We start from the raw sequence: 141,032 nt of genomic DNA, 5'->3' as shown, positions 1-141,032 counted from the left end.
TTACTCCTGTGCTGTGTCGCAACTTCATCGTTTTGCGTAGGGATAACTTAGCTTGACTTGTTCGGAGTAGCCTCCTCCTCACGAGGCACTTGCTTGCTTCCCGGTGCCTGTCAAAGCTTCCTTGACCTGACAGGCGCTTAGGAACTGCAAAAAGAAATCGTCAAGAGGTTTATCGTTCTCCCGAGGCTTGGTCGCGGGCGCCGCTGTCCTTGACCCAGCGTTTCGTATTGCCGTACCCGAGGGGCACAGATTGAGAGAGAGAGGTGCGTCAGCTTGTGGGCTCAAACGAGGGTACCTCACGAAAAACAGAAGAAGGAAGCTCATGAAGGTACCTGTTCAGCCCCCTTGCGAGGAACGCGAGAGAGAGCACAGGCCGACCAAAGAAATGAAGGCAGAAACAGAGGCAGAAAGCGAAAGGGCGAGACCAGCAAGAGACACCAGAAAGAAAATTTCAATTAAAGAGGGGCAAGCCAACTTCGGAAAGCAAATGAAAAGCCGTGTCTGGCACCTAGTCTAGTCCTCGACGTCTTCTCACCAGCGCGGAGCTAAGTGCTGCCACTAAGACGTGGGAGGGAGCCCCCGAGGCCCAAGGGCGGCACTCCTGAGACTCCGGGGCATGTACAACCCCACTCGTTATTACATGAGAGTGTCATGGGCGGCGATCTTCACATGCGTTGGGCCTTCTTCACAGGCGCTGGGCCTTTCTTCACAGGCGTCGGGCCTTCTTCACAGGCGTTGGGCCTTTCTTCAAGGCTAGAACTTCGCAGGTGCTGAATGTTCCAGGCGTTCTGGATGGGTACCCCGTCCTGTGTTTCCAGGCACGTGGCGCCAGGCCTGGAGACATGGACGACCTTGAACGGGCCCTGCCACATGGGTGAGAGCTTATGTAGCCCTTCCCTGGAGAGGACCCGCCTCAGGACGAGATCACCCACCTCGAGCGTCCTGGAGCGGACGCTGTGATAGTGGTACCGCCGCAGCGCCTGCTGGTATCTTGCCGCACGTAGTGCTGCTTCGCGACGACTTTCCTCCCCCAGCACGAGGTCCATCCCCTGCCGGGCATCCTGCTGCGTTTCATCAAATGCCAGGACCCGTGCGGAGCGATGCCTGACCTCGTGAGGGAGGACTACTTCCGCTCCGTAGACGAGGAAGAAGAACGGGGTCTCGCCCGTCGGCTTGGTGGCGGTGGAGCGGATGGACCAGAGCATGGACTGGAGCTCATCGTGCCAGCCTCTACCGCAGGCCTCGAGCTTCTTCTTGAAGGTCCTGGTCTTGAGGCCCCTAAGGACCCCCGCATTGGCACGTTCGGCCTGGCCATTGCTCCTGGAGTGCGCTACCGAAGCGTAGCAGATCTGCGTTCCAAGGTTAGCACAATATGATTTGAAGAGACTACTAGTGAACTGCGAGCCATTATTGGTGATGATGCGGTTGGGGACCCCAAAATGGCTCACGAGGCCCTTGATGAACTTGAACGCAGAGCCAGCTGGGATGGTGCGGACGACTTCAACCTCCGCCCACTTAGTGAACTTGTCGATGGCGACGTAGAGGTATCGATAGCCCCCAGGCGCCCGAGGGAATGGGCCCAGGATGTCTATCCCCCACACTGCAAACGGCCACGAGAGTGGAATGGTTTGGAGGCCCTGAGCTGGCTGATGGATCTGCTTGGCGTGGAATTGGCAGGACTCGCAGGACTTCACCAGCTCAGCTGCGTCATTGAGTGCCTTAGGCCAGTAGAATCCGCTGCGGAATGCCTTGCGGACGAGGGTTCTCGATGACGAATGGTGCCCACAGTCCCCGCCGTGTATGTCGGCTATCAGCTCTTTCCTCTGCTCCCTGGAGATACAACACAGTCAAACGTCATTTGGCTGCTTCCTGTATAACTCACCGTCCTGGATGCAGTATGTTGTGGCCTGCCGGGCCACACGCTCCGCGTCCTCCTCCTTCTCCGGCAACGTCCCTTGCATCAGGTATTCCTTAAATTCCTTGGTCTAGCATCCCTCCTAGGGCTCGAGCGCCAAGAGTAGGCACGCTCCCGAGGTCGGGCCACGGGCCGGGGCTCCTGTTGCAGGAGGCTGCAGGAGTTCCTCCCCAGGCTGAGCTGTTCTTGAAAGCGGTGGCGTTGCTGATGGCTTGAAGAGCTGCTCCTCGAAGACGCCAGGCTCTTGGGGCTGTCGCTTGGACGCTCTTCTGGCGATGTCGTCAGCTTCCTTGTTGGTGCCACGAGGCACGTGCTGCAACTCCAGGCCCTGGAATTATCTCTCCATCTTGCGCACCTCCGCAAGGTATGCTTCCATGTGTTCGTCCCTTGGCTCGTAAATCTTGTTGGAGAAGTTGGCGAGGAGCTGCGAGTCGCCCCTGACGGTGAGGCACTTTACCCCCAGTGCCACTGCAGCCTTCAGGCCGGCTATGAGGCCTTCGTATTCTGCAATGTTGTTGGAGACCTTCTCGCCCTGCTGGAAGCAGAGCTGCATGGCATAGTAGAGCTTGTCCTGAGTGGGCGAGATGAGCACTGCTCCAGCCCCCGCGCCCTGGCGCACGAAGGCACCATTGAAATACATAACCCAGCCGTCGAGTGCCTCGCTTCCCGGCAAGAGGGACCGGTCTTCGCCTACTTCAAGCATCGGGGCGTCTATCCATTCTGCCACGAAATCAGCAAGCGCGGCTCCCTTGATGACCCTGGTAGTGCTGAACTCCAATTGGAATACTTGCAACTCGATGTTCCACTCAGCGACCCTTCCAGCAGAGTTGGGGCTCCTGAGCACTCTCTCCAATGGGTAGGCTGAGACGACCTTGATGGGGTGGCCTTGAAAGTAGTGCCATAGCTTTCGTGAGGCCACCAGAAGCGCGAGCAGGAGCTTCTGAGGCATGGGGTACCGTGCTCTTGCATCCCGTAACACCATGCTGACGAAGTATACCAGGTTCTCGACAAGGGTAGGCGTGCTGATGAGGCTTGCATCTTCTGGAAGCTGGGGCGCCTCCTGAGGTGGTGGAGCCCCCGACGCTTGATCGCTTGTCGAGGACTTTGGGGGTTCGAGAGAGTCGTCCTGCTAAGCTTGTTCTTCTTCTACTGTTGCGGCGGCCCTTGTGGCGCCCTCCCGGTCTCGCGTAGCCTCTACTGGGGGTGTGGCTCGATGTGACGCGCACTTGGCTTGGTGTTCTTCCCGAACGCTACTAGGGCCGCACTGGCGGAGTACCGAGTGGCGGCAAGATAGAGCACTAGGGGCTCGAGAGGTCGCGGCGCCACCATCACTGGGGGGGGGCTAGTCAGGTATCTCTTGAGGTCTTGAAATGCTCGGTCCGCCTCCAGGGTCCACTCGAACGGGCCCTTCTTCTTCATCAGCTTGAAGAAGGGTAGGGCTCGCTCTCCCAGCTTGGAAATAAAGCGTACCAACGTAGTCACCCGTCCAGCAAGCTTCTGCATTTCCTTGAGGGTTTGCGGTGGACTCATGTCTTCAATGGCCTTGACCTTCTGTGGGTTGGCCTCGATCCCCCTGTGGGACACAAGGAAGCCCAGCAGTTTGCCGGAAGGGATGCCAAACACGCACTTCTCCGGGTTGAGCCGCAAGTCCACCTGGTGGAGGCTTTCAAAGGTCTCCTCCAGGTCTTGGATCAAGGTCCACGCCTCCCGAGACTTCACCACGATGTCGTCGACGTAGGCTTCAGCGTTCCTCCCGAGCTGTCGACACAAGGCGATGTGCATGAGCCGCTGGAAGGTTGCGCCTGCATTGCGCAGTCTGAAACACATGCAAGTGTAGCAGTACATCCCACACGGAGTTAGGAAGGCCGTCTTCTCCATATCTTCTACCGCCATCTTGATCTGGTGATATCCTGAGAACGCATCCAGGAAGCACAGCAAGTCGCACTCGGCAGTGGAGTCAACGATCTGGTCGATGCGCGGAAGCGGGAACGGATCTTGGGGGCAGGCCTTGTTGAGGTTGGTGAAGTCGACGCACATCCGCTCCTTCCCACCTTTCTTGGGGACGATGACGGGGTTCGCCAGCCACTCTGGGTACCAAACCTCGCGAATGACACCCGCAGCCTCCAGCTTGCGGGTTTCTTGGACGATGAAATCTTGCTTCTCCGTGGACTGCCGCCTCGCCTTCTGCTTCACGGGGCGTACGTTGGGGCACACCTTCAGGTGGTGCTCTATCACCTCTCTTGGGACCCCCACTAGCTGATCGGGCTCCCAAGCGAACACTTCCTTGTTTGCATGCAAGAACCTCACCAACGCCTCCTCCTGATCGGGCTCGAGGTTGGCGCCTATGGTAAAGGTCGCTCCTGAGGACCCGTCCTCCTCGACCGGCACTCGCTTGGTTTCTGCCTTGTCCTGAGTGAAAAACTGCTTCTTCTTGGTTGGTGCGGCTCCCTTGGCCTTGGAGGTGTTCGAGTCGGAGGGCTGCGCTACTACGGCGGTCTTGAGGGAGAGCTTGAGCGTTATCAAGGCTTCCTTGGTGTCCCCCTTGATGGTGACGACACCCTTGCTCCCCGGCATCTTCATGAGGTTGTAATCCGGATGGGTCGCTACCATGAACTGGGCTAGAGCTGGGTACCCGAGGATGGCGTTGTACGGAAGGCCAATGTGGGCGATGTCGAAGTCGATGAGCTCGATGCGGTAGTTGTCGCGCGTGCCTAAGGTCACGGGGAGGCGGATCTACCCCAGGGAGCGGGCGGAGCCTCCACCGACCCCTCGAGAAAGGCCTGCTAGGGCAGAGCCGCTCGAGCGGTACGTGAAGAAGGCTGAAGGCCTCGACGGAGAGCACGTTGAGGCCGGCGCCGCCATCGACGAGCGTCTTGGTGATGGATACGTGGCAGATGGTGGGCGTGCAAAGCATCAGGAGCGCACCCAAGCCGACGGTGGTGGCAGGATGATCCCCTGAGTCGAAGGTGAGGTCAGCCTCAGGAGCGGCCCAGCCCGGCGGAGCCCCTAGGCGCTTGGAAGTGGCGCCGATCTGGCGAAAGAACGGCTTGACGTGACGGTCTGAGGGTGGTGCTTGCGAGCCGCCGAGGAGGGCCGCAACCGCATGGTGCGCCGGTGCCCCATAGCGCGCAACGAAGAGGCCGCGCAATTCCTCCCAGGACGCCACCATGGATCCGGGGAGGTTGAGCAGCCAGGCGCGTGGTGCGCCAGTGAGGGCCATGGGAAGCCAGTTGGCCATGACCTTGTCATCGCCCTCGGCCTTAAGGACGGCTTCCTCATACGCCAGCAGGAAAGCTGATGGGTCCGCCGCGCCGTCGTAGCGCGGCGGCATCTCCGGCTTGAACTTGGGTGGCCACTTCACCTGCCGCAGGGTGGGAGCAAGGGCTCGGAGCCCCCGAGCGCCACTGTGAGCACCCGTAGATCCGGCCGGTGGGGCGGCGCCAACCATGGAGAATGGGCGCGAAGATGGTGGAGCGCAAATCGACGAAAGAAAACTTCGGCGCACCCCATACCTGGCGCACCAAATGTCGGATCACGTGTTCCGGCAAAACCCTCAAGGTTCGAACACTGGGGTGCACGCGAAGATCTCCCCCCTACCGATCCACGTCCTAGCTTAGCTAAGATCTTATGAACTAACTCGATGAACTCGCAACACAAAGGACACAAGATTTATACTGGTTCGGGCCACCGTTGTGGTGTAATACCCTACTCCAGTGTGGTGTGGTCGATTGCCTCTTGGGCTGAGGATGAATAGTACAAGGGGAAGAACAGCCTCCTGAGGAGAGGTGTTCTTGTGCTTGGCGAACTTGTGGTTGTTCTGGTCCCTCTCGATCTGACCTTTTTGGCTATGGTGGTGGCTAGTCCTATTTATAGAGGCCCTGGTCCTCTCCCCAAATATTGAGTGGGAAGGGAGCCAACAACGGCCAATTCGAAAGGGGACAACGAGTACAGCTTATCCTGACAAAAGCAGTCTTCGCCTGCAAAAGGCTCTGGTGGTGACGATGTCTTGGGCTCCACGGTGACCTCCGTCTTGCCGTCCTTCTGGTCTTGGTCTCGTTGCATCGATATGGAAACCTTTGCTTGACGCCTCGGTACTCTGCGCCTGCACCTGCTTCCTTAGCACCGAAGAGGAAACAAGAACACTGTGCGTGCTGGTGCCCGCCTGGCCTTGGTCGTCATGGCTCCCGTCACTAGAACCTCGCGAGGTTCGCCTGGCCTTGAACTCTCTGCCCCTCGCGAGCTAGCCTGGTGAGGCCGCTCCTGAGGAGGTCTTGTGTCGCTCGCCTCGCGAGGCTTGGCCCCTCGCGAGGGTCTTGAGTCCTTACTGGTGAAGATGGGCCGTACGGGCCCGCTCACAGAGCCACGCCGTGGGCTACAGGCAGGCAAGTCTGGGGACCCCCGTTCCCATAATGCCGACAGTGGAGCTACGAGGGGCCCATGAGGGTGGGGGCGCGCCGCCCTACCTCGTGAAAGTGCGTTATATCGACTAGAGGGGGGTGAATAGGCGGTTTTTATGAAATTCTTCACTGAGGAATTTGCTGGTGAGGAAATTCTTTAGCGAAGAACTACCAGCAGCGGAATGAGTACTCAAAAGTAAGCATGACATAATACAAGCATAGTCATCATGATGAAATGAAGACAGGCACAGAGTATAGGAAGCGTAATCACAGGATAACACAGGATGAAGACAAACAGACTGAAGAAATTGAACTAAGGAAATTGAGAAAGTCTTCAGTCAAAGTCTTCAAACACAGATATGAACAAACACACAATACAGTTATGAGGAAATGAAAGAGTTGAGGAAATAGAACCAGTAAGCTTGGTGAAGACAATGATTTGGTAGACCAGTTCCAACTGCTGTCTCAGTTGTACGTCTGGTTGGAGCGGCTGAGTATTTAAACTTGAGGACACACAGTCCCGGACACCCAGTCCTGAACATGCAGCTCAGGACACCCAGTCCTCACCGTATTCTCCTTGAACTAAGGTCACACAGACCTCGTCCAATCACTCGTGGTAAGTCTTCAGGCGACTTCCAAACCTTCACAAACTTGGTCACTCGGTGATCCACAATTCCTCTTGGATGCTCTAGACCATGACGCCTAACCGTCTGCAAGAAGCACAGTCTTCAAAGGTAACAAGCATCGGATCCACGCAGGATCAATCTCTTCAGTGATGCTCAATCACTTGGGGTTTGTAGGTGTTTGGGTTTTTGGTTTTTGGTTTTTCCTCAGTTGATGATTTTCGCTCAAAGTCCTCAGAGGATGGGTTGCTCTCAAATGACAAGTGTCAGTTTCTCTCGGAGCAGCCAACCAGCTAGTGGTTGTAGGGGGCGGCTATTTATAGCCTAGGGAGCAGCCCGACATGATAAGACATAAATGCCCTTCAATGATATGACCATTAGGTGGATAGATATTTTGGGACAGCTGGCGCATAGCACAGCAACGGTCGGAATTTTGAGTAGTAAAATCCTCAGGGCTATCATGTTCCTCACTGTGTAGGCAATCCGCACAGGCGAATTCCTAACTCCTCAGTCAGGACAAATTCCTCAGACACCAGAAGAACTTCGTCTCTGTCACTGAAGAAATTGACTGAACTGTATGAGATTTCCAATGGCTTCACTCGAAGGGATTGGTAGGTGTAGGATTTTGAGTTGAGCATCACATGGAAATTTTTCCTTAGTATTTCCTCGACCCCCTTCAACAGTACGGTGTTTCCTATGACTCAAGAAAGAGAAAAACAAAACTATTAAAACGAAAGTCTTCAAGCTTCATATTCCTCACATGAATATCAAGTCTTCACGGACACACCAATTTCTTCACTTTCAAAGTCTTCATGAAAGTCTTCAGAAATACCAAAATCTTCAGTCGAAGATATTCATTTCTAGGGGTCGACTTTTCCTGTAAATATCAAACTCCTCATAGACTTATAGACCTATGTACACTCACAAACGCATTAGTCCCTTAACCTATAAGTCTTCAATACACCAAAATCACTAAGGGGCACTAGATGCACTTACAATCTCCCCCTTTTTGGTGATTGATGACAATATAGGTTAAGTTTTCAACGGGGATAAACATATGAAGTGTAACTATTGATATTGAGGAATTTGATTGCAAGATATAGAAGAACTCCCCCTGAAGATGTGCATAGTGAGGAATTTGCTTTTGAAGTAATGCACACTTGAAGAGTTGAATCATGGAGATCTCCCCCTATATCTTGTAATTCATACACACATTTAACATATAATATGAAGAATTTTAAATGCATGATGAAATTCAGCATGTGTGCAATAATATTAACGAGGAATAAACATGAAGAATAGTGCATCAAAAGTATCAGAGCACAGTGCATCAAAAGTATCAGAGCACCATCGGGTTTAAGATTACAACTCGATCCAATAAAGTTTCAGAAGAACGAGAGTTGTAACTTAGCAAAAAAACGCCCATATAGTAGACCCGCTTGAAGACTAACTCATATTTCTCCCCCTTTGTCATCGAATGACCAAAAGGATCGAAAATGAGGACTAACGCCCCTGAAGATAATCATGTTGAAGAAGGAGCGCCAGCGTTGTTGGGGTCGTTTGTTGATGTAGGTCCTGCCGCAGTGTCGTCCAAATCTTCATGTTCATCAGTGTCGCACGATGAAGAATATGAGCTGGCCACCAGAGAAGGAACATGGACCTTCTTGAATTTCTTCGGTGGAGGTGCAGACTAGTCAAAATCTTCTTTGAGACCCATGTTCTTCAGATCTTCTTCACCATACACATGTGACAGGATTGCCCAGGTGCGACCGAAGACTTGATGGAGGTAGTAGTGGTTTTTCTTCACTGCATTGTGTGTGGCAGTCATGTTGTGAAGAAGTGAACCAAACTGATGCTTAACCCATTTGTGATTTCGATCCACCTTCTGGTGAAGACTAAGCAGAAGTTCACGGTCAATCATCACGCGCGGAGCAATGGCTTGAGGAGTGGACTTAGGTGCATTGGCAGAGTCATGTGTGGCAGAGTCATCATTGGTGGAATAAGATGCAGCTTTGCGAAACTGACCATCCAATGGACGAATGCCTTCATCTATTACAGCTGGTGCCTTGCCCTTTCCATCAACTGAGGAATATGTCTGCTTGAGGACTTCAATTGGGGGCAAGTAGCTGAGGTGATTCTGGAAATCAGCTTTGTAGTTGAGTGAAGACCTTGTCCTGAGGAATCTCATAATCCAAGGTGCATAAGGCTTCAGCTCAAACCGAGACAGTGCAACATTGGCCATAGTCCTCATGAAGAAATCGTGATAATTGACAGGAATGCCATGAACGATGTTGAATACCAGATTCTTCATGATGCCAACAATTTCCTCATCAGATGAGTCGTGGCCTTTGATGGGACTGATTGTCCTCGTAAGAATACGATAGACAGTTCTGGGCACGTACAGCAATTCCTTCACGAGGAATTTGGTTCTTGGTGCTTGACCTGGCTTCAAAGGTTTCATCAGCACCTGCATGTAATGATGTGTGAGCTCAGGTTCACTGTAGATGCAGCAAGCTTCTTCAAGGGGAGGACTGAGTGGTAGAGCACGAAGCAATTCAGAGGTTGGTGCAGTGTAGTGAGTGTTTTCAGACATCCAGTCCAGCACCCATGAATTCACATCTTCAGCATCTCCGGTGATGTGCAGCGTTGCATAGAATTGAAGAATCAGTTCTTCATTCCAATCACAGATGTCAGAGCAAAAGTTTAGCAGTCCAGCATCATGGAGAACACTGAGGACTGGTGCGAAGCACGGCAGAGATTCCATATCCACGTGAGGAATATGCTCATGGTAGAAGATCTTCTCCTTGTTGAACAGCACTGAGGAATAGAAATTGGCTTGACTAGCAGCCCAGAAACGCCTCTTCCTAATGCGAGCAGAGTCATATGGATTGTAATCTTCGAAGAATACGTGCTCACCGAAGAAATCATCAGCCTTGAACTTTTTCTTGTGTGAGAATGGATCCTTTGGCTTCGGCAGAGGAGTGTCAGTGAGTTGCATCACGACCTCAGGAATCTCAATCGCAGGTTCTTCAGGCTGAGGAATTTCTGGTTCCTCCTCAGTGGCAGTCTGCATCATTGGTTGTTCAGCAGCAGTAGTTTCTTCAGCGCTAGTGGCTGGAATTTCCTCATGGACAGATGTAGTGGGATGAGTTTCTTCAGAGCCCATGTGAACAGGTTGTGTGGGGGACTGAGGAATTTGCTATAGAGGGGTGAACATTGGAGAGTTTGGATGCTGACTTTCCCAGAATTCATCACTGATTACGGGTGTGGAGCAGCCAATGTCCACATCTTCATCTTCCATTTCTTCAACGCCAGCCTCTTTAGCTGTGAACTGAGGCATAGGCAAGGAGATGATAGGTGTTGAAGGGATCGCATCCACTTCAATTTCTTCATCCAATGGTTCAGACGAAGCAGCAGAAGGAGTTTCTTCATCAGATCCACTGGGGATCACATATTCTTCATCAAAAGCAACAAGGTCCTTTGATGGCCTGGTTGAGATGGGAACAGCATCATCGGATTTGCAAATGAACTTGTCATATGCTTCATTTTCTTCGGAGCTGAAGAATATGAAGCAACTGATGCTTTCCTTTCTTCACTGCAGCACGCTCTGCAGCCTTGGTCTTCTTCACATCTGATGCAGATGGAAGGATTGGAGTTGAAGTTGGTGCAGGAGCAGCTGAGGAATCTGGTTGATTTTCTTCAGGCACAACTGATGTAGTTGCCCTAAGTTCTTCAGTTTCTTCAGGCGCACCACTAGTGGGTGCCCTGGCAATTTCTTCAGCGGCTGGAATGCAGTCATCAGCCCTGGAACTCACATTTTCTTCAGCAGCCTGATTGTCATCAGCGGTGCTGGCATTTTCTTCAGTAGGCTGAGCGGATGCTTCAGCCTGAGGAATTTCATGTTGTGTTGGGGCTGCAACATTGGAAGTGAAGTTATCCGCAAGTTTCACAAAACGAACCTTGGCTCCAAGCCAATCAGCGCGATATGCGTCAAAGTCGTCGCTGAGTTTCTTAATCTCAGTCTGAATAGTGACAAGTTCTTCAGTTGTCATAGAGACAACGTTTTTCTTCAGATAGCGCTCTTTCTTGTACTGTGCTTTCTTGATCTGCCTGGCCTTCTCAAATTTCCACTTTTCTTCTTGAATGAAGTGGGTCGGCATGTGACTCTGGCCAGGAGTCAGCTTGAAGTCAGGCAAGGGAGTGTTGGGGTCCTTGTGCCAATCATCAATGTAGTCGAGGATCGGCTTGGGATCCAAAAGTAGTGGCACCTCTGATCCTTTGGCTCTAGCGGCCCTGACTTGCCTGTCTCTGATGATTTCTGCAAGTTCATCATCATTAGCTTCGTCTTCTTCAGACGGTACTTGGAAAGCGACTTGTTTCTTTTGAGGACTTGGGCGAGGACCTCGTCCAGCAGTGGCCTTTGTCTTCAGCAGTGAGGGGCCAGCTGAGGAACTAGCTGAGATACCTGAGGCAATGGAGAGGCCGGCAGTCCTTTGGCACGAGGCGAGATGCACAGGTGCTGACGATTTAGTTGGAACAGCTGAAGGCTTTGGCAGAGGAGCTGAGGACTTTGGAGGAACAGGAGCAGCATGAGGAATTTGTCGTGAGGGCTTTGAGGATTCTGGCCGTGAGGGCATTGCTGAGGAACTTGGCCTGCGCGCAGGCTTCTTAGACATAGCCTGCTTTGGCTTGACAGCAGAGGCCTCAGCAGAGGCAGCAGCAGCAGAGTCTTCATTGAATTTCCTCACTGCTTCTCCGGCTTGCTTAGCCAGCTTGGCTTGGCGCTTGGCCCATTCATCAGGATAGTCATCACCGCGCTTGAGGCTGGTGGGATCAGCGATTTGGCTAGGTGCCAATGGAGCTCTTGGGCATGGAGGATTGAGTGCGAATTTCTTCATGTACTTAGGAGTGACATATCTGTACTCCCTCCATTCTCTTCCCCATCTCCTCTCTATCCTCTGTTTGCGCACTTTGCGCTCATTCTTGGTTTCCTCAGTAGGTGTGCAGTACCCAGCATATATGTCATCAGGGATCTCAAACGTTGTATTTACCTCAGGCCTCTTTCCTCCCTTCTGTGGCTTCTTACCATCAGCCATTTTCTACAGTTGAGGAATTTGAACAATTGAATTCTCTGAAGAAGTATGCAACTTTTCTTCGAGGAACGCTGCAAATGAGTTAAGTTGATGAGAACCTAGTGATTCAGCAGCTGACATGTGTACCTGTGAATAGAGTATAGTTGCGAGGAATTTGGAGAGGTCATATGCGTTCTCAGAAGGTTTTGTAAAAAGAACAAGTTTGAGGAATTTGAGCAGATGAGTCTTGAAGAATTTCACTAAGCATTCTTTGTCTTAGGTTCCAGAGATGTGTAGATTAAAAATCCACACATTTGAGGAATCTTGAAGAAACAACATGGCTTAGAGAAACGAGTCAAGAACAGATGACTTGTGAGGTGTTTAGTGTGTGAATCTATGAAGAAAAACACCTTTGAAGATTTTGAAGATAATCATTCGAATCAACGAGGGTAGTAAAAGTAACTTTTAATTACCCTGGATGAAGAACACGACGAACTGGAGTGAGGAGATGTGAAGTTCGTCTGTGCAGATCTTCCACGCCCTAACTTGGCGGAGGAAGACGGCTACGGCGATGGCAGAGTGAAGATTTCCGCGGTCGGCGCGAGTATGTCGGCGACGAGGTCGAGGCAGTGAAGCTCTTCCTCACCGGCAGCGATGAAGTAGCGGCGGTGCTAGGGTTTGAGAAGCTCGAGCTGGAGAGGGAGGTCGAGCGGAGTAAAAGAAGTGAGGAAGGGAAGGAGGGGTATTTATAGCCACGGTGAAAAACTGCTCGCCTGAAGAAATTGGACGAACGTGCCCCTAACCCTTCTCATTCGCATGACATGTGTCACCCACGTAGTGAAAGGTGGAGATCGTGTTAGATCGTGGGTGAGTGGATAAGTGTATCATGGGATGCGGAACGGTTTGAGCGGCAAAGCTGAAAATTTCGATAAGATAGGTTTTGAAGTTCCGTTCGCAATTTCTTCAGCTGACAAGGACACAGTGAAGATTTTGAACGAGTTTCAAATAGAACGCACATGAAGATTTTGTGAACAAATTGGGTTGAGTATAGCATAGAGGGGAAGGGTCCGATCACATTCACTTAGCAGAAAACCAACTTGAAGAAATAGCAATAAGTGAATGCTGTAGAGGACATAAACTCATATATATATAGCCAATGAAGAAAAACGACGGGACAAGTGAAGACTATGCAAAGTTGAAGAATATGAATAATTTGAGGAATTTCAACTTTTGGTGGTGGCGTGACCTACCGTATAAGAATGATGATTTCAGACACCGTGTACAATTATCATAGGGTTCTGAGAATCAAATTCTTCATTAATTTCTTCATACTAAGAGTGTTATTCTTCATTGATTGAAGAAAAACATTTCTTCATGTGTTGCACATCTAAGTCATCAATTTTGCATAAGTGTTAGGATGAGTGTCCTTTTCAAAGAACATTCGAAGATTCTAGGATATTTAGCTCACACCGCAACTTGCTAAATCTCTTCTCATCCAAGGGCTTTGTGAAGATATCAGCTAGCTGTTCTTCAGTCTTCACATGCTCAATAGAAATGTCGCCCTTCAACACATGATCACGAAGAAAGTGATGACGAATCTGAATGTGCTTTGTCTTCGAGTGTTGAACTGGGTTGTGAGCAATCTTGATGGCACTCTCATTGTCACAGAAGAGAGGCACATTCTTCATGTTGATGCCGTAGTCCTTGAGAGTTTGCTTCATCCATAGCAATTGGGCACAACAAGAACCCGCGGCAATGTACTCAGCTTCAGCAGTAGATACTGATACGCAGTTCTGTTTCTTCAAGGACCAACAGACCAAAGATCGTCCGAGGAAATGACATGTACCAGATGTTGACTTGCGGTCCACACGATCACCAGCATAGTCAGAGTCAGAATATCCAATGAGATCAAAAGCCGAGCCCTTGGGGTACCATAATCCAAGTGTTGGTGTGTGAGCTAGATATCGAAGAATATGCTTCACAGCCTTATGGTGTGATTCCTTCGGTGTAGCTTGAAATCGGGCACATATGCAAACACTAAGCATTATATCTGGCCTAGATGCACATAAGTACAATAAGGAACCTATCATGGAGCGGTATACCTTATGATCGAAGTCAATACCATTTTCATCAGTGCACAGATGGCCATTTGTGGGCATAGAAATTTTGACGCCTTTGCAATCTTGCATGCCGAATTTCCTCAGTACATCCTTGAGGTATTTCTCCTGAGATATGAATATGCCATTGCGTTGTTGACGAATTTGAAGACCTAAGAAGAATTTCAACTCTCCCATCCTAGACATTTGATATTCTTCACTCATCATATATGCAAATTCATCACTATAATATTGGTCAGTACAGCCAAAGATAATATCATCAACTTATATTTGGCACACAAACAATTCACCACCATAAGATTTAGTGAAAAGAGTAGGGTCGAGTGAACCGGGTTTGAAGCCTTTCTTCATGAAGAGTTCCTTCAAGGTATCATACCAAGACCGTGGGGCCTGCTTGAGGCCATAGAGGGTCTTGTTGAGTCTGAAGACTTTGTCAGGATTCTTTGGATCTTCAAAACCTGGAGGTTGAGCAACATATACTTCTTCCTCAAGCTTACCATTGAGGAATGCACTTTTCACATCCATTTGATATAAAGTGATATCATGATGGTTAGCATAAGCAAGTAATATGCGAATAGCCTCAAGTCTAGCAACAGGTGCAAAAGTTTCATCGAAATCAATTCCTTCAACCTGTGTGTAGCCTTGAGCTACAAGCCGTGCCTTATTCCTCACCACAAGGCCATTTTCGTCTTGCTTGTTGCGGTAGATCCACTTTGTGCCGATGATATTGTGCTTGCGAGGATGTGGACGTTTGACCAGTTCCCAGACATTGTTGAGCTCGAACTGATGTAATTCTTCTTGCATGGCCTGAATCCACTCAGGCTCCAGAAATGCTTCATCTACCTTAGTGGGCTCTGTAATAGAGACAAAAGCATAGTGCCCACAAAAGTTAGACAAATGTGAAGCTTTTGAGCGTGTGAGAGGACCTGGCGCTTTGATGTCATTGATGATATTTTCAACTTGCACTTCTTTTGCAATGCGAGGATGAGCTGGTTGTCGTTGAAGAATTTGATCAGCATTTCCTTCGGCACCATTTTCTTCAGCATTTTCTTCAGGTGCATTAGCCCGACGTTCTTCATGTTCTGGAATGAATTCTTCAGCAGATTCTTCAGTAGGAATGACATACTCGGTAGCCTTGAACTTGATAGTTTCCTCAGGTGCTGGTTCATCTATCACAGTAGGTAGGTGCTCTCTTTGCGAGCCATTAGTTTCATTGAACCGCACATCTACAGTTTCAACAACTTTGTGAAGAACGTTGTTGAAGACTCTGTAGGTGTGCGAGTCCTTTCCGTAACCAAGCATAAAACCTTCATGTGCTTTCGGTGCAAATTTTGAGTTGTGATGAGGATCTCTAATCCAACATTTAGCACCGAAGACTTTGAAATAACTTACATTGGGTTTCTTATCAGTGAGGAGTTCATAGGCAGTCTTTTTGAAGAATTTGTGAAGATATACTCTGTTGATGATGTGGCACGCAGTATCAATTGCCTCAGTCCAGAAACGACGAGGCGTTTTGTATTCATCAAGCATAGTGCGAGCCATCTCAGCAAGAGTCCTGTTCTTGCGCTCCACGACGCCATTCTGTTGAGGAGTGTAAGGAGCAGATAACTCATGAGTAATACCAAGTTCATCAAGATAGTCATCGAGACCAGAATTCTTGAACTCAGTGCCATTATCACTTCTGATGTGCTTGATCTTCACACCAAAGTTGGTTGAAGCCCTCGAGGAAAATCGTTTGAAGACTTCCTGCACTTCATGTTTGTAAGTAACAAGGTGTACCCATGTGTAGCGAGAATAATCATCAACAATAACAAAGCCATATTGAGATGCTTCATTTGAAATAGCAGAATAATGATTAGGACCAAAGAGATCCATGTGAAGCAATTCAAACGGGTGAGTGGTGGTCATGATAGTCTTTGCTGGATGCTTGGCCTTCGTCAACTTCCCAGCTTCACAGGCTCCGCATAGGTGATCCTTGAGGAATTTGACATTCTCGATGCCAATGACATGCTTCTTCTTCGCAAGCGTGTGCAAATTCCTCATGCCTGCATGACCAAGTATTCAATGCCAGAGCCAGCCTTCTGAAGCTTTTGCAAGTAAGCACACGGCTGGTTGTGGTCCTGTAGAGAAATCAACAATATACAGGCCTCCTCTCCTAAAGCCTAGACCCAATACCTGACTTTTTCCTTTGTCAGCAAAGATGATATGCTTCAGATGCGACGGAGATAATGGAGCATCCATCAATAGATTCTTGTCACCAGTCATGTGGTTTGTACATCCACTATCGAGGACCCACTCAGTGGCTTTGGGTTGATCATCCTGCAGACGAATTAGTGCAGCTTACAAACCCATATACTTCATCAGTGAAGAATATGACATCAATTCATCAGATCAATTTCATCAAGTAAAAGAACTGATAAAGCAATATGAGGATGTGAGAAATGAAAGTTCATTTCTTCATGATTAGCCTGCGTCCTATCAGGCATGCTCAGGTCTCCAGCAAATTCTTCAGACGATTACGTGCGTCTGGAGACCTGACCCTGCAGAAGAGATTAGTTCTTTTTCTTCACCACCCACATCTGAAGGGGTGGCAAAGAGTTCACCATTCTGCGAGCTCCATACGAGAAGGATGGCATAGAAGCCAGTCCATTTCGTTTCACATAATAGGGGTTAGAGTAAGCATAAGAGTATGCAGAGAAATTCTTCGAGGACTTATGGACATAATGATTTGAAGAATAATGCACATATCCATAATCCTTAGATCTTCCCTGCGAAACAGACGGGTTAGCACGATGATGTTCATATGAGGACTTTGATCCATATGAGGAATTTGGTCCGTATGAGGAATTTGATCTGGGGTTCCTATTCTTCACAGGTGGCGTCATGATGACATTCACCTGAAGATTTTCAAGGCATCTTTTGGGAACCCAGATTTTCTTCATCGGGGAGCCATTCCTGCAGTTAGTGCCAACATATCTAGCAAATACTTCACCATTCTGATTTTTGAACAGTTTATAGTTGGAGTCAATTGACTCATCATCAGAATGAGGAGATTCACATGCAAATCCAGATAAGTTAGATGGATCAACTGGAGGTCCCTTTGCAGCAACCCATGTAGTTTTGGGGTACTGCTTAGGCTTCCAATATGTACCATCAGCATTGAGTTTCTTCTCAAAGGTGATACCCTCTTTCCTAGGGTTCCTGTTGAGGATCTACTTTTTAAGCACATCACAAAGAGCTTGATGCCCTTTAAGGCTTTTGTACATGCCTGTCGTGTACAATTCCTTCAGCCCTGCATCGTCAGTGATACTGGCAATGTCCTCAGATAAGGAATTAGTGATAGCAGACGCATGTGAAGAATTTGAAACATTAACAGAATTTGAACATTCAGGTGAAGAATTAGCAGATTCACGTTCAATGCATTTCAAGCATGGAGGAACAAATTCTACGTGAGATGCGCTGATTTATTGAACAAGTAATGAATCGCGCTCCTTCTAAAGATCTTCATAACTCACTCTTAGCTTCTCAAGGTCTTGCTTTCTTTGAATAAATTCATAAGAAAGCTTCTCATGATCCGATAAGAGAGTGTTATGATGACTTTGAAGTTTTTCAAGCTTGGACTGAAGTCTCTGAAGATTTTCAGTCAAAGTTTCAGTGCGATCCATTTCTTCACCCAACATAACATCACTTTTATTTAGCATGTTTTGAACCTTTTCTAAAGCCCTTTGTTGTTTTATAGCAATCTTAGCAAGTTTAGAATAGCTGGGCTTAAGGTTTTCATCAGATTCATTCTCACTTGATTCAGAGGAGGTATATTTGAGTACCTTGGCACCCTTTGCCATGAAGCAATAGGTGGGAACGTAGTCATCATCGCCTTCATCAGCCTTGTTGGTGAGGTCATTTTCTTCAGTGTTGAAGATAGACTTGTTGACGAATGCAGTAGCAAGAGCAAGGCTCGCCACTCCGGATTCGGACTCCTCAGATGACTCCTCTTCCTCATCTTCTTCAGATTCAGCCTCAGAGTCCATTTCCTTGCCAATGAATGCGCTGGCCTTCTTGGATCTGCTCTTCTTGTGATATGAAGGCTTTGAGGATTTTGATGATGACGATTTTGAGGATTTCTTCTTTTTCTTCGCATCATCAGAGCTGTAATCCTAGTATTTCTTCTTCTTTGATTCCTTTTCCCATTGAGGACAGTCTTGAATGTAATGACCAGGCTTCTTGCATTTGTGCAGAGCCTCCTCTTGTAGTCACTTGATGAGGAATCATTGCTCCTTGAGGGTCTTCCAAGGCGACCACGTCTTGAGAACTTTTGGAACTTCTTCACGAGCAGAGCCAGATCATGGCTCGGTTCTTCAGGATCACCAAGACTGCTATCAGAGTCTTCAACTTCGGACTCAGATACTACCTTGGCCTTTAGTGCACGTGATCTGCCATAGCTTGAACCATAGAGATCTCTCTTTTCAGCAAGTTGGAACTCATGAGTATTTAGCCTCTCGAGAATATCAGTGGGATCAAGTGACTTGTAATCAGCACGTTCTTGTATCATCAATGCCAGAGTGTCAAATGAGGAATCAAGCAATCTCAGCAATTTCTTCACCACCTCATGGTCGATGATGTCAGTGGCACCAAGTGCTTGAAGCTCATTTGAGATGTCAGTGTGGCGATCGAAGGTTTGTTGAACATTTTCATTGTCGAGTCTTTTGAAGCGGTTAAAGAGATTGCGAAGAACATCAACTCGAGAGTCACGCTGAGTTGAGACTCCTTCATTCACCTTGGACAACCTATCCCAGATAAGCTTCGCTGTCTCCAAAGCACTCACTCTGCCATACTGTCCTTTGCTCAGATGGCCACATATGATATTCTTCGCTTGAGAGTCGAGTTGCTTGAATCTCTTCACATCAGCAGCATTCAGAGAAGGTGTGACTGAGGGAACACCATTTTCCACAACATACCAGAGATCGTTATCGATTGCTTCAAGATGCATTCGCATCTTATTCTTCCAGTAGGGGTAGTCCGTCCCATCGAAGGTAGGACACCCAGCAAAGACCTTGATCATACCTGCGGTCGACATAACTAAAACTCCAGGCGGTTAAACCAAAATCACACAAAACAAGGGAGTACCTTGCTCTGATACCAATTGAAAGTGCGTTATATCGACTAGAGGGGGGTGAATAGGCGATTTTTTTGAAATTCTTCACTGAGGAATTTGCTGGTGAGGAAATTCCTTAGCGAAGAACTACCAGTAGTGGAATGAGTACTCAAAAGTAAGCATAACATAATACAAGCATAGTCATCATGATGAAATGAAGACAGGCACAGAGTACAGGAAGTGTAATCACAGGATAACACAGGATGAAGACAAACAGACTGAAGAAATTGAACTGAGGAAATTGAGAAAGTCTTCAGTCAAAGTCTTCAAACAGAGATATGAACAAACACACAACACAGTTATGAGGAAATGAAAGAGTTGAGGAAATAGAACCAGTAAGCTTGGTGAAGACAATGATTTGGTAGACCAGTTCCAACTGCTGTCTCAGTTGTACGTCTGGTTGGAGCGGCTGAGTATTTAAACTCGAGGACACACAGTCCCGGACACCCAGTCCTGAACACGCAGCTCAGGACACCCAGTCCTCACCGTATTCTCCTTGAACTAAGGTCACACAGACCTCGTCCAATCACTCATGGTAAGTCTTCAGGTGGCTTCCAAACCTTCACAAACTTGGTCACTCGACGATCCACAATTCCTCTTGGATGCTCTAGACCATGACGCCTAACCGTCTGGAAGAAGCACAGTCTTCAAAGGTAATAAGCGTCGGATCCACGCAGGATCAATCTCTTCAGTGATGCTCAATCACTTGGGGTTTGTAGGTGTTTGGGTTTTGGGTTTTTGGTTTTTCCTCACTTGATGATTTTCTCTCAAAGTCCTCAAAGGATGGGTTGCTCTCAAATGACAAGTGTCAGTTTCTCTCGGAGCAGCCAACCAGCTAGTGGTTGTAGGGGGTGGCTATTTATAGCCTAGGGAGCAGCCCGACATGATAAGACATAAATGCCCTTCAATGATATGACCGTTAGGTGGATAGATATTTTGGGACAGCTGGCGCATAGCACAACAACGGTCGGAATTTTGAGTAGTAAAATCCTCAGGGCTATCATGTTCCTCACTGTGTAGGCAATCCACACTGGCGAATTCCTAACTCCTCAGTCAGGACAAATTCCTCAGAGACCAGAAGAACTTCGTCTCTGTCACTGAAGAAATTGACTGAACTGTATGAGATTTCCAATGGCTTCACTCGAAGGGATTGGTAGGTGTAGGATTTTGAGTTGAGCATCACATGGAAATTTTTCCTTAGTATTTCCTCGACCCCCTTTAACAGTATGGTGTTTCCTATGACTCAAGAAAGAGAAAAACAAAACTATGAAAATGAAAGTCTTCAAGCTTCATATTCCTCGCATGAATATCAAGTCTTCACGGACACACCAATTTCTTCACTTTCAAAGTCTTCATGAAAGTCTTCAGAAATACCAAAATCTTCAGTCGAAGATATTCATTTTTAGGGGTCGACTTTTCCTGTAAATATCAAACTCCTCATAGACTTATAGACCTGTGTACACTCACAAACGCATTAGTCCCTTAACCTATAAGTCTTCAATACACCAAAATCACTAAGGGGCACTAGATGCACTTACACCTCGTGGCCGCCTCGTTGCTTCCTTGACCTCCACTCCAAGTCTCCTGGATTGCGTTTGTTCCAAAAAAGATCCTCGTGAAGGTTTCATTCCGTTTGGATTCCATTTGATATTCCTTTTCTATGAAACACTAAAATAGGCAAAAAAAACAACAATTTGCACTGGGCCTTCGGTTAATAGGTTAGTCCCAAAAATAATATAAAAGTACATAATAAAGCCCATTAAACATCCAAAACAGATAATATAATAGCATGGAACAATCAGAAATTTTAGATACATTGGAGACGTATCAGTGGTCTCTGGAAGCATTAATTAGTCCATTATAAAAGATATCAATTATTTCATTTTTCTTGAGAGGATGATCAGGCAAAGCATTAAGTAATTGGAGAAGCCTCCCCCAAGCCTGTGGGAGGCTCTCTTCTTCAATTTGCACAAATTAAATATTTCCTTTAAAGCAACTTGTTTCTTATGAGCGGGGAAATATTTTGCAGAGAAGTAGTAAATCATATCCTGGGGACTACGCACATAGCTAGGAGCAAGAGAATTAAACCATAACTTAGCATCACCCTTTAATGAGAAAGGAAACAATTTGAGAATATAGTAATAGCGAATTTTTTCACCATGAGCAAATAGGGTGGCTATATCATTCAATTTATTAAGATGTGCCACAACAGTTTCAGATTCATAACCATAGAAAGGATCAGATTCAACCAAAGTAATTAACTCAGGATCGATAGAGAATTCATAATCCTTATCAGTAACAAAGATAGGTGAAGTAGAAAAATTAGGATCATATTTCATTCTAGGATTCAAGGATTTTTCTTTCAGCTTAGCTAACAGTTTCTTAAGATCTTCTCTATCATTGCAAGCAAAGAAGTCTCTAGTAGTTTCTTCATCCATAACATAACCCTCAGGTACAACATGTAATTCATATCTAGGGGGAGAATCATAATCTCCAGTTTAAAAAATACCATCAATTTTAGTAATTTCATTCTCTCTAACCCTAGCAAGTTGTTCATCAAGAAATTCACCTAGTGGCACAGTATTATAAAGCAGAGAAGTAGTTTCATCATAAGCATCATGCATAGAAGAAGTGGCATCATCAATAACATGCGACATATCGGAATCAATGGCCGGTGTAGGTGTTGCAAGTTTACTCAAAACAGAAGGAAAATCAAGTGCAGAGCTAGATGGCAGTTCCTTACCTCCCCTCGTAGTTGAGGGATAGATCTTGGTTTTGTTGTCTTTCAAATTCCTCATAGTGATCAACAGATATAAATCCCAAGTGACTCAAATAATAGAGCTATGCTCCCCGGCAACAACGCCAGAAAAAGGTCTTGATAACCCACAAGTATAGGGGATTGCAACAGTTTTCGAGGGTTGAGTATTCAACCCAAATTTATTGTTTCGACACAAGGGGAGCCAAAGAATACTCTCAAGTATCAGCAGCTGAGTTATCAATTCAACCACACCTAATAGATTTAATATCTGCAGCAAAATATTTAATAGTGAAGTAGTATGGAAGTAACGGTAACGGTGGCAGAAGTAACAGTAGTAGTTTTGTAGGAATCGTAACAGTGGCAACAAAAAAGTAACTAAGCAAAGATCAATATGAAATGAACTCGTAGGCAATGGATCAATGATGGATAATTATGTCGGATGGCATTCATCATGCAATAGTTATAACATAGGGTGACACAGAACTAGTTCCAATTCATCAATATAATGTAGGCATGTATTCCGAATATAGTCATGCGTGCTTGTGGAAAAGAACTTGCATGACTTTTTTTGTCCTACCCTCCCGTGGTTGTGGGGTCCTATTGGAAACTAAGGCATATTAAGGCCTCCTATTAATAGAGTGCCGGACCGAAGCATTAGTGCTTAGTGAATACATGAACTCCTCAAACTACGTTCATCACCGGGAAGTGTCCCAACTATTGTCACTCCGGAGTTGCCGGATCATAGCACATCTTTTGCCCTTCTTCTGGACTATAACTTGCAAGATAGGATCAAGAACACAAATATATTCATGAAAACATAACAGGTTCAGATCTGAAATCATGGCACTTGGGCCCTAGAGACAAGCATTACGCATAGCAAAGTCATAGCAACATCAATCTTAGAACATAGTGGATACTAGGGATCAAACCCTAACAAAACTAACTCGATTACATGGTAAATCTCATCCAACCCATCATGGTCCAGCAAGCCTACGATGGGATTACTCACGCACATCGGTGAGCATCATGGAATTGGTGATGGAGGATGGTTGATGATGACGATGGCGACGGATTCCCCTCTCTGGAGCTAAACACGACTCCAGATCTGCCCTCTCGAGGAAGAACAGGGCTTGGCGGCGGCTTCGTATCATAAAACGCGATGAATCCTGCTCTCCTGTTTTTTTCTCCAAGAACGTGAATATATGGAGTTGGAGTTGAGGTCGGTGGAGGTCCAGGGGGCCCACAAGGACAGAGGGCGTGCTCCTACCCTTGTGGCCAGGGTGTGGGCCCCTTTCAGTTGATTCTTTCGCCAATATTTTTTATTAATTCCAAAAATGAGCTCCGTGAATTTTCAGGTCATTCTGAGAACTTTTATTTCTGCACAAAAATAACACCATGGCAATTCTGCTGAAAACAGCGCCAGTCCGGGTTAGTTCCGTTCAAATCATGCAAGTTAGAGTCCAAAAGAAGGGCAAAAGAGTTTGAAAAAGTAGATACGACGGAGACGTATCAGCAACCACACTAGTTCATCAGATACTACATGATCATTCATAGTTCATCATCACATACTACATTATCATACATACTACATTCTACTACTACTAGAGGGGGCGGGGGATCTCGCAGCGGCCAGGCCGAGGTCGATATACCAAAATGGACAAACTCGCGACCGAGGATGCCGCGGTGGAGGAGCTTAGTCCTCGTCGGAGCCAACGAGATCGATGAACTTCTCCCTCTGCTCCTCGCGGATGCGCCGCCACTCGTCGTCCTTGTCCTTCGCAGCAAGGTTGGCCGCGACCGCCTGCTTGAGGATGAGGTCTTCGAGCTCCTCGTCGTGGCGCCGGTGCTCCACCTCCTCACGCAAGCTCCGTTCGGCAATGGCGGCCGCGACCGCGTTGAAATCGGCCATGAAATCTTTGGGCCTGACGACCCCTCGGCGCTCGATCTCCTCCAGCTCCTGCTTGATAGTGACAATCTCGATCTCCTCTAGCTCCTCCGACCAGTCCCTCTTCACGGGGAGAAGCCCCGCGCTGGAAGACGAAGAGCTTGCGGTGTGGGAAGATCTTGCGGTGGAGGACGAGCCCACGGCAGAGGAGGGCATACGCTCGTGCCGACTTCCGTACTCCTCCGTCTCGCGAAGGAGGAGGCTCGGTAGTGGCTCGAGGCCCTTGTTCGTCAACTTCCTTGTTGCGCGCTTCCTTGCATCGTCCAAGCGGACACGCCGCTCGCGCTCGGGGTCGCCACCCCCGCCGGAGCTGCCATTGGAGCTGCGGCCGGAATTCCACATGCGGCCCCACATGGCGGCTGAAGGAGGAAGGGGGATCACTGGCGGCGAGATATGTGAGGGGGAGTGGGGAATTGCGGCGACACGCGGCGGCCGGGGGATAGGGTTTTGAGTCATATCTGCCCCGCGAACCCATAGATATACTGCTTCTAGGGGGAGGGGAGGGCGGTTTGCGGGCTGCGGTAAAAATATTTAAGGGCCGGGCGAGTATACGGGCTATGTTCTGGCCAGAAAATTGGGTTGAGCCCGTATACTCACTAGAATTTTGCAGGTTTGTGACTTATACGGGATCTGCTAGAGTTGCTCTAAGGCTTGTACCGGTCTGTTAAAGCATTTCTAGTCACGCCCCCACATGCCCCAAGCCAATTTTAGCGCCGACACCAATTTTTCGGCCCAGTCGCGCCCCCAACATGCCCCCAAGCCAGTTTTAGTGCCGCGCCAATTTTTCAGCCCAGTCGCGCCCCTAGGAGCCTGTTTTTCGCCGGTTTGGGCCAAAACTGGCACCGGCGGACCCAGGCCAAACCCGGCGCGCTGGGGGCGCCTAGGGCGCCGGGGAAACTGATTTTGGCGCAAACGGGAATGGGCCTGATGACCCACAAGTATAGAGGATCTATCGTAGTCCTTTCGATAATTAAGAGTGTCGAACCCAACGAGGAGCAGAAGGAAATGACAAGTGGTTTTCAGCAAGGTATTTTCTGCAAGCACTGAAATTATCGGTAACAGATAGTTTTGTGATAAGATAAATCATAACGGGTAACAAGTAACAAAAGTAAACACGGTGCAACAAGGTGGCCAGATCCTTTTTGTAGCAAAGGACAAGCTTGGACGAACTCTTATATAAAGCGAAGCACTCCCGAGGACACATGGGAATTGTTGTCAAGTTAGTTTTCATCATGCTCATATGATTCGCGTTCGTTACTTTGATAATTTGATATGTGGGTCGACCGGTGCTTGGGTGCTCCCATTCCTTGGACAAGCCTCCCACTTATGATTAACCCCTCTCGCAAGCATCCGCAACTACGAAAGAAGAATTAAGGTAAACCTAACCATAGCATGAAACATATGGATCCAAATCAGCCCCTTACGAAGCAACGCATAAACTAGGGTTTAAGCTTCTGTCACTCTAGAAAACCATCATCTACTTATTACTTCCCAATGCCTTCCCCTAGGCGCAAATAATAGTGAAGTGTCATGTAGTCGACGTTCACATAAAACCACAAGAGGAGAGACAACATACATCTCATCAAAATATCGAACGAATACCAAATTCAACATGATTACTTATAACAAGACCTCTCCCATGTCCCCAGGAACAAACGTAACTACTCACAAAGCATATTCATGATCAAGATCATAGGAGTATTAATTATCATTAAGGATATGAAAATATAATCTTCCAACAGATAAACCAACTAGCATCAACTACAAGGAGTAATCAACACTACTAGCAACCCACAAGTACCAATCTGAGGTTTTGAGACAAAGATCAGATACAAGGGATGAACTAGGGTTTGAGAGGAGATGGTGCTGGTGAAGATGTTGATGGAGATTGACCCCCTCTCGATGAGAAGATTGTTGGTGATGACGATGGCTTTGATTTCCCCCTTCGGGAGGGATGTTTCCCCAGCAAAACAGCTCCGCCGGGCCCAAGATTGGTTCTGCCCAGGTTCTGCCTCGAGACGGTGGCGCTTCATCCCGAAAGCTTCCTTCTTATTTTTTTTCCAGGCCAAAACACGCCATATAGCATAAGATGGGCATTGGAGGCCTGCCAGGGGCCCATAAGGAAGGGGGCGCGCCCTCCACCCTTGTGGCTAGCTGGTGGCCCCCCTCTGGTACTTTCTTCGCCCAATATTTTTTATATATTCCAAAAACATGCTCCATGAAGTTTTAGGACTTTTGGACTTGTGCAAAATAGGTCTCTAATATTTGCTCCTTTTCCAGTCCAGAATTCCAGCTGTCGGCATTCTCCCTGTTCATGTAAACCTTATAAAATAAGAGAGAAAAGGCATAAGTATTGTGATATAACATGTAATAAGAGCCCATAATGCAATAAATATCAATATAAAAGCATGATGCAAAATGGACGTATCAACTCCCCCAAGCCTAGACCTCGCTTGTCCTCAAGAGAAAGCCGAAATCGAAAAATATGTCCACATGTTTAGAGATAGAGGTTTGATAAAATAAAATACAGACATGAGGGCATCATGATCATCTTTAGGACAGCAACATATAATGCCATATAATTTCTCATGCTAAAGTAACAATTCATTCACAAGATAAAGTATGAATCGGAAACTTCATTGAAAACCAACAAACTATGATCTCAGTTATTGAAGCAATTGCAACGTATCATAACATCGGAAAGAGTTAATTAAAGAGCTTTTCAGTAAGTCCACATACTCAACTATCATTTATTCTTTCACAAGTGCTAACACTCACGCGATACTTATGGGTTCAAAGTTTCAATCGAACACAGAGAAAGATAGGGGCTTATAGTTTCGCCTCCCAACCTTTTACCTCAAGGGTAATGTCAACAATAATACTTCATGATAACCTACATCCGAGTGGATATATATATATCCGGATCTCTCCAACTGTTGGGGAACGTAGTAGTTTCAAAATTTTCCTACGCACACGCAAGATTATGGTGATGCACAGCAACGAGAGGGGAGAGTGTTGTCTACGTACCCTCGTAGACCGGAAGCGGAAGCGTTATAACAATGCGGTTGATGTAGTCGTACGTCTTCACGGCCCGACCGATCAAGCACCGAAACTACGGCACCTCTGAGTTTTTGCACACGTTCAGCTCGATGACGATCCCCGGACTCCGATCCAGCAAAGTGTCGGGGATGAGTTCCGTCAGCACGACGGCGTGGTGATGATCTTGATGTTCTACCGTCGCAGGGCTTCACCTAAGCACCGCTACAATATTATTGAGGATTATGGTGGAGGGGGGCACCGCGCACAGCTAAGAGATCAATGATCAATTGTTGTGTCTCTGGGGTGCCCCCCTGCCCCCGTATATAAAGGAGTGGAGGAGGGGGCCGGCCAAGGAGGGTGGCGCGCCCAAGGGGGGGGAGTCCAACTCCCACCGGGAGTAGGACTCCCCTTTTTCCTATTAGGAGTAGGAGAGGGAAGGAAGAGGGAGGAGGGAGGAAGGAAAGGGGGGGTCGGCCCCCCTCCCAATTCGGATTGGGCTTGGGGAGCGCGCCCCCTCCCTTGCTCCTTTCCCCTCCTTTCCACTAAGGCCCAATAAGGCCCATATACCTCCCGGGGGGTTCCGATAACCTCTCGGTGATCCGGTATTGTCCCAATCTTACCCGGAACCTTTTCGGTGTCCAAATATAGTGGTCCAATATATCGATCTTTATGTCTCGGCCATTTTGAGACTCCTCGTCAAGTCCATGATCACATCCGGGACTCCGAACAACCTTCGGTACATCAAAATATATAAACTCATAATGAAACTGTCATCATAACGTTAAGCGTGCGGACCCTACGGGTTCGAGAACAATGTAGACATGACCGAGACACGTCTCCGGTCAATAACCAATAGCGGAACCTGGATTCTCATACTGGCTCCTACATATTCTACGAAGATCTTTATCGGTCAGACCGCATAACAACATACGTTGTTCCCTTTGTCATCGATATGTTACTTGCCCGAGATTCGATCGTTGGTATCTCAATACCTAGTTCAATCTCGTTACCGGCAAGTCTCTTTACTCATTTCGTAATACATCATCCCGCAACTAACTCATTAGTTGCAATGCTTGCAAGGCTTAAGCGATGTGCATTACCGGGAGGGCCCAGAGATACCTCTCCGACAATCGGAGTGACAAATCCTAATCTCGAAATACGCCAACCCAACAAGTACCTTCGGAGACACCTGTAGAGCACCTTTATAATCACCCTGTTACGTTGTGACGTTTGGTAGCACACAAAGTGTTCCTCCGGTAAACGGGAGTTGCATAATCTCATAGTCATAGGAACATGTATAAGTCATGAAGAAAGCAATATCAACAAACTAAACGATCAAGTGATATGCTAACGGAATGGGTCAAGTCAATCACATCATTCTCCTAATGATGTGATCCCGTTAATCAAATGACAACTCATGTCTACGGTTAGGAAACATAACCATCTTTGATCAACGAGCTAGTCAAGTAGAGGCATACTAGTGACACTTTGTTTGTCTATGTATTCACACATGTATTATGTTTCCGGTTAATACAATTCTAGCATGAATAATAAACATTTATCATGATATAAGGAAATAAATAATAACTTTATTATTGCCTCTAGGGCATATTTCCTTCACCAACATATAGTGCTTGCCAAAGGAAAAAGTGTAAAAAGGAAAGGTGATGATCACCATGACTCTTGTATAAGGGTAGAATATAAAAGTAAAAGATAGGCCCTTCGCAGAGGGAAGCAGAGGTTGTCATGCGCTTTTATGGTTGGATGCACAAAATCTTGATGCAAAAGAACATCACTTATATTGCCGCTTGTGATAAAGACCTTTATTATGCAATATGTCGCTTTTATTTCTTCCATATCACAAGTTTGTGTAAAGCTTATTTTCTTCACACTAATAGATCATACATATTTAGAGAGCAATTTTTATTGCTTGCACCGATGACAACTTACTTGAAGGATCTTACTCAATCCATAGGTAGGTATGGTGGACTCTCATGGCAAAACTGGGTTTAGGGATGTTTGGAAGAACAAGTAGCATCTCTACTTGGTGCAAAGAATTTGGGTAGCATGAGAGGGCAAGGCAAGCTCAACATGTTGGATGATCCATGACAATATAACTTCTATTCGGATATAAGAAAACATAACCTATTATGTTGTCTTCCTTGTCCAACATCAACTTTTTAGCATGTCATATTTTAATGAGTGCTCACAGTTACAAAAGATGTCCAAGATAGTATATTTATATGTGAGGCCTCTCTTTCTTTATTACTTCCTATTAATTGCAACAATGACCAAAACTATGTTTGTCAACTCTCAACAAATTTTATTCATCATGCTCTTTATATGTGAAGTCATTACTCTCCATAAGATCAATATATGATCTTTTTATTTATTTTTATTCTTTCTTTTATTTAATTCCCTCAAGATCATGGCAAGAAAGCAAAGCCCCCAACTCAAAACTAATCTTTATTATATATATGTCACAGACTCGATTACATAGATAGAGATCGAAACAAAACTCAAAGCTAGATCATGCTAAAAAACTTTATTCTACTAGATCAAGATATAACCAAAAGAGTCAAACTAAGAAAAACGATAAAGATAAAGATGTGATGATGATACGATACCAGGGCAACTCCCCCAAGCTTGGAAGTTGCCAAGGGGAGTGCCCATACCCATGTAATTATGTCTCTTTCTTCGGAGGTGGTGATGTGATATTCTTGGCGATGATGCCCCTTAGGATGCAATTCTCTTCCCCGAGCTTATTTATTTGCTGCTTAAGATCCATTACTTCCTTGCGAAGCTTGCCCGTGATAGCTAGAGCTCCATTCACCCATGGATGTTTCATGGTTGCGAGAGAAAAGGCAACACTCTTTTTCATATTTTCATAAGAGAGAAATCTAGCATTGGGAGGAATGGCCGAATTTGGTATTGTTGAGCTCTAAAGTTCCTCCAGCATGAATCCGGTTTGAAGTCGAGAGGTAACTTCTTGATCCTCCTCCATGGCATCCACCCTTTTCAAGTCAGCCTCCATCTCTTCCTCCGTTGATTGCCCGAAGTGGTCAGCTTCGCTGTAAGATGTTGGGCCTGGGTTCGGGTGAGATACCCGACTCTCCGACCGACTCTTGCGAAGACATCTTGCTCCAAATCTGATGTAGAAACAACTCAAAACAAAAACCGAAGGTTTTGTCGTGGTACTGTGGTCAAAACTTTCGGGAGAATATATAATGAATTTTTACCGACCAAAAGAAGTATCATGCAAGAAAACAGAGTCCGGGGGCACATGAGGTGGCCACAAGGACGGGGGGCGTGCCCGGGGGGTAGGGCGCGCCCTCCACCCTTGTGGTGGCCTCGTGTCTCTCTCAGACTACTTTTAATTTTCCTAATTTTTTAAATATTCCAAAACAGAGAAAAATTGCTACTGGAAACGTTTTGGAGTCAGTTTACTTACCGTACATACCTATTCCTTTTCGGAGTCTAAAACGTTCTAGAAAGTGTCCCTTATGTACTCCGCCGGTGTTACGTATTAATAATATTGGTCTCAACATTTATGGGAGTACCTAAGATATAATGTTTGATTCTTTGAGCGTTTACCACCTTCGGCATTTTTGATTTTTATGGCACCGGAACGATAGACCTCCTCGATAATGTAAGGGCCTTCCCATTTAGAGAAAAGCTTTCCTGCAAAAAAAATTAACGAGAGTTGTATAGCATAACATGATCACCTACATTAAACTCACACTTTTGTATCCTTTTGTCATGCCATCTTTTAACTTTTTCTTTAAACAACTTGGCATTCTCATAGGCTTGGGTTCTCCATTCGTCAAGTGAGCTAATGTCAAATAACCTCTTCTCACCGGCAAGTTTGAAATCATAATTGAGCTCTTTAATAGCCCAATATGCCTTATGTTCTAGTTCAAGAGGTAAGTGACATGCTTTTCCATAAACCATTTTATAGGGAGACGTACCCATAGGATTTTTATAAGCAGTTCTATAAGCCCGTAATGCATCATCAAGTTTCTTAGACCAATTCTTTCTAGATCTATTAACAGTCTTTTGCAAAATTAATTTAATCTCTCTATTACTCAATTCTACTTGACCACTAGACTGAGGATGATAAGGAGATGCAATTCTATGGTTGACATCATATTTAGCAAGCATTTTATGGAAAGCACCATGAATAAAATGTGAACCACCATCAGTCATTAAATACCTAGGGACTCCAAACCTCGAAAAAAATAACTTCTTTAAGCATCTTACTAGAAGTGTTATGATCAGCACTACTAGTTGGAATAGCTTCTACCCACTTAGTAACGTAATCAACAACAACTAAAATATGTGTATACCCATTGGAGGAAGGAAAAGGTCCCATATAATCAAAGCCCCAAACATCAAATGGTTCAATAACAAGTGAATAGTTCATAGGCATTTCCTGACGTCTAGTAATATTACCAATTCTCTGGCATTCATCACAAGACAAGACAAACTTACGGGCATCCTTAAAGAGAGTGGGCCAATAGAAACCGGATTGCAATACCTTATGTGCAGTTCTATCTCCAGCGTGGTGCCCTCCGTTAGCCTCGGAGTGACACTTGCCTAGGATCTGTTCCTGTTCATGCTCGGGTACACAACGTCTAATAACACCATCTACTCCTTCTTTATAAAGGTGTGGGTCATCCCAAAAGTAATGTCTTAAATCATAGGAAAAACCTTTTCTTTTACTGGTATGTGAAACTAGGTGGTATAAATTTAGCAACAATGTAATTAGCATAATCAGCATACCATGGAGCATTACGAGAAGCATTTATGACAGCTAATTGTTCATTAGGAAAGCTATCATTAATAGGCAGTGGGTCATCAAGAACATGTTCTAACCTAGACAAGTTGTCTGCAACAGGGTTCTCAGCTCCCTTTCTATCAATAATATGCAAATCAAACTCTTGTAACAAGAGAACCCATCTAATAAGTCTAGGTTTAGCATCTTTCTTTTCCATAAGATATTTAATAGCAGCATGATCAGTGTGAACAGTTACTTTGGAATCAACAGTATAAGGTCTGAACTTATCACATGCAAATACAATTGCTAAAAATTCTTTTTCAGTGGTACCATAATTTCTCTGCGCACTATCTATAGTTTTACTAGCATACTGAATAACATTTAATTTCTTATCAACTCTTTGTCCTAAAATAGCACCAACAGCATAATCACTAGCATCACACATAATTTCAAAGGGTAGATTCCAATCAAGTGGCTGAACAATAGGTGCAAAATTCAAGCCTTTCTTAAGTATTTCAAATGCTTCTACACAATCATCATCAAAAACAAAAGGAACATCTTTTTGCAACAGATTAGTGAGAGGCCTAGAAATTTTAGAGAAGTCTTTAATAAACCTCCTATAGAAACCAGCATGACCAAGGAAACTTCTTATACCTTTGATATCTTTAGGACACGACAAATTTTCAATAGCATCTACTTTAGCTTTATCAACTTTAATACATCTTTCAGAAATTTTATGCCCCAAGACAATACCTTCATTAACCATAAAGTGGCACTTCTCCCAATTCAAGACAAGATTAGTTTCTTCACATCTCTGCAAAACTCGGTCAAGCTTGCTTAAGCAATCATCAAAAGAAGTTCTGTAAACGGAGAAATCATCCATGAAAACCTCAACAATCTTTTCATAAAAATCAGAGAATATAGCCGTCATACATCTTTGAAAGATAGTAGGTGCATTGCATAAACCAAAAGGCATACGTCCATAAGCAAAGGTACTGAAAGGGCAAGTATAAGTGGTTTTCTCTTGATCATCTTTTGCCACAGGTATTTGAGAGAAACCAGAATAACCATCTAGAAAAAAAAGCGTATGCTTGGATAATCTTTCTAGCATTTGATCAATAAAAGGTAGAGGGTAATGATCTTTTCTAGTAGCTTTATTTAATTTGCGGAAATCAATTACCATTTTATAACCTATAACAATTCTTTGTGGAGTCAATTCATTCTTATCATTAGGAACAACATTAATACCTCCTTTCTTAGGGACACAATGGACAAGACTTACCCATTGACTATCAGCAATAAGATGAATTATACATGCCTCCAAAAATTTTAGTATTTCATTTCTTACCACTTCTTTCATCTTAGGATTTTACCGTCTTTGATGATCACCAGCTGGTTTAGCATCTTTCTCCAATTTTATTTTGTGCTGACATAGAGTGGGACTAATGCCCTTAAGATCATCAAGAGTATATCCAATAGCAGCAGAATGCTTCTTCAGAGTTTTCAATAATTTCTTTTCTTCATGCTCTGAAAGGTTAGCACTAATAATAACAAGATATATCTTCTTTTCATCAAGATAAACATATTTCAGAGTACCAGGTAATTGTTTAAGATCAAACACGGGATCACCCTTCGGTGGAGGAGGATCCCCAAGGATTTCAACAGGAAAATTGTGTTTCAAGATAGGCCCTTGATTAAAGAATACTTCATCTATTTCCCTTCTTTCATTCATAAACATATCATTTTCATGGTCTAGCAAATATTGTTCTAAAGGGTCAGTAGGAGGCACGGCAATAGAAGCAAGACCAATAATTCATCCTTACTAGGCAATTCTTTATCATGGGGTTGTCTACGAAATTTAGAGAAATTAAAATCATGAGACATATCCCCTAAACCAATAGTAACAATATCTTTCTCGCAGTCTATCTTAGCATTAACAGTATTCAAGAAAGATCTACCAAATATAATGGGACAAAAGTCATCTTGTGGAGAAGCAAGAACAAGAAAATCAGTAGGGTATTTTATTTTCTCACACAAGACTTCAACATCTCTAACAATCCCAATTGGTGATATAGTATCTCTACTAGCAAGCTTAATAGTATTATCAATATCTTCTATCTCAGTAGGTGTAATATCATTCATAAGGAATTGCACTCGCACTAGAACCCACATCACATAAGCCATGATAATAATGAACTCCTATTTTAACTGAAACAACAGGCATGCCAACAACAAGTCTATATTTATTTATAGTATCAGGTTTGGCAATTCTAGCAGCTTCATCACAGAAATAAATAACATGCCCATCAATATTATCAACTAAGAGATTTTTAACCATAGCAATACTAGGTTCAACTTTAATTTTCTCAGAGGGTGTAGGTGTTCTAGTATAACTCTTATAAACTATAGTTGAAGCTTTAGCATGATCCTTTATTCTAACAGGAAAAGATGGTTTCTCAATATAAGCAGCAGGAACAATAGGATCAACATTATAAGTAATAGTTTCGTGTTCAACTTTAATAGGTTCTACTACTTTAACTCCAATGGGAGGACGATATTTAAACCACTTCTCCTTAGGAAGATCAACATGAGTAGCAAAAGATTCACAGAAAGAAGCTACTATCCCAGAGTCAAGTCCATATTCAGTGCTAAATCACGAAAAGCATCGGTATCCATAAAAGATTTAACACAATCAAACTTAAGGTTTATACCTGACTCTTTACCTTCGTCGAGTTCCCAATCTTCAGAGTTGCGTTTAATTCTTTCCAATAAATCCCATTTGAATTCAATATCCCTCTTCATATAGGAACCAGTATAGGAAGTTTTGAGCATGGATCGGTCATTATAAGAAAGCCGAGCATAAATTTTTTGAATAATAATTTCTCTTGAGAGCTCATGATTGGGGCATGAATATAACATTGACTTAAGCCTCCCCCAAGCTTGAGCGATACTTTCTCCTTCATGAGGCAAAAAATTATATATATATAATTCCAATCACGATGAACCAGATGCATAGGATAAAACTTCAGATGAAATTCCAATTTCAATCGGTTGTAGTTCCATGATCCAATATCATCACATAGCCTATACCATGTCAATGCCTTTCCCTCAAAGATAAAGGGAAGACCTTCTTCTTGACAACATCCTCAGGCATACCTACAAGCTTAAATAATCCACAAACTTTATCCACATAGATTAGGTGCATATCAGGATGTAATGTTTCATCTTCATCTCCTGCAAAAGGATTAGCTAGCAGTTTCTCTATCATAACTGAAGGAATTTCATAATAAATATTTTCAGTAGGCGCGGTAGGTTGAGGAGCTACTCTTTGCTTTTCTAGTCTAGGTGAAGATACCCCTAACAAGCCCCTCAAAGGATTACTTTCCATAGTAGCAAGTGACAGTAAATTTCAACACACTATATAAATGTCTCCTTACCAAATTTCACTTACCAAAGGCGCTTCACTCCCCGGCAGCAGCCAGAAAAGAGTCTTGATGACCCACAAGTATAGGGGATCTATTGTAGTCCTTTCGATAAGTAAGAGTGTCGAACCCAACGAGGAGCAGAAGGAAATGACAAGTGGTTTTCAGCAAGGTATTTTCTGCAAACACTGAAATTATCGGTAACAGATAGTTTTGTGATAAGATAAATCATAACGGGTAACAAGTAACAAAAGTAAACACAGTGCAGCAAGGTGGACCAATCTTTTTTGTAGCAAAGGACAAGCCTGGACGAACTCTTATATAAAACAAAGCGCTCCCGAGGACACATGGGCATTGTTGTCAAATTAGTTTTCATATGATTCGTGTTCGTTACTTTGATAATTTGATATGTGGGTGGACCGGTGCTTGGGTGCTACCCTTCTTTGGACAAGCCTCCCACTTATGATTAACCCCTCTCGCAAGCATCCGCAACTATGAAAGAAGAATTAAGGTAAACCTAACCATAGCATGAAACATATGGATCCAAAATCAGCCCTTATGAAGCAACACATAAACTAGGGTTTAAGATGCTGTCACTCTAGCAACCCATCATCTACTTATTACTTCCCAATGCCTTCCCCTAAGACCAAATAATGGTGAAGTGTCATGTAGTCGATGTTCACATAACACCACTAGAGGAGAGACCGCATACATCTCATCAAAATATCGAGCGAATACCAAATTCACACGATTACTTATAACAAGACTTCTCCCATGTCCTCAGGAACAAATGTAACTACTCACACAAAGCATATTCATGATCAAGATCAAAGGAGTATTAATTATCATTAAGGATCTTAAAATATAATCTTCCACCGGATAAACCAACTAGCATCAACTACAAGGAGTAATCAACACTACTAGCAACCCGCAGGTACCAATCTGAGGTTTTGAGACAAAGATCGGATACAAAAGATGAACTAGGGTTTGAGAGGAGATGGTGCTGGTGAAGATGTTGATGTATATTGACCCCCTCTTGATGAGAGGATCGTTGGTGATGATGATGGCTTTGATTTCCCCCTCCGGGAGGGATGTTTCCCCGGCAGAACAGCTCCGCCAGAGCCCTAGATTGGTTCTGCCCAGGTTCCGCCTCGAGACGGCGGCTCTTTGTCCCGAAAGCTTCCTTTTGATTTTTTTTTCAGGTCAAAACACACCATATGGCATAAGATGGGCATCGGAGGCCTGCCAGGGGCCCACAAGGACGGGGGCGCGCCTAGGGGTTAGGGCGCGCCCTCCACCCTTGTGGCTGGCTGGTGGCCCCCTCTGGTACTTTCTTTGCACAATATTTTTTATATATTTCAAAAACATGCTTCATGAAGTTTCAGGACTTTTGGAGTTGTGCAGAATAGGTCTCTAATATTTGCTCCTTTTCCAGTCCAGAATTCCAGCTGACGGCATTCTCCTTCTTCATGTAAACCTTATAAAGTAAGAGAGAAAAGGCATAAGTATTATGATATAACATGTAATAGCAGCCCATAATGCAATAAATATCAATATAAAAGTATGATGTAAAATGGACGTATCAGGGCCCGCCGAGTCAACGTCATGCCGCTTCATCGTCCTCATTGCCTCGGTTCCCGCGGGTATCAATGCCAAGGCTGCCGTGCCGGTCAGCCTTCCATTGATGCCTCACGGGCGGCACAGTGAAGGCGCCGCGTCGCGCGTCCCGCCCGCTCCCGCCATGTGGCACCCGGCGGGTAGCTTCTCACCGCGCCGCTTCGGCTATAAAAGCCAGCCTTCCCGCCGGGGACGCCACAGTCGCCACACCTCCTCCTCTCTCGCCTCGTCTCGCCACAGAAGCCACTCTCCCCCTCTTCCCCCGCTGACGAGCAATGGTCGAGCGATACCCAGGCGACGCCGCGGCGGCGAACGGCTTCGGCCAACGCCATCTTCGCGAGGACGAGACGCGCCTCCTCTACGACCGGCGCCCCCAGACATGCAGGTGACGGGCTCGCGGAGCTGAGCGCCGACGGCGTCCCGGTGCCCCCGGTGCCCACCGGGGCTGAACGACGCACCGAGATCGCCCACATACGGTCGTCACTGTCGGAGGCGCGGCAGAACGAGCTAAGGTACGCCGCCGACAGCCACACATTATGGACGATGTACTTCGACCGCCGCCACGCCGACCAGGCTGCCTCCGCAAACGGCGTCATCCCCCACGGCCGCCTCAATGCCGACGGGCGGCGCGAGTGGTGGGGCGTGCCCGGCCGCACCCTCGAAGCCGTCTTCGACCACATCGAGACCGGCAACACGCCGCGCCTCGAGTACCCGGCGCCCCCGTCCTTCTCTCGCCGCCATGGGAGTTCCTGGACGCCGCGGCGAATGGAGGCGGCGACCTCCTTGTCGTTGGGTTCCGGTTTGCTCTCCTTCGGATCGCCGGCGCTTCGCCCCGTCAAGCCAGAGCCGCAGGAGACGGCGCTTGGGCGCCGCACCAGCAGCAGCGCCCTCGTCATCAATGAGGGCGGCCGCTCCTCCCCTCGTTTCCTCCGCCTCGTCCGGGCGAAGACCGAGCCAGGGTTGCTCCCCGTCAAGAAGGAGCACGCGGAGATGGCCGCCACCGACGAGACCGCCGTCAAGTGGGCGAAGGCGGACTACGTCCGCGAGCAGGTGGAGCGCCAGCGCCGGGCCTATGAGGAGATCAAAGCTCGGCACCATGGTCGCGACGAGGGCGGCGTCGTCGTCCTCAATAGCGACGACGAGGAGGACGCACCCGGGCTGTCCAACCCCCCGCGCGTCGGTGACCCTGGTCAGGGGTGCAGCAGGGATGGCGGCGGCTCCGGCGGGACGCAGGGTGACGACGACGAAAACAACTACACCCGGTTCTACAGGCTCCTCGGCATGTAGAAGGCGGGCGGCAGCAGCGGCGTAGGCTAAGCGTAGTAGGCGTAGTTTGTTTTCAGTTTTTTTGTATAAATTTGAATGAAATCGCCGAGTTTGTGCCGTGTTTGTACAAATTTGAATCAAATCGCCGAGTTTGCGCGCCGATTTGGGGGCGACCTGGGGCGGCGACTTGGAACACAATCGCCCCACGCCTAGATTAAATGTCGGTTTGGCCCCAGACAGCGCTTTTTCGGCGTCCTAGGCGTAGTCCTGGCCATCTCTGGCCCGGCCCTAAAATCCATGCCTAGGCCCGATGGGCTTGCCCGTGGGCCGGGCTTGGGCCTGAGTTTTGAGCCCACCAGCAGAGCCTAGACGGGCTTGGGCTTGGCATATTGGCATTTTAAGGAAGAGGCCTGGCCTACGGCCCTAAGCCCTAAGGGCTTTTTGGGGGTTTTTACCAGATGGGCCGGGCTTGGGCTTGAAAAGTAGGCCCAATTGTAGGGTCTGGGAGGGCCTGGGCCTCAGTTTTCTGCCGTGGGCTTTTTAGGCCCGGCCCATGACCAGGTATACCTCGGGGGCCGAACGGGTGGAGATGCTCTTATAAGCCAAGGACCCGAGAAGAGAGAAATCAAACTCATGATGGTAGACCACCACATCCCACGCGGTGGCATATGTCCGTCCTGGCAATTGCTAGTAATTATCATGAAGCTAATCGCAAACAAAATGATAATAGAGAGATGAAGTGGACGAAACCAGACCTCATGTTCATAAAGGTAAATGTTGATGCGGCCTATTTTGCAGATGAAAGTGCAGGAGTTTCGGCAGCTGTAATTAGAGATGATAAAGGGAATTTTTTAGCAGCACAATGCAAGTATATACCTCATGTTGCAGATGCAATGATGGCTGAAGCAACGGCAATGCGTGATGGTCTAGTGTTTGCAAACTCCCTAGGGTTTCCTCGTGTGGAGGCGGAATCAGATTCCTTAAACGTCATAAACTTTTGTGATGGCCAATCTAGATGGTGGGATGCTGCAACAGCAATTTTCGCGGAATGTGTGGATGTTTCTTCTTTAATAGGGAAGGTTGTCTTCAAGCATTGTTTTCGTTCTTTCAATCAAGCGGCGTATGTGCTAGCTAACTTTTCTTATTGTAATAAGACCTCTTTAAACTGGACAGACGAGCCTGCGGGTTGTCTGATCTCTTCGCTTGTGGACAATGTAATGCCTATGTTAAATCAATAAAGCTAGCCATGATGGCCTTCCAAAAAAAGTTTATCCCCAATTCGCTTAGTCCCTTGCGTAGTTATTGTGGAAAATATGAAACCCTAGAATTATGTGTTGTATTGATTTGACCCTTGTGTAGGGTATATATAGAAGTACAAGAGGGGTAGAGACTTGGAGTACAAGACAAGTTACATGTGGTTTAAACTAATTCTATCTCTATCTCCTTATCTCTAACTTAAACCCAATTATATTTCTAACAGTTATCATCCTTCTTCCCCGGTGCATCCCTGGGCCGTCTCTAAATCAAAAATCAAGAGCGAGATCACCAATTCTTACTTCTACCACGATCGGGTCCTGTCAGAACCATCGGCAGGTGTCTCCGGCGGCGGCGGCGCGGCGCCAGAGCTTACCACAAAGGCCAGGACGAATGCGCACATGGGGGTCCGGCGGATGAAGAGCAGCAGCTTCAATTCGTATCCGGAGCTGAGTCTGGGCATCCTACTTATCAATTCCCTGCACCCGATCCATCCTCGCTGTAAGCTGGGGCGAAAGCCTTCTTCAAACCCCCTGTGAAATCCAGTACTAATTCTTTCAAAGCATCACATATCCGCTCGTGTACCGTGTTGAATCAAGCACCCAGTTCTTTCTTCTACGCTTCAGTTCAGTTACTCTTTGCGACACCTGACGATGAGATGAGAATACCACTCAACTGAAATATGAACAATGCATACATGAGTTTCAGCTACTCCCTCTGTTCAGAAATACTTGTTTTTAGATACATTTTCTTTTATCCATTTTGATGACAAGTATTTTCGGACGGAGGGAGTATATCTTAGACCCCCAGTGCTGGCTGAAGACACTTGGTATGTGTTTAAAACAACCAGCAGTACCAAAGTAGACAAATACGTAGGTGATTGTATCGGATTAATGAGCGCAATTACAATAGCCTCCAGTTCATTGTAATAAGTACTTCCAGAAATGCAGTGCAGAATGTTTATGCTCTCGTCTCAGTTGGTTCATTGGCTCCATCAGCATGTTTGTACTGGTCTTGGAATTAGAAGTTTCAGAAATGCAGTGCAGAATCTAATCCCTCCGTCCTATAATGTAAGACATTTTTTTGACACCACACTAGTATCAAAAAACATCTTACATTATGGGACGGAGGAAGTAGTATATAGCTTAATACAGCAGATCAACCAGTGTCTTGGCATCAGAACTTTCAGAAAAAACAGTGTAAGAGTACAGGTCGGTACAGCAAACCAAAACATGTGTGCAGTATAGCAGGTTCAGAGCTTCCATTGTTTCAGTACAGCACAACACATAATTCGCCATAAGAAGATTACCGATGAACAGGCACCCACAATTTTTAACTGATCTCCGTTTGTGTTGATTTCTTTACCTTTTCCCTAGGGATTTATAATATTTGTTTCTAAATACCATAGTTGACCTTAGTTGAGAATTTTCAAATTTGAAAGGGCAACCTATGGACTAAAGCGTGACCTACAAATGAATTTGCATTATCATATACGTACATCTTTCATAAGTCATTGGAACTGAACAGATGGAGGTCCCATAAATAACAAGCTAATCCAATGAAGGATGAATTTATATTTGTCGGCAATAAAATTTGGAAGAACAATGGTACCAGGGCCCTTCGATCTAGCATCAAGATCAGCCACATGCACGGTCATTTGACTAGGTCAAACCTAACTTTATACACGAATTCTACTGAAAAATTGCATGTTTACAACCTAGTACCTAGCATGTCCGTACCGGGAGGCACACCCAGCTTCTGGTAATCTGGCTTAATAAAAGATTGAACTCAAAACAGAGACACATATAAAGAGCAATACAGAGAGATGTCTTTCTCTCTCTTCACAACAAAATTTTCCTTTTATGGGACGAAACATTTCCAAACTCGACGGATCATTTGTCAAAGGGTCTGCTGAGTGTTGACCTGGGTCAATAAAGCTGAATTGCTTGGGGTTTACAAAACTCAAGAAATCAAATACACAAGAGATTATCATAATAAATAAATAAACACATCAAATGACATGGAATTGGTTAAGTTACAGATGAGAGGCGGTTCAACGGGATAAATCTAAAAATATGTAACAGAGGGATGTCTTGGGTGCACCCGTGCGGCGTCCTTGAATGCTGACTCCATAGTATCGTGTATATGTTTCAGATTATTACTGCTTGAAACAGTAGTAATACTCAAGCCAATGTCCGGGAGGCAGGGCAGGCACTCCATGCCAGTTGGTGTGGCGCCTCTCCACTCTTGCCAGTCGAATGCCAGAGCGAGCCTTTGCAGCTTGGGCATAGCTCCTGGCTCGAAGCTCAGGTTCGCGGTGACATCTTCATCGGACCGGAAATCAAAGCACTCTAGAACCGGAAACAACCCCGTGCTTACCACCACCTTGTCATGGGAGACGTCCGACACGTAGAACCTGGCAAAGACGAGGGAGGGAAGCTTTCCAAGAACACGAACCTTGTCACTCGGCAGGTACACGACACGCAGAGAGAGGATCCGGAGGCAGCGTAACTCACCAATCCATTTGGGAACTATACTAAATGATAAACCTTCCAAATGGATTGTCTGGAGGTAGGGTGGAGGATCGGATAATGAGTCCGGCTAGCTGTCATAGCCATCGTATTTATGCCAGCACTCGAGGGAGAGGTGCTTGAGGTTTCGAAGCATTCCAATGGAGGAGAGCAAAGCATCGAAACATTCAATCGTCATGCCTGGGTAGTAAGTGGGCACACGTAACTTCAATTCCTTCAGATTAGTCAGCTCGCTAAGGCCTTTGATTTCCTTGAGGGAACTCTCTGACATGTCCGAACAATGCAGGGTGCGAACTGATTTCATGTTCTGGATCCCTTCAGGAAGCAATGTGCACTCTGGAAGTATCAAATGAAACAAGTTGGCCAAGCAAGTGATATCCGATGGGAACCTTTGTATGGGCCGGCAATGTAACTCAAGAGTTTCCAAAATGCACAAGCCCTTGAATTTCTGCAGGGAGCGCTACTTCTGCGGACAGAGCTGAAACCTTCAAATACCTTAGTAGAAACAAATGGCCAGTTGCCCTGAGGTCGATTGTCGTTTTCCAGTTAAACGGAAACTCAAAAGCAAGCACCCGTAGATACTTAAATTGTGGAAGAGGAAGCATGTACTTGGACTCTCCAAACTGTGTATATGATCGGACTAGTGACATGCTAGTAGCAAGGGCCTTCGACATTGCACCACCAACACTTGATTGGAGAGATAATCGACGAACTTTGTACTCACAACTATTAAATCTTGCCATGTCTTCATGCTTATATGCCACACTGATGAAATTATCCTCTGTACTCTTGCTTAGGATCAAATCAAGCATCATATCATGTATCCTGCATGTAATTACATCCCCATAGCATGTTTTCTCAGGCTGAATCAGACCTCTATTGATAAGCTCAACGAAATAACTCTTGGCAACGTCTTCCAAATCTGCTCCATGCAAATTACAAACAAATCCTTCGGCGATCCATTGTCGAACTAGGTCATCCCTAATGATCAAACGGTCTTCTGGATACATGCCAAGATACAAAAAACATGGTCGGAGATGAATAGGAAGATGTGTGTAGCTAAGGTTTAGTATACCTCTCATCTCTTCCAATGTGGGTTTTGTGGCAAACTTCGCGCCAAGAGAATTGTTTATGCTCTCCCACTCATTTGAAGATCCTGCTTCATGGCAAGCTAATAGGCTAGCTATGGTGATAATTGCAAGTGGCAACCCGCCACACTTCTTGAGAATTTCAACTGGAATTTCTTTGAATTGTACCGAGCAGACATTTTCAGACCCAAATACTCTATTAAAAAATAATCTCCTTGAGTCTTGCTCTCCAAGGGGCTTCATTATGTAAATGCAGGCACGGTCATTGCGACACGCCCTGGCAGCTACATTATCCAATCGTGTGGTTATCATTACTCTACTTCCATTATCATTTTCCGGAAAGGCACAATTAATAATGTTCCATGCCGATTGATCCCACAAGTCATCCAATAAAATGAAGTACCTGTTGCAATTTTTGCACAAGTTATTCATACATTATATTAGGATATGATTATAAGGTATAGAGAAAAGCATGAAAACTAAAATGAAGGAAACAAACATAATAAAGGATGGTGACCATTATCTTTAAAAAATAAGCGGAACATATAGAAATATGGCAAAGTTTGAAATGAAAGGAAAGCTCAGGGTTCTATGTCCATAATTCCCTAATTTTGTTGTCCCAAATTATAATGACTTATATGCTTGCCACATAGAGGTTGATTTATTATAATGCACTATAAGAGTAATAAGACATATAAAAAAAGGCTTTGTGCTTACAATTTTTATCCCAATACTAATCTTTATGAACTAGCACCACTTTTTTTGTAGCGAAACCACCACACTTTGCATTGACCTAACAAAATATCTTCGTCATGACGCATCGGTACAACTGTTTAAAGTTACACACTAAAGCATGACAAAAACTTTTAGATAACCTTTCGGGAAATCACACAACTATCGAGAGAAGAACAGATACCTTTTATATTTGAGGTGTTCTCTAAGCTGGTCAATGAAGTCTTGCAGCTCGTGAGCATGAGAAGACTCCTCCAATCCAAGCTTGAATTGTAGGCCACCAAGAAGGCTTTTCATATCAGGTCTTTGGGAGACCGAAATAAATGCCTTACAGTTATATTGCTCTCCAATCTCATTGTACACTTGTTTGGCAAGTGTAGTTTTACCCACACCTCCGAACCCCACAATAGAAACCACTTTGAGTTTCTTATGTGAATCCGTTAACCAACTGACAAGCTCTTCTTTTGGTCAATCAATACCTACTAGGCATGCCGCATCATTGTAGATCGCCGACATCCGGGGATCCACAACCGCAACACCACGACTCGAATTGATGCAATCATCAATCTTGTATCTCTCACGTCGAGTACTTGCTTCCACCGCAAGAACCTTGAGCTCCTGGATCCTCTTCGCTATCTTATGACGTCTCCCCAGCCTCCTAAGACGCTGAACCATCTTTCTAACAAAGCCTGCCTTTACATGGGTACCTTCAATATCATGCATGAAGTCGTCGATGCAGTTCTCCATATCATAGGACATCTCTCTTATATGATCCCTCCAGTTCTTGGCTGAGGGATCAAGCTTGTCCATAAGCTCCATCTTGTCAAGGAGAGCTTTCATGGCACTGAGCTCGTCCTTGAGGAAGGAGGCATGCCTCCTCACCCCTGTGAGCATCTTGTACTCGTCGCTAAGCAGCATGGTGAGCTTGCCGAGGAGCAGGTCCAACACCCCTGCCATTCCGACGAGCTTGGTGAGCTTTCTGCTTTTATGAGTAAGAGCAAGCAACTCCAACCAAGACGCGGAGGCAAATCGCAGCAGGGCTGCCCCGGAACCAGAGAGAGAGAGGCGGTGGGGGTCAGCGACTCAAGCGGCGGTGCGAACTAGTCGAGAAACTGGACGCCGGAGGAGCGTGCCGCCGTTGCCATGGCCGGAGACTGCCTTCCAGAGCTCCCCGATTCCAGAACTCAAGTGGCGGGGAAGGAGGACGAGGGGAGGGCGCCGTCGTTGACAGGGGAGAGGGTGGAGAAGAGGCTCAGTAGAGAGGGGAGAGTTGCTGCTGATGCTGCTGGGTTTGGACGGAGAGAAGCCGATCAGCTCGGCAGAGGGCAGAGAGAATGGGACGGCCGGAGAGATGCTCAGCTCGACCGAGGACCGGAGAAGCGGATATTTCGTCTGAGAGTGGCCATGATAACGCAGCACGTTAGGCAGCTCGTATGGTGGAGCGAAGAGTCTCGACGGGTAAGCGGTCCGACGACTACGACGATGACCCGAGCTAGTAAAGGCGACAACCGACAAGCAGCACGCGCGTTCCATAAATGAAGCAAGAAAAATTTGAGTCGTCGAAAGTGATACTACGTTGCCTACCCCTTCGCTGAAGTGCTTCCAGAGCACGCATGCGTATGCGTTGGCAAATTTGAAAATGGTGGATTGACGCCTTTGACGAGCACTCATGATTTTTATTGTAGGCACCTCCTACGTGTTATGCGAGGAGAGGGCTTACGTAGGCCGCCCTGAAATTCTTTTTTTTTTTTTGCAATTCAGAGAGCTTTTGTTCAAACCAAAAGCATTCCTAGGACAATTAGCTAATAAACTGGTCACTAGGAAGCTTAAGTTCACATTGAGCGAGCTGAGAAATCACTAAGGGCATCTCTAACACGGATCCTTAAATTGTCTGCATACGTTCGGACCGGGCTGTCCTGACGTGTTGTGTCATCCAACGCGGGTCTGTATCAATCCAGTGAGCGGTCCGGACATACTTTTCCCCCACACCAGAGACAAATTAAGAAGGCTTTTACGGGCGTCTGGACCGCTACCACGCCCGCTCCTACCCATCCTCGCCTATCAAAAAACCCCACCCGACTCTCCCGCGCTTAGACTTTCAATGCATGCCGCTTCCGTGCCGCATCAATGTCGGCCCAGAGCACGCAGCAACCGGCATTGATGTCGCGATGTGACCGGGCGAGAGGGAGGAGCGCTGCTCGCCACCGCCCGTGTCGCCACGAAGGCGCGTGATCGCCTTCGCCGCTACCTCGGCGGCAGTAGCGGCGGCGCCAACTCTTCGTCCTCCTGGAGCGCCCTAACGGCATAGGAGTACGCTGACAGGGAGCGGCGCCGACGGGACAGGCGCAACACGGCGCGCTGGTCAGAGTTCATGGACTCCGACATCTTGCCACCACACATCGCGGCAGACACGGAGTTGGCATATGCCTGGGCCCTAGACTGCTCCGCCGCTGCCTGGATAGGGAGATGGCCAAGTATGGTGATGAGTGGTCCCTCAGCGAGACCGACGTCGCCAACGCCGCCTCCTCTAAGGTCCGCCGCCCTCGTCGTCGGTGGCCACGGCCGCCGTGAGTACGACCTAGGAGGAAGCGGAGAGGATCACCTGCGAGCGTTAGGCGGCTGCCGGGAAGCCCTCCGTGACGCCGCCCCCTTCCGCTACCCGAAGCCCGACTCCGACGTGGGATCCAGCAACGATGACGGAGGAGGAGCCGCCATCCAGCCCGACATGGCCTACAAGGTCACCGTCAAGTATATGGTAGTTTAGTGTTTTTGTTTTAAGGTTTTTAGTTCACCGGACGAAAAATACCATCCGGTTTTACGTAAAAATTATCCTAGTTTAATACATATTTCAAAAATGGTAAACATGTATATTTTTATGTGTAAAAAAAATCTTGAATGTGTGCCGAAAAAATGTTAGCACGTGTTGAACAAAAGATCAATTGATGAAAATCGAGAAAAAAGAACAAAGAAAAATAAAAAAACCAACAATTACCAAAATGGAAAACAAAGAAAAGAAAACAAATAGATGAAAAACCAAAGAAACCAATGCGAAAGAATGAAACCAAGAAAGAAAAAAACTCAATGAAAAACGAGAAAGAAATAAGTAAAATAAAGAAAAACAGAAAAAGGGTGAAAACCAAGAAAGAAATGAAGGAAACCAATAAAATACAAAGAAAACAGAAAAAGGGAGAAAACCATAAATAAAACAACGGAAAACGATAAAAACAAAAGAAAAACAAAAAACTGAAAAAAAACGGAGAAAAAAAATAGGAAAAAAACAAATTCGAACCACGAAGCAGTCTATCGGTGCCAGCCTTGAAGAAAAAAGGATAAATGGGCCGGCTCAGTTGCTATGCAAGATAAGAAGTTCTTCGGGCGACAGAAAGCTACGGTGTCGCGCCGAGCGAGAGATATAGCTTCCCTGTTTCCACTCTGAGGCCCAATAAAATCAGTCTAAGCGAAAAGGCCCAATAAAATCCGTCGAGGTAGCTTGGGTGGCGGCGCCGAAGCGATTTCCTCCCCTGGCCTGGCCCCTCGATCCCTCTCGGCGTACCATGGGGCGGCTCATCTCCGCGCAGCGGGAGCGGCGGCGGCAGCGGCAGCGGCAGCGGCAGCGACGTCGCCGGATACGAGCCCGTGGTGAGGCCTCTCTCTCTCTCTCTGCTCTGCTCTGCTCGTCCCTGCTACTTTTGTAACCATGTCCTGCCATCAGTAGAAGAGTACCTCTTCTGTCGCGTTTGCTGATTAGGGTTCCTTGTCCAGAAGAACAAAAGTAAAAGGAGACATATGTTAGAGTTAACTCCAATCGCCTCGACTAGCAACTACGCGGTTAGGGATTAAACCTTTTTTGAGGCAGGCTAGGGTTTAAAACCCTTTTTCAGGCAGGCTGGGAATTAAACTTGTGATCAAGGACCAGATTTTTTTTTTTGTGTGTGTACATGATAAGGATCTCACTCGCAGATGGTTGAATGTTCTGGTGCACTGATAGAGGGTTAAACCTGTGAGATGTTGCGGAAGGATAGGGATCTCGCTCGCTGATGGGTAAAATCAATTGTTCCATCAGATTTGGCACAAATGTGTGAGACTGGGGAGTGGTTGTACTGTTCTGCAAAAAAACCGAAAAAACCATATGCTCTAGTGAACTGGATTCTCAAAGGCACTAGAGCTCTTTTGTAAAAGTTGGATGCCAGATCGAAATTGGACCTTTTGTTCTATGCAAGTGTGTGCCTTTGTTGCTTTCTTCTGTTAGTTGTCCTTATAACAATGATGTGTTGCAGATGATCGAGTTCCTTTGTTGGCGAAAAGAGGACGCTCATCCTGGGAGCAAGATGATCGTTCAGAGGGTAGGAAAAGAGTTAAATACTCGGGACCAGACCTTCCACAGGTATGAATAGTGGAAGACTTTGGTTGCAAGTAAATAAAATGTCACCATCACTGCCCTGCTGCACAAATTTTTGGACCTGTGTTGGCTCAGTAAAGATGTATTTCCTGTGTCAGTAACTCCTCTTCTATATTTTACAAAGGGGAGAGATTAATGTTGGGGCTTTAACTTTCTGGAAAACTGTCTGTCATGAGTCTTGGATGCCCTGCCACCTTTGATGTTGGATAGAATTCCTATAGGCCCTTATCAGCAATTCCTTGTCCTATAGGCCCCTATGCAGTTTATGCTTACCTGAATTCTTAGTGTGTGACTTGTTGCTAGTATCTATCGCATATAGCACATTTCTTGGTTATATGGCCGCTCTTGCTACCGTCTAGCGCCTGAGTGTATATCTACCGAAATACATTTAAGATAGGATCTCCCACCTCGTGGGCAATATGCTTCTCAAACTCTGTAGATATGTGATTGTGAGGTCCCACCAGTCTTATAATGTCATTTGTAACATGTAGAAGGTCCAAGACTGGCTGAAAATTGTAATGTCATTTCTACCATGTAGAAGTTGCACGTTCGTGCTTTTCTTTGCTGTATTGGCCTATCTATAGCATGCTATTGTGCAGTAGACACCATTCGAAGCAATTTGTTTACAGAGATGCATAGGAAGCCGATACTATTGGCTACCCCCCATGACTAACTCCAGAATATATTTCTTAGTTGCCATCTATAGCAGTCTTCTAGGAAAACCATTATAAACATGTAGGAAAAAGGAATGCCCTATCTTCCTCACCAGTGCATCTGTGCATGCTTGCATACAGTTGACTGCTCAGGTTTGGATGGTGTTGTGCTTGTTGTCGTCCGTTAAGTCTGGCCTTCGGGCAGATTGTGACTAGAACACTATACTAGTTATAATTAGGCTCAGGGCTCAGGCTTCCCGGAAACAAAGTAACATGATTAAACCATGAGCAGCACAAGCTTGGACCCATATCAAATACGCATACTCGCTTATTCAGACTAGAAATTTGGGGAAAATAATCCGTCTATACTACTTAACACAAGTGGGACTTTACTGCACTCTTGAATATTGTTTCCTATAATCAGGTTCCTGCAAGACCAAATTTTATATGTGATCCGTCTGCAGTTTCCATACAGTTCAGTGTAGAGTATTGATTCCTCTATTATGTGTGTAGAACATCAATATCTGGTCTCTTCAATCTCTTCTCATCTCATTTACCATGTTGTGTGTCATATATCTTTGTGGGTAGCTGCTAGAGTTGTTGCGTGAGCTTTCTGGCTGATTAAATATTAAATGGTATTTGTGCAATGTAGAAGTTACATGTTTGTTGCTGTTTCTTTGGACATTATTTTCTTCCCAACGAATCGCACCACATGTCCTTTTTTTCTTCTCCTTTCCATAGTCAAAAGTAATCATTATCCTTTGGAAATCCAGTGTTTAACTCTTCAATGCTTGGGCATGCAGAAAATTTGGCGCCATATAATCTCACTAGTACCAATGCAAGATGCTGCTCGTGCTGCCTGTGTCTCTCATGCCTTTCTACGTTGTTGGAGGTTCTACCCCAACATTGGATTTAGTAACTCGACTGTAGGCTGCAATGGAGTTCTTACAAAGGCTGAAACAGCAAGAAAATTCGCCAGCAAAGTTAACCAAGTTCTGAAAAACCACTCTGGCATTGGCTTGAAGAGTATCAAGCTTGAATTCCTTGGCCACAATTCCAGCGACTGTTCTTCTCTCGATAGCTGGCTTCGGGTTGCTATTACATCGGAGATTGAAGAACTCAGCCTTATGCTGTCTTCAGTGGTGGCAACATACAGATTCCCGTGCTCACTTTTATCTGGTCTGAGGGGGAACTCGATTCGGTATGTACACCTCTCGGGTTGTGTCTTCCGTCCTGTGGTCAGACTCAGCTGTTTCAGAAGCCTGATGAATCTGCGCCTGTATCATGTGCGTATCAGTGAGGACGAGTTAGGATGCCTTCTTTCCAGTTGTTCTGCTCTGGAGCTGTTTGCATTTGGGTACTGCAATGAAATAACTTGCCTGAAGATACCCGACATACTGCAGCGCCTCCACGACCTACAAGTGGTCGGATGCAACGCTCTACGAGTGGTAGAGAGCAAAGCCCTGAATCTCTCCAGTTTTTACTTTGGTGGTAAACGAGAACAACTTTCACATGGAGAGCAATTGAAGAACTTAACAATGCCGCATCGACGTGCCCTCGATAATGCTCATGCCATGCTTCCGACTACTATGCCGAATCTTGAAACTCTTGACATAAGTTTGCGTCTCAAGGTATATTCATCTGACAGATATATGTATATGAAAATGGTATATCTTGCTTGATAATTAACCTCAGATATCTCTTTATACAGGCTGATACCCCCATGATGCATAGCCAATTCCTCCGCATCAAGTACCTGAGGATAACTGTTGATGGATATGCATTTCCTCGTATCAATGATTATATTTCCCTGGTTCCTTTTCTGGATGCTTCTCCTTGCTTGGAGTCCTTTTTCTTGCAAGTAAGTTAATGCTCATCCTGCAAAGGTATCCAGTGACTATAAATGGCAGAACCGTTAATTTAATTGGCTTTTCATCTTTAGGCAGCAGAACCCATGGAGCATGAGTCAATTTTCAGAGATCCCTCGCCTCTGAGGCGGAAGCCAGGACACCGCCATGACAAGCTGAAGAGTGTGACAATCATCGGCTTTAACTCTGCAAAGAGCTTGATCGAGCTAACAGTTCATATCATCGAGAATGCAGGGTCACTAGAGTCCCTTACATTGGACACCGCTGATTGTTCTCTTGGATGTTCTGACAGCGAGACGAAGAGATGCTCTACCTTGGGCCAGAGTACTCTCATGGAAGTTCCTAGAGCGCTCTTTGCTATCCGAAGGTATGTGGAGGGCATAGTTCCCTCTGCAGTTAAGTTGGCTGTTCTGGAGCCTTGCACCCGCTGCTGCGATGCTTCTTGAGTTTTAGATGTCAAGCTATATTAGTATTTTGCATGATGTTTATGTGATTTTAGATGGGATGTGATCGAGCGAGACCCTTTACCTGGAGTAGTACAAGTGCATATTTCACTTGTAAATCAATTATGAAACAACAATATTAATGGTTATTACCGACGCTTTAGATGTTCAGTTCTGATAATATCTGGTAATTGATAATAAATCAAAAACAGTCAAACAGTTTTCAGAAATGTGATGTATGAGGTAGCAGGCCATGTACAGATGGAGTTCAGATTTGTTCCAAATGTCAGCACCTTGTAAGCCTTAAGGTGGTATGAACTGGAGGCAACAGTTTGTATTGGTCTTGGCACTAGAACTTTCAGAAATGCAGCGCAGAATCTACTTCAGTACAGCAAATCAAACTGTGTCCTGGCATCAGAACTTTCAGAAATCCAGTGCAGGAATACAGTTCGGTACCGCAAACCAAAACAGGTCTGCAGTATAGCAGGTTCAGACTTCAGAGCCGCTATTTATCAGTACATTATATAATGTCCCATGACAAGAATCACAAGACTTAATGAAAGGGGGAGAGAAGTGTCCCTTTTACCGAGACGCCAAAGGGCAGCGCCTGGGGAACCCTAGGGCCTTTGCATCTTTAAACTGATGCAACAAAGATTTTTATTTTTTTAGGAAGGAAGGTGCTCTACCTTGATGCATCTGTTTAACACTTATTTCCACTTCATCTGTCTTTTTTGCTTTTCATCACTGATATTAATGTGCATCACTGATGCTTAAGATGTTTAGTTCTGATAATAATATTTGGTGGTAATAGATAATAAATCAGAAACAGCAAAACAGTTTCAGAAATGCGATGTACTTATGAGGTAGCAGGGCCATGTACAGATGGAATACAATTGTCAGCAGCCTTTAAGTTGGTATGAACCGGAGGCAAACAGTTTGTATTGGTCTTGGCATTTGGAACATTCCGAAACGCAGCGCAGAATCTAGTTCAGTGTGGCAAATCAACCAGTGCCTTAGCATCAGAACTTTGATAAGTACGATGCAGGAATACAGTTCAGTACAGCAAACAAAACAGGTGTGCAGTATAGCACAGTCGAAACGTCCAGAGTTCCCATTTTTAAGTAAGGGTGGGAGGGTGGGAGGAGCTGCTCTACTGAAACACATATTTCAAACAAACAAAGATGCTCTAGCATTTTTTCAAAATAAGGTGCTCTACCTTGATGGATATGTTCAACACTTATTTCCACTTCATCTGTTTTGTTCACTTTTCCTGCATGTTCAGTCAGGATGAAACATGTCTGCTATAAATGATCACTTGCAGTAGCATACAGGTCAAGGCAAAGATGAGATGTCAGATGTGTGTCACCATTCCAAGATAGACAGTACGCCCAATGTAAGAAACTATAAAGATTCACAACAATGTTTAATGGCACCTGATACAGCAATATTAAGTACATCGGACAGTCAGGTAAACAAAGTTTACAAGAATGTAATATCACAGACCCCTAGACGTCGGACAGCTCTTGAAAGTAACATGGCAACTAAAACATCTAATCATTAAACATCAGATAGAATGGTTTGACACCTGATTCTTTCAAACGATGGCATCGTCCGCAAGGCTCCGGAACATTTAACTTGACTGTAGAGGGAACATTCCCCTCAATGTATTTTTTCACAGCCAAGACTGATTTATGTGCCTTCACTATAGCTGTACTTGTCAGGGGACTGCATTTTCTGCCCGGTTTACTGCCAGAACACCTGTAATTAGCTGGACTAGCATCCACTGTAAGGGACTCAAGTGACGTTGCATTCTCGAGAAGATGACATGTTAGCTCAATCATGCTCTTTTGGGGGAAGAAACCAATGATCTTCACACTCTTGAGGCTCCCATGGCAGTGTTGTGGCATTCGCCTCAGAGACGAGGGATCTCCCTCAAACCAGTCATCCATGGGATGCTCGATTACCTTAAGATCAAAAGCCAAGGTATTTAAATTGATGATCCAAACATGGTTATTAGACAATCTTTGCAGGATGAACAGTGATTTGTTTCCTTTTTTGAAGAAAGGGTGAACAGCAAACTTACATACAAGCGAAACGTCTCGAGGGAAGGAGAAGCATCAAAAAAATGAACCAACGACAAAAAATCGTAGTCCTGGTGAAAATATGATCCACTAATAAGAACAATACTCAAGAACTTGAGGTGGAGGAACTTGCTAGATGCCAGCGAGGAATTGACTATCTGCATAAAGATGACTCAGGTTAATTATTCCAACATTCGGCTACTGTTATATGGACATTCGCCAACTTAAGAGCAAGAGCATACCTCATGAGAAGATTGTATGTTAAGTGTCTCAAGATTCGGCACACGTGAAGGAAGGTTCTCAATAGCATAATTGATGGCATAATCCTGCCTCAACTGCACGTCCTTCACTTTCGACTCTCCAACTGAGACTTGTACTTGTTCACCTGCTTCTAACCAAAATCTGGAGAGTTTTGGAGCTTTGTTCTCTATCACTTGAAGATTCGTGCATCCAGACACCTCCAGGAAGCTGAGCCGCTGCAGCAGGCAAGGTATCTCCAGGCGAACTATATCATCACAATATACAAGCTTCAGGTGTTCCAAAGCAGTGGAACTGGACAGAAGGCATCCTAACTCCTCCCCCGTGATACGCACATCGCGCAGATACAGCGTTTTCAGGCTTCTCAAACCAAGTTGAAATGTGGGACGCAAGGCGCATCTGAAAAGGAAAAGCTTCTGAATCGAGCCCCCACACCTGTCAGATAGTAGTGTGCATGGGAAATCAAAGCTCGCCTCTTTCGACCATACTAGAAGCTCGAGTTCTTCGGTCCTCGGCGTAACAGCAATCTGGAGCCATCTATCGAGACGACGATATGGTTTACCAACAAGAGGAGGAACATGGTAGTCAAGCTTCAGTTTCGTCACGGCGGCATCGCCCGGGCGGTTCCTCAGAACACGGTCGATTTTGTTGTTGTAGTCTATTATAGTAGCGTTCGATCCCGGTGCTTTTAAATCTTCTTTCGGGCACATCGTTTCGTTGGTGAAGGTGAGGTTGGGACGGCACCTCCAGGAGTGTAGGAAGGAGCGAGAAACACAGGCGGCACGGGCAGCGTCTTGCATTGACAGCAGGGAGCGTATATGACACCAAATGTCCTGCGTGCAAAAGTAATAAGAACTGGCCATCTCCCAAAATTCTTCTAAACAAGAGATATGGGTTCAAGTTTATTACAACTTCAAATGTTCTGGCCTGAACTCGAAGAATGATGTGCATATATAATTATATATATACAACTTCAAATCTTTACTGAGCTAGCACGGGTAAAAATGCTTTGTGCTAGCTGGTGTTTTAGTTGCAATATATACAAGTCTTTCATTAGCACTTGATACCATACCTCAGGAAGATCTGGCCCCGAGTATTTCATCCGTTTCCCACCTTGTGAATCTTCATCTTGTTGCCGGGACGAACATCCTCTCTTCGCCGACATGGGAGCGGATCCATCTGCAGCAACACATTGTTCTTGCAGCAATCAGTTCATTCCCTTGACAAAACAAACAAATAAATACATAAATCGGTTTTTTCTTCCGGAGAAGAGAAGGAACCCTAAGCGGCAAGCAAGCAGGGCAAGCACGGTACTAGTAGAAGAGAGAGATGCCGTGCCGCCGGACGCGAACAGGTAGGGGTCTTTAGTCTTTACCACGGGCCTGGATTTGCTGGCGCCGCCGCCGTACCCGCCGCATGGCCATGATGAGCCGCTCCATCGCCAGCGCCCCCATGGCGCGCCCCCTCTGTCCCGGTTCCGTGAAGCGCGACGCAGGTTCGTCGTCGGCCTCGAGGAGGGAGGGAGGAGACGGAACGGCGCAGCTGTGCAGGACACCACCAGGAGCACGGAGCACCTCGTGCTTTTCAGGGGCGGGCGGTGCTCTCGTCCACGGAACCGGAACTTTCCGCGATATAAACTCCTGATCCGGTTCAGATAGGTAGACACCGGAGCCGGAGCGGACAGAGAGAGAGGGGTGAAACAGAGTCGGTTTCTCGTCCTCATCCGGGTATCGCCGCCGTGCAGCAGACATGTGGGCGCTGGCGATGAAGCGGCTCATCATGGCCATGGCCATGGCCATGCAGCGGGGCCGGCGGCGTCGCAAAGCCCAAGCCCGCGGTAACAAACTCTCACTCTTCATGTCATGTCTGGCGGCAGGCATCTGTAAACGAATCTCTCTCTTGCCGTGTCCGCTGTTTAGGGCTGCTCTTCTTTTTCTCTGTCACCAAGGGAGCAAACTGATTCGTTTAGATAGATAGGAACTGTTGTTTTCTTCTTCTCTAACCTAAGTATCGATGCGCTTACAAGAATGATCTGTTGGATGCGCTTACAAGAATGATCTGTTGCAGATGCATCGATGCCCATGTCGGCGGAAGGTGAATGTTCATCCCGGCCCCGGCATCTGGATCAAGATTCAGAAGCAGGTGGGAAAAGGATGAAATACTCATCAGGGCCAGATCTTCCAGAGGTATGCCATCAATATAATAACTCCAATAAAGACTTAATGATGACATTTTGCAAGTAAAATATCAGTACGATTGCCCTACTTCACTCCTTATTTTTGTTTTCCTGTAACCGAGACGCCAAGTTCCTGCAAGAGGTAAAAAAACAGTTATCCATCTGCAGTCTATGGCTAATTGGCTATACACTTCACATTAGACTATTGAATTCACTATTATGTGTGTGAAACATCAATCTTTTATCCGGTCTCTCCAACCTCTCATCTTAGTTTCCAAGTCTCATGTCATATAACTTGCTGGCTAGCTGCCAACAAGGCTTTCGCATGAGCTTTCTGCCTGATTATAAATATCTGAATGTCATTTGTACCATGTACGAGTTAAATATTTATTGCTTTTCCTTCTTGCTCTTTCATTGCTACATTGATCTTTATATAGCGTGGTATTACGCAATTAACATTATTCGAAGCATTTTTGTTTACGGTGTATATAAGAGGCCAAAATGCCAAATAGGTGATGTTGTTGACTGCTCCCTGGGTAACTCAAAAAATTATATATCGTAGTTGCCATCAGCAGCTTTTTTTAAGGAAAGCCACTAATATTTTTTGCTGAAAAAAGAATACAGCATCTTCCTCCCCAATTACCGACTTTGCGCGAGCATGTGCACAGCACCTGGGGCAGAATATTATTCCACGATTTTGCTTCTGTTTTCTCTCCTCGGACGAAATTAACCATCTTTCTTCATAAATCTAGTGTTGAGTTCTTCTCCATGATTGTGCTTGCATTACATCTGGCATCATATATACTCACTAGTTCCAATGCAAGATGCTGCTCGTGCTGCCTGCGTGTCTCGCGCCTTTCGACGTCGTTGGAGGTGCTATCCCAACCTCGCATTCAGTAACTTAATAGTAGACTGGAATGGAGATATACATGTAAAGCATGAACCAGCAAGAGAATTCTCCAGCAGGGTCAACCAAGTTCTGACAAACCACTCTGGTGGCTTGAAGACTCTCAGGCTTGAATTCATTGGCCCCAGTTCCAGCGACTGTTGCTCTCTCGATAGATGGCTTCAGGTTGCCATTACCCCGGTTATCGAAGAACTCAGTTTTCAGCTGTCTTCAGCGTTGGCAGCATACAGCTTCCCGTGCTCACTTTTATCTGATCTGAGCGGAACCTCGATTCGGCACCTACACCTTGCGGGTTGCGCCTTTCGTCCTGCGGCCAAACTCAGCTGCTTGAGAAGCCTTACACAGCTTCACCTGTATCATGTGGGCATCAAGGAGGATGAATTAGGCTGCCTTCTTTCCAGTTGTCCTGTTTTGGAGCTGTTTGCATTTGGGAATTGCAGTGGGATCACTTGCCTCAAGATACCTTGCACACTGGACCGGCTCAGGAGGCTTCACATTATCAGTTGCAACGCTCTACGAGCTATAGAGAGCAAAGCTCCAAATCTCTTCAGCTTTTACTTTGCTGGTAAACGAGTACAACTCTCACTTGGAGAGCCATTGCAATTGGAGAAACTAGTACTGTCCCATCCACAGGCCCTCGATGATGCTCGTGCTACACTTCCGTCAATTGCGCCAAACCTCCAAACTCTTCGCATAACTTCGTGTCTTGGGGTATACTCTTCGGACGTTCGTATGACAATATTTATATCTTACACCGTTACACGGTAACTAATCATGGAGTATCTTTATGCAGGCCAGTAACACTATGATGCACAGTCGATTCCTCTACCTCAAGTTCCTCAGTATTTGGGTTCATACCTTCCCATTTCATGATGTGAATGATTATATGTCTTTGGTTTCATTTCTTGATGCTTGTCCATCGTTGGAGACTTTCGCCTTGACAGTAAGTCAGTGCTCATCCTTGAAAGATACATCTAGCAATTGTAAATGGTAGAACCATTAATTTAACTGGCCGCTCATATGCAGACACCAACGGAACCCATGGAGCATGAGTCGATTATCGGGGACCCCTCGCATCTGAGGCGGATGCCAGGACATCGACATGGCAAGCTGAAGAGCATGAAGGTCTTGGGTTTTAACTCTGCAAAAAGCTTGATCGAGCTAACAGTTCATATCATTGAGAACGCAGGGTCACTCGAGTCCCTTTCATTAGACACCACTTATTATGCTGTTAGGTGTTCTGACGGCATCAGTGACACATGCTCTAGCATACGCGAGCGTACTCGCATGGAAGCTCCTAGAGCGCTCTTGGCTATCCAAACGCACATCCAGGGGAAGGTCCCCTCCACGGTTAAGTTAGATGTTCTGGAGCCTTGCAGCCGATGCCATGCTTCTTGAGCTTTAGATGTTAAGCTCAGGTTTATTATCATGATGCTTATAGTATAATTTTAGATGGGATGCGATTGAAACATTGTGCTTGTAATTGTACTGAGTGCGTATATCAATTATCGGCAACATTATTAATGTGTATCATCACAGCTTGAGATGTTAAGTTGTTAGAATATTCAGTGGTATCTTCTTACTGGAGTTGGAACAAGCACTCGAATTACATACAGTTCATATAGTTGATGTTGATGCTACACTTATATCATGTTGCAAATATGTATGATAAGCACTATTTTCATGTGTCAGTTCAATGTTTACACAAAAAGGTGAAAAACTGCATAGGTTATGCAATAGCATGCGCACCTGCAGAAACCCATAAAAATTGGACCATTTTGTGATGTGTATAGGGAAAGGCATCAAACATGTAAAAATAGTAACATGATACCATCGAAGGACGGCGTTGTGGTGCCCATGCTCATCTACACCCATCATAAATAGTAAATTCAGAAATAAATTAGAAAACAAAATCAGAAAAATCTGGATTCTTTTTCTTTGCGGGTGAGAAAAAATCTGAATTCTTTTGGCCCCAAAGATGCTTGAGTGTGCTATGAGCTTGCAAAATTTCATGGCCAAATAACATTCGAGGAACGGGGATCTGTAGACAGAAAAAAAGTCGGCTCTCAAAGAAACCTTTAAAAAAAAGTATTTTGGAGACCTTATTTCTTTCTAGAGATTCTCAAATGTCATTTCACCATGAATATTACACACTCCTAACCGACTTGAGCATTTCCGGTGTCAAAAAAGAATATTCAGAGTTTTTTTTACTATTTTTTAGTTTACTGTTCATTAGGGAGAAGATATGGATTATTGGATACCATTCCTTTCTCTTTTCTTTTGTACAAGACGTAAGTGTTCAGATTTTTGTTTGGGAAAATAAGTGTTCATATTTAGCCCGACATGTATCCGTACCATTTTTTCCCGAAAACTCGGATGGGCCGCATGCAACATGGTACACAAGGGTAAATAGTTGTGCAAACTTTGCATATGTCCAAATGGTCATACAATAGCTGAAATTTATCCAAGACATAGATACCACATCCACCATTTCATACAAATTCAAACTACAAAATCCGAGTCTGTTTTTTCTTAAGATAAAACGTAAAAAATGTGTTTTTGTTCACCCTGGTATACATCTTGTTTTGATTCTTCACAGAGTATTTCGTCACATCATCCCATGCCAAAGTATCTACTCCCTTCTAACAAAAAATTGAAACCAATATATTTCTTAACTTTAACCAAGTTTATAGAAAATATAATAATAATAATACCAACACCTATGAAATCAGTATTCAAAATATACAACATCTACTATATCAAATAAATATAATATGGATACATATTTCTTACTCCCTCCTATCCAGAAATAAATGTCGTGGTTTTAGTTCAGAGTAGTAAATATGTATATACTACATCAAAAAATAGAATATGCATGTATATCTCTCAAGTTTGACTTTAGACAAAACGATGACTTCTTTTTTATATATAAAGGAGAAGGCACCATCATACCCATTAAGGCTAGGATGGTTGACCACATCTCTAGTGTGGTTGAGCATATTATCCCTGGAGGTGGTGTTACTCATCTTCAATATGCGGATGACACTATGATCATGCTTGGCTGGTCAGAACTTGATATCATTAACCTCAAGTTCTTTCTCTTTTGCTTTAAAGCCATGATTTGGCCTTAAGATCAATCTTGATAAGAGTGAGGTGGTAGTGTTAGGTTAATCTGTTGACGGTCGGTAGCGGATTACAAACAACCTTAATTGCAAGTTGTCCTCTTTCCCCATTGCGGGCTTAGGTATGCCACTATCTGAATCGAGGGTCCCCAACCAAGACTTTTGCCCTGGTTGGGTCGCCTCTAGGTCCGTGCCATGGTGAGGTAGATTTACGTCCAAAGGGAGTAAAAATGTGCTTATCAACTCGTGTCTTTCTAGTCTCCCCATATATATGATGGGTTATATATTGTGTCAGAAGGGGCGCATAGCTCATTTGATAAGGAGGTATCACGCTTCATCTAGCAGACGGCTGATGGATGCCAGAAATACCTTATGATCAAGTAGGTTGATATCTGCCTGCCCAAAGACCTGGGGGTCTAGGTATTCTTGCATCCCGTCGCATGAATGTGCCCCTTATGTTGAGATGATTTTGGAGGATCCTACATGACCGGAGGGGCCTTTGGCTACAACTTATTAAAGCAAAGTATTTGCAGGACTGCCCCCTTCTAGCGCGTGAGCGTAGGGATGGATCTCAATTCTAAAAGTCAGATCAAGAATGAGATTTTTCTTAGGCAAACTGTTCAAGATATCTTCCGATATTTCGATAAATCGGCCGATTTATCGCTTACCGTTGTCTAACTGATAAGATAAATCGGCCAATAAATCAGCGGATATGGCGATAAATCGACCGATATGCCGATAAACTGGCCGATTTACCCCTTATCATGAGTCGACCGATAAGTTCCCGATAAGCGATATCCCCAACGTAGGGCTCTCTATCTCCAAAGGTAATGGAAATAGGACTGTCTTCTAGTTGGACTAGTGGGTAGGTGGAGCCCTATCCTGCATTGAGTTCTTGGGGTTGTTTGCTATCTGAACAGACAGCGACTGTTGGTGTCCCCGACCTCCCACAATGGGACTTGGGATATCACGTTCGGACGAACATTTGGACATGAGTAAAATGTTGCTTGGGCTGCCCTTTAGTGACCTTTCGTCGTTGTTTCCGGACTATCAGGATGCCATATCTTGGCGCTTATTCCCCCCGGGGGTTTTCTCTATTGGGTCGACATATGGTGCTCGGTTCTCACATGGACCACACCTCTATGGAAAGCATCTCCCCCCCTCACGATCAAGTTTTTTGTGTGACAACTTCTGTGGGATCGCCACCCTTCGAGGACAGAGGGCCAAGCGGAACGGGCCTAGCAATGAACTATGTCCTCTTTGTGGTGTCCCAAAGACTGGGACCGACATCTTCTTTGTCTGCTCTGCTGCTCGATTTCTTTGATCTATTGTTCGCGAGGCTATGAGACTTGACTAGGAGACCTGGGACCTGGCAAAGTTTCTAGAAACCCAGGCATACCAGATCGGGAGGGGGAGACACCTCTTCCTACGGCATGCCACTAACTCTATATTTAAATTTTCGGCATTTTTAAGCACCGGCACCTGTTATCTAGACTCAGGATGTATATGGCGGTGGGTCCCACTAGTCCCACATATGCCATCCACCAAAAAAGGATCAAACGGCATTGGTGGATATCCAGAAAAATTAAATGGCACAAATGGACAGCCCAGAAAAGCCCATGAAGCCAGCGGCCGACCACAACACTCGATGCACACCGTTCCAATCCTCTCCCCCGCACAGTCGCACCGCGATCGCCATGCCATAGGCATCATCGCCGCTGTCTCCACCGGCACCACCTCCCCATTCCAGTTCTCCCTTCGTTCCATGCACCGCTGTCGTCGCCATGTTTCTGGAAGAGGCCGATGTCGGGAAGCGTCGGGGACCTCGCCGCCATGTTTCTGGAAGAGGCCGCTGTCGGGAAGCGCCGAGGACCGAGTCGAGCCTTGCGGAGCGCCTCCTCTAGTATCTCTCCAATCCTGTCGATACTCTCTTCAACTTCGTCGATGGCGACGATGGTTTTGACGGCAGGTGCAGCTAGGTACGGCGAAGGAGGTCTTCGGCAACTATTTCATAGTACCTATGCTCTGCTTTCCCTCTCGCTCATCCGCCTCTCCCCTCTGCTGCGACGCAACCTACGGGAGATGGGACCGGCGGATGTCGTCTGAAGGTTGATGAACTCTGAATCCTTCATCCTTGGCACGCACTAGTGCAGGAGTGCTGTTATCAGTAGTCGGGGGGCCATCAAAAGTCATTCATCCTGAAGGTGATGATTCTAATAAGCTTGTCTCCGAAGCTTGAAGCTCTCTTTTTGTATGTGTTTGTCTTTAAATCCTTGAAGCTCGCTTTTGTATGTGTTTGTCTCTGAATCCTTGAAGCTCGCCTCTGTATGTGTGCCAGGCTTTAATTTTGACGCCGTTCATTTTTCTAATGGATGAACTGATGGTTTTATGTAACAGGCGAACTGATGTGTTAAATAAATGGATGAACCTCTGTATAAATGGTCATATGTGGACGCCACGGTAACCACATAAATATTAAATGGACTTTGACATAATCCCGCGTAAGGAATGATGGTTAGTGCGGGCAAATCCCACAATGCACAATAACATGTCCACTTACATCTTGAATCTAGACAATCGAGGCCTCTTTTGGTTCATAGAATAGGATTATCATAGGAATAGGAATCTTGTAGGAAATGAGATGACATGTATTTCAAATCCTATGAGTAGGAATAGGAAACAAGATGTCATTTGATTGACACCAAAGGAATTTTTCCATTGAGTCTAGGCTCTTTTTTATTTTCCTATGAAATGTGGAGGATAGAAACCAATCCTATGTAGGAATAGGAATCCATTCCTATGAACCAAAGGGCTCTAAAGGAAAAAATCCTATCCTCTAGAATTTCTATGAAATTCCTAAGGAGGCCTCAGATTGGGACCGGCTTGGCAACATGATGGACCCGGTGACTGTAGCAGCTCGCCGCCTTGCACCGTCGACTCTAGGCCAATCTATCGGCCACTTGGTGTTTTTGTCTCTTTTATTTATTTTATTACAGTATGAATTTGATAGCTGCTTTATCTATAAAGCGGTTTTGAGAGAGACAAACTGTTTTTTCTTTCTTTTGGTCTAAAGGTTCTACAGTACCGCCTCCATGTCCAAACCCAACCCAAGCCGGGCGTCTCCTCCACCGGCTCCGGTCACCCACCAGTCTACTCTGGTGGCTCGGCTCCGGTCTCCGGTCGCCGGTGGGCCACGTTGTCCACCACCTCTACTGCATCGCCGCAAATCCAACCCGCAGCGATTAACGAGAGGGAGGGAATCAATCCCCATTGGAACTGGAGGCGTTCCAAATCGGGCGGGCTTCTCCGCCATGTCAACGTGACTCATCCCCCCACTATTCCACGCGGAGCCGGCGAAAAAGAAAGCAGCAAAACGAAATTATTCGCCCCTTTCCATTCCACGCCCTTTATGGTCGGCCGGGGATCCCACCCCCCTCAGCCGCCACACCCGCGCCGGCCTCCCATTCATCCGCCCCGCCCACCACGCCGCGACGCGGAGCAGCAGCAGCAGGAGGAGATCTCGGGAGGAGGCGGCGCGCGAGATCCGGCGCCGGAGCGGCGGCTGTCTGTCTGATTGATTGAGTGATCGGTCGATTGGTTGGCTCGACGATGGTGCGGGAGACCGGGTACTACGACGTGCTCGGGGTCAGCCCGGCGGCCACCGAGGCCGACATCAAGAAGGCCTACTACGTCAAGGTCGTGCCACTGCCACGCCCTGCCGCGCGCGCTTTCCTGTCCCGCTCCGTCTCATTCCGGTTTGCTGGTGTCGTTGTTGTTGTTGCAGGCGAGGCAGGTCCACCCCGACAAGAACCGCAATGACCCCCTCGCGGCCGAGAAGTTCCAGGCAAGTGCTCCCTCTCCCATGCCGCTGTTTGCTTCCCCACTGCCAATAACTTCTCTTGTGACCGTGAGACATCAGCATCATCTAAATTCTGCTGTAACTATCGCCAACAGTGCTGCCAGCGACTGATCAGGCAGTTAGCTATTCAAGTGTCAGAACTGATGTAAATTAGTGGTAGATAAAAGGGGGATCATGCGTCTTCATTAGGCGCCCTGCAAGCCTTTCAGGGATTTAGTCAGCTTTTACATGGATGATGAATGCTAATGGTGGTAGCGACATCGATAGTTCTTTCCTCCTGCCTTGCTGGTAGGAATCATAATTGTATTACAGTGCTTCACTTGGAAAAGTCCTTCGGTCACCATAGTTGCTGCCCCTGTTACTAGCTCAGGGACAGGAAGGGGCATACCAAAGCAGCTATTGCATCAGGTGATAACGGGCATCGATGTTGATTGCGGAATAACAAACTGATGCTGCAACTGTTTTTTTTTTTTTGCCCTGATGTTGAAAGTCATCTTACAGTCCATGGAACTCAACTACAAACTCGTGAATTACCAAGAACATTTGTATTTCCGTGTCTAACGACGAGTAGTTTTTTTTTTGCTGCAGTAGTGCTACTTTGCAGTGCATCTTGTCACTTCAAAACACTATCTGGCTTTGTAAGACAGGAAGATGTGATTTGCAGAGTTATCCTTTTATTTAGTGTGTTTACCAAAGCTACCGTAATTGCAGGAACTGGGGGAGGCATACCAAGTACTTAGTGACCCTGCACAGCGTAAAGCATATGACTCAGATGGGAAATCTGGTATTTCAACGTAAGTGTGACCCACAAATACTTACTGTGAACTTGTTGGAATAATTTCGAAGAATTAGGGTGTTCTTGGGAGATGTATTAGCTTAGTTGACTACCAAATTGTTCCGTTGTTTCCTAGATATAGGTTTAACAATGTAATTGGTGGTTTCGTCTCATATGCTGCAGAAACTGGTGAGATGATTTCCTTCTTACTAGTTTCCTGCCATCATTATACAGGGAAGCAATGATTGATCCAGCAGCAATTTTTGCAATGTTATTCGGTAGTGAGATTTTTGAGGATTACATTGGTCAACTGGCGATGGCATCCATGGCTTCGCTTGATATTTTTGGTGAAGATCCACAGATTGGTGCAAGGAAGTTACAAGAGAAAATGCGAGTATGTCCTTGTTAACAGAATAGTTTATGTGCTTTCTTGATTTTGAGATTCAGAAATATTCCTTCGAAGATTAGGATCTTTTTGTAGCTTCCAACTGTATATTGTACAAACAAGCCATAGTACATGCTAAAATTCTAGCACAATTCCTATGCTACACTAAAGGCCACAATGCCTCTGGGAAAGCCTTCAAACCCAAGAACATAATGAAAGTTGAATGTTAGGATGTATATTATGTCACCTCTTGGTGTTCCTGTTTGCCCGTTCGTTACGCTTCTCATTTTAGTACAGCCGTGTCATTTTCAATGTTATACACATTTTTGTACTTCAACCCCTGGCCCATCTCTATATATGTAAGGTAAACTAGTGAAACTCAAACATTGCATGATACACTTTTCTTTCAGTATGACATTCCTCATGCAGAAGATCAGTCTTTACGCTTTTCAGTCTCTGCATAGGTCTGTTTAGTCTTTGCTGTAGCAATTAGATGAAATTAGGGGCTGATGGCTTAATTGTTAGATTGCAAAAGCATGCTTTGTGACGTTATATTGTATTGAATAAAAAAAGAGATGTTAGCTAACATGTGTCTTTTTTTTCAGTGCTGTAATTATGTAAAGTACTAAGCGGTACCATACTCTTCATATTGTCGTATATTTAAGGCTCTTAACAACTACTGCAGGCTGTACAAAAGGAAAGGGAGGAGAAACTTGCAGAGAAACTGAAGAATAGATTGCACATTTATGTTCAAGGAAACAAAAAGGAATTTATCCAGGTTGCTGAGGCTGAGGTGGCTAGACTTTCTGATGCAGGTGACAAACTTTTTCCTCACTTGCTAACTACTCTGTCTATTTTTCCTTTAAACTTTGTAATTGCCTCTTGCTGCCTTTTCTGCTTTTATTCCTTCCCAGTAGCTCTGGAAATGTATGGCCACTTTTTCCTTGTGTATTCCTCAACATAAATCAAACTTTGAGACTTCACTTTTCAATGTTATTTTCTGATTTTGCATGTCCTGCAGCATATGGGATTGATATGCTGAGTACTATCGGTTACATGTATTCAAGACAAGCTGCCAAGGAGCTTGGAAAGAAAGCTATCCTTTTGGGGGTTCCTTTTATAGCTGAATGGTTTAGGAACAAAGGTCATTTTATTAAATCCCAAGTGACAGCTGCAACAGGTAAAACTTACTTTATTATTTAGTTTCTTGAATAGCAGTTTTGATTTCGATATTTGCAATGTTGGTGCTAGCAATATATATTTATATTTTGGCTTGAAATTTGTTTTGTTTCTGTAGGTGCAATAGCTCTTATGCAGTTGCAGGAAGATTTAAAAAAACATCTCAGTTCGGAATGTAATTACACTGATGAGCAACTTGAAGCTTACATGCAAAGTCATAAAAAGGTTATGGTGGATTCCTTATGGAAGCTTAACGTTGCTGATATAGAGGCAACTCTGTCACGTGTCTGTCAAATGGTTCGTCTTCATGTTGGCACTATCCTTGCTGCTCTGTTTTTGTAATCTTACTCATTATCATAAGTTGTAACATTCTACCAATACCAGGTTCTTCAAGAGAGCAATGTCAAGAGAGAGGAACTAAGAGCTCGAGCTAAAGGATTGAAAACTTTAGGCAAAATATTCCAGGTATCATTCTTTGTATATCCAGTCATTCACTTGTGTGCTCTGATATGTAAGTTGTTTGGTGTGAACTAAGTTTGGTTATTTCGACATAGCGTGTTAAGCTCAATAGTGAAGGAGAAGCAGCAACAATGAAGCATACGATAAATAATTTGGATGATAATGTTGGCACCTCTCCGGATTCATCACCAAAATCTCCAAGGGTGCAGCCGTTCGATGCAAACCCACCATATTCTCAGGTGCCTACCATCTTCTGAGATCATTGTTGTGACATGTGTAGCATATTAAAATGCAAGTTTATATACATGGCTGATTTCTGAATTATCATTAGATACAAAAATCAAAATTAGATTCCAAAAATGGACTTTGTCATGATTTATTGAGTTCAAGCTGTATCGAGCTTTAGTTAACCCAATTTTTTGTTACATGCAAACACGATTTATTACTACCATCACACTAGATCAGATGACAGATTGACAGGTACGGTGAGCTTTCCAAATGATCTTAGCTATCTGCTCTAGACCCATCACCAACAGGCCAACACTTAACTGCCAAATAAGATTTATCTTTTATCCATTACCTAACCGACAAAACTTTTGACAGACGCCAAAAGAAATTAAAAAAAAATTGATGTTAATTCACATATCAGCAAACTCACTATCACTGCTTGTTCCATTGGTTGTACCCCCACACTGACACACACAGCTCTCTTTATCAACTCACAGTAGAAATGCTTATATATGCTTCCATAAAACAGAAGGCTCAGAAATGTTATTCTTCTTTTTGTCCAGAGCCCATATGTGGAGGCCCCTCAGTTCGGCGGCACACATAGTCCGTTCAACTTCCCGATGCCCACCGCTCCGCCTGGTGCGCAGAGGAATCCTGTCCCATGACCCATCCAGGGCCACCAACTTTTTTTTCCGTGGGTCATCTTTTTTGTACAATATTATTGCTTGTGTTAGTAGATGATCACATGGCGTTCATTTGTGCCACTAGTATAGTAGAGCGAAGAAGCAGCTGGGTATTATCAATTTGCTTTCTTCGGATGTATAATCGATCGATTAAAATGATCCATACGTCGACGGGATCCCCGTGTTGTGTACAGGCGTGTCGCGCTGCTTCTGACGGGTTGTCGAGGCAGCGACCGGTCGGCATTGTTGTATACATAAACTATATCACATCACATGTATTTTTCCCTTGTGTGTATGGGTGCATAATTGTTTTAATATATGGCCCATTTGTGCAAAACTGTTGTGGATCATCTCCTGTTATCTGAAAGTGTTCGCTCTCACGAGTCCATATTATGTATCCGAATTGTCTGTGTGTGTGTGTAAAGTACAGTATAAGCACTGACTGCATTGTACAATTTTCTACTACGAACTTGTGTGGTCTGCACTCTGCTTGGTTGTGGTGGTCTGTACAATTTTCTACCCGGGCATGGGTGCTAGATGGTTGTGGTGGAGCCAGCACTCTGCTTGGCACAAGGAGACGCGACTGCTGTTCATCGCCGCCCTTCTGTGAAGTTGTCGGTTCGTCCGCAAACCGCAATGGTGTCGGTGCTGGAGAGCAGATCACACCAGCTGAGCTGATGCGGTCGTCTCCAGATGCCCGTACATGGAGTTCTGTCAGCGCCCTGGCAAGCCGGCGCCATCGCTTTTCTGCCCGTGCTGTCCGACGGTGCAAACCGCCGGCGGGGTCACTGAAGATCAATGTGGACGGGCTTCTTTTTCTACGCCTCCGGTGAGCGGGAGGGTGCGGTGGGGGTTTTGCGCCGGGGACAGCAACGGCGAAGTCTGCGGCGTCAGGCTGAAGCGGGGGCGCGTGTGGAGGCGCTCCAGCTACTCAGTTTAGCTTCTGAAGTACTCATCGTTTAGTTTCACGGATTATTATTATACTACAAAGTCAAGTACGGTAACGCACGACTCGCCCACCGGCTCTGTGATTCATGTGGTGGCCAACGACATCGCTGTGCCATGTGCAGTGCCAGCTGTGCAAGCACCTGTCCAGTTGGTACCAGTACGCACAAGACGGAAAGCAGATGGTGTGGCACCGTTGACAAACACGAAGCACGAGTCAAACATGTAGAAAGGGTCAACTGGGAAGCAACGGGTGTTCATATTTGAAGTCATGTTTGGGAAAATTCATCCGAAAGTCCAAACAAACTGATAAAGGAGAGCGGACCGGCAATATATTTCAACAGTTACAGACAAGTTTTTGTAATTTTGGCGAGACAAATTCAAGCGTGTAAAGTGGATTTTGTCTTAACGAATCCTGTCATTCCATCTAGAAAAACAACAGCATGCATCTTCAAGTTGATCACACTGACGTGACTGGCCTTTTTTCCTTTTCCTTTTCGTCGGCGACGTCGGCCGTTGTTGACCTCATCAGCTAGGTCTGGGTGGTAGCAGCAGCGCACAACGATGTGCGCTACTCCCTCCTGCTACCCTATCCGCGGCGGCAAGCAAAGAAACGTATCGCCTGCGCTGCGTAACACAGTCTCTGTCAGCTCGGCCGTGCCGTCAACGGGCCATTTTACTAACCTTAAACGTGCCCTCCTCGTCAAACAGTCAGGCAATAACCTAATGGCCGCCGGCGCGTCAAGCTAAAGCTTGACCAGCACAGCACAGGCGCTTGTAATACACCACTTAATCTTCCGCCGCCGCCGCCGCGCTCCCCGGAAGCGAACACCACCCCACCACCGCGCGCAACCGCTGCCTATTTCTACTTCTTCCCGCACGGACCACCACCAAGCTCCACACCACGAGCAACCTCGCCCGGCCGCAGTTGACCGTCACAGCTCAGGCGATAAGAGCAGGCTGACCATGTTGGCGAGGCTCATGGCGCGGCTCCGCGGCGGCGAGCACGGCGGGCGCCGCGCCTGCTACGGCATCGCGGCGACATGCGCGTGGCTGCTCCTCTTCTGCGTGCTCGCCGTCGCCCTCCGCAGCGTCTGGAAGGCCTTCGCGTTCGCCAGCCTCGCGCTGGCGGCCTTCGGCGCCGTCGACCACTTCGCGCCCGACATCTGGTGCGCCGGTGCGCCAGGCGACGGCGAAGGCGCGCCGGAGCGAGACCAGTCCACGGCGCCGGCTTCGGCTCGACGGTTCGGGCTTGGGCGTGCCGCGATCGACGCCCTGCCCACGTTCGCGTACGGCGCCGACGGTGGCGACGTCGACGTGGACCTTGAGTCGGGGGGCGACACCGCGTGCTCGGTGTGCCTGGAGGACCTGCGGGCCGGCGAGACGGTGCGGCGGCTCCCGGCGTGCAGGCACGTGTTCCACGTGGAGTGCATCGACATGTGGCTGCACTCGCACCGGAGCTGCCCTCTCTGCCGGTGCGACCTCTCGCCGCCGCGGAAGGTTGTTACCAAAGCGCCGGCGGTGGAGAGTGGAACGCCTGCTGATGACGCTTTGCCTGCGGTGGTCGCGGCGACGGTAGCAGAGACGGAGCCGCCGGCTGATGATCATGATGCTTCGCCGCCGGTGGTGACAACAGAGACGAAACCACCTGCTGGTGCTTTGCCGACGGTGTAGATCCTCTGTTTAAGAATTTTTTTAGGCTAGAAAATGACATTTTTTTTATGCACGTCACCCATACACACAGTAGGATCGTCGCTCTTTCGTGTTGTAAATCTTGTGCATTCCTCTGTATTCCGCCTGTATATACATGCTAAGACTTGACACTACAGAAATTAAACAGATCTTGTTAATTGACAATACGATGTAGGAATAGTTCTCTAAAAAATATTTTCAACACTACATAATATTTTCTTCTAATTATGTCCCTCTAAAAAAAATCCTTTAGAGATTTGTGCTAGGCTGGGGGGGGGGGTGGAGGGTGGGGGTGGGATGGAACGTATCTGGTGCACCAAGGCAATTGATGCTACCAATGCACCGGACCCCGTTGCACATTAAAAAAATTCAAACAAATCCAGAAAAAATTTAGTGCATCGATACAACATCAATGTATCTTCTCACAAAAATTCAAATCAAAAATCAAAACAATGGTCAAGATACAAAAATGACAAATTTGACGTCCATGTACTAATGGGCCAAAACTGAAGTCTAACTTGTGTTATGTACTATTCAGTGTCAAATTTGTTATTTTTGTATCTTGAGCAATGTTTTGAATATTGATCTAAATTTTATGACAACATACATTCATATCGTGTCAATGCACTAATTTTTTTCCGGAATTTTTCGAACATTTTTTTAATGTGCAACGGACGATCGGTGTACCGGTAGCACCAATTGCCTTGGTGGTGGTGGTGGGGGGGAGGGGGGGGGATAGCCCCCTCAGCTATACACATAGCTCCACCCCTATGCATCCGAGTACAAATACGAAATGCTGATTAAATTGGGATGGTAAAATGTGCAAGTGCTTAGGAAGATGAACACACTTCAAAATAAGAAAAATAATAATTCCAAAAGTGGTGTTAGGTCAAAGAAAAAATGAAGAAAATCAGAAACAACACATATCAAGTTCTTTTCGAAGAAGGAAAGAATTGTGGGAGTGATGTTATCAAAGAAGAATTTACAAAAAATAAAAGAAATAGTAATAAAATCCAATTTATGAAATAAAGGGAATCTAGAAGTGGTGTTTCCTCAAAGAAGAAATAAGAAAACAGAAAAATATAACCAATGAAGAATTTAGAAGAGATAAACAAACAAAAAAACATAGAATAAATATTTCTTTCTAACAAATAATAAGCTATGAGAGTTGTTTAACCCTACAAGGCACCTCAAGGTAATATTCAAGAAAGACTCAAGCGTCTAAGCTTGGGGATGCCTCGGTAGGCATCCCACCTTTCTTCATGAACAACTATCGGTTAGTCTTGGTTGAGTCTAACTTTTTGTCTGTTCACATGATGTGTGCTATTCTTGGACTGCCCTTTTTTTATTCCTGTTGGCTGTTTAAATAGAATACTTAGATCTTTTGATTTGGAGAGAGTCCTCATATATCTACTTAATCGTTTGAGTACTCATTGATCTTCACTTATATCTCTTGGAGTACTTTGTCATTCACTTTTGCGCTTCACCTAGTAAATTGTTGAATGAATTGAATATCATAAATTTGAAATTATATATGCTTCGTATGCTTGTCCCAAAGGGGAGTAATGACTTCACATATAAGAAGTATTAGTGGTAAAATGTATTGAAAGTTAACAAACACATCATCGGTCATTTGAACAATTCATGAAAGAACATCGTATCGCGTGAGTAATCGCCATGCCGTGTTGTTGGCTCTTGTAAAACTCTATTCTCTTCTTATTTAATAAATGAGGCAAATGTTATGCCTCTATTTAAAAAAAAGGAAACAAAATTACAAAGCTGGTGTCGCCAACACACGGACACTTGCTCTCTCAATCGTCTACATCAACAAATCATCCCCGCAGCCAATCAGTCACCAATTTCTTCTTCACACCCCAAAATTGTGTTGGGCATGCATTGAAACACCCTTCCATTTTTATGAATCTACCCGGGATATCGAGAGTGCAACTCACGATGTTACCAAGGGGCTGTTTGGTTAGTTTCCATGTCCGCCCTGCCAAATCCTAGGCGCTGTTGGCACGCCAAAATATTGGCGAGGGATTCAGCCGCCCGCGTTTCTGCCAACGATTTGGCGCAAGAGCAACGGGAGGGAGCTGAGGTGGGCCGGCGCACCAAAATTTTGGAGGCGATCCAAGCGGCCAGCCGAAGCCTGGTCAACGACCAATGTTTTGGCTGGGCAGCTCAAGGCTCCAAACCAAACAGCCTCCAAAAGCATACCTACCATTCCGGGACGTGAAAAAAAAGGTGACCGGTCGATCGATTCATGACACCCACAAAAAGGGCATTCCTCTTCACACTTGCCTCCTTAATGTAAAAGAACATCACTTGTCAAAATGCTCTTTCCTAGGACCGGCCAAACAAGCACTTTGATCCTCAAAAGGCAGCTTCACATTCCAAACACTTTATTCCTAAAATGATGGGTATTCCTATCGGCTTGCTTCACTAACTTGATTTGGTCACCCATTTATATGCAACACGGTCAAATATAGTTACGTTGCTAAAAGAGAAATGCAATTAGTCAAATGTTGACATGTTTAGGGCTGGATTGTTGGGTCGCTTAGTTGGTAAGCAGTATATTGTACGCATGTTTTCTCCAGCGAAATTGCCTCATCCGTGCGTGCCGCGTCACTGGCCGGTGGGGCCGTTATTTCGGGCCATAGAATGCCACATTCACATGTAATTTTCGGTGAAATCGCCTCATCCGTGCGTGATGTGCCACTGGCCGGTGGGGCCGAAACTTCGGGCCTGACGCGCGTGTCGCCGCGAGTGTTCATCAGCCTTTGGGCCCCGCGAAGCAAGCGCAGGAAGCTGCCACGAAGCCTCGCAAACCGCAGGAGGGCCCGCGCACCCATATTAACCCGAGCCGGGGCGCCAGGTTGACCCGGCAAACTCTCTCCCCCCAGGGCTCGCCGAAGTCCACCACCAACCCCTCCCCCCTCGACCGCCTCCGCGCCGGCCGCCGAGATGGAGACCCCGCCGCCGCCGCCGCGCTGGCCGCCGGGCTTCCGCTTCAGCCCCACCGACGAGGAGCTCGTCCTCTTCTTCCTCAAGCGCCGGGTCGCCGCCGGCCGCCCCTCCCCCTACATCGCCGACGTCGACGTCTACAAGTCCCACCCCTCCCACCTCCCCGGTACGTCCCCCCGCCCCTTCGCCACTCCCCTCCCGCCGATCCATCTCCCTCCACCCGCCCCTCCTGACCTCGATTCGCTGATGGTGGAGCAGAGCGGTCGGCGCTGCGGACGGGGGACAAGCAGTGGTTCTTCTGCAGCCGACTGGACCGCAAGTACCCCAACGGCTCGCGCGCCAGCCGCACCACCGCCGACGGCTACTGGAAGGCCACGGGCAAGGACCGTTCCATCTGCAACGCCGGCCGCGCCGTCGGGAACAAGAAGACCCTCGTCTACCACCACGGCCGCGCCCCCCGCGGGGAGCGCACCGACTGGGTCATGCACGAGTACACCATCCTCGCCGACGCGCTCCCGCCGCCCGCGCGGGGCCGCGAGTCCTACGCCCTCTACAAGCTCTTCGAGAAGAGCGGGGTCGGCCCCAAGAACGGCGAGCAGTACGGCGCGCCCTTCCGGGAGGAGGACTGGCTGGACGACGACGACGACTGTGAGCTCCCCGCTGATCCCATCCCTATCGCCGTCAGTCTACCTACTAGAACTGTGACAGTGGTCGAGCAGATTGGGGATGTCTTGACAGTGGACGACCAGATTGGGGATGTTTTGACAGTTGTCGACCAGATTGGGGGTGTGGCAGTGGACAAGCAGATTGGGGTTATGACAGTGGACGACCAGATTGGGGATCTTGAGGTGTTCCTGTTGCAAAATGGAGATGATCAGGGAAACAGTGAACCACAGTCGGATTTCTCGACACCGGTTTCTTCACAGGCTCCACTTCAGCATGGCCACCCTCAAGGTCGGCCCAGTGATGACGGTAACACATCTGAGGTTGCAGATGCTACAACCAGCAGCCGTGGTATGGTAATGGCAGAGAATACGTGCACTGAACTCCCTTTTGGGGATCTTGAGGGGCTACTGATGGAAATATCGGATGATCAACGGGCCACTGAATCGTTCCAAGAATTCTCAGAATTCGTTCCCCAACTGCAGCTTCAGCATGATGATCATGAGCATGAGGCTTGGCCCAATGCCAACATGGAGGAGATTAGTGTTGCAGATTATACCACTAGTAATGGCGTTGTGGACGCTTCAGGATGTACTGTCACCGAGCTTCCCTATGAGGATATTGAAGGGCTTCTGTTGCAATTAGAGAATGACCAGGGAAATGTCCAACCGCTGGCAGATTTCTCCACACCAGTTCCTCGTCATGAGTTCCATCAGGTGTGTTTTGTTCTCTATAGTCTATATTCTATACTACTCATCCTTTAAATGATTGGAAAATCTGGAATGCTCGGCATCTTGTGTACTTGTGTAACTGCTAGTAATTCTTCTGCATTTGCCATAATTGCTAATTACTTCTGCCTTCATCCTCACACATTTACAAAACTTGGAAGACACAAAAAATGATTTTTTGGGTCTGATTAGTATTTGAGAATATGCTATATCCCTAGAAGACATCAGAGGCAGAATTTGAATGATCATATAACACTATTAAATTTCTAGTAACATGCATAAACTGTTATATCAGTGTTCAAGAAAGCGTTTTTAAGCGATGCTTAAGCACTGAGCAAAACGATTTGCTTTGGCCCTAAGCTGTAGATTAAGTGTTTTTTTTAATATTTGGCTGTTTTTGAACTACTTCTGCTTCCGCAATAATGGCAATATGCCATTTATCTTATTATTGGGATCTGTTCGGGAACTACAGATTCTGGCCACATGATCTCTATTAGGCTATGTCTATTTGAACTGAACTGCATTTTAGTTATTATTTTGCTTGCTGTGTGAACCTGATATGTGTTTGCTATGGTGTGAACTGCATTTTTTATGCTAATTCAATTAGCTATGTGCTATGTTTCCTATTTTCCTTTGCATATTATTCAAAAGCAGTCAAATTCTTACCTATTAAAAAAAACGCCCACGCGCCCATTGCTCTAAGCTGTGGCCTTCCGTTCCGCTTATGCTTTCCGCTTTTTTGAACATTGTATTATATATCTGTTGTCCAGTTTATGAATCTTAAGTTACATTGGCTTACATAGGTTGGCTCTGGAGATTTCCATGGATGTCACGGTGCTACATTCAGCTCTGTAGATCCTTCTTCTGCAGTGCAAGAAAACAGAGATCTTGATCCACGATCAGATCCCAGTAATCAAATTACACAGTCTGCTCTCACCAACATGCCATTGAATTGGGAAACAGATTGCACTGAAGAAACAAGTGCGATGCGATCTGTGTCTGGGTTGGCCAGTTATGACGGCCAGGATGCTGATGAGGAGTTCCTTGAAATCAACGATTTCTTGGATCCAGAAGATGTAGGACAACAGAGTATGAATTGTACTGCAACCGAGCACTTGATTTCTTCATCCAATGGGATGTTTGACAGTTTGGAGTTTGCCGACGCTTCCATGTTTCTACCTGGCTCATTTGACACAGCTGGAGTGGCGACTGAAAATCAGTTTGGTTATCTTGGTGATAGTGGATCCCAGAACCAGGGATTGCAGTATACATCTGAATCGTGGACGCACAACCAGGTTGCTCTGAATGTGCGGAACCACATGAATCATAATCATGTTGTCTTCTCACATGCATCAGGTGATTAATGACTTCATTTTGTTTTGCAAGCTTTTTATTGAATGATCACCTATAAATTCCCTCAGATATTATAGCTTAAGTCAAATGTCTGAAGTTGCTGCTTCTGAACATTTCAGGCACTGCGAATTTCCACACAGTGAATGAGCAACCACATAACCTGAGTCCAGCGGATTCACAGTCATGGTTCAATTCAGCTGTATCAGCCCTGCTGGATGCTGTACCTGCCAATCCAGCTCTGGCGGCTGAAAACAATGTTCTCAACAGAACACTCCAACGCATTTCTAGCTTTAGGTCAGAACAAGCTCCAAAGGAAGAAGCAAGCGCCCCAGTTATCCAGGTCAGAAGAAGGGGCGCAGGGCTGATCTCGGTCTCGCTACTGGTTTTGCTTGCCGCCATCCTGTGGACCTTTGCTGCTGGCACCGGGTACGCAATCAAGTTCTGCAAGGGGTTATGGAAGTCCTCCTCTACATGACAAGATGATGCACAAAGTTTGCTAGACTTACCCTAGCGGCTGATCCTCATCATTACCCTTCAGCTGTTAGTTATTGTTTTGCTATCATTCCCATTGGAGAAAGGCGAAGAGGTAGAAACATTTCCAAAGAAGTGTGCTTTGAGGTGTTAGTTATCAGGTCATGCAGGAGACTCGGAAAACCGAAAAAAAAGAAAAAAAATAACTGATGGTAATATATATAACTACTACCACTTAGATATTGCCCTCGTGTGGGTGTGAGACATCGTATGCCGGATGTAATTAAACCACGAAGAGGGATGCGACTTATGTGCATAGTATTAATATTATAGAATTATTATGATTTTGCTCAAAATTCATGATAATGTGTGCCTGGTTAGTGCTTGCCTCTCTTTTGCCCCCTTGTTTGATGAGAAGGATGTGCCCTCGATGCATATATCTCATTTTGCCACCGTAAATTTTTATAGTTAGACCTGAAATTCGTTGTTGAGCCATATTTCATTGAAATTAGACATGCAACCACGATGCTTGATTATGAGGACCCATACCCATTCTTCTACACGTACCATTATTGTGAAAATCAAAGACTGCAACTTGTGCTATGAAAATGTAGCTGAAGCCTGAAGGATGAAGGATGACACCGAAAACTGAACAGATAAACAGATTAGCAGCCACAAAATGTAGAGTTACATAGAGAAATTTAAGCTAAGCAGTGGTAATTAAGATCCCCGCGGGAAAATAAGGATGTCTCCTACGTTACCCATTGGAATTGCACCCAAATGTTGGATTATGGATACAGAATTGCGAAGAGAGAGAGAGAGAGCGCTCGGCTGGTCAAGAAGGCACATTCTACAGAGAGAAGGCGCACTCCACAGAGTATGTTCCCTGCACGCATCTCCAGGCGGGGTTTGGACCGCTGAAAGGAAGAAACAAAATGGCGAGCTGAGGAAAAATCTCTGAAGAAAAAATAAATCTGCTGGCCTATCCCCTTTCACTCAGTCAGTCAGTGTTCGTCCTGCTTATCTCCTCCACGCTTCGCTCCTCGTTGCTTGCCGTTTCGCCCACTGCAACCTCCCTCCCCCCTCCCGTGGAAAATTCTCGGGCTTACCATGAGAGGCGCCGCGATCCAGGGCCAGGGCCACGGCCTCGCCCGCGCGCCGCCGGCCGCCGTCCCGCTGCTGCACCCGCGGCCGCGGCGCGCCGTCGGAGCGGTCCCCCGCCACCGCCTGAGGAGCGACTTCCTGCCGCTGCTGCTGCCCACCGCCGCGCCCTTCCGGGCTCGCTCCCCGCCCTCTTCTTCTTCCTCTAATGTGGTGGGTACATAGTTCCGGCAGAGCTCCGGCCCTCGCGCCATTTTCACATTCGTGTGAAGTTGCTCTGGTACAGTTGTTCTGACTCCGGTTTTCATTTCTTGCTCGCGTGCGTACGTAGAACCCCGGGACAGGGGAGGGCGCGGACGAGCTGCTCGAGGAATTGCTCCAGAAGCACGGCGAGGTCGTGTACAGCTCCGGCGGGGCCAGCAGCGCGGCCCTGGCCAGCGAGGCCGACGAGGACGCCGAGTGCCTGTCACGTATGTTGCATACGCCTCTCCAGTCGAGAAATGTTCAGAAAATACTAACCATATACAGGCCAAGCAGAACCAGAAGCGCAATTCTGCATGCTTGCTAAGTCTGATCCTTGTTTTGCCTTGTAAATTCAGTGGCCGTTTCTCTGGCTAAAGTTGCAAGCGAGGTCAAGGCCGCCGACATCCGTGTGCTGTTCGTGAAGCCGATTGTCTACTGGACCGAGTTCTTCATCATCCTCACCGCCTTCTCGAATGCGCAGATTGAGGCCATCAGGTGCTCCACACTTCACATTCAGTTTCTTGCCCACATGATTTCAACCGAAGTGAAACAGTAATATGCACCTGCTACCATTCGGTTTTTCAGATGAGTTTAATTATTCTTCTTGCTTGACTTAGGATATGTGTGACTGTATTCTTGCCTTGCAGTTCCAAAATGAGAGACATAGGTGAGCAGCAGTTCAGCAGAGTTGCGTCTGGTGATACAAAACCCAATTCATGGACCTTGCTGGACTTTGGTCAGTGTTCTGTACTTTTCTGTCACGCGTTCATTATAATTGGTTCTAATACTTCAGTTTCATATGGACAACTTCTTCTGCAGCATTTATCTTTTGAAGTCAAGCACAAATTAGCTTTCTGACTTTATGGAATAGTAAAACAACTAGTGTTTTTTTTTCTCTTATAAGTAGAAGACACGTAGTTTCCAGACACAAATTTATGACAGTTTCATTTGGACAGCTTCTACTGAAGCATCTTGATTGTTATGTATAGGGGTAGAGAAAGGTCTTGATCTCTGACTTCAAACACAAATAAGCTTTCTGACTTGTTGGAAAGTAAAACAACCAGTACTATTTTTTTGGCTTATGAGTTGATCTTTGACTTCAAGCACAAATTAACTTTCTGACTTGATGGAAAGTAAAACAACCAGTACTATTATTTTTGGGTTTTGAGCTGAGCTTTAACTTCAAGCACAAATTAGTTTTCTGACTTGATGGAAAGTTAAACAACTACTGCTATTTCTTGCTTATGAGCTGAGCTTTGACTTCGAGCACAAATTAGCTCTCTGACTTGATGGAAAGTAAAACAACCAGTACTATTTTTTTGGCTTATGGGTTGATCTTTGGCTTCAAGCACAAATTAGCTTTCTGACTTGATGGAAAGTAAAACAACCAGTACTATTTTTTTGGCTTATGAATTGATCTTTGACTTCATGCACAAATTAGGTTTCTGACTTGATGGAAAGTAAAACAACCAGTACTATTTTTTTGGCTTATGAGTTGATCTTTGACTTCAAGCACAAATTAGGTTTCTGACTTGATGGAAAGTAAAACAACTAGTGCTATTTCTTTGCTTATGAGCTGATCTTTGACTTAAAGCACAAATTAGCTTTCTGACTTGATGGAATGGTGAAACAACCAGGTGCTATTTTTTTCCTTATAAATTGAAGACACAGATTTTCTTAGCATCTGGACACAAATTCAATCTACGAGAACATGTAATGCTTTTCGTCCAAAACTCATGATTTTGAATTGTGTAAGTAAACTTGAACCGTTGGATAACAACCGTGTCCTTGTCCAGTTGTGAACTTAGCCTGAAATTTTAAGACTCAATTTTTGTTACGATTGTATTGTGCATATTTCTGCCTGCTCTCAGTTTAATACAGCATGTTAGCAATGCAAGTAGCCAGGCAGAATTGGTTTTGTTCTGTTTCTCTTTTCTAGTAGCTTACAGGAGTTAAATAATAAAATTGAATAAGAACTTTCAGCCTTTTGAATATGCTGAAAACTGGCAGCCACTGTTGTCGCCACCTTCCTTGTTCCATGTAAACATCCTTCGAAACTGCTCATGGACTTTTAAACACTACCGGGTCGACGAGGTTTTGTTGCAAAAGGAAACTCGCATGTCGATCAATGTCTCAGTGTCGAATACTGTGATGAACTGATGATGATGCACAAATTTGGCATAGACCTACTTGACCGTCCTCTGCACTCTTATTGCAGGCGATGTCGTCGTGCATATATTCCTTCCCCCGCAGCGGGAATTCTACAACCTGGAGGAGTTCTACGGCAACGCCACCCCCATCGAACTCCCTTTCGAGACCCAGCTGCAGTAATCGCCGCTCGAATCTTGGCATTGGAGCCAAACGAGGACGTTCACTCAAAGACCTGCAGATAGATAGATAGCTTGGTCGCACAGCTGGACAGTGATGCCGAGTGATTACTCTCCTGAAGTATGTGAAATTGGCGCCATCATGCGAACATTCTTGTAATCTGTTGTTATACCATGTGTATCATTGTAGCAACTACGCAGTACGCACTATTGAACAATGTTTAACAGCAAGAGGAATAGAGTTCAGAAAGATTGGCGGTAGATTGTTGAATTCACAGTGCTGGAAAATTTCCAGTTTTGATCTTGTCTGCTGACATCCACTTACCAGCCTACTGTATTTTCTTCGACGTTGCCTGAATTATTCTGACGGTCAGCAGTGTTCACTGCAATTCTGAACTCTGAACTGTACTACTAGCAAAAGACAGTTCGAAGTGCACGTAAGAAGAGTCACCGGAGAGATATCCTTCAGATTCAGATAGATTGGCGTCGCCGGAGGAGCGGTGATGGCGCAGCCGGAGGCCCTCTCGCTCGCGGGCCGGCGGGTGGCGTTCACGACGCCTCAGACCACCGGCGGGGGCGGCGGCCGGCTTGGCGCGCTGCTGCGGCAGCGCGGCGCGCACCCGCTCCCCGTGCCTACCATCGCCATCCGCGCCCACGAGCCCGACCGCCTCCGCCCCTACCTCCTGCCCGGCGCTCTCGACCCCTTCGCGGCGCTCGCCTTCACATCCCGCTCCGGCATCGCCGCCTTCTCCCGCGCCCTCCCCTCCTCCTCCTCCTCCGCCCAGCTTCCCCTCTCCGACGCCGCCTCCGCGCTCCCCTTCACCGTGGCGGCACTCGGCAGCGACGCCGACCTCCTGGACGGCGCCTTCCTTGCCAGGCTCTGCCGCGACGCCGGGAGGGTGGCCGTCCTCGTCCCGGACGTCCCCACCCCCGCCGGCCTCGTGGAGGCGCTGGGGCGCGGGTCCGGCCGCCGCGTGCTCTGCCCTGTCCCCGACGTCGACGGGCTCCGCGAGCCGCCCGTCGTGCCCGACTTCCTCGCCCGGCTCGACGCGGCCGGGTGGACGGCCGTGCGCGCGCCGGCGTACACCACGTGCTGGGCCGGCCCGGGCTGCGCCGAGCGGCTGGTGGCCCCGGACGCCGCCGCGCCCGACGCCATCGTGTTCACCAGCTCGGCCGAGGTGGAGGGGCTGCTCAAGGGGTTGGACGCTGCCGGGTGGAGCTGGCCGCGGCTCAGGGCGCGCTGGCCGGACATGGTCGTGGCCGCGCATGGGCCGGTCACCGCCGAGGGCGTCAGGAGGCTCGGCATTGAGGTCGACGTCGTGAGCTCGAGGTTTAGCAGCTTCCATGGGGTTCTTGATGCTCTCGCTGCAACATTTTGCTCTCAACAATTTAAAATTAGCTCCAGGTTTAGTGCTGGTTCACATTGATATGATAGGCGAATTTTTTGATGTAAAATTTCTTTCTTCGAGTCACAAATTGTCAGCCTGATGGAATGAACAAAAATATTCAGTCAGCAAACTCATTGCTATTCCACACCAACCTGTCACCTAGATATCTTCAGAATGTACTGTAAATCTGCATTCTACCAACCAAGCTTTGTACCTGTTAATAACTGCGATCACAGAAATGGGGTGGTGAACCATTCTTGATCTTCCTCCTCTAGAACGTTCCTTGACGTGCTTATATGAGAAGCTGGATTTGCAACAAATCTCAGCTTCACCACTTCCAGTTCGAGACAATGGTGAGCTCAGCCAAGGGCAAAGTGTGTGTAACTGGGGCCTCAGGCTTTCTCGCCTCTTGGCTCATCAAGAGACTTCTTGAGTGTGGATATCATGTGATAGGGACAGTCAGAGATCCAGGTATTCCTTTCTAGCATCCCTCTTGATGACATTATTTATCGTACATATCTGCAAGCAAATGAACTATGGTTTGAACTGTGTATTTGGAATTTGGCAGGGAATCGGAAAAAAGTTGGACACCTTTGGAAATTACCTGGTGCAAATGAGAGGCTCCAACTTGTGAGAGCTGATTTATTGGAGGAAGGGAGCTTTGATGATGCTGTGATGGCTTGTGAGGGTGTCTTCCACATTGCATCACCTGTCCTTGGAAAATCTGATTCCAATTGCAAGGCATGCTGCATTTGCTTCAAACCCTCAATTCTATTATTATTACCATGCCATGTACTTGAATATGCTATTTATGTTACAGGAAGCAACACTTGGTCCTGCAATTAATGGTACCCTAAATGTGCTAAGGTCGTGCAAGAAGAGTCCGTTTCTAAAACGGGTTGTTCTCACATCTTCATCGTCCGCGGTGAGGATTAGGGACGAAACCCAGCAGCCAGAACTGTTGTGGGATGAAACAACGTGGAGCTCTGTGCCACTCTGCGAAAAGCTACAGGTAATACAGAACTGTACTCCAGATTACATTTCTGCATAACACTTTGATCTGAAATTGTTCCTCTTCCATGCGCCCAAAAAGCTATGGTATGCCCTGGCAAAGGTATTTGCAGAGAAAGCAGCATTGGACTTTGCCAAGGAGAATAACATTGACCTTGTCACCGTTCTTCCGTCATTCGTGATTGGGCCCAGTTTGTCCCATGAACTGTGTACAACTGCTTCTGATATCCTTGGCTTACTTCAAGGTATGTGAGATTTTTCTAGTCATTTATCTCCAATAGGGTGCTAAAAGCATTTTTAGTTGTTGGATCGTTGGCTTCAGTAATTTAACTCAACCTTTTCCAAGTTTTCTCCTGAATGCAAGTCCCTGGCTTCAGATCTAAAAGCATTTTTGGCAGCATTTGGATCGTTGCTTGTTCTGTTTTTCAAATGATGTACCCTTTGTAGTTAGTCGCTAACTGCTGTTCATATATGCTCTTGCAGGTGACACAGACAGGTTCACTTCGTATGGGAGGATGGGATATGTTCACATCGACGACGTTGCACGGAGCCACATTCTAGTGTACGAAACACCCGAGGCAAGTGGCAGATATCTGTGCAGTTCAGTGGTTCTGGATAACAATGAATTGGTTGGCTTACTCACGAAGCAGTTTCCGGTATTCCCAATTCCTAGGAGGTAAGTCGATGCAATGCATACAACTCATTCTCACGAGCAGTCTTAATATCTGCTCTTGCTGCAAATATACATATTTTTCTTCGGTTCATCTCTTTGCCGAATTTTGACTGAAATGTGTACCTTGAAATCGCTCTGCAGGCTCAGTAACCCCTATGGAAAGCAGGCGTATCAGCTCAACACATCCAAGCTCCAGGGGCTGGGTCTCAAGTTCAAAGGAGTGCAAGAGATGTTCAACGACTGCGTCGAGTCGCTGAAAGCCCAGGGCCATTTGCTGGAGTGCCCGTTGTGAAAATAGAGACAACACGAACAAGCCATAGCCAAGCATGTCGCAACTATGTCTAGATCATGTCAGTTCTCGAGTCTTTTTTTTTCTTCTCTTAAAATAATTCCTATGTCGTCTCGTTACTATTACCGAACATCGACTGTCACTCGCAGATTATGCGACTACGCGCAATGTTTCCATATGCTTTGCAATTGATTCAATCAGCAATGAAACATTTGAAACGTTGAATAGAGATCAGTTACTTTTATCATGCATTCTGCTGGCGCCTCACTGCCTAGTGTTTTACCAGTTTCCTCCCTGGGTTGAGCATTTATGTTGTTGCTTATTTTATCGACTTTGCATTTGTACCACTTGCTTCACCATCATGAGATCGCCACCACAATGGAAAGCTAAATTACTAGACAAATCCAGGGCTGAATATGAATTTTCACCTGAATTTCGATGTGCAGATAAGATAAGACCGACAATTTTCTCTAATGCCATCATGTCAATTCTGGATGCACAGTTGACTGTTGAGCAGTATACACCACAGTGGCAAAATGAGAAGGTTTCACAATTCAGATCACCAGTACACCCAGCCCCTATAACCAAAACCAACACAATTCACACTTCAGCTGTATTTACACACTTACACACCACACCATGGGTTAGGTTCATCTAAAACCCGGTAACTACTTACACCATAAGAACAACACCAAAAACCCAAACCGAAAACCGGTGCCTGCCCTGCCTACTCGGCCAGATCCCTATGTACAACGTATCTGAAGTTGGACTTGTAAGGCAGCCACTCCACACACTTGTCGATCCGTTTCCTGAGCCGGTGCTGGAGCTGTGCCATCTCCTTCCGCTGGGTCTCCGATGTGCTCTCGCACACCAGCTCCACGAGGTGGCGCAGCTCGAGCGCCGCGTCCTTGGCGTAGTAGTGGAGCACCTTGGGCAGCAGGAGGGCCTGCTTCTTCACCGTGATGTTGGCCTGGATGAACTCGGTCCGGGCTCGCTCCAGCTGGTGGTGGATCTTCTTGGCAGTGTACAGCCGCACCTGCCACACGGTGAATTTCATGGTAAGATTTTACACGAGGACAAGGCATGGGCAATGGCAATAAAGGTTGGAGATGCTGAGGAGCTTACGGGCGGGTCTGAAAATGTTCCTGTGGAGAGCACGAAATGCGCTATTGGCTCGGAATGATGAAGGGCGTAGGGGTGCCTCGCCGTCGACCCTGCCAGGGATCTTTTTGCTGGCGTGAACAGCGCGCGAACCCACTGTGAAGGTAATGCTGGTTAGTGTGTTTGTTCTTGTTAATAGGGCATTTCATGTTTTGCGTGTCGTAGAAGCAGGTCATAGTGTCATACCAATGATGGACGATGGGATTGGCATCCGAGAATCGAGTTCTGAATAGTTTGCGCATTTACTGATTCACCACCCACATTGTACGCAGCCTGATAATTCATTTGGTTCAGATGCTCAGGCACTTTCAGATTATGAGTAGAATAAGATAGGCTATAAAATGTACCTTCAGAATCATGTCAGTGCTCTTCAGGCGTTTATCGTGTATCCCATAGGCCAGAAAAGCCTGTATGTCACAAGGCAGTATATAGGTTAGAAATGAGATCTGATTTCTGAGGTTAACCATCCACACAACAAAAGGTAACTAATATGTCCTTTGAGTGTAGAGCAATACATGCATGACTAAAGCATTGTGGATGTTGATCCAAAAGCAGAGCTGCTCCTCATGTGTCATCTTTGTTGGATCAACTTTTTCGAGCCGCTGTATCAGGGACCTGGATGCAGTAGAAATATTTTATAGGTTAGTGACTGAAGCCTTGCATCTTAACTTAAATTCCAGTATAGAACAATCAATGTTCCTCTTGTTTTTTCTGTTGCTTACCTGATAGTCTCCAGCATTTTTGACGCATATTCAAACTTGTCAGCGTCTATATGTATCCTTGGAACAATGATCATGCCTATGTTTTGCTCACTATTCTCTTTTCTGGATGGATATTGGCGAGGGCTTGTGGTGGCATCGAAGGTATACCGAGGGCTCCAGCTATCATTACGGCGCCTCGGCGAGAAGGTACTTGAAGATGAAACAGAATGACTTGGTGAAGTCACGGACTCGGCATCTTGAGATGGCGTGCTTGCAAGTTTGCAGTAGACCGAAGCAATGCAGCCGAGGATGTCCTCCGATAGTTTGCAAGAGATCTTAGGTACGTAGTCTGAGATAGAAGCATTCAAGAAGTTCACTAGGCTGGAATGCTTCGAAGCCGGTCTTGACGATACCTCCTGTGAGATGCCAAAGTTGAGTCAGGCATATTTCCAGTTAGGAACATTATGTTGCTTGGGTGGGTAATTAATGCTGAAAATAATCAATCAAGGGAGATCTCTAGTTCATACACTCATAGAATCTGAGACAGTTGGCAAGTTGAAGGCTGCAGATTGCTTGATATCTCTTAGACGGAGTGCACCCTCATCAATACTTTTAATTGCTTCTTGATCCACCTGCTGTTTCATGGCATTAATCTTAGCATATTGGACTTCATCCTGTTGTCATGACTGAAAAGTACTAGTCATCTGTCTAGCACCCTGAGTTATGTACCTCACTAAAAAAACTGCAGGAATCGGGTAGATGCTGATCAAATGCCCTTCTGTAGAGGGTCAGAAGATGCAGCTCCTTGCGGATGACTTCCTGCTCGAGGGCCGCAATCTCCCCAGCTAAATCTGCGATGGACTGCAGAACTGCAAGGTCACGGCTAAGAACACAGGCATAATTCAAGGCGCAGATGAGCGTTCTAGAAAGAGAAGAAACCGAAAGGTACGGATGAACATGCATATATTCCTCACTTTTCAGTTGCGCGTGCAATCAAATTGTTTGTGTTTGTACTATTACATTTCATGGATTAGTGGTGTGCCACCGTCTTTTTTAAACTCGCGTGTGTTACCTTAGTTAGACTACTCATGGAAAAGAAACTACTCCAGAAAAATACTAATAACATAGCATAGATATAAGACACACATGTCTGCATATTTTTTTCAGCTTCAACAAAATACAAAAAACTTGCGATTCGGTGTATTTGAAACAATGTGCCAGGATTTGCAGGAAACCAAACCTTTGAAGTTGCCTTCTGAGTCCTTTCCGTTGTTTTCCTGGAGTGACGGCCAGGCAACGACTGCTCTGGCAAGTTCAGCGAGTGCCTTCTGTGGAGCATTTTGCTGTCCCGATTGATGGTCTGCAATATGTGATAGAACCACAGCCCACCGGTTACATTGTGCGTATAATCGCCGAAGAGTAACTTAGGCCTTTGTGCCAAATGGTGGAAGAAACATAGTGTAAAAATGTCAAAAAATTTGCAAGATAAATCCAGTTTACTCACAGGCTTGCAGTAGGAGAACCGCGGCGACATGTCCACTGCAGCCTCACGTGTCCTCAGCATACTAAAACGGCACACGAGGAATGATTACCATCTGATCAGATTCCACGCCAAAATCCACTAATAATTAAAAAACATTGCACGATAAATTAACTCTGTAGGAGTATTTGTTAGTGTAGGTGAAGGTGGGTCTGCCCATTAATTTGGTTGCACAGTGTGTGAGTCAACCGCTTTGTGCAGAAAATGAAGGCTGAGCATCCTTGCACAGGGGCGCCGTACGGGCGGCGTAAAGGAGATGAATGAGATGTGACGAGGATGGTTGGCGCGTACAGTATACAGTACACAGAATAATAAGTTGCTCAACTAAGCAGTGCAAAATTGTTAAGTGTTCTGTGTGCAAATATGGATGATGAACTGAACTGGACGCCGTACTTGGTTACGGATTGGAGCCTAGAATTTTAAGTTGGGTGCCAGTTTGCAGTGTTTCTTCACAATTTTATTATGTTTTTTTCTCCACAGATAATCAGGAGAATTTCTCTGCTCCCATATGGGTCCATGTATATAATTCTTACTGGAAATGACCAAACCATATTCATTTTGTTCCTTTACTGAATGATGAAAATAGCAATTGAAGTATTGGAGGAAACTCTGTCTGTAATTGACAAGGAGGTACTGACCTCTGTGAGTGTCGATGCTGGCGATTGCAGGAGGAGTGGCCGGAGCCCGACCTTGGCGTGTCGGCGCAAGACGCCGTCTCCGACAGCGCCCCTGATCTCCAGGCTCTCTCCATGGCCGGCCGCGCGCGTCGGCGAGAAACCTGCCAAGCACATGCCCCGCGTCACCCCCACGTGATTATTCCCACTTCTCAATGCAATCGCTCCAGGCGGAGGGAGGAATCTAGCAGCAGCAGCAGGGCAGGGGATCCCTCACCTCGAGCTGCTGTTACGGCGTTGCAGGGGTCAGCCGTCCATGAGTGGAGCGATGATGGCCCCGCTTCCTCCGGCCGGCCGGCGGCGGCCGCCTTGTCCGCAGAAGCTTACTCGCAGAAGAGCGGAAGCTTTCTTGGATGTCGGCGACAGGAAGAGGACGCAGCCGGCAGGCAAGAGCAATGGAGGACGGAGAGAGAGAGAGAGAGAGAGAGAGAGAGAGAGAGAGAGAGAGAGAGAGAGATGGCGGCTACGGATCACGGAGAAGAAGAGCAACTAACCAAGTGATCCTTTGCCGCCGACGGTACAGGCTAGTACTAGTAATAAGCGGAGCAGAGGAGATAGGCCACGCCGCCACGAGGCGAGGCGAGGAATGTGGGCAAGGAAGGAAAAGACGGGCAGAAAAAGGCTGTGGGAGAAGGAGAAAGGAAGGCGAGAGAATCGAACAATGGCATCAACCTCTCCAATTCTTTAGGTAAAGCCGGAGGGAAAGGCTAAGCCGTAGCCGTGTGATGTCCAGCTCGCTCGTCCGGTGAGTAGAGAGCAAGGAAGGGGATGAAGGAGGAGGAGAGGAGCATCAAATGAAATCCATCGCTCACTGCGCTGGCTAATAAAGAAGGTATTTCCCCTTTGATGGAGAAGATACGAGAATGAGTGGAGTGTTATTATCTGCCTCTTCTGGTGGGGTGGCAGCCCAGCGATGGAGGTGGGAGGGCTGGGTAGGCAAAAAAAAAGGTTGGGAGGGCAGGTGAGTGAGGTGAATGGGCCTTGTTTTTCTTGTGGAAACGTAGCGTGATCCGACCGGAGCCAACCTAGCACACCGCCTTTTGTATCGTTCCGTCGCCACCCCAGAATTGGATAGCCATTCATATTTTTCATCTACCGTCCGGGTCCGGCCGTCACCCACCGCATATGGATTGGTCGTTTCACCCTTTCCCCGGTTCTTGGCCATCCACTATCCACCGCTCTCAAGAATACTTCTCTCCTCTTGGCTTGGATTTTCTTTCTTTTCTTCCTTTGGATGGAGGAGGCGTAGATTCCTCCCTTGATGCCAGCCCACGTCGGGGAGGGAAGGAAGCTAGCTTGCACCTTTCTGTGGAACGGAAGCAAACACGCTGGCTGGCGTTGCGTCGAGTGAGGCCTGCGTTTCTCCCCTGACCAGTGCCTAGTTGATGATGGATCCTTCACTCGTTGGTCATCAGAACGGTGCAGCCCGGCGGCGCGTTTTTGTACTACTAATGTACCGATCCAGATGCAGCCAATCCAACCAAGATTGCGCGGCGCGCTGGGGGCTGACACATACGCTCGCGCCCGTGACTCGCTACCTCCGGCGTGAACCCCAGCGATCTTTGGTTCCGCCGTCCTTGTCACCGTACCCGCTTCGTGCTGCATGCCAAAGGCGGCGTGATCGTTCCTGGCATTTAGCGGCGGCGAACTGGGACGGGCGACGCGTCACTGTACTGTCTAGATCCCGATGTGACCACAGCCCTGCCTGCCCGCATGGGCCAGGCCGTGCAAATTCCGATTCCGATCGGGCACGGATACGGCGACGACGGGAGCCGCTGCCTGCCTGCCTGCCCGATTGTGCTCGGTTCGCGCCCGTGTGTCTACTACTGGGCACGGCAACAAGAACAAGCACGGCGTGCGAGTCCGCGCTGGTGCTCTTGAGATGAAACCCGAGAGAGGAGGCAGCGATGATGGGGTGGTAAGATCCGATGGGATCGGGAACTGTCGTGGTCGAGGCCAAGCACCGGATCCGCGAACTGGCTTATTTTATGCCGCCGGCATCGGGTGATACGTTCAGAACAAGCGAACCACGGCGAAAGAAACCAAACAAAGCGAGCATCTACGTAATGTGTCTGTGGCGAATAAACAAATTCGTGCATGCGTGGGTGAAGCCAGGCTAGGGAAATCGGGAACGGGGCCGGCCGCGCGCGCGCACGGACACCCGGGATTTCTCTCTGTCTGCCTGCCGACGCATGCGGCACAGCGTGGCGCGAAGCGGATCATCAGACGAGCCGATCGGTCGAGCCACCGGCGCGGCCGGCCCCGCCGCGCCGCTGCATGCAATCTGCGCGTCGGCGTTGCTCTTGGCTTGCGTGCGTGCATGCACCTACAGCGAGCTACTCCCTCCTAGTAGCTACGAGTGCGGGCATGCACGTACTGCGTAGACGCCGGCCGGTGCGTGATCGCGTGGCAGCCGCGCATGTCGATCTGCGCGTGGGACCAGCCAGCCAGCCAGTCAGTCATCCGCCACTCACCTACTGATACCGATACTACAGTAGCCCATATGATGGCTCGTTGATGTGTACAGTTCATCAGTTGATATCCGCGAACTATGATCATGCTCAATGATGTGTGGTACGCTGGGACGACTTGGACGTGTGATGAGGACAGGGTATCCGCCAATCAAGATGCATGGATCGGCCACGTTGTGCAGCCGGGAGCCGGGTGCGATGGACGAGTTCGTACAACACGTGTGGCTCGTGACACCAGGGACGTGTTTGGTTGCCCGCATGAGGCCTAGCCTGGCCCGGGCGGAAAGAATTTGGCCCGTTTGGTTTCCTGCATTTACTGTGCGGCCCGCATCGCACGAAGTTTGAAAGCACGTCCAGGCCAGGCCCAGGGGCAACGCATGAATCGGCAGTAGCTCGCGAGCCTGGCCACGGCGAGGCAGAGGAGGGCGACGCGCTTCTCCCCTCGTGCGAGCAGGGGAAATGGCGCGAGCTCGCCCGCGTCGCCGAAAAATCGGTGGGAGGATTTCGGCTCACCTCCCGCCGCTCCACCCCATATTTAGCCCCTCCCTCATCGCCCCAACTCCCGCCATCATTCTTCCTCCGTTCGCGCTTTCCCGCCGACGCGCATCGGCATCGACGAGCACGTAAGCGACACATCTTCATCGGCCGGCTGTCCACGGCGTTGGAGCTCCTTCACCGGCCGGCGTTCATCTTTCACCACCGCCCTCCTCTTCCTCAAGCTGCAGCCATGGCCTCTGTGAGTTCAATCCCCCTTTCTCACTGTTCCTTCTAGCTAGATCTGAGCTGCAGCTAGGGTTTGATCTAGATGCATGGTTGATTAGTGGTCTGATCTGTAAGCTGATATGGTTGGTTGCTATGCTACGGTTATAATTTGTGGTAGGGCTAGATGTTCAAGCATGTGGTAGGCTAGATTAGTAGTAGAGTTTGAAGTTGAACCTTGTGCTTGTGTTGAATCATGCTCAGATATGTGATTTGTAGCTATTGGTGGTCATGTGCTTGCTATGATAGTGATGAACCATGTACATGTATGCTCCTGCTTTCATGGATTGTCCCGTATGTTGTGTGCTATGCTCACTGTCAATGCGTGCTACGATTGTAGGACATGACCACGCAGACGCAAGATCTTAGTCAGGCCCTTGTCGTGTCCGACAGCCAGTTTGCTCCATCGTTTGTCGATGACTCGCAGCCTATGTCCGAGATGGCACCTGATTCAAAAGTGTTCGAGTCTGATTCCCTCTATGTGCCAGTAGTGCTCGTTGAGCCAACTACTCCTGTTGCTGCTGCCGCTGCACTCAAGCTAGCAGCAGCAAAGGCAAAGAAGGATAGTAGGTCGAACAACATGAAGTGGCAGCTGTTCATGTCCACGTTCGTGCTGAACAAGATGTGTGAGCTCATCTCTAGTGGAGTTAGGACTGACAAGGGCTTCAAGGAGGTGCACTTGAACACCGTTGCGAAGCAGATATTCGAGTTCTGTGAGCAAGAGGTGTCTGCCACCCAGATGTACAACCACCTGAGAAAGTGGAGAAGTCGATGGATCCAAGTGTCCAAGCTGAGAGACCTTAGCGGCGCCTCATGGGATGAGAACACTTGCTCCATAGTTCTGGAGGCAGAGCACTACGCCGGCCATGTCGCGGTTAGCTCACAACCCTCTTCCTTTTCATACTATCCACCACTGCCTACTCCTAATCACAACTAACAACACGTGTGTTTCATTCTTAGGACCACCCAAGGGATGCTGAGTTCCTCAACACACACATCCAGAACTACAACCAGATGCAGCACATATTCTCCTTCGGGCTGGCAACTGGGAAGCATGCCATGGGCTCGGGGGAGCCTCTTGGTTCTCCCATGCCTGACTTCCCTGGGACCCCGGACGTCGAGATCCTTGATGGCCCTGACAAGGCCACTGCGAAGCCCTTGATAGGAAGAGGAAGAGAGGAGGCCTGATGGAGGAGGAGATCAATGTCTTCTGCAACATGAATGAGGCGGTGAAGGAGGTGGCAACAGCCATCAGGGAGTGCAAGCCCCTCGACGTCCACCCTAACCTGTATGGCGCTGTCATGACCCAGGGTGGCTTCAGCGACGAGGCTCTCATGGCATCTCTCAGCCACCTGCTTGACAATAAGGCCCAGGGTGTTGGGTTCGTTGCCATGGCCGACGCTCACAGGGGGCTGTGGCTCAGGAGCTGGCTGGGCAAGCACTACTACTAGAGTAGTGCTGCCTGTGAGCGTGCATGATCCCCGACGGCGATGGTGGTGGCGACGACGACGACGATGATGACGACGTACATTTTATGTAGTTAGGGCTCAAAAACTATTTGATGGTCTGTATATTTTGGTGAGGTGGTATATACTAACCCCTCACGGTGACGTTGAACTTGCGGTGGTAGGACGACACCCTCTTTTGGATGTGGTGGTAGGTTAACACCAAGGTAGTGCTAGGAAGAACTTGCTATGCCGTATGATCATGCATGCTTTACTTCTCTTCTGCTCCATTGTTGTTTGTGTGCTACTTTGCTTGCTACTTGTGCTCCATTGATTTGCTACTTCAACTCTTGCTCTTGTGCATTGCTAGGGCAAGTGGTATGCCGTGTTCATTGGTGAGGTTCCAGGGGTTTATAGTTCATGGAAAGAAGCCAATGCACAAGTGGCATCGTATAGCAACAGCAACTATAGAGGGTTCAAGACTAAGCAGACAACAGAACAAGATTACTCCGCCTGGGTGCGAAAGCACGGAGGCAGCAGTGTCGACAGTGCCAAGGTTGGAGCTGTCAAAGTGGAAGCTGCTAAGGTGGATCGTCAGTTCGGCCTGAAGCTGAAGAACTTCATCATCCTTGTCCAGTTCGTCAACATTGCTGTGTTGTGGCATTGGTGTGCTAGGTGTGATCATTGTGGGTAAGCTCATCAACTAAGGTACAAGGTAAGCACAACATGTACGCTGTATGCAACCAAACGCCTTGTTCATGTGCCGCTAGGGCCAATGCAGCCAACCAAACAAAGTGCACTTGCGTATTAACTAATACAGGGACTAGGGATGCAGGCAACCAATCAAGTTGCATATGGTGTATTAGGGCCTGTTTTTGTTCAACCAGACTGAATTGAGAAGTGCATGCGATGTAGGAACTGTTGACAACGGCAATCAAACACGCCCTAGGTGGACGGACGAGCCAGCCCTGCTGGCTGCCTACGCTGAGAGCATGCTGCATGCTGCATGCAACCTGGCTCGCCCCCGCCCAGCGCCGCCTGTGCGTGCGGCCGTGTGTCGCGTGTCGGTGCCGGATCCCAGGCTGGGACCTACCTACACTGTGCCCGACTGCTACGCACAGGATCTGCTTGCTAGTATCAATCAGGTCCATTGTCAACCCATCCCGGCAGCACTGCAGCATCGTGGATTCGGCAAATCTCGAGGAAGTTTCATCGCACCCGCCCGCCGGCCGGCCGGCGGCATCTCGGACATGTCGATCGATACAATAGGGCCACCAACCGAACCCTCCGCCGCTCCGCGCCTTTACATATTTATTTTTCCCATTTGCTTCCCTTTTGCGGCCTACTGTCCGTCCGTACGTACGTGCATGCACATGTCCCCATCCAGTTCCTCCTCGCACACCGACAGAGCTCCGCCGTTCAAAAGGTGCAGACAATTCATCAAACACGCAGTCAGTTTTATCATACACAAACACATCAGACGTTGAAACCTAACACAACCTCTCAGATTTTGTTTAGGTGCTACTTACACACACGGGACCGCCAAATGGCAACCAAAGTAGTAGGACTGCCACATGCATGCATGCATCAAGGGCACATTTTATCATTCTTGTTGGTAGCAGCAGTACGTACGACGGTGGTGTTTCCTGTTCCGGGGAAGAGACAAGCGCTGCCACCATGGCATGGACCCTCCCGGAAATGCGCTCCATGCAATGCAATGCAGACACCACCGACCTGATTACTCGATCGATTGGATCCCCATTCAATTCGTTCCCATTAACTGTGCTCACCCGTGACCGATTGATCGACCGATCGACCTCGAGTATATTCCCCATGACTAGCTAGTTAATCTTTGTGTTCATCAACGTAAATGAAAAGGATCGATGGATGCGTGCATCAAGATTGTCAAAAGAAGGAGGAAAAACAAGGATACGGACAACGAGAGGGACACGAGACATCAAACCTTCACTTTCATTCATATATGATGATTTCCGTGGAGATCGTGTCGGCAACAGGGCTGGCCCATAGCCCGGGCAAAAGGGCCGACCGCCCGGGCCCCAACTACAAATTATACTTCTAAACACTATATACCCCTCAAATAAAAACTTCTAAACACTATACAATTATGAGTTGGTTAGGTGGACAGTGGTATCTCCAACCCACCAGGGTTTAAATCCTGGTGCTCGCATTATTTCTGAATTTATTTCAGGACTTCCGGCGATGCGCTTTCAGTGGGAGGAGACGTTCCCGTCGACGACGAGGCGCCTACGGTGACTTCGTAAATCTCAAGATGATATGCCGGCTCAGTCTCTCGGAGGTGCTCATAGGGGTAGGGTGTGCGTGTGTGCGTTCATAAGGGTGAGTGTATGCACGTGTATATGAGCGCTTATGTCTGTACTGATGCTCAAAAAAAAACTTCTAAACACTATACAATTATACATTGCATCTGAAAGATTATTCAATGCATAAAATAGAGCCTCGATTTGAAGGAGCGCAAATACACACCACATAGTAATACTTTATACCATGTGGAGGAAAACCAAACCGACTAGCGAAATTGAGTTTAAATGTGGAAAAAGCTCACCTTCAACCGACCGACAACGCTCGCGTGTCCGCCGGCTCCGCGTCTGTCGGATCGTCTGTTGATCACATGAACGAGAGCGTCACCACTTCCACGTCACGCGCTGCAGTTTCTGAAAGTTACCTATTGTTTCAGGACACATTCATGCAAACTGGATAACGCCCCCGCAACTCAGTTGACTCGTGCGGCTAGGATGGCGATGACGATGGGACCTGGGAGGGCGCAGGGGGAGGCGGCGGCGCACGGTGTGGGGCGACCAGGCGCATCCACCGGGGTGGCGACGGCGACGGCTTCGGGATCGGTGGTGGCCGGCGGCGACACAAGAAGGTATACGACCACATGTACGAGGCAACAATATTGCAGAATCAGAAATCAATCGTTCGATCCCCTAGACGAATCTAGCACCCACTCTATCATGGACTTAACACGACAGATGCCTTAGCAAAATGACTTAGGTGTGGAGCCATCGCGACTAGGTTAGTTTGAAGGGGTTAAACGGGACAAAGGACACATAGAGTTTACCCAGGTTCGGCCCCTCTCAACGAGGTAAAAAGCCTACTCCTGCTTTAGGTTGTATTGCTTGGGTTTCGATTACCAGGAAGTGAATACGCTTGACCTAGCTTTCGATTGATTGTTACTTGTCTTAACCCGCCGCCGGGTCACCCCTTTATATACATAGGTTGATGCCCGGCGGCTTACAGAGTCCCGACCGGCTTATACACAACGTATCCGGCTCGGCGACTAACTAAAATTGCCTTACAATACAAGTTAGCATATGGCGGTTCATCCTCTTGGGCCTCAAGCCGTCTCTGGGTCTTGGGCCTTCAGTAGGCTTGCTTCATGGCCCGCCATCTTTATCAACAAGACGTCAGTGGTATGACCCCCCCCCCCCGGGCGGGTCATACCCAATAGTTATATCCCCAACATTAGGCCCCAGGTTGATTTGAACTCGTTCACATCAATCTTCAGTACTTGACTTAGCAGAATCTTCCCTCATCAACTTTATAAACTTGTTATAACCTGTCATGACGTCAGCTCATACATTTGCATTAACCCGCCATGACGTCATCTCACATTAACTTCACCTGAAGCCGAGATCATCTCATCATATCTTTTATTGTTAATGGACCTCCCGAAAATCGAGGCGTCCTTGTAGCCACATAATCATTTTTTCAGCCTCCTCGATTCCCATGCATGCTATTTATCCAACTCCTTATAAATAGGGATAGGGGTCCTTTTCATTCCCCCCCCCCTTGCCTCCTCGCCTTCCTCTTCTTCCTCGCAACGCTCACACGCGCCCGAGCTCCGCCGCCGTCGACCTCGTCAACTGCCTCAACTCCGGCCGCTTCATCAACCTGAACGAACCAGAGAACCACGGCGCACCTCCGATGTCCAGCAACACCAGTAAGCACTCCTTCCACATAATCAGATCTGCATTAGGGTTTGCCCCAGTTCGTCGGAGTTCTGTGTTGTTCTTCGCTTTCTCCTCTTTAGATCGCATAGCTAAATCTGAATCCGTTACCAGAGTGATGCGGCAACTGATAGCATCCCGTTTCAATCAAAAAAGATTCTTCTTCCGTAGAAAAAATCTCATCAGAGAACACAGGAGTTCTTTCGCTGCTACTGCTTTAGGTTTAGAATTTATTCTATTTTTTGAATAGCTGTAGATCCAAAATTGTAGCACCAGTGTGTGAAATCTGTTTGTCATAACTTAGCAAATCCTTACTTATAGATCTGAAAATGTAGCAACTTGTTCAGGTGTCTTAACTGATAAACCGTAACCCGCCATATATCATTAGTCCCCTTTTAAGCCACCAATGTATGTATCTGCATAATTCAGTATCATCTTCGGGCTTAATACATTGATCCTTTATAGCACTTACTCTTGAATCAATCACCAGCTGAACAGCATAATCTTAAACCGGCAATATTTTCTTTTTAGATTTTCCTCCTCAAAAAATGACCAAGACTGTCACCTCATGCAACTGGGTTGCTTCCACTGTCACGGAAGAAATCCTTAAGGAATTTGTGTAAGAAGGCGTCCTAGCCAAAAAAGGATGTAATCCACTGGAGGGCCCTAGGAACCGAGACCACCCCTGAACCAAAAGAGGGTGAGTTCGAGGTTTTAGCTGACCACATGCTCCGGGGGTTTACTCCACCCGGCTCAAAAAATTTCCGCGATGTACTGCATTTCTTTGAACTTCATCCACAAGACATCGGGCCCAACTCTGTATCAAACATCTACAACTTCCAAGTTCTATTACCTGAACCATCAAACTGAGTTCACAGATGGGCCCAGCCTAGAATTAGGTGGTATTTCCATTCAAAGACGCAAAGAAGCTACTTTCCCAGCTGCTACAGTTCCTAGTCACCCAAAGGACTGGAACCATACTTGGTTCTATTGCCAAGACACATCTCGAGAGGATGAGAATTCTTTGCCGGGTTATCGTGTGAACCGGCTTAGCAACAGGCACCCTCACCCCGATCGGATCAACACACTAGAACGGGCTAAACATATGCCCATATTTAGAAAAATCAGAGCCTTAATGGCAAATGGCTTAACTAGAGTTGATCTACTCCGATGCTGGGTCGCATGGAGAATCTTTCCCTTAAGGCGCTGGTCCGGCTTGATGTGTGAGTATACCTGCGACATCAAAGATCCATAATGCTACAGCCAAATGCGTCTGGACGAGGAGAGCCTTAACAAGATGGTCAAGACATTGCGGAATGAAAGCTTGGCCACTTGCAGCAAGACGGGGCTGAACCCCTTTTGTGCCCTCAACAAGCCGCCAGCCGTAAGCAGTTTGGATCAATTTTCATTAACTCATTATCTGTCAATCTACTTTCTTACTCTTATTTTGAACTTCTGCAGGCCGACTCTCCTTTCTGGAACAGGAAATTGCAAGATAAATCAGCCAAGAAGACCCGTACGAAGAACAAGGCTCCTAAAAGCCTGCCAAGAAGAAGACCAATCCTTCCGAGCTATTTGACTTGGATGATAATGATGAGTCAAAGGTAAAACTTGACTCCCTTGGCTCATTTTTTGTACATCTTATTGATAATGATCACTATCAGGATGATGCGGAAGGAAGCCGAGCCAATGTTGAAGAGGTAACTATCCTTTCCTTCGACTCTGAACCTCTGATCAGATAGAGAGTGCGTCAGGCGAGCCGAAAAGTAAGGTTTTCTCACCCTTTATCTTACTTGGATCCCAACTTTATTTTAAAGAATCGGCAACATGAGGCTCGTTGCACAACCCGGAACAACGGCAGTGGGATATTATCTTCCGGTATACCAAACATAACCGGTTCCTCACAAGCGCCAAGCAGAGGTTTCACAAATTTCTGACTTAGCTTTTCCTAAGGCGGGTCTCTTTCGACAGCCTCTTAATCTTTCTGGTTCAAATTATCAGGGAACCTCTCACTCTTCCTGCGGCGACTCAACTGGGACACAGGTCCCTCTGTTCAAAAATGTTCCTCGGTAAGAAACACTTAAGCCTATTTATCTTAATACCTTACTCCATTAATACACTAACCTCATCATGTGTTTTTATTTTTAGTGCCATGGCCAAGCCCATCAAGAAGCAGAAAGTTGATAAACTGACTGAAGAACCCAATACTGTTGATCCGGAGAAACATACCACGTCCGAGTCTTTGCATCAAGTTTCAGAAGCAGCTATGGATGACCCGCCACCAGAGGAACACCCTGTCACCAAAGACGCCATGGACATTGACCCAGAAAATGATAAGCCGCCTAGTCCCGCTGAGCCGGCTCAGGAAACTGAGGGCATGATGATTACTGGGATGACTTACACAACCCCAGGCAACCCCACTGTCTTATCCAAACATAGCGCCAAAGAAGATTTTTCTACTGTTGATAAGGGCAAGTGGAAGTTGGATTTGGGGAGCTATGCTCAATTTAATGCCCAGGAGCTTCATGCAGGCTATTTGAACCGCCTCCACACCAGCCGTGACTTTGAGGCCGGCTTGGTTAATCTCATGAAAGACCGCTTTGAGGTACGTAAAAAACTTATCTCATATAAATACATATCTATCAGCCGCCAAGTTTACTGGATATGATAATCCTTGAATATGCTGTAGACTTTAAATAACCTGTAGAGTCTTTCATTCATGTCATGGCACACTAATTGTAGAACCAAACGAGTAGCCCCCAAGGGTCGGCTTAAACTGATAAGTTAAGCCGGGACTACAAATAGTGGTGATCAACTTTGCAGCTGTAGCCCCCAAGGGCCGGTTTAATCAGCATGGATAAGCCGGGACTTATCACCATGGCTGTGAATAAAATCCAAGTATGTAGCCCTCATGAGTCGGCTATAGTCATAGCAGTTTAGCCGGGTCATCATAAAATAGTCTTCAAAAAAGGGCAATGTGCATTATCCCCCAAGTGCCAAGTGAAATACTCATATTGTGCTTGGGACTTCAAATAAAATGATCATCATAACCATATATTGTTGCTAACTCGCCTTATCTTGTAGGATGAATTGAATATGAAAGAATCCCAAGTGGTTGATCTAAGGCAAAACATTCAGTCCCAGCAAGAGGAGACCTCCAAAGCCAAATCAGAACTGAAGACCGCTTTGGAAAATATTGAAAAACTAAAAAAGGACTTCAATGCTGAACGAACCGGCTGGGAGACCGAGAAGGCAGCTCTATTGAAAAGAGCACAAGATGCCGAAGCTGTTCTTAAACCGGTGACTGACGAGTTGTCCGGTTTAAAACATCAAATTAATAGCATGACAACCGCCATCTTTGGTAAGTAATACTGTAGTTCAATTTCTCTTTATCAAGTTTGAACCACCATTGAGCTGGCTTATAAATATACTTGCCAATGCAAGTTCCAGAAACTCCAAGCTAGGTGATGATATGCGCATAAGGCTGAAAGCCGTTTATACCCTTGTGGAGCAGCTGTACATTGGCGCCTAACGGGCGATTTCTGCTGCCTTGCATAAGAAGCAACCACCTTCCCTTATCAAGGAAGTGTTAGAAAAGTTGTCTGTGATCCCACAAAGGGTGGAAGAATTAAAGCGATCAGCCGCCAGGGCCGGCGTTATCACTGCCTTGAGTCGGGCAAAAGCATGGCAGGCTGAACTTGACCCGGAGGAGATATCAGCCGACTGTCCCAGTGTGAAAGAAGATGGGTCACCCTTTAGCGCCGATGACTTTGCCAAAATAGCAAGAGAAATGCGTCCTTGGGCAAGCAAGCTAGCCGAGGAAACTGATCTTTCCAAATACCATCCGGTTTATGATGGTACAAATTCCAAAGTGAAGGCGCCGGTTCATGAGGCCATGGACCTTATCCCGCCAACACGTAAGCACACCTTCACTCCTGACATTGACCCGTCAACCCTTATAGATGATGAAGCTGTTTTCAAAGCTTTGACTGGGATCGATTGGTCATCGCCTAACTTCCAGACAACATAGGAAGAAGAAGAGCCAGTGCATGATGATTCGGAAGCCTCAACCCGCCAAGACCAGGAGTCTTGATCCATGAGCCGGTTTACCAGCCACAGCATTTGGATGCCGCGTGTCTCAAAACACTTATTCCTTTGTGGCCACATGATGCCTTGTAATAGGCTAGTTGAAAAAACCATGATCTGCCACGCCATCGTGCGTGTTTATTTTTGTAACTTTTTTGAACCGCCTGATCTGATTTGAAGATCCGATGTTTATGCTCATAATTATTGTCAATCTTGCTGATCATGTTATCATAAGCCCTACACACAAGTAGATAACAAGTGCCCTAGTGGTTTACCCTAGGGCGGGTCATAATGCCCCATATAAAATCCACTGGTGACTGTATTGTCCATAAACAGGGCGGGTTTATCAAAACCTCATTTATTCATAACAAGTAAACAACATACCTGTGATATTTGTTCATACTACCGGCTTATCACGCCATATGCAGTAAGGGTAATACCCTAAAGACTTAGAGCACATCACCCTGTTCAATTTATTCATACTGCCGGCTTACAATGCCATATGCAGCAAGGGTAACATCCCAAAAATTTAGAGCGCAAAACTCCAAACGTTTAATCAACACACACTGGTGACTTATCGTCCAAAGTCAGGCCGGTTTATCAAAACTCCGGCTAAATTCAAATAGGAATCATAAGGATCAAGGTGACATGGCCCTAAGCAATTTTCAACCATATATCAATATGGCACAAAAAATGAACCCAAACAATGTTCAAAGCCATTATAAACCAGAAAAACCAAGGCATTCATAGGCTACCAAGCCTCAATATCAAGTGTTATTCAAGGGCCGCACAGCCACTGAGTTAATCCTTAATTCAAACCTGTAAGCCGGGCCTCACATGACCAATCGTCGTTTTAACTTTTACAAGTTCAGGGTCTTTATAAGATTGACTGTCAAGAGTACGACGAGTCATTCCAGGATTACCAGGTCGGAGTGGCAAGCATACAAAGGCAGGATAACCCGGATTTTTGGTGAATACACCTGGAGTCCAAGCCAATTATAAGGGTAAACAAAGCTCTGTTCATTAAACAGGAAGCCCCCAAATAATAATTCAATCCAGGCGTTTCAAGCTGGATCAATAGGGTAGTCATAGCTATGCTCAATGAGCAAGAAGCCCCCAAGTCATTTGTAAACAAGGCGTACAAGCTGGATCAAGAGGGTGTTGGGGAACGTAGCAGAATTTTAAAATTTTCTACGCATCACCAAGATCAATCTATGGAGTCATCTAGTAACGAGGGAGAGAGGAGTGCATCTACATACCCTTGTAGATCGCGCACGGAAGCGTTCAAAAGAACGGGGTTGATGGAGTCGTACTCGACGTGATCCAAATCACCGATGACCAAGTGCTGAACGGACAGCACCTTCGCGTTCAACACACGTACGGTTGGGAAGACGTCTCCTCCTTCTTGATCCAGCAAGGGGGAAGGAGAGGTTGATGAAGATCCAGCAGCACGACGGCGTGGTGGTGGATGCAGCAGGATCCCGGCAGGGCTTCGCCAAGCGCAAGCGGGGAGGGGAGGTGTTACGGAGGGAGAGGGAGGCGCCAAGAGCAAGGGTGCGGCTGCCCTCCCTCCCCCTCTTTATATAGGGGCCTTGGGGGGGCGGCCCTAGGAGATGCAATCTCCTAGGGGGGCGGCGGCCAAGGGGTGGCTTCCCCCCCAAGCCAAGTGGGGGGGCGCCCCCACCCCTAGGGTTTCCCAACCCTAGGCGCAGGGGTGGCCCAAGGGGGGCGCACCAGCCCACCAGGGGCTGGTTCCCCTCCCACTTCAGCCCATGGGGCCCTCCGGGATAGGTGGCCCCACCCGGTGGACCCCCGGGACCCTTCCGGTGGTCCCGGTACAATATCGGCGACCCCCGAAACCTTCCCGATGGCCGAAACTGCACTTCCTATATATAAATCTTTACCTCCGGATCATTCCGGAACTCCTCGTGACGTCCGGGATCTCATCCGGGACTCCGAACAACTTTCGGGTTACTGCATACTAATATCTCTACAACCCTAGCGTCACCGAACCTTAAGTGTGTAGACCCTACGGGTTCGGGAGACATGCAGACATGACCGAGACGCCTCTCCGGTTAATAACCAACAGCGGGATCTGGATACCCATGCTGGCTCCCACATGCTCCACGATGATCTCATCGGATGAACCACAATGTCGAGGATTCAATCAATCCGTAGACAATTCCCTTTGTCAATCGGTACGTTACTTGCCCGAGACTCGATCGTCGGTATCCCAATACCTCGTTCAATCTCGTTACCGGCAAGTCACTTTACTCGTACCGTAATGCATGATCCCGTGATCAACCACTTGGTCACATTGAGCTCATTATGATGATGCATTACCGAGTGGGCCCAGAGATACCTCTCCGTCATACGGAGTGACAAATCCCAGTCTCGATTCGTGCCAACCCAACAGACACTTTCGGAGATACCTGTAGTGTACCTTTATAGTCACCCAGTTACGTTGTGACGTTTGGCACACCCAAAGCACTCCTACGGTATCCAGGAGTTGCACAATCTCATGGTCTAACGAAATGATACTTGACATTCGGAAAAGCTACAGCAAACGAACTACACAATCTTTGAGCTATGCTTAGGATTGGGTCTTGTCCATCACATCATTCTCCTAATGATGTGATCCCGTTATCAATGACATCCAATGTCCATAGCCAGGAAACCATGACTATCTTTTGATCAACGAGCTAGTCAACTAGAGGCTTACTAGGGACGTGTTGTGGTCTATGTATTCACACATGTATTACGATTTCCGGATAACACAATTATAGCATGAATAATAGACAATTATCATGAAAAAAGAAATATAATAATAACCATTTTATTATTGCCTCTAGGGCATATTTCCAACAGTCTCCCACTTGCACTAGAGTCGACAGTCTAGTTACATTGTGATGAATCGAACACCCATGCAGTTCTGGTGTTGATCATGTTTTGCTCTAGGGAGAGGTTTAGTCAACGAATCTGCCACATTCAGGTCCGTATGTACTTTACAAATCTCTATGTCTCCATTTTGAACACTTTCACGAATGGAGTTGAAGCGACGCTTGATATGCCTGGTCTTCCTGTGAAACCTGGGCTCCTTGGCAAGGGCAATAGCTCCAGTGTTGTCACAGAAGAGAGTCATCGGGCCCGACGCATTGGGTATGACTCCTAGGTCGGTAATGAACTCCTTCACCCAGACTGCTTCTTGTGCTGCCTCCGAGGCTGCCATGTACTCCGCTTCACATGTAGATCCCGCCACAACGCTCTTCTTGCAACTGCACCAGCTTACTGCCCCACCATTCAAAATATACACGTATCCGGTTTGTGACTTAGAGTCATCCAGATCTGTGTCGAAGCTAGCATCGACGTAACCCTTTACGATGAGCTCTTCGTCACCTCCATAAACGAGAAACATATCCTTAGTCCTTTTCAGGTACTTCAGGATATTCTTGACCGCTGTCCAGTGTTCCATGCCGAGATTACTTTGGTACCTTCCTACCAAACTTACGACAAGGTTTACATGAGGTCTGGTACACAGCATAGCATACATGATAGACCCTATGGCCGAGGCATAGGGGACGACACTCATCTTTTCTCTATCTTCTGCCGTGGTCGGGCATTGAGCCGTGCTCAATCTCATACCTTGCAATACAGGCAAGAACCCCTTCTTTGACTGATCCATTTTGGACTTCTTCAATATCTTGTCAAGGTACGTACTCTGTGAAAGACCAATGAGGCGTCTCGATCTATCTCTATAGATCTTGATGCCTAATATATAAGCAGCTTCTCCAAGATCCTTCATTGAAAAACACTTGTTCAAGTAGGCCTTTATGCTTTCCAAGAATTCTATATCATTTCCCATCAACAGTATGTCATCCACATACAATATGAGAAATGCTACAGAGCTCCCACTCACTTTCTTGTAAATGCAGGCTTCTCCATAAGTCTGCGTAAACCCAAACTCTTTGATCATCTCATCAAAACGAATGTTCCAACTCCGAGATGCTTGCACCAGCCCATAAATCAAGCGTTGGAGCTTGCACACCTTGTCAGCATTCTTAGGATCGACAAAACCTTCCGGCTGCATCATATACAATTCTTCCTTAAGGAAACCATTAAGGAATGCCATTTTGACGTCCATTTGCCATATCTCATAATCATAAAATGCGGCAATTGCTAACATGATTCGGACGGACTTCAGCTTCGCTACGGGTGAGAAAGTCTCATCATAGTCATCCCCTTGAACTTGTCGATAACCCTTAGCGACAAGTCGACCTTTATAGATGGTCACATTACCATCCGCGTCCGTCTTCTTCTTAAAGATCCATTTATTTTCTATGGCTCGCCGATCATCGGGCAAGTCAGTCAAAGTCCATACTTCATTTTCATACATGGACCCTATCTCGGATTTCATGGCTTCCAGCCATTTGTCGGAATCCGGGCCCACCATCGCTTCTTCATAGTTCGAAGGTTCACCGTTGTCTAACAACATGATTTCCAAGACAGGGTTGCCGTACCACTCTGGTGCGGAACATGTCCTCGTGGACCTACGAAGTTCAGTAGCAACTTGATCTGAAGTTTCATGATCATCATCATTAACTTCCTCTCTAGTCGGTGCAGGCACCCCAGGAACATTTTGTTGAGCTGCGCCACTTACCGGTTCAAGAGGTAATACTTCATCAAGTTCTACTTTCCTCCCACTTATTTCTTTCGAGAGAAACTCTTTCTCTAGAAAGGACCCATTCTTGGCAACAAAGATCTTGCCTTCGGATCTGAGGTAGAAGGTATACCCAATAGTTTCTTTAGGGTATCCTATGAAGACGCATTTTTCCGATTTGGGTTCGAGCTTTTCAGGTTGAAGTTTCTTGACATAAGCATCGCATCCCCAAACTTTTAGAAACGACAGCTTAGGTTTCTTCCCAAACCATAATTCATACGGTGTCGTCTCAACGGATTTCGACGGAGCCCTATTTAAAGTGAATGCGGCAGTCTCTAAAGCATAGCCCCAAAATGACAGCGGTAAATCGATAAGAGACATCATAGATCGCACCATATCCAATAGAGTGCGATTACGACGTTCGGACACACCATTACGCTGAGGTGTTCCAGGCGGCGTGAGTTGTGAAACTATTCCACATTTTCTTAAGTGTGTGCCAAATTCGTGACTCAAGTACTCTCCCCCACGATCTGATCGCAAGAATTTGATTTTTCTGTCACGTTGATTCTCAACCTCGCTCTGAAATTCCTTGAACTTTTCAAAGGTCTCAGACTTGTGTTTCATTAAGTAGACATACCCATATCTACTTAAGTCATCAGTGAGGGTGAGAACATAACGATAGCCACCGCGAGCTTCAACACTCATTGGACCGCACACATCAGTATGTATGATTTCCAATAAGTTGGTTGCTCGCTCCATTGTTCCTAAGAACGGAGTCTTGGTCATTTTTCCCATGAGGCATGGTTCGCACGTGTCAAATGATTCGTAATCAAGAGACTCTAAAAGTCCATCTGCATGGAGCTTCTTCATGCGTTTGACACCTATGTGACTAAGGCGGCAGTGCCACAAGTATGTGGGACTATCATTATCAACCTTACATCTTTTGGTATTCACACTATGAATATGTGTAACATTACGCTCGAGATTCATTAAGAATAAACCATTCACCAACGGAGCATGACCATAAAACATATCTCTCATATAAGTAGAACAACCATTATTCTCGGATTTAAATGAGTAGCCATCTCGAATTAAATGAGATCCTGATACAATGTTCATGCTCAAAGCTGGCACTAAATAACAATTATTGAGGTTTAAAACTAATCCCGTAGGTAAATGTAGAGGCAGCGTGCCGACGATGATCACATCGACCTTGGAACCATTCCCGACGCGCATCGTCACCTCGTCCTTCGCTAGTCTCCGCTTATTCCGCAGCTCCTACTTCGAGTTACAAATGTGAGCAACCGCACCGGTATCAAATACCCAGGAGCTACTACGAGTATTGATAAGGTACACATCAATTACATGTATATCACATATACCTTTGGTGTTGCCGGCCTTCTTATCCGCTAAGTATTTGGGGCAGTTCCGCTTCCAGTGACCACTTCCCTTACAATAAAAACACTCAGTCTCGGGCTTGGGTCCATTCTTTGGCTTCTTCCCGGCAGCTTGCTTACCAGGCGTGGCAACTCCCTTGCCGTCCTTCTTGAAGTTCTTTTTACCCTTGCCTTTCTTGAACTTAGTGGTTTTATTCACCATCAACACTTGATGTTCCTTTTTGATTTCCACCTCTGCTGATTTCAGCATTGAATACACCTCAGGAATGGTCTTTTCCATCCCCTGCATATTGAAGTTCATCACAAAGCTCTTGTAGCTCGGTGGAAGCAACTGAAGGATTCTGTCAATGACCGCGTCATCCGAGAGATTAACTCCCAGCTGAGTCAAGCGGTTATGCAACCCAGAAATTTTGAGTATGTGCTCACTGACAGAACTATTTTCGTCCATCTTACAACTGAAGAACTTGTCGGAGACTTCATATCTCTCGACCCGGGCATGAGCTTGAAAAACCATTTTCAGCTCTTCGAACATCTCATATGCTCTGTGTCTCTCAAAACGCTTTTGGAGCCCCGGTTCTAAGCTGTAAAGCATGCCGCACTGAACGAGGGAGTAATCATCAGCACGTGACTGCCAAGCGTTCATAATGTCTTGGTTCTATGGGATAGGTGCATCACCTAGAGGTGCTTCTAGGACATAATCTTTCTTGGCAGCTATGAGGATGATCCTCAGGTTCCGGACCCAGTCCGTATAGTTGCTGCCGTCATCTTTCAGCTTGGTTTTCTCTAGGAACGCGTTGAAGTTGAGGACAACGTGGGCCATTTGATCTACAAGACATATTGTAAAGATTTTAGACTAATTTCATGATAATTAAGTTCATCTAATCAAATTACTCAATGAACTCCCACTCAGGTAGACATCCCTCCAGTTATCTAAGTGAAACATGATCCGAGTTAACTAGGCCGTGTCCGATCATCACGTGAGACGGACTAGTCAACATCGGTGAACATCTTCATGTTGATCGTATCTTCTATACGACTCATGCTCGACCTTTCGGTCTTCTGTGTTCCGAGGCCATGCCTGTACATGCTAAGCTCGTCAAGTCAACCTAAGTGTATTGCATGTGTAAATCTGGCTTACACCCGTTGTATTCGAACGTTAGAATCTATCACACCCAATCATCACATGGTGCTTCGAAACAACGAACCTTCGCAACGGTGCACAGTTAGGGGGAACACTTTCTTGAAATTATTACGAGGGATCATCTTATTTAAGCTACCGTCGTTCTAAGCAAATAAGATGTAAAACATGATAAACATCACATGCAATCAAATAGTGACATGATATGGCCAATATCATTTGCTCCTTATGATCTCCATCTTCGGGGCTCCATGATCATCGTTGTCACCGACATGACACCATGATCTCCATCATCGTGTCTTCTTGAAGTTGTCTTGTCATCTATTACTTCTGCTACTATGGCTAACGCTTTAGCAATAAAGTAAAGTAATTACATGATGTTTATGTTGACACACAGGTCATAAATAAATAAAGACAACTCCTATGGCTCCTGTCGGTTGTCATACTCATCGACATGCAAGACGTGATTCCTATTACAAGAACATGATCATCTCATACATCACATATATCATTCATCACATCCTTTGGCCATATCACATCACAAAACACTTTCTGCAAAAACAAGTTAGACGTCCTCTAATTGTTGTTGCAAGTTTTTACGTGGCTGCTATAGGTTTCTAGCAAGAACGTTTCTTACCTACGCCAAAACCACAACGTGAATTTCCAATTTCTATTTACCCTTCATAAGGACCCTGTTCATCGAATCCGGTCCGAATAAAGTGGGAGAGACAGACACCCGCCAGCCACCTTATGCAACTAGTGCATGTCAGTCGGTGGAACCAGTCTCACGTAAGCGTACGTGTAAGGTCGGTCCAGGCCGCTTCATCCCACAATGCCGCCGAATCAAGATAAGACTAGTAACGACAAGATAATTGACAATATCGACGCCCACAAGTGCTTTGTGTTCTACTCGTGCATCGAAACTATGCATAGACCTAGCTCATGATGCCACTGTTGGGGAACGTAGCAGAATTTTAAAATTTTCTACGCATCACCAAGATCAATCTATGGAGTCATCTAGCAACGAGGGAGAGAGGAGTGCATCTACATACCCTTGTAGATCACGCGCGGAAGCGTTTAAAAGAACGGGGTTGATGGAGTCGTACTCGACGTGATCCAAATCACCGATGACCAAGTGCCGAACGGACAGCACCTCCGCATTCAACACACGTACGGTTGGGAAGACGTCTCCTCCTTCTTGATCCAGCAAGGGGGAAGGAGAGGTTGATGAAGATCCAGCAGCACGACGGCGTGGTGGTGGATGCAGCAGGATCCCGGCAGGGCTTTGCCAAGCGCAAGCGGGGAGGAGAGGTGTTACGGAGGGAGAGGGAGGCGCCAAGAGCAAGGGTGCGGTTGCCCTCCCTCCCCCCTCTTTATATAGGGGCCTTGGGGGGGCGCCGGCCCTAGGAGATGCAATCTCCTAGGGGGGCGGCGGCCAAAGGGTGGCTTCCCCCCAAGCCAAGTGGGGGGGCGCCCCCACCCCTAGGGTTTCCCAACCCTAGGCGCAGGGGAGGTCCAAGGGGGGCGCACCAACCCACCAGGGGCTGGTTCCCCTCCCACTTCAGCCCATGGGGCCCTCCGGGATAGGTGGCCCCACCCGGTGGACCCCCGGGACCCTTCCGGTGGTCTCGGTACAATACCGGCGACCCCCGAAACCTTCCCGATGGCCAAAACTGCACTTCCTATATATAAATCTTTACCTCCGGACCATTCCGGAACTCCTCGTGACATCTGGGATCTCATCCGGGACTCCGAACAACTTTCGGGTTACTGCATACTAATATCTCTACAACCCTAGCGTCACCGAACCTTAAGTGTGTAGACCCTACGGGTTCGGGAGACATGCAGACATGACCGAGACGCCTCTCCGGTCAATAACCAACAGTGGGATCTGGATACCCATGTTGGCTCCCACATGCTCCACGATGATCTCATCGGATGAACCACAATGTCGAGGATTCAATCAATCCGTATACAATTCCCTTTGTCAATCGGTACGTTACTTGCCCGAGACTTGATCGTCGGTATCCCAATACCTCGTTCAATCTCGTTACCGGCAAGTCACTTTACTCGTACCGTAATGCATGATCCCATGATCAACCACTTGGTCACATTGAGCTCATTATGATGATGCATTACCGAGTGGGCCCAGAGATACCTCTCCGTCATACGGAGTGACAAATCCCAGTCTCGATTCGTGCCAACCCAACAGACACTTTCGGAGATACCTGTAGTGTACCTTTATAGTCACCCAGTTACGTTGTGATGTTTGGCACACCCAAAGCACTCCTACGATATCCGGGAGTTGCACAATCTCATGGCCTAAGGAAATGATACTTGACATTCGGAAAAGCTACAGCAAACGAACTACACGATCTTTGAGCTATGCTTAGGATTGGGTCTTGTCCATCACATCATTCTCCTAATGATGTGATCCCGTTATCAATGACATCCAATGTCCATAGTCAGGAAACCATGACTATCTTTTGATCAACGAGCTAGTCAACTAGAGGCTTACTAGGGACGTGTTGTGGTCTATGTATTCACACATGTATTACGATTTCCGGATAACACAATTATAGCATGAATAATAGACAATTATCACGAACAAAGAAATATAATAATAACCATTTTATTATTGCCTCTAGGGCATATTTCCAACAGAGGGTAGTCATAGCTATTCTCAATAAGTAGGAAGCCCCCAAGTGACCTTATGAATTGACAATAAAGACTCAGATTCTCAGAAATGAAACGACAGAGGCCCTGAATTATTAGGGATGCCAGCTTTATTATACTAATCATAATATATACATTGGTAGAAGTATGTACATCACAAGGGCCGGTGGCTCAGGTATAATAAGGCCAAAGATGAGCAATGTTTCGCGACTCGCGGGTCTCCTCCTCAGACTTGCGTGAGTCCTTGTGCTCTCGAACATCAATGAGGTAGTATGACCCGTTGTTCAGATTTTCGCTGACCACAAAAGGCCCTTCCCAAGGTGGGGACAACTTGTGCATGTTAGTTTGATCCTGAATGAGCCGGAGCACCAAATCACCTTCTTGAAAGGTCCGGGTTTTAACCTGCCGGCTATGATAACGACGCAGATCTTGTTGGTAAATCGCCGAACGAGCCGCCGCAAGGTCACGCTCCTCATCTAACAAGTCAAGAGCATCCTGACGTGCTTGTTCATTATTAGCTTCCACATAAGCTGCCACACGGGGCGAATCGTGACGGATGTCACTAGGGAGAACCGCCACTGCTCCGTAAACCATGAAGAAAGGCATGTAACCCGTATATCTGTTGGGGGTAGTATTGATACTCCATAGTACAGAGGGCAACTCCTCTACCCAACAACCCAGCGTCCTCTGCAAAGGGACTATAAGCCGTGGTTTGATGCCTCTCAAGATTTTTTGATTGGCTCTTTTAGCTTGACCATTGGACTAGGGGTGAGACACAGATGACACATCAAGACGATTATGTTCACGTTGGCAAAATTCTTTCATAGCACCTTTAGATAAATTAGTGCCATTATCAGTGATGACGCTGTGAGGGTAGCCAAAACGGAAAATCACCTTTTTGATGAATTGAATCGTTGTTGCTGCGTCACACTTACTGACCGGCTCTGCCTTAACCCACTTTGTAAACTTGTCAACCGCCACCAAGAGATGAGTCTTTTTATCCTTGGATCTTTTAAAAGGCCCAACCATATCCAGCCCCGAGACTGCAAATGTCCAAGTAATTGGAATCATCCTCAATTCTTGAGCTGGCACATGAGCTCGTCTTGAAATTTTTTGACAACTATCATGTTTACTGATCAAATCCTCTGCATCAGCATGAGCCGTTAGCCAATAAAACCCATGACGAAAAGCCTTAGCCACGAGAGACTTAGAGCCGACATGATGGCCACAATATCCTTCATGAATCTCTCATAGAATCTCATGGCCCTCCTCAGGAGAAACACAACGTTGAAACGCCCCTGTGACACTGCATCGGTGCAACTCTCCATTGATAATAGTCATTGACTTAGACCGCCGGGTTATCTGCCTGACCAAAACTTCATCTCCAGGTAACTCACCCCGGGTCATATAAGCCAAATATGGAACCATCCAATCAGGAATAGTATGAAGAGCCTCCACCAGTTGTGCCTCTAGGTCAGGAATAGCAAGATTTTCCTCCATAGGCAGTTTAACCGAAGGATTATGCAAAATATCAAGGAAAACATTAAGTGGTACTGGCTTACACTGGGATCCTAGCCGGCTTAAAGCATCAGCTGCCTCATTTTTCCTACGATCAACATGTTCCACTTGAGAACCTTTGAAATGACCAGCAATAGCATCAACCTCTCGATGATAAGCCGCCATGAGTGGATCTTTGGAATCCCAAGTTCCTGAAACTTGCTGAGCCACCAAATCTGAGTCGCCAAAGCACCTCACCCGGCTTAGATTCATCTCCTTAGCCATACGAAGACCATGGAGCGAGGCTTCATACTCAGCTGCATTGTTACTACAAGGAAACATCAACCTTAAGACATGACAAAATTTATCACCTCATGGAAAAGTCAAAATAACTCCAGCCCCGAGCCTTCCAACTGCCTGGATCCATCAAAGTGAATAGTCCAATATGTGCTATCCGGCTTCTCCTCAGACATCTAACTCTGTCCAGTCATTGATGAAATCCACAAGTGCTTGAGACTTGATGGCTGCCCGAGGCATATACTTCAAACCATGGGGTAGCTCAATGGCCCACTTGGCAACCCGACCTGTGGCTTCTCTGTTTTGAATAATATCCCCTAAAGGTGTAGAAATCACCACAGTGATGGGATGACCAAAGAAATACTGCTTCAGCTTACGACCAGTCATGAACACCCCATACACCAGCTTCTGCCAATGTGGATATCTCTGATTGGATTCAATGAGTACCTCATTGATATAGTAAACCGGCCGCTGAACCGGATATTCCTTGCCTGCTTTCGTCCGTTCCACAATAATTGCCACACTGACGGCTCGGCTATTAGCAGCCACATATAACAGTAAGGGCTCCTTATCAATAGGAGCTGCAAGGATCGGCGGCTCAGCCAACTGCTTTTTCAATGCCTCAATATCCCCAACACACTTCCTTGTTTTCCCACCTTCGATCCCCTTGATCTCATCTCTCTTCCCATGATGCTCTAACACTTCCTCCCTTTAATCTGCTTCTAAAATCATCCACAGCCCAAGCTCCAGCCATGGCGGATGGGGGTGTCAATCCACTTCTCAAATCATCCTCGGCCCAAGCTCCAACCATAACGAGCAGTGGTGTTGATCTGTTTCCCAAATCAAACACGGTCCAAACTCCAGCGATGGTGAACGGCGGTGTCAATCTGCTTCCCAGATTATCCACAACCCAAGCTCTAGCTACGGTGGAAGGAGAAGATAGAAGATATTTTTTGCAACAAAGGGCCTGCTGCAACTACAACAAGGCTCTTTTTGCAAAATGGCCCTATTGCAGCATAAAAAACTCATAAAAATGATTCTGTAACAAGACCTTTGTTACGAAAAATGTTCTACAACGAGACCTTTATTGCAGAAAAACTCATAAAAATGATTCTGCAACAAGATTTTTGTTGCGAAAATATTCTACAACGAGCCCTCTGTTCGTAGAAAACTCATAAAAAAATTTCTGCAACATGACCTTTATTGCGAAAAATTTCTATAACGAGACCTTTGTTGCAAAAAAACTCATAAAAATGATTCTGCACCAAGACATGTGTTGTGAAAAAATTCTGCAACAAGACCTCTATTGCAAAAAAATTATGTAACAAGACCTCAACGGCAGAAAATACCGCAACAATGCACTTGTTGCAAAGATGACTTGTCGTGTAGGTTGATCGGACGCCATCCACAACTCCATCCAATCGTCACGAAGGCGGCGGATCTTTTTATATTATCCACCGGCGGACGCATAGCGTCGCCCTTTAAATATGCTAGTCTCGCTTTATTATGGATGTTTTAGTATCACAATGAAATATATGATAACAAGATTTCAATGTTTAAACCAATGCACAATTTTTCATCTGGGAAATGGATAGAAGATCTCATTTGCACCAAATCAAACCAAGTGAATCTAGTTAAGCATGTCAAATAATCAAATCATGCGCAGAAGTACAATTCACAACATTCTTGTTTCTTTGATGATTCTATCACTGAACTCAACTTGCCAGTTACATTCGCTATACGCTAGAAGTTTTTATGAATATGGTACTAGAAATCACCACTAAAATATTTGTTAGTATGTATAAATTATAAATATCTAACATGTTATTCAATAATATGAAAAGATATATGAACACGCATATACACATATATGCAAATATATGTGTATACACTATATAGTTTATGCAATATTAGAAAATTAATTTGAATAATTTTAACAAGAAAAAGAATTTTTGGTTAATCATACAATTTAAATTTTGTAGAATAAAAAAATTAAATGATATACATTGCAACTGTGTAGCAATGGATAATATAACTATTATTTAGAGACATTTTTATGTGACTGAGTAATAAAAAATCATATTAATTTAAATTACAATATGTTACACATAATTTAAATAAGTATAAATGTTTAGTATAAAAAATATTTATTTTACATCGCCCCGGGCCCCAAAATCATTTGGACCGGCTCTGGTCGGCAATGATTCAATCATAGTGCGGTTTGTTTTGTTTATTTATAACTTAATCATCACACAGAAATTAACAAACATTAGCTACAAGGTTAACATCATTCTACATGGGCGGATGGATGCATCCTAGTTCGTTAGGGCAGTGGTTCAACTGTCAATCGATTTGGGCCCGATATTCTGACGACTACGTACTTAGTTTAGCGACCATAGCCAATCACGAACCATTCAAATTCAGGTATATTTTGCTTTTGTTTTATGTAAAGCACGTCATGGCCGGTTGATTGAAACTGCATGGTCATGCATATACTTCGAGCATACGCGGGATCTTGATCTCACCTAGCATATACAAATGCGAGTTGACTCGAATCCTATCGATGTCACCGGTCCATTGATTAACAAATTCATGCGGATCGACGAACGTCAAGGTATAATCATGTCGTCGGTACACATGCTTGCGACACTAGCAACCAGTACTACTCCTAATTAATTACTCCAGCAATCAGCGAACGACGATGCTAGTACTGAATGTGGTGCGTAGAAAGCAGCTAGGCACGGGCACAACACACATGTACGGCGGATTTAATTAGTTGTGTAAATTCCTGGCCGGACAATGACGATGATGCGGCCGGCGGCGGCACGATCTTGGTGAGGCTGACGGGAGAGGAGAGTGGTGCTGCTGGTGCAACCAGCAGGGTTTCTCGATCTCGGTGAAAACGGATGGCCTTTTTACCAGAGCCGATGGTGGTTGAGAATATTGGCGCCTGTGAAAACCATGTTTCCACCTGTATGGGAATGGCGCGCATCACCAATGGCGCATGTCTTTTGATGAAAGTCCGTTATGGCTAATAGTAGTACAACGGACAGGCGTAATAGTATAGTCTCCAAGTGCAGGTGATCTATCAAATGACTTTGTTTCCATAGTGGCCCAAAGGCCTAGGCTTGATTTTTTTCTCACAAAGCTACATCATTTGTACATATTACGCCCATCACCGTTGGACGAGAGAAATCTGCACAGTAGATCAACGCATAGTTTTGCGCTCCAACAATCCACTGATACACCATCAGGAAAAACAAACTTCTCTCTCTTCATACAGTAACGGATCTCAGAGCGAGAGGGACGTTCGTTCTCATCAGCTACGTATTCTCTGTGGTAACTATGCTCGGTACACTCGGTACACTTTGCGCTGTCTGTGAGTGGAATGGTGGCACGGTCGACATCATTGGTTCGCAAGGCTTGTCCATCGGCATCGGCACTCACGGGGTCTTATCAGGGGTGGACCGTGGCACCACGCACGGCCACACAGGGCTGCAGTACCGCGAGCATCCAACTCTTCTCCAGCAGCATTCCATGACCCAGGTAGGGTGCGCCGGTCATTCGTCGCCGGTCACAGGACGGATGGCGGCAATGGAGAAGATAGATGGAGAGAATGGAGAAGACCGTGGCGAGGCCGTCGTCCCGTATCTGCAGCCATCGTCGGCAATCAACCCGCTGTCCAAGGGGTGGATGCACAGGCTTCAAATTCATAGAAGAGAAACCAATGACAGATCCGTACAAGCTGATGAAATCCATGCTAGTTCGATGAGATTAATCCTCTTCCAATCCTAACTTCCTACTATGGGATCCAACATTGGTTAATCTGTGCACAATGTTGACAACAACTGCTGCACAAGTTATTACAAGTGTACGAGTCCAGCTGCATCCAAAAAATCACACATGCCATCGTCACATGCCACACACTTACAGTACACAACCAGCTTGAGAGCCAAGGAGATGATAATACTCAATTCTTCCACATGACAGCTAATGAGAAATATAGAAATAAAAAGAAAATCCAGCTAGGACAAGATGAGGGTATAATTGTAGGACATGAGAACCTAAAATTGTACATCTCCGAATATTATAAGAAACTTTTCGGAGCTCCCGAAGATAGTTCCGTATTTCTAGATGAGAGTGTGATCTGGGACATACCTCAACTCAACATAGAAGAGAATGAGGTGTTGTCGGCTCTGTTCATTGAGAAAGAGGTGTTTGATGCTATTATGCAAATGAAGCATAATAAGGCGCCTGGGCCAGATAGGTTCCCGGCGGATTTTTATCAAAAATGCTGACACATCATAAAGCAAGATCTTATGCCTATATTTCATGATTTGTTTGAGGGTTACTTGAATCCGTTTCACCTTAATTTTGAAACAATAAAGTTGTTACCAAAGAAGGTGGAAGCTATCCGCATTGAGCAGTTTAGGCCGATCTGTCTTCTCAATGTAAGCTTTAAGATTTTTTCACAAGTTGGCACGAATAGGTTGACACAGATATCCCATTCGGCCTTCATTCCAGGACAACAAATACTAGAAGGGATTGTTGTCTTACATGAAACGTTGCACGAAATCCATACGAAGAAACTAGATGATGTATGATAATGTCAAATGGCCCTTCCTCCAGCAAGCCTTACGTATGAAGGGGTTCAATGAATCTTGGAAATCTCAGGTAGATTCTTTCATACAGAAAGGCGGTGTCAGGATAAAGGTAAATGATGACACATGCCGTTATTTCCAGACACGTAAGGGGTTACGACAAGGGGACTCCATATCTCCTGTGATGTTTAATATTGTAGCAGATATGTTAGCAGTACTTATTGGTCGGGCCAAAGAGAATTGTCAAGTAGGAGGACTCGTTCCACATCTTGTAGAGGGGGGTGTCTCCGTTCTACAATACGCGGATGATACTATTATTTTCATGGAGCATGATCTTGCAAAAGCCAGGAATATGAAGCTTCTTTTATGCCTTTTTGAGCAACTGACTGGGTTCAAAATCAACTTCAATAAAAGCGAATTGTTTTCTTTTGGAAGAGCCAAAGCAGAGCAAGACGACTATAGAAATTTGTTTGATTGTGAAATGGGATCCTTACCTTTTAGTTATCTAGGGATCCCGATTCACCATAGGCGGTTAACGAACAAGGAACAAAAATGTATAGAAGATAGATTTGAAAAAAAGCTAAACTGCTGGAAGGGCAAGCTTATGTCTTACGGAGGTCGGCTGATTCTAATTAATTCAGTTTTAACAAGTTTGCACATGTTCCTATTATCTTTCTTTAAAGTGTTGGTAGGGGTACGGAAAAGACTAGACTTCTATAGATCCCGGTTCTTCTGGCAAAGTGATGAGGCCAAGAAGAAGTACAGACTGGCTAGATGGGGTCTTTGCACATTTGGAAGCTTAAAGTTCCGCTGCGCATAAAAATCTTTATGTGGTTCATCCACGAAGGAGTTTTTTGACCAAAGATAATTAGGTGAAAAGGAATTGGGTTGGTAACTCTAGGTGTTGTTTTTGTGATCAAAATGAAACGATTAAACACCTCTTTTTCCATTGTTCGCTTGCAAAATTGTTATGGCGATCAATTCATATAGCTTTTAACATTCAACCTCCATGAATCATAAACACGTTATTTGGGACGTGGCTTAAGGAAGTGGACACACACATAGCTAAACATATCCGAATAGGAATATGTGCTTTATTCTCGGCTATATGGAACACTAGAAATGATATGATTTTTAGTGAGAAAAAATTTAATATTTTTTGCAGGTTATTTACAGAGCTACAGTTTGGATCCGTACGTGGTTGTTACTCACTTATGCAGACTTCAGGAAGCTTTTAGATACTGGGTGCAACCGCTGGGAGACGGTAGTATGAGTTATCTTAAGCTGATTTGGATGGCGAGCTAATAATAAGCTAGGTATGTAAGAATCTTAGTTTGTTCTTCATCGCCCGATGTGGTACGTTATCGCCGGTTGTGGCGTTTTTACAGATTTATTTCTCTCTCTGCTCGGTTGATGAGCCTACTTAGAACTTATGACTTCTGATACGCTTTTTAATAATATGGCCACATGCATTGATTGATACACAGGCCAGAGGTGAACCTGCTTTCAAAAAAAAACTTGAGAGTCAACAAAATTACTACTACGCGAGGCCTTTGATTTACCAGCATCATCCATCACATTCACACCCTTGAGCTTAGCATGAGCAGACATATTATAACAAAAGGAGTGAAGCAAAACGGAGCGAGACCCAAACAACAAAAATTGGGCAGCGCTAGGCGCCAGCGCGCCGGCCCAATACTTTGGGCCGGTCCAGCCCCAACCCTCCGATGCAGCGAGGGAGAGCCATCCGATCTGCCCTTTTGTTTCATCCCCTTCCCCTCGTGTCGTCTTTCTCCTAGAACACGTGAAGGCGAGCGCCACCGTCGACCACCCCGCTCCCAGCCATGGACGCGCCCTCCGTCGTTGTTGGTCTGCTTGCAACCTCGTCGTCGCCATTCGTCGTTCGCGTCCCTAGCCATGGCAGTCTCGTCTTGCATCTCCTGGCCATGACCATGGACGCTGCTCCGGCAGCGGTGTTCCTAGCACTGGCCGGCGCAGGTGTAAGTGCAACACGTGGACCCATGGTTACAACATCGGGTTGTGCTGCCCCCCTCCCCCTGTCGTCCTCGTCAAGATCGCTCAACGCATGGGTGGCGTTCGTCCGCTGCCTCCCTTTCTTCCCTTGACGAGAAGGGGATGAATGAGGCGAAGGAAAGGACGGGCGGGAAAAGGAGAGGGGAGAAGGAGAAAGGAAGGTGAGAGAATCAAACAATGGCATCAATCTCTCTGTCTCCATGTCCGTCCGCGCTTAAGTAGAGTAATTCTTTAGGTAAAGCCGAAGGGAAAGGCTAAGCCGCAGGCCGTAGCCGTGTGATCGACAGCTCGCCGGTGAGTAGAGAGCAAGGAAAGGGAGGAAGGAGGAGGAGCATCAAATGAAATCCCTCACTCACTACGCTAGCTAATATATAACGTATTTTCTGTCCCAAATGATAACGCCCACATGTGTGGCAGTTTTGCAACTCATCACACGCGTGGATCACTGTCCAGTCGAGTTTGCACGAATCTTAACACATTGAGGCAGAATTTGCGTGCCACGTAGGACGGGGCTGGTGTATGGGAGTTGAAGAGTTCGCCCACACGCCCAGCAGCATAGGGTTTGCCAGCTGCACTGTGTGGGCGAACTAGTTTCTGCCCACACAACCACCAACTAGTCCACGCGCGTGTGGGCGAACTGCTTTTCGTCCACACGGCACTCGTACGTTGTTGGATGGCAACTGCAGTTACGCGTACGTGGCACCTAGGTAAACACACATGGCAACTATGATTCATTGCTAGACGACTGCAGTTGCGCGTACGTGGCAACCAGATAAACACACATGGCAACTGTGATTAACCATACATGGCAACTATGGTTGGACCACACGTAGCAACTATGTAAACACACATGACAACTACTGTTTGACCATATGTGGCAAGTAGTTAATCACACACGACAACTATGGTTTGATTACATGCGGCAACTACCATAAATTAGACATGGCAACTATAGTTAACCAAAACAGATAGAGTTGCCATGCTTTTACAACTACATTTGTCATCCCAGATAACTACATCTGCCATCCCGGATGGCAACTAAATCGTCACCCCGCGGGTACCTAATGTAGTTGCGCCAGGACGTGTGGGTATTTTTTGCTTCGTGCCACAGGCGCGGGGTAGAGATGAGTAGTACTTGTTGGGCGTGAGGACCCGAAGTATCTGCGCCCACACACGTAGTCAATTCTAATGTTCACCCACACACAGACCGTGTGGGCTGCCTCCTACTCACGCCAAACACGGTGTGTGGGCGGATGTCTAGTATGCCACACGTGTGGGTGTTATCACGACTGTCGGTGTCAAAACCGGCGGATCTCGGGTAGGGGGCCCCGAACTGTGCGTCTAAGGCGGATGGTAACAGGAGGCAGGGGACACGATGTTTTACTCAGGTTCGGGCCCTCTTGATGGAGGTAAAACCCTACGTCCTGCTTGATTATTCTTGATAATATGAGTAGTACAAGAGTTGATCTACCATGAGATCGGAGAGGCTAAACCCTAGAAGCTAGCCTATGGTATGATTGTATGTTGTCCTACGGACTAAAACCCTCCGGTTTATATAGACACCGGAGGGGGCTAGGGTTACAGAAGGTCGGTTACAAAGGAGATATACATATCCATATTTCCTAGCTTGCCTTCCACGCCAAGTAGAGTCCCATCCGGACACGGGAGGAAGTCTTCAATCTCGTATCTTCATAGTCCAACAGTCCAGCCAAAGGATATAGTCCGGCTGTCCGGAGACCCCCTAATCCAGGACTCCCTCAGTAGCCCCTGAACCAGGCTTCAATGACGATGAGTCCGATGCGCAGTGTTGTCTTCGGCATTGTAAGGCGGGTTCCTTCTCCGAATACACCACAAAAGAGTTTGAATACAAGGATAGTGTCCGACCCTGCAAAATAAGTTCCACATACCACCGTAGAGAGAGTAATATTTCCACAAATCCAATCTGCTGACACGTTTTGGCAGCATGACATCATGCTATGGCCCGGTAATTATTCGAACCGTTTTTCCTTAACTAGTCCCGCACATAACGCGAGGTGGTTTCTTGACACGTCTTGTCAAAGCAGAGATCGTGTTCCCCTTATTATGGGATTATCATTAATACGGACGTGGGTAACCCAACCGTGCCTAGGACTCCTAGTTTTTAGGCAAGTCCCAAACGGCCACGAGGAGGACGCTTGATATTCACCCTCTTTATAAAGGAACAAGGCTTTTACTTCTTCCCTCCCGTGCTCAATCAAATCCTTCCCCCGCCTTGAGTTCTAACACCCAAAGCCCAGGTCAGGTGCTGCGGACCTTCAATCATGTCCGGATCCAGCCTTCAAGGCCGGTGGATGCCTTCCTCCGTCACGGAGGAGGATATCAAGAAGTTGAGGGAGGCCAGATACCTGACCGCCAAAATTTCGCATAGGCTACCCGCCCAAGGGCAGGTCATCCCTACTCCCGAACCCAACGAGAGCGTTGTGTTCGTCTCCCACTTCCTCCGAGGACTAGGCCTCGCTCTGGATCCCTTTGTTAGGGGTCTTATGTTCTATTACGGGCTGGATTTTCACGACCTAGCCCTGGATTCCCTCCTTAACATCTCGTCATTTATTGTCGTATGTGAGGCCTTCCTCCGCATTACCCCTCACTTCGGCCTGTGGCTCAAGACCTTTGATGTGAAGCCGAAGATGGTCAAGGGGCAGTACGCAGCATGCGGAGGTGCTCTAATAAGCAAAAGTGCTGGCGCTCCATGGCCGAAGGGCTCCTTTCCAGAGGTGTCCGGATTGTGGCAACGGGAATGGTTTTACGTCACAGCTCCCTGAAGTGCCAAGTGGGTGGCCGCCCCCACCTTCCGCTCGGGTCCTCTACCACAACTGATGTCATGGATCAGGAGGGGGCTGAGCTGGGGCCAAGCCAAGGACGTGCCCATACTGCAGAGCCACCTCCGAGATCTATTCGAGGGAGATTTCAGTCTGGTTATGGTAATGCAAGTCATGCTGGTTCGTCGACTCCAGCCTTGCAAACGCCGGCCCCTCCGCATGTGGGAATTCAACCCGGAAGGACCGCGCACTATTTAGAATTTCCTCGGCCTGACGCACGAGGAGATGTACAAATCATTCTTCGGACCCCAAATAGAGTGTACGGACACTACCGAGGATGTGGGCCTGAGCAGCAACCGCACCGCAGCCCAAGTAAGTAATCCCATGGCCGAACACACTGTCCTTTTTTTATCATGACATCATTCTGAAGAATCGCTCTTTGACCAAGAATGGATAACAAAGGCGAAGATGATCCGGTGTTTGGCCCCCCTTCCTGAAGGCTTGGACAATCCGGTGCTGGAAAAGATGCTCGAGCCAGTACCTTGCCTGGTGCCCTCAAAGGAAGATGAAGGGGGGAATAAAGAGGGCGAAAGCGGGCCTCCACCGCTACCGATTCCAACTGAGGGAATGACCGCCTCCGTGAGGGAGGACAACCCAGGGGAAGAATCTGACATTCTCTCGCCCCGGGGAAGGAAGAGGACTACCTCTGAAGATCCGGAAACCAAGGTTTCCAAACAGGAGAAGAAATCTCCACCAGAGGGTCCTGCCTTGGAGGGTGCTCTTGCCGCACAATGTCCGCGCGGGGATCATCCCTCTAACGAGCTCTAAGTAATCAAAAAGTACTTAATAGTGAAGATATCCTACCTTACTTCTGAGGAAAATAACCAAAGCATTTATCTTGCAGTTCGGATCTTAGCCCTTCTCAGCAGAGCTCGTCTTTGGGGGATCTTCTTCCGGAGATGGAGAGCGAAACGCCCCCCGGACTCCCCAGCTCAAGAAGCGGGCGACCCTGAAGTGTTGTCGCGGAGGGTCTCCTTGGATCCGGCGAGGCCAGAAGACAATCCTATGGCCACCCGAAGTCCCCAGTATCCGGCTCTTGAAGAGAGCAACCAAAAGAATCCAGCACCGTCTGGTATGCGGTCGGACATACTGAGGGATCTGCTAGAGCGAGCGACTATCTCAGAAGAGCACCGTACGTTGATGGGTACGGTGGTTGAAAGGATTTCGTCCGCCGAAAGCGGGTTGCATGAAGCCTTTATGAGTCTACTGACGGGTTTTGAGGTACGTGACATGATATACATTTTTAACAGTACCGCACATTTTAAGGTGTGCCCTATGTAGATAGTAGCCCCTGAGACTCTGGTTGTCATCGAGAATGGCGGCAAACAGGGGATCGTAGTCCCAGGTAATAACTAGACCGCCTTTATGTGCAGGTGGTTGAAGCTTCGGTGGCTAGCCGGACTGATGGGTTTGCCGGACTAAAGCGCAACTGGATGCGACAGATGCCGACATTGTGCTTGTTAACAAGCGGCTTGACGAGGCAGAGGGTGAGTGATTTTTCTGGTGATCGTCACATGATAAGAGCAGCATGATGCCAGTATCTTTAATATGTTGTGACTGCAGATGGAGCTGCCACCGTGGAGACCCTTCGGGCGGAGCTTGCCTGAGCCAAGGAGCAAGCAAGGAGTAGTAATGCGGCCGCTTTAAAGGCGCCCGAAGAGTTAAGAGCCGAAAAGGCCGCGCATTGCGAGAGCAAAGAGAAAATGGCCAAGATGGCTGTAAAGTTAAAAGACACTGCAGACCATTGCCAGCTTCTTGAAGAAGAAAACCGGGCGAAGGCGACGGACCTGGAAAAGGCCACGATGGCGACCAAAGACACCCGCTCTGCGATGAGAGCGAAGAAGGAGGAGCTGCGTCAAGCTGGGGATATCGCGGCTGGGAAACCCTTCATGCCGCGGTGGAAGTTTGGAGATCCTTAGTATGCCCCTCTGGACCGGCTATGGAGTTCGGCGGACGCATATCTGGACTTGGCGGCGAGTGCTGTCAATGTGACCGAATACTGAGATCAAACAGATCGTGAAGTGGACAAGCTATTCTGGTCACAATTTAATGTTCCAGAGCGTCCGCTTCCATTGACTGATCGGCTTGCCGAATGGGCCGAGCTGAATAGATTGTCCGGACTCGCCATGAGGTCTGTTGTGGATCATCTGTGGCCGGAAAGGCCAAAGCCGAACAACTATTTTAGTTTTGTGCAACAGTTCCTTGGTGCGGTGCCGCGCATTAATGCGATGAAGAGGTCGGCGTGCATAGAAGGCTCGCGGATGGCCCTTGCCCGTGTCAAAACATACTGGGCGGAGATGGATGCCACCACTGTCACGGCGCAGGGCTCGGCGATAGGCCGAGTGGCTGCCGAGCACTATTTTGAAGAAGTTCTTGAAGGCGCTCGTTCGATAGAGGCCCAGTGCTCGAAGAATATTATGTTTGAATGACATGTATTCCCATTGTAAAAACAATGTTTTATTAAGTTTATCAAGGCTATATTTATACTTTTGCCCGAAAGTATTATGATGCCTCCTGTACGGCCGTTTATGTATATATGTATATAACCTGAAAGATTGCAGTCGTCGGCTTCAGCCCCCATGCATATAATGCGGGGGTGTTCGCAGAAGGCGCATGTTCACACTTGATCCAACGTCTTGGTCCGTTAAGGAGGTGATAGCATAGTGAACTAGGCAACCGGACTATAATGCTTTAACACTTTCACTTAGCCAGAGGAGTTTGACAGTGGGGCTACTATATAGCCCCTGGTCGCTCCGGACTCCTCCGAATTCGGGGTGCGTACATGCCTGGCCGGGAAACAGCCCTTCGTTAAGGCGGAGGAACCCCGAAGATTCTGGTAGGTCATCGAGTGGTTGACCAGTCTCACGCTATATCATGACAGTTAGTTTTCGGCTTTCTCTACTGAGGTGCTCGTCTGGATGAACCAGGGCACAATCGTAGTAGTTCTCCTGGTGCCGCCTTAGGCAATAGAGCGGAACGTAAGGTAGCAAAACACAGGAGCTGGGCAAACCCAACATTTGACCAAAGACATGATTCGGAGCTGATGCATATAAGGCCAAACTCGCGACACCGAACACTCCCTAAGGTATTCGGTCTTTATGGTGTAAACCGGGCCTAAACAATGCCCTTTGTAATAAGCCCCTGGCGTCCAGGTACGTGCAATATTCTGACGTGGCCACATGCCAATACGTCAGCATCCTTCTCAATTGTAATGAGAATCCGGGGGATGTGTATCAACAAGAGACAGTAAAAAAGGTTTATGCAGGGTCTGAATCTAAAAAGAATCCTTGGAACGGGTCCCTGCTGCACGTCTGCGCCTGTGTCTCCGTTGTGCCGTATCCTGGACGGGTGTAGCACGATGGTCATCTGTATCAATTACATATAACTGCGCCGGACTCGTCTAACCGCGTCCGTGGTCTTAACGACCTGTCAGATGCTTCAGTTGGTGAGGTCGTTTAGCGTGCGGCTGCCAAGGCAGCCGCACGGTCTTCCGCGCGCAAGGAGTGCTCAATATTTCCATTTACCGTAATGATGCCGCGTGGACCGGGCATCTTAAGCATAAGAGAAGCGTAATGCGGTATTGCGTTAAGGTGAGCGAAAGCTTCGCGTCCGAGTAGAGCTTGATAGCCACTTTGGAACGGAGCGATGTGGAAGGTTAACTTTTCGCTGCGGAAGTTATCAGGAAAGCCGAATATAACCTCTAGTAGTAGGGAGCCCGTGTAATGGGCTTCTGGGCCTGGCGTTACTCCTTTAAAGGTAGTATTTCTATGGCTAATTTTTGCTGGGTCTATCCCCATGTTGCGTACTGTGTCCTGATATATCAGGTTTAAACTGCTGCCGCCGTCCATCAGAACTCGTGTGAAGCGGTGTCCGTCAATTATTGGGTCTAATACCAAGGCAGCCCATCCTACACGCTGGACACTTGCTGAGTAATCCCGATGGTCAAAGGTGATCGGTTGGACGACCAGTGGCAGAATACCGTGGTGATAGGCCCTGGGGCATGTGTCTCTGGGAGTGCCGCTTTGTTTCTCCCCTTTATTACGTGTAACACGTTGACTGTTTTGACTTCTGGTGGGAATTTCTTCTGTTCCCCAGTGCTTTGCTTGTGAGGCTCGCCCTCGTCTTCGCTTGGTGTATCCTGCCCCTTATGTTCGGCGTTGAGCTTGCCAGAGTGCTTGAAGACCCAACATTCTCTATGGGTATGATTTGCAGGTTTGTCGGGGGTACTATGGATCTGACATATTTGGTCCAGAATCTTGTTTAGGCTGGACAGTTCGTCTCTGTTGCCTTTGGAGGGCGGCTTTTGCTGACCTGGCCGGGAGCTTCTGAATCCGGCGTTTATCGCCGTGCTCTTCGGGTTGTCTTCTTTATTCCGGCGCTTGTTTTTGCTGCGTCGTGATTTCCCGTTTTCGTCCTGACTTCGGACGTACTTGGGTCATTGGTGCTGCATCGGGCTAACCAGCTGTCCTCGCCCCGCGCAAAAGCGGGTCATGAGGCTTGTTAATGCTGCCATTGTTCTCGGCTTTTCTTGGCCGAGGTGTCTGGCGAGCCATTCGTCTCGAACGCTGTGCTTGAATGCTGCTAAGGCTTCGGCGTCCGGACAGTCTACTATTTGGTTCTTCTTAGTGAGGAACCTGTTCCAAAGCTTTCGGGCTGACTCTCCAGGCTGTTGAGTTATATGACTTAAATCGCCTGCATCCGGTGGTCGGACATAGGTCCCTTGAAAATTTGCCCGAAAGGCGTCTTCGAGCTCTTCCCAGCTTCCAATGGAGTTTTCGGGGAGGCTTTTAAGCCAGTGCCGAGCTGGCCCTTTGAGCTTGAGGGGTAAGTACTTGATGGCATGGAGATCGTCTCCTCGAGCCATGTGGATATGGAGGATATAGTCCTCAATCCAGACCCCAGGGTCTGTTTTTCCGTCGTACGCCTCTATGTTTACGGGTTTGAACCCCTCTGGAAATTCATGGTCCAGCACCTCATCGATGAAACATAGGGGGTGTGCGGCACCCCTGTATTTGGGTGTACCGTGGTGTTTGGATGTTTGTTGTGTTGTATTGCATACTGGAGCGCGCTTACGTGGCCCGTATATGGATCTTGTTGCGCCGTCCTTTTGATGCGAGCCCTCGCGTGGATCGCGTACTGGCTTATGTGCGGCATCGTTTGTCGCTCTATATTGGCCACGAGGTCGTCTATCCAATAGGATGGCTATTTTGTTTTCTAATTGCGGGGGGTCTAAGGCCTCCTCGTCGAATTCGGGTAGCAACTTTCGCTTCGGGTAGCTCTTGGTGTGGCGATTACCACCGTACTTCGCTGCAGTGTTGAGTACTTCACTCCATCTGATTCTGAGTGTGTCTTGTGCAGCCCTGAGCCTTTGCTTCTGCTTTTTCAGACTCCTCGCAGTGGCAACAAGCCTTTGATGGGCATTCTGTTGCTCCGGGCCTCTGTCCGGTGTGATGTCGTCCGGACTGTTATCTTCGACAGAGTCGGGTTGTTCGGTTTTGATTCTCCGTGTTGCCCTGGTCGGGCGATGGTTTACCCTGCTCTATCGCCGGGTCTATATGACCGATGTTTCTGCCGAGGCAGGGTTTGGAGCGGCGCTTACGTCGCCGCTTTGACTGCTTCTCGAGGGAACAACCCTTCGTTGCGTCCTTCCGTTCCTCGTCATCGTTTTCTTTGGGTGTGTCCACCATGTATACATCATATGATGAAGTGGGCGTCCAGTGCCCCGTGGGCAGTGGTTCCTGTTCGTCTCCTGCATCGTCGTCCATACCGTCGATGTCTTCGGAGTCGAGGTCGAGCATGTCGGTCAAATTTCGACAGTGGCTACTAAGTGGGTGGTGGGTGGGCGGCGAATTTCTTCATCATCCTCCCCCAATCCTGCCGGACATAGTTCGGCCAGGACTCTCCTGACAAGGAGAGAGACCTTAATGAGTTAAATATGTTGCCGAAGGGCGAGTGCTGAAAGATATTCGCGGAGGTAAACTCCATGATTGGCGCCCAGTCGGATTCGATAGGCACGGGCGCAGGAGGTTCGGAGTCCGTGGCCGGGGAAGGATCCGACAGTGTGGCATCACGACTCTCGTGAAGGGTACGGTCAATATTTTGCTCGATCGCCGCTGAGGATGCGGCCTCCGTGGCGGGGTCTATCCACCCATCCATGGACGGCGCAATTGGTTCTGAATTGAGGGTCGGAGCGGTTGTCGGCGCGATCTCCTGGACACTGTCCGATGGCAGAGCTAAATCATGCTCATCGTGACCATGTGGTGGACTAAGCAGGGGCTCGAATCCGTCGAAGATCAAGTCTCCGCGGATATCGGCTGTGTAGTTTAAGCTTCCAAACCTGATCTGGTGGCCAGGGGCGTAACTCTCGATCTGCTCTAGATGGCCAAGCGAGTTGGCCCGCAGTGCGAAGCCACCGAACACAAAGATCTGTCCGGGGAGAAAAATCTCACCCTGGACTACATCGCTATCGATGATCGTAGGAGCCATCAAGCCTAACGGCGACGACACAGAGGAACTCTCAATGAAAGCACCAATGTCGGTGTCAAAACCAGCGGATCTCGGGTAGGGGGTCCCGAACTGTGCATCTAAGGCGGATGGTAACAGGAGGCAGGGGACACGATGTTTTACCCAGGTTCGGGCCCTCTTGATGGAGGTAAAACCCTACGTCCTGCTTGATTATTCTTGATAATATGAGTAGTACAAGAGTTGATCTACCATGAGGTCGGAGAGGCTAAACCCTAGAAGCTAGCCTATGGTATGATTGTATGTTGTCCTACGGACTAAAACCCTCCGGTTTATATAGACACCGGAGGGGGCCAGGGTTACACAAGGTCGGTTACAAAGGAGGAGATATACATATCCGTATTGCCTAGCTTGCCTTCCACGCCAAGTAGAGTCCCATCCGGACATGGGACGAAGTCTTCAATCTTGTATCTTCATAGTCCAACAGTCCGGCCAAAGGATATAGTCCGGCTGTCCGGAGACCCCCTAATCCAGGACTCCCTCAACGACCCTTTTCTGTTTGATGGGTAAGAATGAGAATGAGTGGAGTATTATTATCTTCTTCTTTTGGTGGGGTGGCAGCCCAGTGAGGGAGGTGGGAGGACGCGAAGTCCTTTTTACCGGAGCCGGGAGCTAACAGTCAAAAATCCGCCCTCCACAGCTGCTTCACGATTCGTGCGTCTGCCAGCTAATAATATATCTCCTTTTCTTCCTATACAAAACCAATACCTTCCTAAATACAGCCAATGGACCCCACGCCCGAATAAATATCTGCCTACCCACTACCTTGCTCTTCAGAATATTCGTTTGATCCAATAACTAGTGCTTCGCCTCTTCATCCAGAACCGTCAGCTGGGCTGCGCGTCTTCTCCAACACCGACTGTCATCGGATCCAACTCTGCCGACGACAATATATGCACCAGCGCCAGTTCCTCGTCGTCCTTCGTCCTTGCTGCCCGGCCGCCGTGCTCGCCATGAGTGGATCTTGCAGCGGCCACCACAGCGCGTCCCTGTGCACGGTCGCCGCCGGATCTGGCGACTTCCAAGCATGGCTGCCACCAGATCCCTTCCCGTTTCCCTCACTCTCGGACCCGACTGCACCGCGATTGAAAAGATCGATATAGTTGACTAGAGGGGGGGGGTGAATAGGCAACTAACAATTTTTAGCTTTTCTTTACCAATTTAAACTTTGCATCAAAGTAGGTTCTCTAGATATGCAACTAGGTGTGAAACCTATATGATGCGACAACAACAAGCACACAAGCAAGCAAGGGATACAACACAATATAAGCTTGCACAAGTAAAGGTAAGAGATAACCAAGAGTGGAACCGGTGGAGACGAGGATGTGTTATCGAAGTTCCTTCCCTTTGAGAGGAAGTACGTCTTCGTTGGAGCGGTGTGGAGGCACAATGCTCCCCAAGAAGCCACTAGGGCCGCCGTATTCTCCTCACGCCCTCACACAATGCGAGATGCCGTAATTCCACTATTGGTTCCCTTGGAGGTGGCAACCGAACTTTTACAAACAAGGTTGGGGAAATCTCCACAACTTAATTGGAGGCTCCCAACGACACCACGAAGCTTCACCACAATGGACTATGGCTCGCGGTGACCTCAACCGTCTAGGGTGCTCAAACACCCAAGAGTAACAAGATCCGCAAGGGATTAGTGGGGGGAATCAAATTTCTCTTGGTGGAAGTGTAGATCGGGGCCTTCTCAACTAATCCCTTGAAAATCAACAAGTTTGATTGGCTAGGGAGAGAGATTGGGCGAAAATGGAGCTTTGAGAAACAATGGAGCTTGGGAAAGGAAGAGGTAGTCAACTTGGGGAAGAAGACCCCCCTTATATAGTGTGAGGAAAAATCCGACCGTTACCCAACTACTCAGCCCGCGACATGCGGTACTACCGCACAAACCCATGGTACTACCGCAGAGGCATGCGGTACTACCGCTGGTAAGTGCGGCACTACCGCTCGCACGGCAGGAGCTGAGTCCCTGTTGCACAAGACAACGAGTGGTAGAACCGCCAGAGCGGTACTACCACGCGCGCTTGCGGTACTACACTAAGGCAGGGCTCAGACTGGACTGGGAAGGCATGGACAAATAAAATTACATCCGTGGCTACTTCCGCTAAGTTTTGGTCAGTGCAAAAATCCAGCATGGTACTACAACTCACAGGAGCGGTACTACCGCGTAGGGTGCGGAAGTAAAAAATTACTTCCGCTGACGCCATCATTTTAGGCCAGAGGCCACGGTACTACCGCATGCTAGGCGCGGTACTACCACACTCGCGGTACTACCGCTGCCATGGGCAGTACTACCGTGGGCAGCTACGGTACTCCCTTGAGCAGTACTATTGCATGGCACAGAACAGTAGCACTAGGAAGCCTTTATCTTTGCAATGACAAGGGAAACAACTGGTGCTCCAATGGAGCAAGGAAAGGTGGTGCAAAGGAATAGATGTGTACATGTTGATTCCACCCTAACCTTTCCGAAGCGGACCCCCTCTTAATAGTACGACTTTTCTACGACTCAAGTCCACCGAAAAGAAACATAGAGAAACACCGTCTTCGATAGGTCCGAGGGGCACCAAATCGTCTTGTGCCTAGACATGAGATATCTCAAATGCTCAATGCACACGATTAGTCCGCAAATGCATTGTCATCAATCACCAAAACCACTTAGGGAGAAATATGCCCTTACAAGCTCCCCCTTTTGGTGGATTGATGACAATACGAGATTTGCACATAGGGATATAAAATGAAACATAAGCAAACCCAACATCTATAAAATATAGACAGGCTCCCCCTAGATGTGTGCACTCTATATAAGTGCTTTGGACCGCACGACAAACATACTAGGATCAACACTCCCCCTATATTTTATAAACAAGGCAATCCTTGCAACAATATGAATGACAACAAGCAAGGATGCAATGTATAGAAATGAGCATAAAGTAAAGGGCACATGACATAATAAGTTCACAATCTATTAAACATGGTAGATAATAGGATAAGACAGTAAGATAAGCTAAGGACATATGTCTTACACCATATGATAGTCTCCTAGACTCACACGAACACAACCACAAACCAAAGCAAACGAAGGTTCAACAGAACAAAAGCAAAGCGAATCAAAACATGACACAAGACACAAGACTCGCAAATCCTGCACTCTCTCCCCTTTTGGCACCGAGACACCAAAAAGGTAGAGAGGACACCTATGACACAGGTGGTGGGAGAACCCCACGGCATCACCAGTCATGTTCCTCCTTCTCATACTCCTCGGCAGCGCGCGATGTAGAAGGAATTTGAGTCTCCTCCTCTGACTCACCCCACCGGCAGTGTTGTCTGGTCCATTGCTCCTCATCTATGATCTGCTCCTCAGAGCCACTCTGGACCTCAAGGCCAACCTGCCTCATGATGGCCTTGTCGCGACGACGAGCAATCTTGGCATTCACATGAGCCCGGTACTGACCCTTGGCCTGCATGCAGAAAAGAGCCTTCATCTTGGCCTTGAGCTTCTTGGCCCAAGTTGGCTCAGAAGAGGGGGGAGTGTATCCCTTCGAGCTTTCCTCAGCCGCCTCCTCCCCCTCAAACTCATCCTCGTCCACATCCATCCTAGCAGCCTCTGCCTCAGCTCGGGTAGTGGTGTTATCCCACTTGCTCTTGATGCGTAGCTTGATAGGCTCATGGAAGGTCCAGTCAGGAGCATGAAAATCTTCACCTGGAAAAAGCTTCTCCCAAGTCTTTGAGATCAAGAAAAATAGGTAAGGTCCATAGATGGGCACCTTACAGTTGAACACAGCAAACTGCAGCTCACACCACATGATATGAGAGACATCAAGTATAGCCGTCTGTTGGAGACGCGCCTTCCCACAGATGAGCATCATATCCACAAGATAGGAATGCACCTTGTCCTTGTCGCCTATGCGAGGAAAGAGTGTGTTGTGGAAGATCCAGTGCATGATGTCAAGGAATGGGTTCAGCACCCAAGTTTTCTTGTCATTGGCAAGCTTCTTCTCAACGAGGTAGGGTTGAAGCTTGTTCTTGTTGGCTGACTCGACATTGGCGTGTGGGCGGACACCAACGGGCACATTGAGCCCCTCATCACGAACGTTCAACAAGTCCATGAAGTCCTTCCACTTAGCAGACATACTCTTCCCATTGGTCATCCAGGTCATTGTCCGCTGCTCATCCGTGTGGAAGTGGATAGAAGCGAAGAACTGAGCCACAATCTCCGGGTCAAAGTCCAAGTGAAAGGTGATGAACTCCTCAATACCAAATTGCTCCACCAAGTCCAGAGGCTCACCAAAATACGCCTGGTTGCTCTCCTTCTTCATATGATGCATGTCAATCCACTGCATTGGCACATAGATGTTCTGCTTGGACTTGATCACATCCAGAAAGATAAGATTTTGTTGCTTGGTCCAAAACAAGTCATTGCCCCTTGTGACCACCCTAGGGTTGACGTAAGCGTTGAGCTTCCTTCGCAATAGAAACTCCGCTTGAGGTATCTCATTCATTCCCATCGTTGGCTCCTTGGTCTTGGTAGTTGTGGACTTGGTTCTGTGTTGTGGGGCATCAGAGCCCTCTAGAGCCTCTTGGTTGCGAAGGCGCTTCGAGCTTGTGTCACGGCTGGGATTTGAGCGCCGGACAGTGGAACCGGAGCCACCACCTATGACACACAACAAAAACACGAGAAAACCGAGAAGGATTATTGCAAAGATGAGAGACAAGACCAAATGAAACAAGCAAACATGAGATTTGCAAGGACAAAACAGTGTAATTGTCAACTCTATAGTAGTATCGGACCAGCGCACGGATGTAAAAAATTACAGCTGCTCGAGTTGCGGTAGTACTGTGCCGGGGTGGCTCGCTAGTATCGCTCCTGGAGCGGAAGTAATTTTTTACTTCCGCGCTCCGGGCAGTAGTACCGCTCCAGCGGGGCGGTAGTACCACACGAGAATGGTTCTAGGGCAAGCAAGCAGTAGTACCGCTCCAGGAGGAGCGGTAGTACCGCACGGATTCGAAACCCTCAGGAACAACATCTCTGGATCTAGAAAGATCCGCAAAAATAGATCGGTACTACCGTTGATCAAAACTACATTGTTGTATCACTCCAAATAGAATATATACTGCACTAGCACTCTCCTACAATCTCCTCTTGCAATGATTTAGCCAAAAATCACACGAACTACACATGCATCTCCCCAAGACCTAGAAGAACAAGAACGGAACAAAAAGAGAGGGACTGGGGGAGATACCCGGGTCCATGGCAAGAGGGCGAGGTGGGGAACGATCCCACCGGTCGGAATGCGAGGAGAGCGGCCGGAGACGGAGATCCGGCGAGGTCCTCCGGCGTCGTTCTTGGGCAGGAGAGAGAGAAGGAGTGGGGAAAAGAGATGAATGGGTATGGGGGAGTTGGAACTCCCCCTGCCCCGCTCCTAACCCTCACCTGCTCACGACGACGTGGTAGTACCGCAGGTCCTTGTGATAGTACCGCCCGGGCGGAAGTACCGCTCGCAGGGCGGTAGTACCGCTCTTCCAGCGGTAGTAAAAAATTACTGCCGCAATGGAAGTGGTAGTACCGTGCCTGGGATGCAACTGTGCATGCACATGGCAACCCATCTCCTGCGGTAGTACCGTGGCTTGCCACGGTAGTACCGTAACCCCAAGAAAGTGCAAGTTTTGACAAGACAAGAAGAACACGGCCTTTGCAACGCAACCTTCAAGCAACCGGACAAAAAGAAGAGCACACACACGAGGCAAGTCAAACACAAGCACGGCTCAAAGGAAAGGCAAAAGAAAACAAAGACCAGACACGAAACACAACCTCTCCAAGGAGAGGGCGGTGGCCGGAGCCACCTATGTTTGAGTCAATTGGTATGGCACCGCGAAGAATTATCCTTGGGCCCGTGACCAAAACTTGTCTTTGAAGCACAAGTACCATAAAAAATGGCTAATGTGAAAGAGTTGATCAATTTTTGCATAATCGGGGGAGGGAGAGTTCATTGAGAGAACAACACTCCCCCTATGTCCATGCCTACACCTAAACAAGACATCAAGATTAGTATGGTGGGGTGTGCAAGGGTTCAAGCCACATTGCTTGAATCAATGATATTTAGCTCATGCCTTAAGTCGTGAAATCTTGCTTCATCCAAGGGCTTTGTGAAGATATCTGCAAGGTTATCATGAGTGTTGACATAGTTGAGCTTGATCTCCCCTCACCTAATATGATCCCGGATATAGTGATACTGAATCTCAATATGCTTCGTCTTGAAGTGTTGCACCGGGTTGAGAGATCTTAATGGCACTTTCATTGTCACACCAAAGAGGCACTTTGTCAAAAATGACACCGTAATCCTTTAAAGTTTGCCTCATCCAAAGAAGTTGAGCACAACAGCTACCGGCGGCCACATACTCCGCTTCGGTGGACGAGAGAGACACACAACTTTGCTTCTTAGAAGACCAACACACCAAAGAGCAATCAAGAAATTGGTACCCTCCGGAAGTTGACTTCCGATCCACTTTGTCTCCTGCCCAATCCGAGTCTGAAAAGCCCACAAGGTTGAAGTTTGCTCCTCTTGGGTACCATAAGCCAAAGTTTGGGGTATGAGCCAAATATCGAAAGATTCGCTTGACTGCCACATAGTGGCTTTCCATAGGTGCGGCTTGAAACCGTGCACAAATTCCCACACTCAACATGATATCTGGTCTAGATGCACAAAGGTAAAGCAAGGAACCAATCATGGAGCGATATACCTTTTGATCCATCGCTTTACCATTGGGATCTATGTCAAATTGGCATTTGACGGGCATTGTAGTAGAAGCCGGCTTGACATCACTTAGCTTGAATATCTTGAGCATGTCTTGAGTGTATTTGGCTTGGTTGATGAAGGTTCCTTCTCTTCTTTGCTTGATTTCGAACCCGAGAAAAAACTTCAACTCTCCCATCATGGACATCTTGAACTTTGAGGTCATGAGAGCGGCAAATTCCTCATTGAAAGCTTTGTTAGGGGAACCAAAGATAATATCATCAACATATAGTTGGCATACAAACAACTCCCCTTTGACCTTCTTAGTAAAAAGAGTGGGGTCGATTTTCCCAATTTCAAACCCACGATCTTGCAACAACTTGGTAAGGTGCTCATACCATGCACGTGGGGCTGGTTTAAGGCCATATAGTGCCTTATCGAGTTGGTACATATGATCGGGGAAATAGGGATCCTCGAACCCCGGGGGTTGTTTGACATACACCAACTCATTAATACGACCATAAAGAAAAGCACTCTTCACATCCATTTGTTGCAACTTGAAGTTATCATGTGAAGTGATACGTCTCCAACGTATCTATAATTTTTTATTGTTCCATGCTATTATATTATCAACCTTGGATGTTTTATATGCTATTTTATATGATTTTGGGGACTAACCTATTAACCTAGAGCCCAGAGCCAGTTTTTGTTTTTTCCTTGTTTTAGAGTATCGCAGAAAAGGAAAATCAAACAGAGTCCAATTGACCTGAAACTTCACGGAACTTATTTTTGGACCAGAAGAAGCCCACGGAGTATCAGAGTTGGACCAGGAGAGTCCCGGGCTGCCCATGAGGGTGGGGGACGCAACCACCCCTTGGGCGCGCCCCCTGCCTCGTGGACAGCCCGGAGGTCCACCGACGTACTTCTTCCTCCCATATATACCCATATACCCTAAAAACTTCGGGGAGCACAATAGATCGGGAGTTCCGCCGCCAGAAGCTTCCGTAGCCACCGAAAACCAATCTAGACCCGTTCCGGCACCCTGCCGGAGGGGGAAATCCCTCTCCGGTGGCCATCTTCATCATCCCGGTGCTCTCCATGATGAGGAGGGAGTAGTTCTCCCTCGGGGCTAAGGGTATGTACTAGTGGCTATGTGTTTGATCTCTCTATCTCTCTCTCGTGTTCTTGAGGTGGTACGATCTTGATGTATCACGAGCTTTGCTACTATAGTTGGATCTTATGATGTTTCTCCCCCTCCACTCTCTTGTAATGGATTGAGTTTTCCCTTTGAAGTTATCTTATCAGATTGAGTCTTTAAGGATTTGAGAACACTTGATGTATGTCTTGTGTGGGATAACCGTGGTGACAATGGGTTATTCTATTGATTCACTTGATGTATGTTTTGGTGATCAACTTGCGGGTTCCGCCGATGAACCTATGCATAGGGGTTGGCACATGTTTTCGTCTTGACTCTCCGGTAGAAACTTTGGGGCACTCTTTGAAGTACTTTGTGTTGGTTTCAATAGATGAATCTGAGATTGTGTGATGCATATCATATAATCATACCCGCGGATACTTGAGGTGACATTGGAGTATCTAGGTGACATTAGGGTTTTTATTGATTTGTGTCTTAAGGTGTTATTCTAGTATGAACTCTAGGATAGATTGAACGGAAAGAATAGCTTCATGTTATTTTACTACGGACTCTTGAATAGATCGATCAGAAAGAATAACTTTGAGGTGGTTTAGTACCCTACCATAATCTCTTTGTTTGTTCTCCGCTATTAGTGACTTTGGAGTGACTCTTTGTTGCATGTTGAGGGATAGTTATGTGATCCAATTATGTTATTATTGTTGAGAGAACTTTCACTAGTGAAAGTATGAACCCTAGGCCTAGTTTCAACACATTGCAATACCGTTTGTGCTCACTTTTATCATTAGTTACCTTGCTGTTTTTATATTTTCAGATTACAAAAACCTTTATCTGCCATCCATATACCACTTGTATCACCATCTCTTCGCCGAACTAGTGCACCTATACAATTTACCATTGTATTGGGTGTGTTGGGGACACAAGAGACTCTTTGTTATTTGGTTGCAGGGTTGCTTGAGAGAGACCATCTTCATCCTACGCCTCCTACAGATTGATAAACCTTAGGTCATCCACTTGAGGGAAATTTGCTACTGTCCTACAAACCTCTGCACTTGGAGGCCCAACAACGTCTACAAGAAGAAGGTTGTGTAGTAGACATCAAGCTCTTTTCTGGCGCCATTGCCAGGGAGGTTAGCGCTTGAAGGTATATCTTTAGATCTTGCAATCAAATCTTTTTGTTTCTTGTTTTAGAACTAGTTTAGTTTATAAAAGAAAACTACAAAAAAAATAGAATTGAGTTTACCTCATACACTTCATCTTTTTAATATCTTTCGTGAGTATGATGGGAAGGAAAATTGTGCCAAAGTGTTAGAAGAAGAATGCATTAAAACGTCTGGCACTAAATATTTGAATGATGAGCATGATTGCAATGTTGTTAGTATGAATTCCTTGAATATCCATAGTACTAATGATGATTGCACTAGTTATGATGAAAATGTCTCCAATAAACATGTCAATTTTTTTGGAGTGCATTGGGTTTTCAAGTACACACCAAATAGGGAAGATAGATATTGCAAGAGGCATAAGCATTTAGAAACTTAATTGTTGCAAGAAAGGCTAGATGTTTGTGCTGAAAGATTCAATATTTATCGCCATCCTTGTGAACTTTGCAATGAACATGGTCATTTAAAGCTCCAATGCTATTTGTTTCATGATCAAGTCATGTCCAAAAATTGTGATAACTTGATTACCCTTGAGCATCATAAAGAGCTTAGTCTTATTTTGGGTTATGAAGAAATGAAACGTATAACTGAGGGTATTCCAAAATTTAATCTCGATAAATTTCTTGATTTTTATCTAGAGGAAATTTATATGTATTGTGTGGTGAATTGCATTGAAAACCCTTATATTGCCAATTACATAAAGAAAAAAAATAGAGGATGAAGAGAATACTAATGAAAGGGAAGAGACTTCCCAATATCCTCCTATTATTTCGTATGATGAATCAGGTAATGAGGAGGAGCCTTCTATTCAACTAATCTCATTAATAAGGAGCTCCAAAAAGAAGGTTAAACCCACACATGATGTGAAGAAGAAAAAGAGAAGACGGAGAAGCAAAGGTAGAAAGGTATCTCTCCCCAATAATGTTGCTCCTCTTACTCATTGTGATGATGATAATTGCTATACTATCGGTGTTATCCATACTATTGATGATGAGAGTGATTATGCTTATGATATGAAAAGGCCCAAGCTTGGGGATGCTATGTTTGAAGAAGATGGTGTTTTGGAGAATATATTTGCTGAAATTAATGTTTGTCCCAAGATTGGGGATGCTTTGTCTAATGAAGATGATATTTTAAGCCCCTCAAGTTTTGATATGCAAATTTATGATGATGATAGCATGACTCCTACTTATGATGATTATATTGATGAAAGTGGGTTTGGAAGAGTGTCAACTTTAGGAAGTAATGATCCCACTATTTTGGAGGATGTTGAGTCTTATTATGATAATTATGAAAGTGGATTTGGAGAGGTCATGACTTTATTTAGTGATGATTCCACTATCTTGGAAGAGGTTTCAATCGATTATGATGAGAACAAAGTTGCTACTTATGATGATTATTGTGATGACACGTATGCTATAAAAAGTAGTGATGATTATATTTATAAAACTTTTCATGATTATGATTACCCCTTTTCTGAACATTACTCTTTTAATGTGGAAACAATTTATAGTATTCAAGTCCCTTATGATACTCCCACTATCCCGAATCAGAAGAATTTTGCTTATGTGGAGAGTAGTAAATTTTGCATGCATGTAGATCATGAAAAAAATGCTTTAGGTGCTGGTTATATTGTTGAATTCATTCATTATTCTACTGAAAATTATTATGAGGGAGGAACATATGCTTGTAGGAATTGCAATAATATCAAGTTTCCTCTCTATGTGCTTAAAGTTTTGAAGTTTTGCTTGCTTTACCTTCCTATGCTAGTTGATTATTGTTACCATAAGTTGTTTGCTCACAAAATCCCTATGCATAGGAAGTGGGTTAGACTTAAATGTGTTAGTCATATTCTTCATGATGCTCGCTTTATGTTTCAATTCTTATCTTTTATGTGAGCATCATTGAAATCATCATGCCTAGCTAGGGGAGTTAAACGTTAGCGCTTGTTGGGAGGCAACCCAATTTTATTTTCGTCCTTGCCTTTTGTCCCTGTTTAGTAATAAATAATTCATATAGCCTCTGTTTAGATGTGGTTTTATGCTTTTAATTAGTGTTTGTGCCAAGTGGAACCTTTGGGAAGACTTGGGGAAAGTCTTCGCGATCATGCTGTAAAAAATAGAAACTTTAGCGCTCACGAGAATTGCTGCCATTTTTTATTGGAGAGTGCTATTTAGTTAATTCTTGTTGAAGATGATTAATAGATAAATTCCTCACGTCCAGAAATTTATTTTAGAATTTTTGGGGTTCCAGAAGTTTGTGTTAGTTACAGATTACTACAGACTGTTCTGTTTTTGACAGATTCTGTTTTTCATGTGTTGTTTACTTATTTTGATGAATCTATGGCTAGTAAAAGAGTTTATAAACCATAGATAACTTGGAATAAATTAGGTTTAACACCAATGTAAATAAAGAATGAGTGCATTACAGTACCTTGAAGTGGTCTTTTGTTTTCTTTCGCTAACGGAGCTCATGAGTTTTCTGTTAAGTTTTGTGTTGTGAAGTTTTCAAGTTTTGGGTGAAGATTTGATGGACTATGGAATAAGGAGTGCCAAGAGCCTAAGTTTGGGTATGCCCAAGGCACCCCAAGGTAATATTCAAGGAAAACCAAGAGCCTAATCTTGGGGATGCCCCGGAAGGCATCCCCTCTTTCGTCTTCGTTCATGGGTAACTTCACTTGGAGCTATATTTTTATTCGCCACATGATATGTGTTTTGCTTGGAGCGTCATTTTATTTCTTTTGTTTTGCTTGATGTTTGAATAAAATACCAAGATCTGAAATTATTAAATGTTAGAGAGTCTTCACATAGTTGCATAATTATTCGACTACTCATTGATCTTCACTTATATCTTTCGGAGTAATTTGTCATTTGCTCTAGTGCTTCACTTATATCTTTTTAGAGCACGGTGGTGGTTTTATTTTGAAGAAATAGATGAACTCTCAGGCTTCACTTATATTATTTTGACGGTCTTTTAGAACATCATGGTAATTTGCTTTGGTTATGAAGTTAGTCCTAATATGATGGGCATCCAAGAGGGATATAATAAAAACTTTCATATAAAGTGCACTGAATATTATGAGAAGTTTGATTCCTTATGATTGTTTTGAGATATGAAGATGGTGATATTAGAGTCATGCTTGTTGAGTAGTTGTGAATTTGAGAGATACTTGTGTTAAAGTTTGTGATTCCCGTAGCATCCACGTATGGTGAACCGTTATGTGATGAAGTCGGAGCATGATTTATTTATTTATTGCCTTCCTTATGAGTGGCGGTCGGGGACGAGCGATGGTATTTTCCTACCAATCTATCTCCCTAGGAGCATGCGTGTAGTACTTTGTTTCAAAAACTAATAGATTTATGCAATAAGTATGTGAGTTCTTTATGACTAATGTTGAGTCCATGGATTATACGCACTCTCACCCTTCCACCATTGCTAGCCTCTCTAGTACCGCGCAACTTTCGCCGGTACCTTAAACCCACCATACACCTTCCTCAAAAAAGCCACCATACCTACCTATCATGGCATTTCCATAGCCATTCTGAGATATATTGCCATGCAAATTTTCACCGTTCCGTTGATTATGACACGCTTCATCATTGTCATATTGCTTTGCATGATCATGTAGTTGACATCGTATTTGTGGCAAAGCCACCGCATAATTATTTCTTACATGTCACTCATGAGTCATTGCACATCTTGGTACACCGCCGGAGGCATTCATATAGAGTCATATTTTGTTCTAAGAATTGAGTTGTAATTCTTGAGTTGTAAGTAAATAAAAGTGTGATGATCATCATTATTAGAGCATTGTCCCAGTGAGGAAAGGATGATGGAGACTATGATTCCCCCATAAGTCGGGATGAGACTCCGGACTAAAAAAAATAGGCCATAAAAAAGAGAGAAAATGCCCAAATAAATAAATAAAGAGGCCATAAAAAAGAGAAAAGGCCCAAATAAAAAAATGAGAGAAAAAGAGAGAAGGGGCAATGCTACTATCCTTTTACCACACTTGTGCTTCAAAGTAGCACCATGATCTTCATGATAGAGAGTGTCCTATGTTGTCACTTTCATATACTAGTGGGAATTTTTCATTATAGAACTTGGCTTGTATATTCCAATGACGGGCTTCCTCAAAATGACCTAGGTCTTTGTGAGCAAGCAAGTTGGATGCACCCCCACTTAGTTTCTTATTGAGCTTTCATACACTTATAGCTCTAGTGCATCCATTGCATGGCAATCACTACTCACTCACATTGATACCTATTGATGGGCATCTCCATAGCCCGTTGATACTCCTAGTTGATGTGAGACTATCTTCTCCTTTTTGTCTTCTCCACAACCACCATTCTATTCCACCTATAGTGCTATGTCCATGGCTCATGCTCATATATTGCGTGAAGATTGAAAAAGTTTGAGAACATCAAAAGTATGAAACAGTTGCTTGG

General features: G+C 46.5%; 12 protein-coding genes and 1 pseudogene across 15 annotated transcripts; 10 read left to right on the top strand and 3 right to left on the bottom strand.

Moving 5' to 3' along the window:
• The first annotated feature begins 36,790 nt into the window (after positions 1–36,790).
• LOC147972020 (uncharacterized) lies at positions 36,791–38,121 on the top strand. The gene is made up of 2 exons (XM_087524203.1): positions 36,791–36,886; positions 37,009–38,121. The coding sequence occupies exons 1-2, from the start codon at positions 36,791–36,793 to the stop codon at positions 38,119–38,121; spliced, it is 1,209 nt and encodes a 402-aa protein (XP_087380329.1).
• A 1,733-nt stretch (positions 38,122–39,854) lies between these two features.
• On the bottom strand, positions 39,855–45,151 carry LOC125509822 (disease resistance protein RGA5-like; annotated as a pseudogene). Its single transcript, XR_015602380.1, has 2 exons — positions 43,890–45,151; positions 39,855–43,376 (listed from the first exon to the last, which is right to left on the bottom strand). The product of XR_015602380.1 is annotated as a disease resistance protein RGA5-like (transcript).
• Positions 45,152–47,194: 2,043 nt separating this feature from the next.
• LOC125509821 (putative F-box/FBD/LRR-repeat protein At5g56810) lies at positions 47,195–51,231 on the top strand. Its single transcript, XM_048674845.2, has 5 exons — positions 47,195–47,344; positions 47,983–48,089; positions 49,561–50,388; positions 50,469–50,618; positions 50,700–51,231. Exons 1-5 carry the CDS (start codon positions 47,260–47,262, stop codon positions 51,069–51,071), a joined length of 1,542 nt encoding a protein of 513 aa, XP_048530802.2. The 5' UTR covers positions 47,195–47,259; the 3' UTR covers positions 51,072–51,231.
• Positions 51,232–52,276: 1,045 nt separating this feature from the next.
• LOC125509820 (uncharacterized) lies at positions 52,277–55,482 on the bottom strand. Of its 2 annotated transcripts, none has more exons than XM_087521230.1 (5): positions 54,783–54,913; positions 54,480–54,626; positions 53,392–54,240; positions 53,152–53,307; positions 52,277–53,032 (listed from the first exon to the last, which is right to left on the bottom strand). In XM_087521230.1, exons 2-5 carry the CDS (start codon positions 54,570–54,572, stop codon positions 52,619–52,621), a joined length of 1,512 nt encoding a protein of 503 aa, XP_087377356.1. In that variant the 5' UTR covers positions 54,573–54,626; positions 54,783–54,913; the 3' UTR covers positions 52,277–52,618. The 2 variants fall into 2 exon arrangements, with proteins under 2 accessions (XP_087377356.1, XP_048530801.1); XM_048674844.2 differs by having other exon boundaries at positions 52,278–53,032; positions 54,480–54,586; positions 54,783–55,482.
• A 915-nt stretch (positions 55,483–56,397) lies between these two features.
• LOC125528279 (F-box/FBD/LRR-repeat protein At1g13570-like) lies at positions 56,398–58,220 on the top strand. Its single transcript, XM_048692770.2, has 3 exons — positions 56,398–57,201; positions 57,284–57,433; positions 57,517–58,220. The coding sequence occupies exons 1-3, from the start codon at positions 56,401–56,403 to the stop codon at positions 57,886–57,888; spliced, it is 1,323 nt and encodes a 440-aa protein (XP_048548727.2). The 5' UTR covers positions 56,398–56,400; the 3' UTR covers positions 57,889–58,220.
• Positions 58,221–62,697: 4,477 nt separating this feature from the next.
• On the top strand, positions 62,698–67,517 carry LOC125528281 (chaperone protein dnaJ 10). Its single transcript, XM_048692771.2, has 10 exons — positions 62,698–63,308; positions 63,397–63,456; positions 64,183–64,265; positions 64,481–64,640; positions 65,317–65,446; positions 65,653–65,811; positions 65,929–66,107; positions 66,195–66,275; positions 66,365–66,508; positions 67,061–67,517. Exons 1-10 carry the CDS (start codon positions 63,222–63,224, stop codon positions 67,160–67,162), a joined length of 1,185 nt encoding a protein of 394 aa, XP_048548728.1. The 5' UTR covers positions 62,698–63,221; the 3' UTR covers positions 67,163–67,517.
• Positions 67,518–68,581: 1,064 nt separating this feature from the next.
• On the top strand, positions 68,582–69,957 carry LOC125507148 (uncharacterized). The gene has a single exon (XM_048671826.2). The coding sequence runs from the start codon at positions 69,092–69,094 to the stop codon at positions 69,797–69,799; it is 708 nt and encodes a 235-aa protein (XP_048527783.2). The 5' UTR covers positions 68,582–69,091; the 3' UTR covers positions 69,800–69,957.
• Positions 69,958–72,692: 2,735 nt separating this feature from the next.
• LOC125509873 (uncharacterized) lies at positions 72,693–76,376 on the top strand. Its single transcript, XM_087521228.1, has 4 exons — positions 72,693–72,947; positions 73,040–74,160; positions 74,976–75,528; positions 75,645–76,376. Exons 1-4 carry the CDS (start codon positions 72,782–72,784, stop codon positions 75,998–76,000), a joined length of 2,196 nt encoding a protein of 731 aa, XP_087377354.1. The 5' UTR covers positions 72,693–72,781; the 3' UTR covers positions 76,001–76,376.
• A 615-nt stretch (positions 76,377–76,991) lies between these two features.
• Positions 76,992–79,928, top strand: LOC125509872 (Lojap-related protein). Its single transcript, XM_048674898.2, has 5 exons — positions 76,992–77,310; positions 77,429–77,567; positions 77,697–77,835; positions 77,988–78,076; positions 79,559–79,928. Exons 1-5 carry the CDS (start codon positions 77,107–77,109, stop codon positions 79,669–79,671), a joined length of 684 nt encoding a protein of 227 aa, XP_048530855.2. The 5' UTR covers positions 76,992–77,106; the 3' UTR covers positions 79,672–79,928.
• Positions 79,929–80,074: 146 nt separating this feature from the next.
• LOC125507149 (uncharacterized) lies at positions 80,075–81,200 on the top strand. Its single transcript, XM_087521229.1, has one exon. It carries the CDS (start codon positions 80,171–80,173, stop codon positions 81,092–81,094), a length of 924 nt encoding a protein of 307 aa, XP_087377355.1. The 5' UTR covers positions 80,075–80,170; the 3' UTR covers positions 81,095–81,200.
• A 135-nt stretch (positions 81,201–81,335) lies between these two features.
• Positions 81,336–83,272, top strand: LOC125509871 (tetraketide alpha-pyrone reductase 1). The gene is made up of 6 exons (XM_048674897.2): positions 81,336–81,526; positions 81,624–81,796; positions 81,876–82,067; positions 82,149–82,311; positions 82,550–82,742; positions 82,881–83,272. The coding sequence occupies exons 1-6, from the start codon at positions 81,352–81,354 to the stop codon at positions 83,029–83,031; spliced, it is 1,047 nt and encodes a 348-aa protein (XP_048530854.1). The 5' UTR covers positions 81,336–81,351; the 3' UTR covers positions 83,032–83,272.
• Positions 83,273–83,581: 309 nt separating this feature from the next.
• Positions 83,582–88,026, bottom strand: LOC125509869 (uncharacterized). Of its 2 annotated transcripts, none has more exons than XM_048674896.2 (12): positions 87,322–88,026; positions 87,069–87,208; positions 86,395–86,455; positions 86,131–86,250; positions 85,620–85,751; positions 85,418–85,522; positions 84,912–85,306; positions 84,705–84,804; positions 84,537–84,596; positions 84,376–84,462; positions 84,154–84,285; positions 83,582–84,064 (listed from the first exon to the last, which is right to left on the bottom strand). In XM_048674896.2, the coding sequence occupies exons 2-12, from the start codon at positions 87,179–87,181 to the stop codon at positions 83,756–83,758; spliced, it is 1,614 nt and encodes a 537-aa protein (XP_048530853.2). In that variant the 5' UTR covers positions 87,182–87,208; positions 87,322–88,026; the 3' UTR covers positions 83,582–83,755. The 2 variants fall into 2 exon arrangements, with proteins under 2 accessions (XP_048530853.2, XP_048530852.2); XM_048674895.2 differs by having other exon boundaries at positions 85,418–85,525; positions 87,322–88,025.
• Positions 88,027–90,677: 2,651 nt separating this feature from the next.
• On the top strand, positions 90,678–91,937 carry LOC147972019 (uncharacterized). Its single transcript, XM_087522910.1, has 3 exons — positions 90,678–91,208; positions 91,295–91,467; positions 91,814–91,937. Exons 1-3 carry the CDS (start codon positions 90,678–90,680, stop codon positions 91,872–91,874), a joined length of 765 nt encoding a protein of 254 aa, XP_087379036.1. The 3' UTR covers positions 91,875–91,937.
• Positions 91,938–141,032: the final 49,095 nt, after the last annotated feature.

The sequence above is a fragment of the Triticum urartu genome, chromosome 5A (genome assembly GCF_056163025.1).
Source record: "Triticum urartu cultivar PI428250 chromosome 5A, HENAU_Tu73, whole genome shotgun sequence".
NCBI classification, from domain to species: Eukaryota; Viridiplantae; Streptophyta; class Magnoliopsida; order Poales; family Poaceae; genus Triticum; species Triticum urartu.
The sequence above is the reverse complement of the archived record's forward strand: the minus strand, read 5'-3'. Positions and strand labels throughout refer to the sequence as shown.

Coding starts and splice junctions, on each gene's coding strand:
- LOC147972020 (XM_087524203.1), top strand. CDS start 36,791: ATGGACGTATCAGGGCCCGCCGAGTCAACGTCATGCCGCTTCATCGTC. Junction 36,887..37,008: donor ATGCCAAGGCTGCCGTGCCG/GTCAGCCTTCCA, acceptor CGGCTATAAAAG/CCAGCCTTCCCGCCGGGGAC.
- LOC125509821 (XM_048674845.2), top strand. CDS start 47,260: ATGGGGCGGCTCATCTCCGCGCAGCGGGAGCGGCGGCGGCAGCGGCAG. Junction 50,389..50,468: donor ACATAAGTTTGCGTCTCAAG/GTATATTCATCT, acceptor CTCTTTATACAG/GCTGATACCCCCATGATGCA. Junction 50,619..50,699: donor TGGAGTCCTTTTTCTTGCAA/GTAAGTTAATGC, acceptor TTTCATCTTTAG/GCAGCAGAACCCATGGAGCA.
- LOC125509820 (XM_048674844.2), bottom strand. CDS start 55,287: ATGCCTGCCGCCAGACATGACATGAAGAGTGAGAGTTTGTTACCGCGG. Junction 54,241..54,479: donor CGGGGCCAGATCTTCCTGAG/GTATGGTATCAA, acceptor TTTTGCACGCAG/GACATTTGGTGTCATATACG. Junction 53,033..53,151: donor TCGAGACGTTTCGCTTGTAT/GTAAGTTTGCTG, acceptor TTTGATCTTAAG/GTAATCGAGCATCCCATGGA.
- LOC125528279 (XM_048692770.2), top strand. CDS start 56,401: ATGCAAGATGCTGCTCGTGCTGCCTGCGTGTCTCGCGCCTTTCGACGT. Junction 57,202..57,283: donor GCATAACTTCGTGTCTTGGG/GTATACTCTTCG, acceptor ATCTTTATGCAG/GCCAGTAACACTATGATGCA. Junction 57,434..57,516: donor TGGAGACTTTCGCCTTGACA/GTAAGTCAGTGC, acceptor GCTCATATGCAG/ACACCAACGGAACCCATGGA.
- LOC125528281 (XM_048692771.2), top strand. CDS start 63,222: ATGGTGCGGGAGACCGGGTACTACGACGTGCTCGGGGTCAGCCCGGCG. Junction 64,266..64,480: donor GGGAAATCTGGTATTTCAAC/GTAAGTGTGACC, acceptor ATCATTATACAG/GGAAGCAATGATTGATCCAG. Junction 66,108..66,194: donor TGTCACGTGTCTGTCAAATG/GTTCGTCTTCAT, acceptor TACCAATACCAG/GTTCTTCAAGAGAGCAATGT.
- LOC125507148 (XM_048671826.2), top strand. CDS start 69,092: ATGTTGGCGAGGCTCATGGCGCGGCTCCGCGGCGGCGAGCACGGCGGG.
- LOC125509873 (XM_087521228.1), top strand. CDS start 72,782: ATGGAGACCCCGCCGCCGCCGCCGCGCTGGCCGCCGGGCTTCCGCTTC. Junction 72,948..73,039: donor CCACCCCTCCCACCTCCCCG/GTACGTCCCCCC, acceptor ATGGTGGAGCAG/AGCGGTCGGCGCTGCGGACG. Junction 75,529..75,644: donor TGTCTTCTCACATGCATCAG/GTGATTAATGAC, acceptor TGAACATTTCAG/GCACTGCGAATTTCCACACA.
- LOC125509872 (XM_048674898.2), top strand. CDS start 77,107: ATGAGAGGCGCCGCGATCCAGGGCCAGGGCCACGGCCTCGCCCGCGCG. Junction 77,311..77,428: donor CTTCTTCTTCCTCTAATGTG/GTGGGTACATAG, acceptor GTGCGTACGTAG/AACCCCGGGACAGGGGAGGG. Junction 78,077..79,558: donor ATGGACCTTGCTGGACTTTG/GTCAGTGTTCTG, acceptor CTCTTATTGCAG/GCGATGTCGTCGTGCATATA.
- LOC125507149 (XM_087521229.1), top strand. CDS start 80,171: ATGGCGCAGCCGGAGGCCCTCTCGCTCGCGGGCCGGCGGGTGGCGTTC.
- LOC125509871 (XM_048674897.2), top strand. CDS start 81,352: ATGAGAAGCTGGATTTGCAACAAATCTCAGCTTCACCACTTCCAGTTC. Junction 81,527..81,623: donor AGGGACAGTCAGAGATCCAG/GTATTCCTTTCT, acceptor GGAATTTGGCAG/GGAATCGGAAAAAAGTTGGA. Junction 81,797..81,875: donor AATCTGATTCCAATTGCAAG/GCATGCTGCATT, acceptor TTTATGTTACAG/GAAGCAACACTTGGTCCTGC.
- LOC125509869 (XM_048674895.2), bottom strand. CDS start 87,181: ATGGAGAGAGCCTGGAGATCAGGGGCGCTGTCGGAGACGGCGTCTTGC. Junction 85,752..86,130: donor CTCAGAAGGCAACTTCAAAG/GTTTGGTTTCCT, acceptor GCAGTTCTGCAG/TCCATCGCAGATTTAGCTGG. Junction 84,463..84,536: donor GCACTGACATGATTCTGAAG/GTACATTTTATA, acceptor ATGAATTATCAG/GCTGCGTACAATGTGGGTGG.
- LOC147972019 (XM_087522910.1), top strand. CDS start 90,678: ATGACCACGCAGACGCAAGATCTTAGTCAGGCCCTTGTCGTGTCCGAC. Junction 91,209..91,294: donor ACTACGCCGGCCATGTCGCG/GTTAGCTCACAA, acceptor TTTCATTCTTAG/GACCACCCAAGGGATGCTGA. Junction 91,468..91,813: donor GACGTCGAGATCCTTGATGG/CCCTGACAAGGC, acceptor AGCGTGCATGAT/CCCCGACGGCGATGGTGGTG.